Below are 142,655 nucleotides of genomic sequence, written 5' to 3' on the forward strand. Positions count from 1 at the left end.
CGAATACCAGGTCAATGAAACAAAAAACAGAAAATTCAAAAAATAGTAAGCATTGCTTGTCTTGTTTATTTCAGAATTCACATGGTATTTAGACAGACAATTAGACTAAAGTTGCACAGAACTGTTTTCGCTAGTGAAAATTCCGGATAAATTTTATACGGGATTCCATATAACGCTTTTTGTACGGGAAATACATGCATGGAATCGGGCACAGCTGCCATATCATTGCTGAACACAGTAAACTAAGTTAATTCTGCAAACATATTTCAGCAAATGCTAACAAGCTCTCTCTCTCTCTTTTATTGTTACATTTCCAGTCGTAAATTATTCGCTTCGATTCGCTTAATATTCGCGTCGCTTTGAAACTATTTGAACAAAACTATTCGCTTCGTGTTAGCTACAAGCTGAAAATTCACTATTCGCACATGGCTATAGTATAACGGGTCTTGTACAGGAAGGACCTGCTTGAAATTGGGCGGAACTTTTAGGTCCCTGCAGGATACAGTAAACTCGATAATTCGGCCTTCAAATCACTGTAAACGACTCTTGAATCAGCCGAAAGTTGGAATTACCGAATAGGCCTGAAAAAGCTACCAAAACTATTTGCATCACCGTAATTATATCTGGTGAACACCAGGAACGATGATGTCTGGATATTAGGTGGAATCGAAGTGAAAGCGATTTTTTACTAATTTTATTTTCAGTTTCGTCAAGTACTTCACTTTGAGCACAATGCGGAAGGCCCTCTTCCCGAAAGCGAAAGTCCCTCTTACTTCTGCACAAAACGCCTCGATGAGTTTTGAGGATGCTTCACTTCACAGTCATCGCAGCAGAGCATTGTCATCAAGCGTGCTGTGGTTTGGTTTGGTTTTGGGGTTTAACTTCCCGAAGCGACTCACGCTATAAGAGACGCCACAGTGGAGGACGCCGGAAATTTTGACCACCTAACGTGCACTTTTCTTTAACGTGCACGTTCTTTAACGTGCACTAACATCGCAGAGCACATGGGCGTCTCGCTTTTCGCCTCCACCGAAAGCCGCCGCGGCCGGGATTCGACCCGCATCCTTGGCACAGTAGTCGAGCGCCCCAACCACTGCGCCACCCCGGTGGGGTTGAAGCGTGCTGTGCGATGAAACTACGGTGAATTGAAATTAAAGTTTCGGTCTATTCGCGTATTTTAAGAATATCCGAAAAAATTCCGAATACCATGCAGTTTTTAGAATACGAATGCTAATTTAAGAAACATTCGCAGAGGTTCTGCATAGGTAAACATGCTTTCAGCAAAAGGTTCACAGTATGGTTACGCTTGGTAGAACTTTTTCGTAGCCGATTTAACTGTCATCAGTACGACTCGGTAAGCGCAGCGCAATCCCCGCTGGCGTCCATGGCTGGCTCTGAGTCGAGGCGCGGTTGCCCCTCTTCCATCGCGCGATGGTGCAATGTGACGTCACGCATGTGATTAATCGCGTGCTCCACCCCCTTCCACTCTCTCAGTTTCAAGTTTGAAAGGAAAAGGGTTAAGGTCATGATCTTGTGGTGCGACCCCTAGGTGGGTCACAAAGTTACACTTCATGCGGTTGGATGTTTTGGGGAAAGGAAGGCACAGTATATTTATAGCCACACTTTGTCATGTGGCTCCTTGAAGGTCAATGGCGATCCCACGCTGACGTTGTGTGATGGTTTCTTGGAAAGGAGAGACACAGTATCTGTCACATTTTTCTATAGATGCATCTGAACCGCATAGCAACAGTCCCAGGCTGATATTGTTGTGTTGGATTATATCAAGGCACAGAATATGTAACATTTTCCTGTGGACACCTGAACCGCATAGCAACAGTTCTCTTGCTCCTTGAAGGTCAAATAAGGGTAAAATTAAAGCCCCGTGGGAGAACGGCTCTACTTAGCGTAGTGCTTTCGCATCAGAGCTAATATATTCTATTCGTATTCGAAATTGCCGGTTATTGCACACACCCCTATTGTTTTTGTTAACTTTATACTCATGAAGCTCACCGAAAATTAAACTAGAATTACAAAAAAAAAAAAAAAGCCTCCCCATTGATACCAGCTCACCTTTCAGAGGTAGAGCGGAAGTTCTACACTCCGGGCTGCAATAGCTGAGTTCGCCGAGTGTCGGCGATCGACCTTGAGCCCCGTACCTTGTCCTTCATTATGTCACCGAGTGGGGATAAAAACATTCCCAAGCGCAACTCCATAGTTCGCCGGGTGGCGGCGAATCACCTTCAAAGCATTCCAAGGATATAGACGTTTTGGTGTTGATTTAGCTGGTCCGCTGGTCATGCTCTCAAACTAAAATAAAACCGTAGGAGCGGAGCGGGTGCGAAACGGTCGGGCTCGAACCCGGGCACACTGGTTCGGTAGCCAATCAGTCCTTAAAAGAGCAAAAAATATTGCTGTACCAGGGGGAGCAAAAACTTTTTTTTTCAAGCTCCGTAGCAATACATTAGAAGTTAATACGTATTTAGAAATGAAGGGCTTTTTTTGTACCTTGGGGAAATCACTGTTTCATATGCCGCAAATCGGAAACTATCGAACACGTTTTCTTAGACTGTTGGGAAGCCTTTTTTTTTCTGGGACATTCTACAACGAACAATTAAAAAAGACCTACCCGTGGATGCATTCGGAATTTGATTTTTACCAATTGAAGATGATGATGGGAAACCGCTGGACATGATCATGTTTTTAGGCGTGCACAGCATCTAGCGATCCAAAATGGCTTTCAGCCATGCAGACGTTGATGCGAGGAAAATACGGCAGTATTTTCGCGAAGCCGTTGCGAGTGTTATTGAAGTTCTCAAGACACAAGACGAAGTGCCTGAGTGGCTTCCGAGAATGAAAGTGTTGCTGCAAATGACTGATTTGTAGTGGATCACGCAGTCCAAAATGCGTGGTTTTAACCCATGTTGTGTGTTTGTCACGTAATATTCTGTGTGTGTGTGTGTGTGTGTGTGTGTGTGTGTGTGTGTGTGTGTGTGTGTGTGTGTGTGTGTGTGTGTGTGTGTGTGTGTGTGTGTGTGTGTGTGTGTGTGTGTGTGTGTGTGTGTGTGTGTGTGTGTGTGTGTGTGTGTGTGTGTGTGTGTGTGTGTGTGTGTCTGGAGTAATGTTCTTTTGGCAATATATTTGGCAATAAAGAAAAAAAAGAGGTAACCACTGAGCCACAGCGACGAGTGCTTTTGCTCGTTATCTATAGTTTAAGTAAGGTTAAACATTCGCCGTTTTTTTTCGTGCCTTTTGTTATTGTTAAAAATGACGAAGGTAATGGCGCACACACGAATATTTACCTCTTTATTTTATTGGGGACAATATGCCTAACCTCTTGAATTGTGTTCGGCTGACAGTAATCCTAGAGAGTTTCGGAACAGGGGTGAATATCGCTGTGAGCATAGTTTTGCAACGTTTGGTTTATGGGTTTTAACGTTCCAAAGCGACTCAGGCTGGGGGGGCACCGTTGTAGAGGGTTCCAGAAATTTTGACTATGTGAGGTTTCTTAACGCGCAGTGACATCGCACAGCACACGGGTACTCTGCTTTTCGCCTCCGTAGAAAAGCGGCCATTGCGGCCGGGATTCGATCACGCATTCTTGGGCACAGCAGCAGTCGAGCGCCCTGACCCCTGCACCACCGTGGTGGTGAGCTTTGCGCTTAAAGAAATAGTTGCGCTAGAGCGCCTGCACATTACCCTGACGCCATTGGGTCTTAGGCTAGCGGCCGACCCTATAGCGCGGAACAGGTGATATTCAGCACATAAGATCATTCCTTGCCACCTTGCGGCCTGCGCTATACAGAAACCTTCGAAACAGGGTCGCCGCAGTTATGCGCGATATGTATCTGTTACTAGTGCTTTATGAAACGGCATCTCCGATTGCGACTCGTCCTAAAGCCGCCACGTGGAGGTAAAATAACGAAAACGGGAAAGCTGAGACTTCTGCTGTATTCCGTCTCGAGTATCGTCGCGCTGGAAACACCACACTGCGTCATTTCATCTTGAGCAGAGCGAAGACGCACCCCTACAGAGCGTTATGGATCAAAGACCTCAGGATTGAAAGAAAGCTGAGCGCGTGTATAGAAGATTTTCTTTTTATTTATGTGAACAATAATTGAGTTTTTGGTAACGCATAAAGGCTCCACCTACTCCTTTTCGCCAATATATATTAACCACCTGGTCTGACAATATACAGATCAACATAACATACACACTGTATAACACATACACAAGTTTGTTCGGAACGTTTCGCTCCGGACGACTTGTTTCCCGCTAAGCACAAACCTTCCTCGTGAACACACAATAAATGTCACATCATCTGGTTGCGGCCACGGCTCCATTTTCTAAGTACGCTTCCTTTGGAGCTATGCCCCCCTTGAGATTGTGGTATTATCAGCGGCTGTGTATCGGTTTATGGATGTTTGTCCTCAGCAACTTAGCTATACAGGATAGCGCTTCACTATATTACTATGTCTGTGAAAAGAGTAAAGTTGCAAGGGCACGTATCAGTTACATTTAAGTAAAATTATTTACACCCGTTGTCAAAAATTATGCAGTGCAGTGTCTCTTTCTGGACCTTCCTGTGAGTCAAGTAATGTATCGCCATGGTTTCCGATCTTTCAACTACGAGATGAATTCTGTTTCTCACGTCACCGAGACCCGAGGCTCTCAACCCAGCTCGAAGAGCTTTTGCACAAGACCTGTGCTACCATTGAGCATTTTGCCGGCGCCTGAAAGAGCGTCAAATCGAGCCTTTGCTTTCATGTGGGTGCCCTGCCGCGGTGGTGCAGTGGTTAAGTCGCCCAATTACTGTGCCGGAGTAGCCGTGCTCGATCCCGACCGCCAGTGGCTGCGTTTCGATGGAGGCGGAACGGAGAGACATCCGTGTGCCGTACGAGGTCAGCGCATATTAAAGATCCCCAGGTGGTCGAAATTACTCCGTACACCTCCACTATGGCTCCTCTTTCTCTATCTTCACTTTCCCTCCCACCTTCTTCCCTTTCCTTACAGCGCGGTTCAGATTTCCACAAAGCAAGTGTGAGAGATACTGCAGCCTTCCTTTCCTCTGAATCAATTATTATTATTATATTATTTCATGTGAGAGGGTGACATAAAAATAAGCCTGCCATGACATTTGAAATCATGTTACCCCTATGCCACGCAGGCACGTTCATACAGCTTAGTTAAAGTGGGGCTTTATATGTGGGCTGGTAGCCTACGCTATCGCGTCATACCTTTAAAGACAGAGCTTAGGTGTGAACCAAAATTTTGTAGCGAAAGGTACACTATACGCTACCCTTGAGCCTTTCACCGGTACCTGAGAGAGTGTCCCATTTCCTAGCAACCGGTTTCGCCGCTGTTGCAGAGAAACAATGGCACCAAGACGAAGACAAAGAAACCGCTGTTGATATCAACTTGGTAGTTGCCACTCTGGTGGAGACGAACGACAACAGCGAGTTGCTAGGAACGTTGGGACGTCCGTGTGCCCCGAGTTTGATGTAGAGACGATGTATACCACTGGAAGACTTCTACACCCGAATGAGAATGGTCAACGAGAGGCAAAGGGTGCTCATACGGGAAGTGAGTCACTAGGCGACGAACCGAGAGGCGAAGCCGTTACATATTTCGCGGTGGCTTAAAAAAAAAAAAAGTGTCAGTGCGCATGCGCCAAGACCGGTTTTCACCACAGGTTCGTTGCGTGTTCTGCGCTGCCTGCGTACGCTACAGAGGACAGGGAGGAGAGTAGTTGCCACAGAGTTAATACGACCAAGACACCATAGAGTTAATACAACTGAGCGGCATCCCAGCAGATGCGCGCACCGCCGCGGAGAGCTAAGGAGTGGAGCAGGAAAGCGTCTGCCGGCATCGCATGCTCCCGGCATAGAAGGGGATTCTGCCTTTAAAGCCGATGAACTTTGACGCGTTCAACGTAACGTTGGTTGTGTTCGATGCAGCGCTCGGTCGTCCGCAACCAAAGCTTTCGCTCCACATTCGGTTCAGCAGCGTTGGACCCATCTAATTTTTATTTTTGTTCTTGAAGCTTGCAAGTGTTTAAGAGAGAATTAAGTAGGCAGGGCTCGCATTAAAACCATTTCATGCGCGAACTGATGATGAGAAAGAAAAAAACGGCTGTGGCTTAGCCCCGCTGTGCCAAGAGTCGTTCTTCTCGCTCTTCGGGCATCTCTGCTGCCCGCTTTGCCTTTCCGGGTTCATTTTATCTCTGCTCCTGAGTTCTATCTCTGAAGAGTTAATTTTCTCACGTCTGTATTACCGTTGCGCAACAGCTTCGCTTCTCGGTTCGTCGTACGGTTAATCACTTCCCTTGCCTCTCGTTAACCCTTCACATTCGGATGTTAGAAGTCTTCCAGTGGTATGGCATCGTCTCTGCGTGGAGCTCGGGGGCACTTCATTTGACGCCACAAAGTTCGAACGAACCTTCTGTCCTAGCAACTCGCTGTTGTCGTTCGTCTCCACAAGGGTGGCAACTACAAAGTTGTTGCTATCACCAGCGGTTTCTTTGCCTCCTTCTTCTTCTTGTTGCCGTTGTTCTTCTGCAACAGCGGCGAAACCGGTTGTTAGGCAACGGGACGCTCTTTCAGCTATCGCCGAAATACTGAAGGGTAGCGTTGTGCACCTTTCGCGTCAAAATTATAGTTCACACCTAAGCTTCGTCTTTAAAGGTATGGCGCGATAGTGTAGGCTACCAGCCTACATATAAAGTTCCACTTTAACTGAGCCGTATAAACGTGCCTGCGTGGCATAAGGGTAACGTGAATTCAAACGTCGTGGTATATAGGCTGATTCTAAGTTCACACCACATGAAAGGAGAGGCCTGAGTTGGCACTCCTTCAGACACCGCCGAAATGTTCAAGGGTAGCGTATCTTTCGATGCAAAATCGCATGTATATCTGGATCAGAGGTGGTATATCTTTACATCTGTGCGGTTCTCCTCACGAGTGTGCGTCGGACAGGCGGTAGAGGGCAGAGTGGCATGGTCGGGCACTGAATGGTGGGCCTGCGGCGGCGGCGTCCATGGTGGGAAATTCGGCGGCGGGCATGGCTTGAAATTCGAATGGCACGACATTCCGACGATGTCACCACGCCGGTGTACGGTGCAACAACATATATGTGAGAGGATATGTATACTCGGGAATAATGAAACGTATACGCGTAGCGTTCTACAGGTATATCTCACGCATTGTGCGACGTAACATTGCTGAACGCTTTAGTAGAAATTGCAGAAAAGAGGTACATATAGTCAAAGTCATTATTAGGTTTGGCGTCCAGGGTATAACGTCGCAAAGCGACTCAGCCTATGAGAGACGCCATAGTCGAGGGCGCTGGAAATGTCGACCACCCGGGCTTTTTTAGAGTCCAGTGACATCGCACAGCAAACGGGCGTCCTCCTTTTCTCCTCCATCGAAAAGCGGTCGCCGCAGCCAGGATTCGATCCCGCATCCTTGCAAAGGCTAAAGCAGCCGCGCGACCACTGCCCCACCCCGCAGCTGGATAGTCATTATTAGGCTGTCGTATTCTCACACGCAAGCAGGGTTAGTATCTGCCTAATATTTAATTTACCACAAAACACGCAGCGCCTGCCTTTCCAACAGTCGAACGGATATATGTTCTTGTGTTATCGGTGACTTGTTTGACTCGCGACCAAAGGGTTGCCGTTTCGATTCCGATCGGGTGCCCAGATTTTCTTTTCAGGTCAAATAATGTTACAAGTCCTAATGACTTTTCAGTCACGTTGCAACCATATAATCACCATTTATCTGATGCTATGATGATTTGCTCACCGCTCACTTTCATATTCACTTTAATGTATGGCGCGAAATATCCCATTCTGAGAAATCCTTGCCATTTTTGAGAAAGTAAACCATTCAATACGTTGTAAAGTTAGTGTGCTTGAGCCTCCGGATGGGTTTTTCGCCAGTCATTACAGACAGTATTCACCATTCTGCACAAATCAATCCAGAGCTACCAAGTTGTGACTTCGTCTCACAGTGATCCTGCTCGGCAACTACGGTATTATTGCGATCGATTTCACCGCACTACGACTTTACTTTGAAGGCGTAAACGACCGCTTTGTGCAAAACGATAACATGCATTCCTTTTATTTTAGTTCGAACAGCGCGGCATAACTCGGCCAGCATGGGCTGTTGATAAGTGCCCGCCTGTAACTGTCGTCTCGTTCATTGCCCCAAAAATGTATTACTGCTTTCGTGCTCTCTGAAGCAGCGGGCTTGTTGTGTGCGATTCCGTGCCGCCAGTGGAGCAGCGGCCGCAGTTTTTCGCAAGACTACTAGAAGCTGACCTTTCCATACTGAGTATATCAGCCAAGAAGACCGAAAGCGAGCAAGTGGTTTTTTTCTTCTTCTTTTGCTGACCGAAAAATTCCGCATGAGGTGTTCCATAACTCGTTTCTGACATAGTCGCGCAGAAATATATTTAGATTATTAATTTCCGATTTTCCTAACTGGGATAACTGACAAATTTGTCGATCTTGGCGTGGGTCACTAATTTTGCCGATCAAATAATTTTTACTTCAAAATCAATGCCTATTGCGGTTTCTTCTATACGTCTTAAATAGAAAAATTCTTTTACTTACACTTTCATGCCCTGGAATAAAGAGAACGATTAAAAATTAGGGGTAAAAGTGTTTTACGCTCACCGAACGAAACTTGCCTGTTTTGCCGCGGTAATCAAATAATAAATCAATTTCAATTCTTGAGGACCTCACAACGCTGGTGACCAATCCGTATTTTAAGGTCACAAACCCACAATAACTACGCCTGGTTTCCTTCTGAACGGCTCCCTTCATTCTTGGCGCTAAATATGCAGTGATCGAGGTGAACATCGTGCGCCGAGAAATGTTCAGGGCTCTGCGTTTATCTTGCATACATAAATCATAAATGTAGAGGTACCGTTGGGCATGTGTAAATGAATATATAAGCCTGTTCAGGGAATAAAAAAAAAATCTACATAAACAGGGCCCGTCCGTGATTTGAACCCGGGACCTCTCGCAACCAAAGCGAGGATCATACCCCTAGACCAACGAGCTTTTTTTTTTTTCTTTATTGCCGACTTAGACATTCAAAACAAGACGATGAACAATAAAACGTGCCAGCCGCTTTCGCGTGACACGGCGGGTTAAAACTTTTTCAGTTTTACCAAACTGTCAAGCACATGAATCCATTGTGGCTGCTCGGGGAGTGTCATATGCACTTCCCTGAACCGCGCAACACTGTGTATGAAATGTTCTCGTACAGGATTGACTTGTATATCTGCATTGCTAAACTGCATTCTGGTTTTCCACAAGCTGTGGAGGCCCAGGAGCATTATTGTGTCAAAGGGAAACTCCTCTGAATTAGGAAAAGGTAAAAATCGTATGCCACATGCATCTAGAGGTAGCTCTTTTTTTAAAGTTCTCTGAAGCACATCCCAGACCAACGAGCCAGTTGGTTCGCAACAAATAAATGTTTTAAACCAACGAAATGCGGCAAGGGAATTCTTACTTTCAGTATTTCATCGTCAATGGGACGAACACAGCAATACAAGGGCCAGTCACGACCTGCGCGGGGAGTTAAATATTCAAAGCGAAATAAATGCAGACGTAACAGGATGGAAATGAGTGCGCGACGTTGTTCACCGGCCCGTATTGATTTGGCACTGTTGTCAGCATTATAGATTCAGCGAGTAACAGAGCGGGATTGTTAGGGAACAACCGGCTTCTCTGGTATCCTATCGGAACTTCTAAGCGCAGGGAAGATGACCACACGCATATAAAACAATCTTACACTGCTGTTTTTTCCTTCTCTGAGGATGACAAGGTTGTCGACTGGATTAAAAGTGTCTTAATGGCGTGTCTCCGGTAGAACACCTCCATACTAAAGGTGGATTGCAGAAAAGCCATACTGCAGACCAGCGTCCTTTCGGCGCTTGTGTCATTAGTTTGGAACAAAAAAAGAATGAACATTTTTTAGCGTTATTCTCATGACGCTCATATCGCGGGAAAGGTGGCCTCCTTATTGGTGCCAACTCGCGTTTCGGAGTTTGGTGTCTAGTTGTTGTTAACGCGGTCATCCAATGTCCTCGAAAGAAACCGCACTAAAAAGCAATGGCTAGATGAAAGCCCTCTTCTACGCGTGTTCTTGTTTTCTCACGACATCCTTGCTTTTTGCTTTGCAGTAAAGTGTTCCTAAACGACCACACACCGCGAATGTGTAAAGGATGAACGAAAGAAGTGACGTGTCACTGTGCTGTTTAACTAATTCCAGCCACGCACAACTGACCGCGACGGCGAGCCTAGATTCAGCCGATGTGCCAACATGGTGGCGCTGCCCGGCGTGTCACTAGACTGTGTTTGTATACTACAGTGTCACCACCAGAACGGAGAAACTCGGTACTCTCGAGGCCCCTTGCGAATTCAGATAATTCCTCGCCACCTAGCGATCTCCGCTAGAAACGTCTGAAACAGGGTCGCCGCAGTGGTGCGCGACAGCTGTCTGTTACTATTGCTTGTGAAACGGCATCTGAGATTTTGACTCGTCGTAATGCTGCCAAGCGTAGGTATGGCAACGAAAAAGAGAAAGTCGGAAAAGTTATTACGGCTTTGTTCCGTTTCGTGTGCCGTCTTGCTGGAAACCCCACCCCTAGTGAAAAAAGCCATATGAGTCACAATAACCTCATACAAAGTTCTCAAACTAAACTCATACAAATGTCATACAATCTCATATATTTCTCATATGTTGAATGAGATTTGTTTGATATGATATGAGATTTGTACGAGTTTAGTATGAGTTTAGTATGAAAATTTGTATAAGGTTATTGTGACTCATAAAAATTTTCACTAGGGACACGGCATCATTTCATCCTTAGCCAAGAAAACCTGACGACGCGTCTCCCAGAGCGTTATGGACCAAAAGACTCAGGACGGGAAAAAAGGTGGGCGCAATCCTATACGATTTTCTTCGAAGTGTTTCGCTCCGTACTACTTCTTTCCTGGTAAGTACTAACTTTTCTCTTGAACATTGATTTAATATCACATAAAAGCGTTGTGGGCTTGGTCCCGTTCTCTGAGTACACTTTCTTTGAAAGGTGAGCTTGCCGTCGAGCTTAGGGCATTCTCCACGAAGGCATTTCAGTTTATTCGGGTTTGCCTTCGACAAATTAGCAAATGACATAACGTCTCAGTGTGTTACTACGTCTGCGACAGGAAAGGTAAAGTTGAAAATATTCGTGTGCTTCGGGCGTATCAGTCATGTTAGAGAGATATAGCTTGCCGGACACGTAATATAGTGTTGACCTATACCGCGGTTTGCCGGAACCCTTTTAAGCACGCGTATTGACAGGTGTGGGTGCAATCGCGGCCACTGCGCCTGTGTTGGAGAGGTCCGGTAAAGCGGTATACGTCTACAAAAGTGCGTCTCCGGCAAGCTAAACCTCTCTATTTAGGCACAAATACATACACCTGTTAAAAACGTTTGACCCAGAGTGCTTTTTGTTTCTTTTGGACCTTGCTGTACATGGGGCGCGCAATGCATGGCCAGAATTCGCATTTCTTTCAACGGTGAGATCAACCCTCGTCCTCACCCCTCCGAGACCTGGCACTTCCATGGATATTGCAAAACAGCTTCTACCTTGGTTAGGAGCAAACGACCTTGGATTGTATATTTTTGACCAAGACTATACCCATACATTCAATGTTTCCATTGGAGAATTTGGTTCTTAGCGAATTTCCTTACACTATAGCAATGATATTTATCATGCTTGTATTTTTGCTACAAGGAAATTTTGCAGATGGAAACATTCTTCGCACCATCTTAGCGAATGCTGAAATCTTCCAGCGATGGGAGAAGGGTTTTTAATGTCGGCATAAAAAACATTCTAAGCGCTTTACGTAGGGCCTTCTTTACCCAGTTCTCAGAGCACTGAAGTTCAGCGGACTGTGAAGTTACTAATACGTGCTAAACCTATAAAGTGCTTCCAGCAATTCTTGGAGCCCGTTATAGTCAAGTGACGTGGTAATAATAGTTTTCAAGAGGGCGAGGTTTCATAAGGTTAATGTTTAACATCTTATAAAGGAAGTGGTATTTTACACGGATAATGAAGTGCAGTTCTCACTCGATAGTTATAATGGCAAAGTCCTGCGTTTCTTCAGTGCCGTCAGATCATGTTCATTATATTTGCCGGGGAATGTTTTTTTTTTGTTTTTTTTTTTTCAGGAAATATTGGTCCATATGTATCGTACCAATACATACCTAAAAAAAATTATGATCTAAAATATTCAGAAAAAGCTAGGTAGCTTGGAATCTCTTGTTTCCTCTGTCATAGGTTAACTGATAGGCACGGCGGATCTGTAATCTTTATCTCTAACGCTATATCTTACAAACGCTGTCACGACATCATGTTTCATACAGAAAAGTGCGAATCAATCTGGCTCGAATTTGACAAATTCATTTTTGCTTCAAACAAAAACACATGGTAGCATCTATCACCCACCTTCCGCATCCTACGAGCCCTTTTGTCATGAACTAGAGGTAATCCTTCAAAATTTGAATGTTGAATACATGGACATGGTCATCTAAGGTGACATTAATATTTATATAGCTGACAATTCTGATAGCTCTTGTTCATTATACACAAACTGCTTGCTCGGCCACGGATTGCAGTCATTATTAGAGTCACCTACGCGCATTAATTACCAAGGCTCAAGCACTCACATTGATCATGTATTATCAAATGTTATTAAGCCTCAGATCGCAGGAGTTATCAACTTTGATATCACGAACCATTACTCTAATTTCCTGTTAATCGAATCCCTAATAAGTTGACCCTCAGAATACGCCATAAGCAATCATTTAATAAATGCCGGTTTGTTGAGATAGTATCTGAGGCTAACTGGGACAGCACACTACAAGAAACATGCACCACTAACGCGTTCAGTAAATGTTTCGTGAAGCTCAAAGAAATAATTAGCTCATGCACATCAATAATTGTCCCATCACTCATTGGTATTCAGTTCCGCGGAACCCATGGATCACCAACAACCTTCTAAACTGTATGAAGAAAAAAAATAACCTCCTCAAAAAGGTTAGGACACAGCCATTTAACTTTCACCTAAAACAGCGCTTTCAAAAATACTCCGATATTCTCTCCGCAGCACTTAAACGCTGTAAACAAAAATACTATCAAAATGAGATACTTAGAAATGGAAATGACACTTGGAAACAAAGAATTTTTGAACCTAGCTGACCATAAAATAAGCATAACAAAAGTTTCTGATGGCGACAGTACCTTAACTAATGAATCCGACATTGTCAATACATTTAATTCATTCTTCTCGCGCTGCGGTTCCTTGCCTCCAAGCAGCTTCTGTGGCCCTAGTTGATGCCGTCATCCTGTCTACTTACGTCCTACTTCACCAGACGAAGTCTTTCAGATAATTTCTAGCCTAAAAATGCTACTCCTGGAATCGATAGAACCGCCCAATAGAGAGAGATTAACGATCTGGAGTGAATTCTGTGCACCGCGCAGCGTGAAGTTCTACGCGTTTATATTTTAGGTAACTAATTGGTGAAATAATGCTGTTCACTAATGTGTAGGAGGAAAAAAAACGTTTTTTGAGACATATTATTAAACGTAGAAAATGTCCTAAGCCAGAGATACTGAGGCCATCTAGTGGGGCAGCTGGTTCGAGGGTAGCCGAACCCGCAACGTTAGGCATAGCGTATGGAAGATATAAACCTTTACGGAAAAAAGAAAGCGGCATAAAAGAGGGCCCGTCCGGGATTTGAACCCGGGACCTCTCGCACCCAAAGCGAGAATCATACCCCTAGACCAACGGGCCACACAGGGGTGTTGTTGTTTTCCGCACTTAACTGCCCAATAGAGAGAGATTAACGATCTGAAGCGAATTCTGTGCATCGCGCAGCGTGCACTTTTTTTTTTCGAAGAGTTTGCCACAAGGCATAAGTTGAGAAAGGCGGAATGGGATGCAGGAGATAGAAAGTTAAAAGAAGGAGTGCAGTCCAGTTGTGCTTTAGTATTCGAGAAGGTTGGCAGTATAGCGATTGTCCATTGTCCATTTCTCATAATCACTATCGCGATTCCACCGCAGGCCCACCTTCATGATTATCCGTTGTCTAATGTGCGTTGTTGATGGACACGTCCACAACAAGTGACGCACATCGCAGACGTCAGGTGGAGTCTCACAGTGAGGGCACCTGTCACTCACTGGTATGTCTTTTTCCCGCCATCGATGTCGAACAGATGGGGTCAGAGCCGCCCCTGCCCGGATTCGGCGCACTGTCACCTCCTCCTGCCGAGTAAGACTACGGGGGAGAGGGTGCGAACACGGAGGAATGAGAGCGCGTGTTCGCTGGCGCAGAACTTGCGAATCGGAAACGTGGGACAGGAATGGATCTGGGGGAAGAGGGGAAGGTGGTGGATCGTCTGATGTGTTTATATGCGTAATAGCATCTGCTTGTATGTTATGTGGATCGCGAGCATGGCCGCGAATCCAGTGTATGCGAATAGGACATGGGTACTTTGAACATAGCAAATGTATGGACTGTGTTATTTGGAATGTGCGTCGAACGGCCTTAAGCTGTTTAAGGGCAGTGAGAGAGTCTGTGTAAAGATGAACTGCATTGAATGTAGGAACTGGTGGAAGGGAATGTATAGCATTGTAAATTGCTATAAGTTGCAGTGCCAGAGGGGTGCACGTATCCGCGGTATATGTGACGTGAGTGTTGAGATGCCGATGAGAGGGACTATACACAGAAGTAACTCCTCGCTCTGCAGTATGTGATGCATCGGTATATAATATGCACCCTTCAGGCAGATATGCGGATGACGCCGACGGGGAAGCAGTGGGGCGATTGTCCGTGAGCTGGCAGTACGACCATGGAGGTAGTGTCTTTAAATGATGTAGTTGTAAAGACTGTCTGCGAGCTCTGTTTGCCATCCACTGATCAACGAGTTCAGTGAGCGTATTTAGCTGGGCATACTCCTGAAGTACTGGTATGGGTGTTAGGCGGGGAAGATACGTTATTGCACGCATAGCCTCACGATTTATGGCCTCAAGGGAGTCCCACTGTCTGCGGGTGAGACGTTGAAACTGTGCCTGGTATATTATACGTGGCTGGAGGACAGAGCGAACAAGCTGGCGGGCCGTGTGAGCACGCGCGCCGCCAGAGCGCATAGCTATGCGACGAATGAGACCTAAAGTAGCGTGAGCGGTCTTACGGATGGCTGTCAGCCACGGGGTGCCAGTCCCAGAGGAATGAAGAAGAAGACGAAGAATGCGAACGGTTTGTACCTGAGGAATTGGGGTATTAGCTATCATAAAATTTATAGTGGGAGCTTTCCGTAAGCCAGCTTTATTTCCAATTCGAATGAAACAGGATTTTGTATGCGAAAGAGTTAGGCCCAAAGGAGGGAGGCGAAATGTCAATACATCTAGCGCATGCTGGAGGGTCGCCTGATGGACAGACGTATCTGGGTGACAGCACCATAAGGTTATATCATCGGCATACGCAAGCACGCGTATACGCGATGCGCAAAACGCCGACAACGCCGCCTGTCGCCAAAGCCGCAAAGCGTAGGCGGGCTCGGTCGGGCGTTGTTCATGTCAGCGTCTAGGCGCGCGCGTTGTGTTTTCGTCTTTGGTCGTGGTTTAACAGATATGCCGCTGTCAATCTTTAGCAATGTCCGGAAAGAATTTCTGCGCAGTTGGTTTTTCGAACACACATAAAACATTGCCAGGAACAGGTTTGTTTAAGTTTCCAGCGATGCTTCACAAGAACGACGGCGGCCGTGAATCGCGGCTGTATTACGCAGGAAGCGAACAATTCCACCGAATGACATTTGTTCAGTTTATTGTCATTTTTTCGACGCGTTGCTACACGACGAAAGCTAATGCCGTTTCTAAATTATGGTAACTGCGATGGACATGCAAATGTTGGGGCGCCTTCAATATGTTGCGAAGATGACTGCGCTGTAAACGAAAGCAGCCTTTAAATCGACATTCATATCTTGCATGCCTTGTAACCAGCTTGTTGATTAGGACTACCAATTACGAAGTTAGCGGCAGTGTCGGCGACGTTTGTTTAGGAAAGGGCACGGAAGGTGCGCACGTCTGCGCTCGACTGCGAAACGCGTAGGAGTTTCGGCGTTTTCGCCAGATCGTTCGCTCGGCGTATTAAGGCCCGGCGAAAAATGCACGAGTTTGGCCTCATCAAGAAAGCATATGGCAAATTCATAACGCTTGCCACATCGGATACCACGAGCTTACCGCAACGACGCTGCCCGCGAAAGCGGCCGACGACGGCGCTCTGGCCCTAGTCGTCGCTATGCCTAAACGCCTAAACGGTTTCGCATAAAAGCCGTAGCTAGAAGCACTTTGGAAGTAGTAAAATATTTTTATTCCTTCATCAAATTAAGCGCTTATAATTCAAAATCAGCAGAGCATGATTTTCTGAAAGGGGCGAAAGAAATTTGCCTTGTCTGCGACTCTGCGCCGACGGACAGCGGCAGCAGGAGCGACCTGCTCCGCCCGCGCTGGGTGCGGTGGCTACGGGTTGGCTGGCAGGAATGGGTGCCAGTTTTTTTTTTCTTTTTTTTTCCGATGGTATTTGGCATATTTCACAAACATAACTAGCTGCACAATTATAGGAGCGCAGTAGTATTTAATGCAGGTGGCACGTTTGTAGTTCACCGAGTCTCTGGTTCGAAATAACACATTTCCTCGTTGATCGCATGCGGATGAGTACCTCAACTGTATTCGATACCTAATGTCGTTTTCATCGAATGTCATTATACTTTCTCGTGTAGAAGCAAACAAATATCATTTTGAACGAAAGTCATTCGATGGAAAAGGTATTAAATTTGCCGTGTGGCAGGGCTGAGTGATAACTATGTTTTCAGTGTTTTCTGCTTGTCATTGCCCCTTCCGTGCACACTTCTTGTTTAAACTTGGTTGCCTCCGCTGTAGGGAATATACAATATGAATTATATTTATGAAATGCTTAGCCAGAAAATATTTAGCGTGCATTGACATCGCGCAGCACACGGTTGCATTTTGCCTTTCGCCTCCACTTAAAAGCGGGCGGCGCGGTCGACTTTGGTCCCGATAACTCGATCTTCTCTCAGTAGCTTGAGCCGCTGCAGCAGGTTATTGAACAGACATTTTCCAATATGCGTTTTGAAACTTGCCATGCAATTACTTTGAAGACCAGGGCCAGTGTTCCTGTTGGCTGGCAAGATACGAAAACATAACATGTCGCTGCACTTGATATTGGTTCTAGAGCTTGTTATAAAGTGCGCTGTAATTCTGCAGTTGGACGCGAGGGTGATACAAATGAAATGAAGATGATACTACAATGATAAAATAGGATATAAAATTTAAATGTAATATGCTCTTGACTAACCTGTGATGCAGCTTTTCAGATATTGCCTCTGCTGATATCTCACTCCTCCATGAAATTATCTACCCGATCTGCCTTTTTGATGACGGAATAGGTGAAATCTATCCTGTACAGGCAGTGGTAAAGCGCAGGCATGAAAATCTGAGCTCTTGCTACAGGAGCCCAATATGCGCTATTTTCTGATGCTCAGAATGCTGGTTTGCAAGCTCGTTGGCTTTTGCTGCGGTCGCACCGGTACGAAACCGCTCGCAGTTTCGACGACGCTGCCTAGTTTGCTGTAGCAATTTATTGCATGTAAACGAAGCAAGCGTGCACCATTAAGCAAAGAAAGAACATTGGTTCATAGGTCTAGGAATGAACGAATTAGCGTGGCGTTGTAATGAAAGCGGGGCACTCAAAATGAGCTCCACTTCGTACTTGATGGCAGCTGCAAGAGACACTTGATGCATTATGGAGGTGATGTAGTTTCAGACGGCCGTGATATCGAACAAATGTCCAATATTATAAAGGGCGATCGCCTTGCGCACGCTGACACCGCGGAAGTGCCCGCGAGACGCGCACAAACAGCAGATCGCACGGGCGCACCACGGCCGCGCTTGACGCGTGAGGCCCGTCTCGGGTTCCGACGGCCGCCGCTACGCGGCTTTCAGTGGCGCCCCTATAGGCGCTGCGCATGGCGTATAGAAGGGATGGCCTCTAGGGCTCGAATAAGTGGAATGAAGGCCACATTAAATAATGTAGGGGCGAGAACGGAGCCCTGGGGCACTCCTCTGTTTGAGGGGAAGTGACCAAAGGGCTTTCCATGGACACGCACACTGAATGTTGTATTGTTAGAAAGGCGTGAATGGCGAGGAGAAACCTGTGAGGAAGACCAAGAGTTTGTAGGGAGGCAAGAATGGCTGAGTGAAGGATGTTATCATATGCCTTTGTTATATCTGCAGCGATCACAGCTCTAACAAGATGACTGTGCGGAGAGTGGTGAAGCACGTCAGCAGAAAAGTAGCAAGACCGTCCTCCGTTCCTATTTGCGGGCGGAAGCCAATTTGGGATACTGGATAACAATCATGGGATTCCAACCACCACGATAAGCGAGTGGCGAGAATGTTTTCGTAAAGCTTGCAGATTGTTGGCGTCAGGGAAATTGGACGAAGGGCCGAGAGAGATACTGGAGGATGACCTGACTTCGGTATTGGAACAACAATAGAATGCTTCCACTCGTCCGGCATGACACCAGAATGCCACACGTCATTGAATGCATCAAGCAGGGCCTGCAAAGCAGTCCCTTCCAAGTTGCGGAATAAGGAGTTAGGTATGCCGTCGTGCCCGGGAGCAGAGTTAGATTTGAGGCGTTCCATGGAGGCCAGCAGCTCTGCCATGGTTAGGTCAGAAGTAATCGCATCGGGGGGTTCGGCAACCAGTAAGCAAGGTGGAGAAGTTGAGGTAAAATCATAGTGGGGAAAAAACTGTCTGGCCGCCTGTTTTGCAAATGTGTCCTCATCTACATTCATAGCAAGGCGAATGCTCTCTGTGTAATCAGAAACTTGAGAAGAGCGCTCCATGGCGTGAAACACTCTCCAAAGTTGTCGATTACTCTGCTTGGAGGACAGGCGCTCACACCATGAAGCCCAACGTTGCCTTCCTAGACGCTTTTCATACCGCCTCGCACGCGCGGTAGCCCGGTGAAAAGCGGGGATAGCCGATGGGTCATCGGGGTTACGAGCAGCATAATGATCTGCCTGGCGACGCAGAGCCCAAAGATTCAGGAGGTGGATGTCCGGGTTTGGTTCGTCTTCATATACAGTGGTGGTAATCGTGTGGGACGCAAGAACAGCAGAGAGAGTAGACAATGCTGATGATGGGGTGAAATCAGATAAGCGATTGTCTGCGCGTACAGAGTCCCAAGATGTTATTCGTACGCTACGGCGTATTTTACGTATCCGCGAAGGAGTGAGAGAGATAAAGATAGGACTGTGATCACTACCCCAGGTATCTGGTTCAACAGCCCAACGAGGGCTACCAGGGCCTAACCACCAAGTCAAATCAGGTGAATAAGGCCCACCTCGTGGACGGGTAGATGTATGCGGGTGGTTTAAAAGATGAACAGAATTATCTGAAAAGCTTCCCTAGATGTGTGCACCCCTAGGAGAATCCGATGGGTAACCCCACGAGGTGTGTGCGCCATTGAAGTCTCCATCGACTAGAATAGAGATACCCGAGTAGGCAGAATGCAGAAAACGAACCCATCCAAGATTAGGAGATGTGGAACCAGGACGGCTATAAAAGGAAACTAGTATAAGTGGCGTGCGTACAGGCTTAACTAGGAGTGCTACCACCTCTTGGCGTGTGTTACACCAGCGTGAAAGGTCGATCGGTGTGTAGGGAACTGAAGTGTGAATATAAATTGCAGATTTACCTGGGCTGAGGGAAGAGGTGATACAACGGCGATCATGAATGGAAGGTGAATGGTAAGCGCAGAATCCTGAAAGGCGAGGAAGTGAGTTATGCTCTTGAAGTAAGAAGGCCCACGCCTTTAGCTTTTTGTCGCGAAGACGGATGTTCACTTCAGAGGCCTTATTCGCAAAGCCTCGACAATTCCACTGCACCACCAGAGACAGTGCATTATCCGTTGCGAGGCCGAAGAGCTTCTACAATGAGGGAGGTCACCTGCTCCATAAGGGCTAATATTTTATCCACTGTCGGGGTATTCGGGGTTAACGTGTTGTCTGCACGTGATTGTGGTTTGATGCTTATTGGAGATGATTCATTTGAAATCTTATCACGAGGTATTATAGTTCTTCGAGAGGGGTGAAAGCGACGCTGTTCTCGGAGCTGGGTGAGTTCGTCTAGACGTTGGCGAGCCTCTGCAATGGCATTGTCTAAAACAGCGTCTTCATCTGCGGCATCCATATGTGATTGGTGCACTGGCCGTTTTGGTGTACCATTTGATCCACGAGGCTGGGTCGCTTGTGCGTATGAACCATGCTGAGAAGACGTATGATGAGCAGGTCGGTCAAGTAAAGGAAGTGCAGGGAAGTCGGTTTCATCACATGTAAGAGCAGCGAAGCGATTACTTGTAGGAATATCTTCTTTTCCAGGCGGCTTGCGCGACGGCCTCGTTCTCTTCTTTGGACAAGCGGGGGAGGGCATGTCATGGTCCGCCGATTTGCATAGGGCGCAAAGCGCTATTGGTTCATTCATGTCGGCTACAGCTGCCGGATTAGGGCAGGTATTTTGCATGTGCCCTTCTTTATGGCAGTGATAACAAAATATACGACGAGGTCGGAAGGGCTGTGGTTTCATAACCGCACCATAATAGGTTAGGTACTCAGGCAAAGTCAGCGGGCCTTGTAGGGTGAGTAGGTATGAACCCCAGCGCCCCAGAGGCCGTGCTTGCAACACTGAGTGAGTTGAACAGCGAATGTTTGCTCGCACCTCCTCAGAAGGACTTCTGCTGTCAACATGGTAAACGACGCAGCGGAGGATGTCAGGGCCAGAGGCAAAATATATTTGCACTGGGACATGCTCATTCGCATCCAGGGGAATTTGAGTAACTGCACACATTTTCTGGGCGTCCACCAAGGATGGCAAGTTCACCGTAATGGTGTTCGATGGGCGATGGACGACAAATCCACAGTAGTTAGTAGAACCTTGAACTTGGTCAATTGTGGCCTTGGACACACCGGGGACGGATAGTCGTTATATCAAAGCGCAATGTAGGCTTGATGGTGACGCGGAACGAGTTAGCAGCAAGTGGAAGCGAGGCTCGACTCACTGGCGGCATCTGTGGTGGTGTCAGGGGCTGACACGCTGTAGTTGGCCTTGGAAGGGAAGACTGAATCGGTGCGACGGGCACAGTTCCTTGAGGGAGGGTTACAGAAACAAAGGCGGCGGAGCAATCCATGGGACAAGCCGAAGTCGTTCAATCCGAAGACGAAGCAGACTGGGGGCATGTAGGCATTGATGATTGCGTGGACGTGGATGTTGCGCCAGGTTGTAACACAGCGGAAATCCGCACAGCTGTCGTCGGCGGAGCAGAATCCATGCAGGCGCGTAGCCCAGCCTCGCTCGGCAACGCCGAGCTAAGCCTAGCCTGCGCCTGAGGGATCCGGTTGGACTTTCTTAGTTGAGAAAGGGCCCACCGAGGCGGAAATCGCTCCACAGAGGCGTCTTCTACGTGCACTTCTACGCGTTTATATTTTAGGTAACTAATTGGTGAATTAATGCTGTTCACCAATGTGTAGAAGGAAAAAAAAACGTTTTTTTGAGACATACTAATAAACGTAGAAAAAATCCTAAGCCAGAGATACTGAGGCCATCTAGTGGGCCAGCTGGTTCGAGGGTAGCCAAAGCCGCAACGTTAGGCATAGCGTATGGAAGATATAAACCTTTACGGAAAAAAGAAAGCGGCATAAAAGAGGGCCCGTCCGGGATTTGAACCCGGGACCTCTCGCACCCAAAGCGAGAATCATACCCCTAGACCAACGGGCCGGTCGGAGGCGCTGTTGTTTTCCGCACTTAACCGCCCATTAGAGAGAGATTAACGATCTGAAGTGAAATCTGTGCACCGCGCAGCGTGCAGTTCTACGCGTTTATATTTTAGGTAACTAATTAGTGAAATAATGCTGTTCACTAATGTGTAGGAGGAAAAAAAAACGTTTTTTGAGAAATACTATTAAACGTGGAAAATGTCCTAAGCCAGAGATACTGAGGCCGTCTAGTGCGGCAGCTGGTTCGAGGGTAGCCAAACCCGCAACGTTAGGCATAGCGTAAGGAAGATATAAACCTTTACGGAAAAAAGAAAGCGGCATAAAAGAGGAAGCGTCCGGGATTTGAACCCGGGACCTCTCGCACCCAAAGCGAGAATCATACCCCTAGACCAACAGGCTTTTTTTTTTCTTCTTTATTTCCTGGCTTTGGTTCATACCATTTCACAAGAACACAACACGAATAACACAAAACAAAGTACATATTGGAAGGTCATCATCAGCCAATGTCAGGCTGGCTTCGTCTCAGTACATTAAAACTCCCGCAACGACAGCAAAGGCTCTACCCTTGAGAGCCATTCGGCAGGTTCAGCAGCCACTTTCTGTATGGCAATAAACCAATTCACACTTTCTCGAAAGTATATTCTAGCGGGTCGAGCATCCCTGTCGCAGTGATAGCCCGCCATTCTGGAGCGCCATATAGAGTGGAGGCCCATGAGCATGATTAAATCATACGGAACGCCATCTTCATTATCAATGCTTAAATACCGGATGCCGTGGGAGTCTAGTGGAAATTCTTTCTTTATCGTACGTTGCAAAACATCCCAGAAATAAACCTCTTCCCAACAATGCAAAAAAACATGGTCTATTGTTTCCGGCTGCTTGCAGACTAAACAGTGCGCCCCCCACGGTAAAAAAAAATCCCTTTCCTCCAAAAACTTCTTTACTGATAATGTTCCGGTGTGTAATTTAAAGAAAAATGTCTTAGCTCCTGGCGACACCTGCATTTTCTTTACTCTATTCAAGACATCTCTGCCCGGACCTCCACTGTATAAGGTTCTGTACAAGGGTTGTGGCAAAACAATGTCACATAAATCGCGATACAGCTTTTTTCGTTTTACAGTGGACAAATATTCATTAGAAAAACGCACTGAAAGAAATCTTACACTAGCGACGACCTCCCTGTAATATCCAAAAATCCCACCCGTAGCTTCTTCGGTGGAGACAACCAACTCCGGCAGTAGGCGCCGTAGCCTAACTTGGCAGACGGTGCGTAAGAAAGGGTCCGAAGCATCCCGAAAAAACAAAAACCGGTTGACCACCTGCCGTAAAAACAGATGGCCGAGTCCCAAACCGCCGTCTTTTACCCGACGGAACAAATTCGTCCTGCTGCAGCGTTCCCATTTACCTGCCCAAACAAAAACGGCGAAAATCCTGTGTAACTTCTGTACGTTTACGCGCGAACAACTCAAAACTTGCATTGCGAACCAAAGTTTGCTGATAAAAAAAAAGATTGCATACAGTAGCTCTGGCAAAAATCGACATGTTGGCGCCTTTCTACTTCTCGGCTCTCTCCCGTAGTTCGGTCATTTGCCCTTTCCAATAATGCTCGCTTTCGCGGTAGGCATCCAGCTCGACGCCCAAGTACTTGGTCGGTATGTCTGTCCACGTAACATTGGCAAAGCGATCTGGTTTCGACGGCCACTGTCCATGCCAGAGCCCAAGGCACTTGGCCCAGTTCACCCCGCTACCGGTAACTTGAGAGAACTCACGGATACATTTGACAGCCTCGGTGATACTCTCCTGGTCAACCGTAAAAATAACGATGTCGTCTGCATACGCGAGCAGCTTCACTTCGGCTGCTTGTAACCTAAACGCACTAATGTTGACATTATTCATAAGTTTCATGCACAATGTTTCAATATAAATGCAAAACAAAAGAGGGCTGAGGGGACAGCCCTGTCGCACCGAACGCTGCAGTCGAATGGGGGCTCCCAGACTCTTATTAATAATCACTCTCGTCGTGCAGTTACGGTACGCCAGGGCCACACCCTTACATATAACTGAACCAACATTCACATGTTCTAAAAGGGAAAACAAAATTTCGTGATCGACGCAGTCGAATGCTTTTTCGAGGTCGATCTGAAGCATGGCGACCCGACCATCCCAGTCATCACAACACTCAAGGACACTTCGCGCCTTTTGAATGTTGGTCACTATTGACCTCCCTTTTATCCCACACGTTTGGTGTGGTCCTACTATATCCTTAATAACCGTTTGCAACCTTCGGGCCAAAACCTTCATAAAAATTTTATATTCAACGTTTGTAAGTGCTATGGGTCTGTAAGATGTTACCAGGCGTAATTTGTCTATTTCATCAGTTTTAGGAATGAGTACGGTGTGGGATGACCCATATGACGGAGGCAGGGCATTTACTGTGTAGGCATCGTTATAAATTGCGTTCAAAATAGGTGTGATTTCGTACTTAAATTCTTTGTAAAAACCCGCGCTGAACCCATCCGGTCCCGGCGATTTACCGGCATTTAAACTGTCAATAGCGTGCTCCACTTCTGTTTCAGTTATCTTTAGTTCTAATCTCTCTTTCACTTCATCGTCCAGACGCGGTATCGTCGCCAGAAACTTATTCTTAAAAGTGATAGCGTCTACCGTGTGGGATGCGAAGAGGGTTTGGTAATGGGCGTTGAACGCTGCTTTGATGTGGTCGTTGTCCGCCGCCAAGATACCGTCCCAATCTATTTGGTCGATGTGGTTCCGTTGAGCGTTTGCTTTTTCGAACCCCAGCGCTCGTTTTGATGGCGCCTCCCCTGCAGCTGTATCTTCTGCCCTTGCCCTCACTAACGCACCTCGATAACGATCTTCGTCTATCAATTCTAGTTTTTGCTTTGTTTTCCGTATATCTTCAATCCATTTCCCCGGCGCTCGAGCTTCCTGTTTAAGCAACGTACGGAGCAGTGTCCTTAACTCCGTCTCTTTCTGTTTTTCCTCAAACCGTATACAGGTTGCCCTCTCTATTGCTTTAATTTTTATAGTTTCTTTACACAGCTCCCACTGTTGCCAAAGGTGCATATTTTTACTTGGGTTTATTTTTTCAATTTCTTCTTTTACTATGCGGGTAAAATGTTGATCCTGCAAGAGTTTATTATTGAATTTCCACATTTCCCACGAAAAAGAATTCCCTCTCTTTACCCATCCAAAAGAACATTTAACTAAACAATGGTCTGAAAACGATACCGGCTCTACTTCATAACTATTGCATTCAGGTAAGATGTCGAGGGATGCATAAATGCGGTCCAGCCTTGCATGGCTCGAACCCTGGAAGTGCGTGAGCTTTACGGTGCGGGCTCCCTCGAGACACTCTGCCACATCCTCGAGGTTACACTCCTCAACAATTCGCGATAGCACTTCAGTGCTTGCGTCTCGGTATGGCCGCCGGCTTGTCTTGTCTCGCGCACTAAGGACGCAATTAATATCACCTAGGACGATCAGTTGTCTATCGGTGCAGAGCCGCTGCTGGATGCCTTGGAAAAACTGCGCCCTTTCATCTGCTACATTAGGCGCGTAGAGACAGACAATCCGCCAATCCGTGCTATTCAGCGAAAAATCTAGAAGTGCACACCGGCCCGACTCACAAGAAAAATGACCAAGCACTTCAAGCCCCGGCAACTTCTTCACAAAAAGAACACAGCCAGCCGATGTGCCTACAGCGTGGCTAACCACAGCAAAAAACCTAGGCGTGAAACGTTGCACCATGCTCTCGGTCTCTTCCTCACCGTCAACTTTCGTCTCCTGCACAGCTAATACATCAATATCATGCTCCGTTAAAAGTCGGTACACCTGGCCTTGTTTTCTCTTTCCTGCCAGACCTCTAACATTTAGCGTGGCGACCTTCAACGGTGATGCAGGAGCCATTTTTTAAATAAGAAGAAGAGACCGAAAGCACGGTGCTTACCTCTCGCGCCTAGCACAAGGCTAGACGCCTCCGTCGCTGCTGGCGCCGTCCTCCTCGAGCTTCTGGCCGTGCGCCTCTCAACAGGCCAGACGAGGGCGCTGTTGTTTTCCGCACTTAACCGCCCAATAGAGAGAGATTAACGATCTGAAGCGAATTCTGTGCACCGCGCAGCGTGCAGTTCTACGCGTTTATATTTTAGGTAACTAATTGGTGAAATAATGCTGTTCACTAATGTGTAGGAGGAAAAAAAAAAACGTTTTTTGAGACCTACTAATAAACGTACAAAATGTCCTAAGCCAGAGATACTGAGGCCATCTAGTGCGGCAGCTGGTTCGAGGGTAGCAAAACCCGCAACGTTAGGTATAGCGGATGGAAGATATAAACCTTTACGGAAAAAAGAAAGCGGCATAAAAGAGGGCCTGTCCCGGATTTGAACCCGGGACCTCTCGCACCCAAAGCGAGAATCATACCCCTAGACCACCGGGCCTTTTTTTTTTCTTTAGACCACCGGGCCGGACGGAGGCGCTGTTGTTTTCCGCACTTAACCGCCCAATAGAGAGAAATTAACGATCTTAAGTGAATTCTGTGCACCGCGCAGCGTGCAGTTCTACGCGTTTATATTTCAGGTAACTAATTGGTGACATAATGCTGTTCACTACAGTGTAGGAGGAAAAAAAAAACGTTTTTTGAGACATACTATTGAACGTCCGGACCATCCGGACCATGAAAAAGAAATAACAAGAAGAATAAGATTGGGATGGAGCGCATTTGGCAAGCACTCGCAGATTATGACTAGCAGCTTACCGGTATCGCTCAAGAAGAAAGTATACAACAGTTGCCTCTTGCCTGTACTCACCTATGGGGCTGAAACGTGGAGGCTAAGCAAGAGGGTTCTACTTAAGTTGAGGATAACCCAGAGGGCTATGGAACAAAAAATGGTAGGGGTAACAATAAAAGATAGGAAGCGTGCAGAGTGGGTCAGAGAAATAACTCAAGTTACCGACATTCTAGTGGAAATTAAGAAGAAGAAATGGACATGGGCAGGACATGTAGTGCGAAGAGAGGATAACCGATGGTTGCTTAGGGTAACAAACTGGATTCGAAGGGAAGGAAAGCGTAGCAGGGGGCGGCAGAAAGTTAGGTGGGCGGATGAGATTAAGAAGTTCGCAGGGGTCAAGTGTATGCAGCTAGCACAGAACCGGGTTAAGTTGAGAAATGTGGGAGAGGCCTTCGCCCTGCAGTGGCTATAATCAGGCTGATGATGATGATTGAAGGTAGAAAATGTCCTAAGCCAGAGATACTGAGGCCATCTAGTGCGGCAGCTGGTTCGAGGGTAGCCAAACCCGCAACGTTAGGCATAGCGTATGGAACATATAAACCTTTACGGCAAAAAGAAAGCAGCATAAAAGAGGGCCCGTCCGGGATTTGAACCCGGGACCTCTCGCACCCAAAGCGAGAATCATACCCCTAGACCAACGGGCCGGACGGAGGCGCTGTTGTTTTCCGCACTTAATCGCCCAATAGAGAGAGATTAACGATCTTAAGTGAATTCTGTGCACCGCGCAGCGTGCAGTTCTACGCGTTTATATTTCAGGTAACTAATTGGTGACATAATGCTGTTCACTAATGTGTAGGAGGAAAAAAAACGTTTTTTGAGAAATACTATTAAACGTGGAAAATGTCCTAAGCCAGGGATACTAAGGCCGTCTAGTGCGGCAGCTGGTTCGAGGGTAGCCAAACCCGCAATGTTAGGCGTAGCGTGTGGAAGATATAAACCTTTACGGCAAAAAGAAAGCGGCATAAAAGAGGGCCCGTCCGGGATTTGAACCCGGGACCTCTCGCACCCAAAGCAAGGATCAATCCCCTAGAGCAACGGGCTTTTTTTTTTTTTTTCTTTATTGCCGACTTGGACATTAAAAACAAGACGATTAACAATAAAACATGCCAGCACACTTTTGCGTGACACGGCGGGTCAAAAATTTTTCAGTTTTACCAAACTGTCAAGCACTTGAATCCATTGTGGCTGCTCGGGGAGTGTCATATGCACTTCCCTGAACCGCACAACACTGTGTATGAAATGTTCTCGTACAGGATTGACTTGTATATCTGCATTGTTAAACTGCATTCTGGTTTTTCACAAGCTGTGGAGGCCCAGGAGCATTATTGTATCAAAGGGAAACTCTTCTGTATTAGGAAAAGGTAAAAATCGTATGCCATATGCATCTAGAGGTATCTCTTTTTTTAAAGTTCTCTGAAGCCCATCCCAGAAAAAAATGGCATCCCAACAGTCCAAAAACACGTGTTCTATCGTCTCAGGTCTGTTACACAAGAAACAGTTTGTTGACCAAGGGACGAACAGGCCTTTGGCGTGCATCCATGCTTTGACTGATAATGGGCTAGTGTGGAGTTTAAAGAAAAATGATTTGACTGGTGGTGATGTTGGCATCTTCTTAACTCTCTTGAGTACATCATCTCCTGGGGCTGGATAGTGCGACAAACGGTATATCGGTACAGGAAGCATTGTGTCCACTAGGTCCGCATACAATTTTTTCCGCTTAACATTGCACAAATACTCCATGGAAAAGCGCACATGCAGCAATCTGTACGCGAGCACCACTTCTCGCAAGTACCCTCTTACTGTACCACCTACATTGAGACACGAACTGACAAGAAAATTAGGAAGGAGTCAACCGAGCCGAACTTGGATTACTGTTCTGAGGAAGACATCATTTTGGTCACGAAGGTACATGAAACGCGAGACTACCTGTCGCAAGAATAAATGCGCCAGACCAAGCCCTCCTTTTTGTACGGAGAGAAAGAAATTTGTTCGGCTCGTCCTTTCCCAGGTCGACGCCCAAATGAAAACGGCAAAAACACGGTGAAGTTTTTGTCTGTTTGTCCTCGAAGCACTGAGCACATTCATCACGTATCACACTTTAGCAGTAAGGAACAGATTACATACAATGGCACGCGAGAACATGGATAACTGCCTTCCTTGCCACGCATCACTTTTTTCTTTGGCCCTCGATGCCTGGTCATGCCAGAACGGATCAGGGTCCCGGTAAGAATCAAGGGGCACTCCTAGATACAATGCTGGAGTGGTTGACCAGCGCATCCGAGAATAGTGTTCGGGTGCGACCTCCCAGCTACCATGCCAGAAACCGCAGCTTTTTTCCGAGTTTATCTGGGCACCTGTGCAGCCGCAAAATTTCTGTACTACAATCGTCACCTCACAAGTACTTTCTCTATTTGCACAAAAGACAGCGATGTCGTCGGCACAAGCCAGGATTTTCACATGCACTGATTGTAGCGTGAAGCCCGTTATGCATTCATTATTCCGGATGGCCAAGCAAAGCGGTTCAAGGTAGGCTGCGAATAACAATGGCGACAGTGGACAACCCTGCCTCACAGAAGATCGCACGTGGAGGCTTTCAGTGAGTTCTCCATTCACAACAATCCGTGTGGTACAGTTTTCGTATGATATTCTAACGCCCTCTAATATTATTCGGCCGACATTTGCATGATCTAATACGGCTAACAGAACATCGTGAGAAACGCGGTCAAAGGCTTTTGCCAGGTCTAGTTGTATCATCGCCACTCGGTCATCAAAAGAGTCAGAGCATTCTAGTATGGATCGTGCCACGTGTATGTTAGTGGCGATACTTCGCCCTTTTATGCCGCAAGTTTGGTGCGTGCCTACGAGCGTTGTTATAACACCCTGCAATCTATTCGCTAGCACCTTCATGAAAATTTTGTAGTCGACGTTAGTGAGGCTTATCGGGCGATAAGACCCCACCAACAGGCGGTTATCAGGGTCATCGGTTTTAGGAATTAGCACTATGTGGGATGTTGTGAAAGACAGCGGAACACGTTTTTTCTCATAGCTTTCGTCAACAACCTTCAGCAGAGCCTGGGCTATTGCAGGTTTGAACACTTTGTAGAAAGCTGCACCCAGTCCGTCAGGGCCAGGGGCTTTACCTGCTGGCAGGGCATCTATTGCATCCTCAATATCTTTCACGGAAGTCGGCTGCTCAAGCCGTGTTTTAACTTCTTCCTCAAGTATCGGCAGAAGTGGAAGGAATCCACTATAGAAGCCCCGTTCCGTTTTTCGCGACTGACAAAGCATATCTGCGAAATGATCACAGACTGCGTTCTTGATTACACTACTGTCCGCCGAAATACCTGTGCTAGTTCTTATTTCTCGTATTTCCTTTCGGCACGCGTATCGTTTCTCGTCTGATAACGCACGCTTTGTTGGTGTTTCCCCCGCCCACAGCTGTTCCGTCCGCGCCCGAATAACTGCCGCACTATACTTATCTGTGTCCATTTTTTCAAGCTGGGCTTTGACACCCCTGATCTCATTAAAGCATGCGCCTGGTTGGGCGTTTTCTATACACGTCAGAAATTCGAGCTGTTTACGAAGCTCTGCTTCTTTTTGCTTCTCTGCGTATCTAAATTTCGTGCTTTTTTCTATCGCTCTCATTTTCACTCCCTGCTTAAAAGCCTCCCATTTTACAGCGAAGCTCAACGTTTTCGCTGTAAGTAATATATTTAATTCTTGATCTGTTTCGTTAAAAAAGCTCTCGTCCTCCAACAACTTATTATTAAGTTTCCATAAATGCCAACTAAACCGATTCTTGTTTTGTTTTCTTCCAAAGGTTGCAATCATTAAGGCATGATCACTGAAAGCCACAGGTCTAACTTCGTACAAGGCGCAAAGTGGTACAAGTTCAGCTGCGACATACAATCTGTCTAATCGAGCATGGCTGTTGCCCTGAAAATGGGTATACTGCGTATAGGTGCCATTAGTAAATAAACTTCCAATGTCTTCTAAATCATGGCCATGGACGATTTCATTCAAAACATCAGCACTTTTATCACGTACAATTGACTTATTGGCGCGATCTGAAGCTTGGCAAACACAATTGAAATCGCCCAGTAGGATTATCACTTTGTTACTGTTTAAATATGACTCCAATCCTTCAAAAAATAATTTTCGCTCAGTCTTTGCGTTTGGTGCATACACACAGATAACTCGGAAATCAAGGCCGCAGTGCAAAAAATCAACGACAAGGAGACGGCCGCTTTGACACGAGAAAATCGACTGTACCATAATACCAAGATTATTGCGAAGAAAAAGTACACAACCACCAGAGGCACCTAAAGAATGGCAGAGACATGCATCAAAATGCGTACGGAAAGCGGACACCATTCGGTCTGTAGCAACTTGACTCTCAATTTTCGATTCTTGCACGGCGACTACGTATAGGTCGTTATCTAGAAGAAGGCGACTGAGCGGACACTGTCGCCTTCTTCCTCCAAGGCCTCTTACGTTAGTAGATGCTACACGCAGTGCTTCACTTATTGTGATCGCCATATCGAAAAGAAAAAAAAAAACGCCTTATAAAATGGTGTCTGCCCTCGCGCCACACCCCAATACCCTTAGCCCAAAATGAGATTTTGCACAAGAAACTATGGAGGAAGTTTCCTCGCCTGCCTTGAATCGACCGAAATGTTCGGCCGCGGCTTCAGGGTAGACCGCCTCAAACCTGGAGTTTTGGGCGGCGGTCCGTCTCCCCTGCTGTGGTCCTGTTGAAGGGTCCTGCTGTCAACGGCGTCGTGGGGGCGTTTTCCGGCCCCCAAGGTAGCCGCACCGGCAGGAATGTCCATACCCTCAGAGTCTGGAGGAATGCAAGGAGCTTCAGTGTCGACTGAAGATTTCGCCTCGGCCTCCGACTTGGGCCCGACGTCCTGGTGAGGCGCTGGTTCACGTGTGGTGACATCCGCCTCAACCACGGTTTTCTCCTGAGGCGGCACCCCCAAGGCAGTCTCCCTCTCACCCGCAGCGTTCTCAGTCGCAGCGGAAGATGTCTCTTCCATATCCGCCTTATCCATGGACAAGGCGGATGCGTCCTGAGCGTTCACGGGCCCTGTCACTTTTGCGTAGGTCCGCTCGCACTGGCCCTCCTCGTGACCGAACCATCGACAGGCACCACACCTTGGTATACGGCACTCTCGGCGAATGTGGCCGGTGCCGCGGCAGCGTAGGCAGAGCGGAGCTCTCCCTGGCACGACCACAAGGGCCAGTTCGCCGGCGACGCTCACCTGGTGGGGGATGTCCGTCGAGCTTTACACCCGGCTTCAGATTCAGGGTCACATGCCGTGTGGTAGACCCTTTGTCCACCATGCCCTGCACGCGCCAGCGCTCGCGAGCGACGTCGGTGACCTTGCCATATGCCGCAAAGGCTAGCTTCACATCTTCGTACGGTACACTGTGTAAAAGCCAGTGTACTTTCATGCGTACATCCTGGTTAGCTGGGTCGATAACAAGACACCGAAACTTTTTCACTACCAGCTCACCAGAACTGACGATTTTCTTCACGGCGTCTTCATCCTTGAAGGTAACCGCCCACACATGGCTCATCCTGTAGGCTCCGATGGCGATGACTTCCGGTAGGAGCGATAATTCCACGAGCGCATCGCGGAAGTCTTCCACCCGGTAAGGGCGGGCCCTGACATCACAGTGCAAAAAACTGTGTTCACAACAAAACGCCCTGTAGGCAAACTCGGTAAAACTACCTGGTAATCCCACCCTGCTGAAGAAACAGCGGCAAAAGACCTGTTACCGCGGCCCTGCTGGGCCGCTGAAGCCGCTCCGACGGAGCTCATTTCACACACGTCCGCTCGCTAGCGAAGCCGGATGTGCACCCCCCAACTCCTAGACCAACGGGCCGGACGGGGTCGCTGTTGTTTTCCGCACTTAACTGCCCAATAGAGAGAGATTAACGATCTTAAGTGAATTCTGTGCACCGCGCAGCGTGCAGTTCTACGCGTTTATATTTTAGGTAACTAACTGGTGACATAATGCTGTTCACTAATGTGTAGGAGGGAAAAAAAACGTTTTTTGAGACATACTATTCAACGTAGAAAATGTCCTAAGCCAGAGATACTGAGGCCATCTAGTGCGGCAGCTGGTTCGAGGGTAGCCAAACCCGCAACGTTAGGCATAGCGTATGGAAGATATAAACATTTACGGCTAAAAGAAAGCGGCATAAAAGAGGGCCCGTCTGGAATTTGAACCTGGGACCTGTTGGACCCAAAGCGAGAATCATACCCCTAGACCAACGGGCTTTTTTATTTCGTTATTGCCTGTTTTGAGTTCACATCACTTCAAAAAAGATCCACAATAATGGTAAAACTCGCAACAACCAGACTTCGGCTGTCACGAAAGGTTTAAAATTTCTTGAGGACAGCCAGTTCATCGAGCACACTGATCCAGTCAGGTGGATCAGAAAGCACCCGGAGCGTTTCTCTAAGGAGCAGCACACTCTCGATAAAGTTTTCGCGTACAGAACGCGTGTTGACATCTGCATGTTGCACTTGCATCCTTGTTTTCCACAGGCTGTGGAGGCCCAAGACCATGACCAAATCGAAAGGAATACCCTCACTCTCAACTGGAAGGAACCGTATGCCATACGGATCTAACGGAAGGTCTTTCTTTAGTGTTCTCTGGAGAACATCGCAGGGAAAGACTGGGTCCCAGCAATCCAGAAAGACGTGTTCGATTGTCTCTGGTTTTTTGAAAGGAGACAGTCTGTTGTCCAGGGAACGAATAAGCCTCTTTCATGTAACCAGGTTTTAACAGGTAATGTGTTGGAATGTAGCTTAAAGAAGAACGTTTTAACTGAAGGCCTAACTGGCATCTTTTTTACACGCTTTAAGACATCCTGTCCGGGGTCTCCATGGTGTGGTGCACGGTAAATCGGCAACGGTATCGTCACATTCAGAAAATCTTTGTACAGCTTCTTCTTACACACTTTGCTCAAGTATTCCATTGAAAAACGCGCATGCAACATTCTGAAAGACAAGACAACTTCGCGCATATACCCTTTTAAAGCGCCACTCATATTCTCACCAGAACAGACAACGTATTCTGGAAGCATTTTACACAGTCGTACTTGCATGACCGTCCTCAAGAATTTGTCGTTTTGATCACGAAGGAAAAAAACGCGAGACAACCAGTCGCAAAAACAGATGCACAAGGCCCAGGCCCCCCTGCCTTAACAGGAAGAAAGAGGTTGGTTCTGCTGCACTTTTCCCATGTTGATGCCCACATGAAAACGGCAAAGACACGATGAATTTTTTGAATGCCAACACGCGTCGCCGAAAGCACATTCATTACGGACCATATCTTTGCCACAAGGAAAACATTGCACACATAAGCGCGTGAGAACATTGACAACGGCTTGCCCTGCCATGAATCAGCTTTCTCTCTCGCCCTCTCTGCTTGGCCAGACCAACGGGCCAGACGGGGGTGTTGTTGTTTTTCGCACTTAACCGCCCAATAGAGAGAGATTACGATCTGAAGGGAATTCTGTGAACCGCGCAGCGTGCAGTTCTACGCGTTTATATTTTAGGTAACTAATTGGTGCAATAATGCTGTTCACTAATGTGTAGGAGGAAAAAAAACGTTTTTTGAGACATACTATTAAACGTAGAAAACGTCCTAAGCCAGAGATACTGAGGCCATCTAGTGCGGCAGCTGGTTCGAGGGTAGCCAAACCCGCAACGTTAGGCATAGCGTATGGAAGATATAAACCTTTACGCCAAAAAGAAAGCGGCATAAAAGAGGGCCCGTCCGGGATTTGAACCCGGGACCTCTCGCACCCAAAGCGAGAATTATACCCCTAGACCAACGGACCAGACGGGGGGCGCGGTTGTTTTCTGCACTTAACAGCCCAATAGAGAGAGATTTACGATCTGAAGCGAATTCTCTCCACCGCGCAGCGTGCAGTTCTACGCGTTTATATTTTAGGTAACAAATTGGTGAAATAATGCTGTTCACTATTGTGTAGAAGGAAAAAAAAACTTTTTGAGACATACTATTAAACGTAGAAAATGTCCTAAGCCAGAGCAACTGAGGCCATCTAGTGCGGCAGCTGGTTCGAGGGTAGCCAAACCCGCAACGTTAGGAATAGCGTATGGAATGTATAAACATTTACGGAAAAAAGAAAGCGGCATAAAAGAGGGCCCGTCCGGGATTTGAACCCGGGACCTCTCGCACCCAAAGCGAGAATCATACCCCTAGACCAACGGGCCAGTCGGAGGCGCTGTTGTTTTCCGCACTTAACGGCCCAATAGAGAGAGATTAACGATCTGAAGTGAATTCTGTGCACCGCGCCGCGTGCTGTTCTACGCGTTTATATTTTATGTAACTAATTTTTAAAATAATGCTGTTCACTACAGTGTAGGAGGAAAAAAAACTTTATTTGAGACATACTACTGAACGTCCGGACCATCCGGACCATGAAAAAGAAATAACAAGAAGAATAAGATTGGGATGGAGCGCATTTGGCAAGCACTCGTAGATTATGACTAGCAGCTTACCGGTATCGCTCAAGAGGAAAGTATACAACAGTTGCATCTTGCCTGTACTCACCTATGGGGCTGAAACGTCGAGGCTAACCAAGAGAGTTCTACTTAAGTTGAGGACAACCCAGAGGGCTAAGGAACGAAAAATGGTAGGAGTAGCATTAAGAGATAGAAAGCGTGCAGTGGGCCAGAGAAATAACTCAAGTTTCCAACATTCTAGTGGAAATTAAGAAGAAGAAATGGACATGGGCAGGACATGTAGTGCGAAGAGAGGATAACCGGTGGTCGCTTAGGGTAACAAACTGGATTCCAAGGGAAGGAAAGCGTAGCAGGGGGCGGCAGAAAGTTAGGTGGGCAGATGAGATGAAGAAGTTCGCAGGGGTCAAGTGTATGCAGCCAGCACATAACCGGGTTAAGTGGAGAAATGTGGGAGAGGCCTTCGCCCTGCAGGAATAATCAGGCTGATGATGATGATTGAAGGTAGAAAATGTCCTAAGCCAGAGATACTGAGGCCATCTAGTGCGGCAGCTGGTTCGAGGGCAGCCAAACCCGCAACGTTAGGTATAGCGTATGGAAGATATAAACCTTTACGGAAAAACGAAAGCGGCATAAAAGAGGGCCCGTCCGGGATTTGAACCCGGGACCTCTCGCACCCAAAGCGAGAATCATACCCCTAGACCAACGGGCCGGACGGAGGCGCTGTTGTTTTCCGCACTTAACCGCCCAATAGAGAGAGATTAACGATCTTAAATTAATTCTGTGCACCGCGCAGCGTGCAGTTCTACGCCTTTATATTTTAGGTAACTAATTGGTGACATAATGCTGTTCACTAATGTGTAGGAGTGAAAAAAACGTTTTTTGAGACATACTATTCAACGTAGAAAATGTCCTAAGCCAGAGATACTGAGGCCATCTAGTGCGGCAGCTGGTTCGAGGGTAGCCAAGCCCGCAACGTTTGGCATAGCGTATGGAAGATATAAACCTTTACGGCAAAAAGAAAGCAGCATAAAAGAAGGCCGTCCGGGATTTGAACCCGGGACCTCTCGCACCCAAAGCGAGAATCATACCCCTAGACCAACGGGCCATTTTTTTTTCTGTATTGCATGGAAAAACTTCCGTAAAAAGCAACAACTCCACTTACTTAAACATGTCCATGTCTAAAGTTACCGGGCTGCTTAATACGAGCCCGTCATATCCTTAGCCCGACAATGCACAATCATCAGAACATCAAAAGTCTGGGAGACATACACATGCGTCTAGATACGGCATCCACTTTGGAGGTTCTTCACGTGCAGCATATACACTTCTCACCAAAGCACACTGCTCCCGAAACACGGATTTCGACGATCTTGGTGGCTCTGCATGCCTGTCGATAATGCGGCTTTTCCAAAGGCTGAACAGTCCCATCAACACAAATAGATCGTAAGGCACGACAGAGTTTTTGTCAGGAGGCAAAAATCTAATTGTATAAGGCGTAATTTCAATGTTCTTTTTAAGAGTTCTTTGTAGTATGTCCCAAAAGAACATAGCATCACGGCACAGAATAAAGCAATGATCAATTGTCTCAGGCACGTTACAGAGACGACAATTTACCGACCAGGGCACAAACATCTCCTTATTGTGAAGAAATGTCTTGAGAGGCAACGTCGCTGTATGTAATTTGAAAAAGAACGTTTTTGCAGCTGCCTGAATGCACATTTGCCTAACACGCTTTAGAACAGTGGTGTCCAAAAACCCCAGATAAGGCTGCCGATACAACGGTGTAGGGAACAAAGACTCAGTGAGAGCCTGGGTCATCTGCTTTCTCGAGAGGCTATACAGGTAATCTACAGAGAAACGCACAGTGAGAAAATTGAAAGTGTCAGCAACCTCCTTAAGGAATCCCCATAAACGCCCCTCACGAGCCTGCCCAGTTGGTGCGAATAAGTAAGGCAAATGTGGACTAAGGCGCCTAATGAGCACAGTTACAAGAAACGGATGGTTTGCCGACTTGAAAAAGAAAAAACGGGAGACAAGTTGATGCACAAACAAGTGAACAAGGCCCACTCCACCAGACCCTAAGGGAAGAAACAAGTTGTCACGCCGCATGGGCTCCCATTGAGAGCGCCACAAAAATGTTGCAAATATTCTGTGTATAACTTGTACTTTGCTCCTCGCACAATGCAGGACTTGAAGGACATACGCACGCTTTGCAAACAAAAATATGTTACAGACCTGTGCCCTAGCAAACACTGAGAGTTCCCTACCCATCCAAGCCTGCGTTTGTCGCCGCATAGGTACGATTTGTGAATCCCAGTAGGCTGCGCTGTTACGAACTTGGTGCAGCGGAACCCCTAGGTACTGAAGAGGACTACAGTCCCAGCATATGCCTCCAAACTGGCTTGGTCTAGTGCCCCAGTGTCCCAACCAAAAACCTCTGGATTTATCTAAATTAAGGGCCACGCCTGATACATCGCAGAACTGTTCAGTCAAGTGTAAAGCCTCAAGTACACTCTTTTTGTCAGAACAAAAGAGGGCGATATCGTCCGCGTAAGCTAAAATCTTAACTTCACATTGAGCCAGAGAGAAACCACGGATGGCTGCACTGTTAATTATACTGAGACAGAGGGGTTCCAGATATAAGCCAAACAACAGTGGAGACAGTGGACATCCTTGACGAACAGATGATTCCAGTGGTATTGGTTTCGTTAGCTCCTGATTAACAATTAGTCTTGTATACGAGTTCATATAGCACAGCCTTATGCCTTTGAGCAAAACGTCACCAATGTTTGCATTCTCCAAGACCGCGAACAAGAAATTGTGCCGAACTTTATCAAACGCCTTCGCCAGGTCAACTTGAATCAGAGCTACTTGGCCTGTCTCATCTGATACTGTCTCGATTACTGAACGTGCAATATGGATGTGTGTTTGAATACTGCGCCCTCTGATACCACATAGCTGATGCGAACCTATCAAGTCCATGATAACCAGCTGCAAACGAGAACAAAGGACCTTGGCAAAAATTTTGTAATCAACATTACAGAGGGAAATTGGACGATATCCTTCAACAGTTTTTAACCGATTAGTATCTTTGCTTTTGGGTATTAATTTTGTGTGGCCTGAATAGAAAGTGGGAGGCAGGAAACCCACATCATAAGATGCTTGGAATACTTCCATCAAAACAGGCGTTAGGCAAGGCGAAAATGTTTTATAAAATTCGCTAGTAATACCATCTGGGCCAGGAGATTTCTGGTTCTGAAGGTCTGAAATGGCTGATTTAATTTCTTCCAAAGTGATGGGTCCCTCTACTACAGCACATTTCTCATCGTCTAGTCGAGGAAAGTTCTCAAGTAAGGAATTATAATCGAAACCCTGATTTGGATCTTTACAACTGCCGAACAGCTTTCGATAATAATCATAGAAAGCAGCAAGAATATTAGGAGCATCACTATATGTGCAACCACCATACTGAATTTCCAATATTTCCTTCGTAAGAGCATTCTCTCTTTCATCACTGAGGGCCCGACGTGAAGGTTGCTCGTCAAGAAACCTTCGAGTCCTTGATCTTATTAGGGCCCCCTTGTATCTTTCCGTCGCAATTTGTTGAAGCTCTGCCTTTACGTTATTAATTTCTTCAACATAGGCACCCGGGCTAACCCTCTCTAGCTCATGTAGCTCAGTTAGAGTGCGCCCAAGCTCACGAAGGTGGTGTCTCTTTTGGAACGCGATTCTTGCAGAGGCTTCAATTGCTAAGTTTTTGGTTTCCTGTTTGAACAAGTCCCATTTTTGAAAAACTGACAGATCATGGCGTGACCATATGTCTTTCAAACAAGTAGGTACAGCACGCTTAAAGATTTCATCTGAGAGCAGACAGTTATTCATTTTCCACAGTTCCCACCGAGGGTGAAGTATCTGCCGACTGTACCTCCCTACCTGAAGAGACACCATACAATGGTCACTGAAGAAGATGGGCCGCACCCAGTAACCAAACAAATTTGCTAACATGTCTGCAGAAACATAAATTCTGTCAAGGCGGGCATTAGAGGAGAACTGAAAATGAGTGAAATGAATACTGTCGCCTTTTTTCTGCCCCACATCCACAAGGTTATATTCACAAGCCAAATCGTTAAGTAATGCAGCACTAGGGTCATATCTCTTACGTAATGCTGATCGGTCCTCTTCCCTACAAACACAATTAAAATCTCCCAACAACATAATTTTGCGATCTGTGCACAAATGATTAACTAATGAAAGAAAAAAATGCCTTCTGTCTCGCTGTTTTACAGGGGCGTAAAAACAAATAATTCGCCACTGCAAAACTGAGATTGTGAGGTCACAGCATATAAGTCGTCCCTCGCCATCTATGCAATAAGACATGACTGTCATCTCTAGTGGTTTGGCCAGGAATAGCATACACCCTCCGGACAAGCCTCTAGCGTGGCTAACAATAATGTTATATTCCGGCAAAAACGGCTCAAGAGCAGCTTCCATCTCTTCATCGGAGGACAACTTTGTTTCCTGAATTGCTGCTACAGACACACTCCATTTCTTTAACAGATGTCTTAACTGATGCTGTCTCCGACGATTACGCATACCCCTGACGTTAAGGGTAGCGACTTGATATGCTGCGACTCTGGCCATTTTTGGTACTAGTCCTTTTAAACATCATCCCCTGGAATGGGGTGGCCCGCCTGCAAATTGGCGGCCTTTCGGGCAGACATCGCCCTCCTCTTTAAAGTCACCCTCCCTGTGGCCTCTACACAGTGTGCCTTCTGGCCAGCACCATCGATACACACCTCATCATCTGCGGGACGCTTCAAAGGCACTGTGTTGTCCATGTCCTCCTCTGAGACACTCAAGGCTTCGGCCCACGAACCTGATTGGAGCACATCGCTCGCTGCCACACTGACAGCCGACAGAGAACCGGACGCACCAGAGATCGGCGCCACGGACGGCTCACTGTTACCCTCCAACGACGAAGGAGAATCAATGACGAAGGAGGATAGGCGAGAATCCACTGGCAGTATCTTCCCCATTGATTCCACAGGAGGCATATCCAGACGTCCTTCAATGACAGGTGGTTCTTGGGCAGCAAGCGCATCACTCTGAGTGGCACTCACAGGCGGGCCCGGGTCCGGCGGTTTTGGCTCTGGAGACGCTGGTTCTTGATGGCCAGTCACTGCAGATTCTTCTGAGTTGGTGTGAAGTGCAGAAGGCTTCTGGTCCCCATCAATTTGAGGTTCACGACCTAACTCACCAGTTACATCAACAACCTCTGACACATCCATGATATGTTCGGACGCCACGTCATCTTCTCGTGACCACTGGCCTTGACGCAGTCTATCGGCATAACTTAATACACAGTTCTCCACAGTATGGCCAAAGCGCCGGCACTGGGTGCATCGAGGCGTTCGGCACTGACACCGTACATGACCTACCCGGCTGCATCGAAGACACAGTGGAGGTCTCCCTGAGATAAGCACTAATGCCTGCACCCCATAAACATTAAGAGTGTGAGGAATTGTACTTGCTGACACTCCGTCCTTGAGCGTGAGGGAGATTTCACGGTTCGCCGTTTCCATGTGCTCCATCCCTGGGCACCGCCAGTTTTCACGCTCCACAGATTGAATCGTTCCATAAGGCTCGAAAGCTTCCACAATCATTCGGTGCTCCATATAGCGGGGAAGCCAAAGGAGCTTAACCTTGACATTCTTTGTATCCGGGTCGAACACCATGCACCGAAGTCCTTTCACAGGGAACTCTGCTCTGTTAATTAGCTTCTGCTTTGAAGAACTACTCTCGCAGGTAACCATCCACACGTGGCTCATTTGGTATTGACCAATGCACAAAATTTCCCGGAGGTCCAAAATCTGTGCAAGTGGGTCTCGAAAGTCAGGTGCTCGGTACGGGCGACCCTTAAGGTCGGCATGCAGGAAAACGGTATTAAGGACAACATTACCGGTGGGCAGGCGTGGAAGGACAACTTTGTACGTTTCAGTAGTGTCCTGAGGAGTCGAAAGACCTCGGCGAACGGCCGATGCGCTGTTTCCAGCAAGCAACATTTTCAGGCTCAGCCACCGAGAACGCCCTTCTTCCTCCAACGGGCCAGACGGGCGCGCAGTTGTTTTCTGCACTTAACCGCCCAATAGAAAGACATTAACGATCTGAAGCGAATTCTGTGCACCGCGCAGCGTGCAGTTCTACGCGTTTATATTTTAGGTAACTAATTGGTGGAATAATGCGGTTCACTAATGTGTAGGAGGAAAAAAAAACGTTTTTTGAGACATACTATTAAACGTAGAAAATGTCCTAAACCAGAGATACTGAGGCCATCTAGTGCGGCAGCTGGTTCGAGGGTAGCCAAACCCTCAACGTTTGGCATAGCATTGGAAGATATAAACCTTTACGGAAAAAAGAAAGCGGCATAAAAGAGGGCCCGTCCGGGATTTGAACCCGGGACCTCTCGCACCCAAAGCGAGAATCATACCCCTAGACCAACGGTTTTTTTTTTCTTTACTGCCGTGAAACACAAAACAAAAATACACATGATAAAACACGTCAACTACACTTGAGCTAACGCGTACGTGGCTAAAATCTTTCCAAGTGCACTAACTCATCAAAGAGACAATGCCATTGTGGCGGATCCTGCTGCCTCCTGAAAGTTTCGCGAATATACACAGCACTTTCAATAAAGTTTTCACGCGCAGATCGTGTATCTATATCTGCATGACGCACCTGCACTCGTGTTTTCCACAAACTATGGAGGCCAAGAAGCATAATTAAATCATAAGGTGGATCATCATTCCGCACTGGTAAGAATCTTATACCGTAAGGAGTTTGGAAGTTCCTTTTTAATTGTCCTTTGGAGGACGTCCGATAGAAAGACATCATCCCAGCACTGTAAGAAAACGTGTTCAATTGTTTCCGGCTTTTTGCACAACAGGCAATTTGTTGTCCATGGGACGAAGATACCTTTATCATTTAGCCAGGTTTTAACAGGGAGCGTATTAGAGTGAAGTTTGAAAAGGAACGTTTTAGCAGATGGCCTTACGGGCATCTTCTTAACTCTTTTCAAAACGTCCTGCCCTGGGCCTCCATAGTGTAATGCCCGGTAAAAAGGCACCGGCAGCACCACGTCAATGAGATATTTATACAGTTTTTTGGGGGCAACATTGTAAAGGTAATCAAAAGAAAACCGCACTTCCAGCAATTTGCACGAAAAAACAACCTCTCGCAGGTAGCCAGTCATAGTACCAGGCATGTTTTCACATGACACAATCCATTCAGGGAGCAGCCTCTGCAATCGCACTTGCATCACAGTTCTTAGAAAGGTATCTTTTTGATCACGGATGAATATAAATCGCGAAACCACTTGACGCAAGAACAGATGTGCAAGGCCAAGCCCACCCCCTTTTAACAGAAATAAAGAAATTCGTCCGGGTGCCTTTTTTCCCATGTGGATGCCCAAATAAAAACAGCAAAAAAGCGGTGCATTTTCTGAATTGAGGTTCGTGAGATACACAACACATTTATGAGGTACTACAGCCTCGAAATAAGAAAAATATTGAAAATAGAAGCGCGCGAAAAGATTGACAGTTGCCTTCCTTGCCACGCATCCGCTTTTTCTTTCGCTCTGGACGTTTCTTCCATCCAGTGCACGTTGGGATCTTGATAACATTCTAAAGGCACGCCTAGATATCGCGTTGGGAGAGCAGATCATCGCAGCTTACAGAAGAAATCAGGTGCCACGTCCCAATCACCGTGCCAAAACACAGAGCTTTTCTCCCAATTGATCTTACACCCGGTTTGATCACAAAATGTTTGGACGACAGCCGTGATTTCACAGATGCTCTTTCTGGTTGCACAAAACACTGCTATGTCATCAGCGTATGCTAGCACTTTCACGTATGCTCATTGCAGCTTGAACCCTAAAATGCGATCGCTATCAATGATAGCCAAGCAAAGTGGCTCTAAATACAGTGCAAAAAGCAGGGGTGAGAGCGGGCAGCCCTGCCTTACCGATGAACGTACGGCGATGCTGTCAGTCAGTTCACCATTCACTATAATACGGGTCGTGCAGTTCGCATAAGCCATTTTAACACCCTCCACTATGACTTCACCTAGGTTAGAATGCTCCAAAATGGAAAAAAGAATTTCATGAGAAACACGGTCAAAGGCTTTCGCCAAATCTAACTGCATCATGGCTATCTGACCCCCGAGTGCATCAACACATTCAAGTACGGTTCTTGCGACATGTATATTCGTGGCTATGGATCGACCCTTGATGCCGCACGTTTGATGAGGCCCAACCAATTTTTTTATTACGCTTTGCAGTCTTTTTGCTAAAACCTTCATGTACACCTTGTAGTCAACATTGGTGAGGCTAATCGGTCGATATGACCCCACCAGCTGTCGTTTCTCCGGATCCTCTGTCTTGGGTATTACAACAATGTGCGATGTAGAGAAAGTCCGGATGGTCCGGACGTTCAATACTATGTCACAAAAAACGTTTTTTTTTTCCTCCTACACATTAGTGAACAGCATTATTTCACCAATTAGTTGCCTAAAATATAAAGGCGTAGAACTGCACGCTGCGCGGTGCACAGAATTCACTTCAGATCGTTAATATCTCTCTATTGGGCGGTTTAGTGTGGAAAACAATAGCGCCTTCGTCCGGCCCGTTGGTCTATGAGGGGATTCTGCTTCCGGCCACGCCAGTGAACAGACGCAGGGCTCCTCAGGAGCGGCTTCAGCGGCCATGTCAGGCCGCGGTAACAGGACTGCTGAACAGGATAGTACTTATCAAGTTGTTTTGCCTGCACTGCCAACAGGTCGGTTTGTTTTGAATACGGTTTCTTGCACGCCTATATCAGGGCCCTCCCGTACCGGGTGGAAGATTTCCGCGACGCGTTGGCACAGCATTCGTTGATCCCCGATGTTGTTACGATAGGGGCGTATCGGATGAGCCACGTCTGGGCTCTCACTCTCAAGGATTCTGAAGTGGTGACCAAGCTTGTTAGTCTAGGTGAGTTGTGTGTGAAAAACGGTCGCTGATTGGTAATTGACCCGGCCAACCAGGACGTGCGACTCAAAATTCACTGGCTACTACACAACGCGCCAGACGAAGATGTTCGTGCTGCATTTGCGCCGTATGGAAAGGTGTCGGAAGTTTCCCGGGAACGCTGGCGTGTTAAAGGTATGCTAGAAAAGGGCTCTACAACTAGACTCGTCACGCTGAAGCTGAAAGCTGGCATGAAACTCGACGACCTGCCGCATCAGTTGAATGTTAGCGGGGAGCTCGCGCTCGTCATTGTGCCAGGCAGACCCCCGTTGTGCCTACGCTGCCGGAGTACGGGTCACATCCGTAAAGAGTAACGGGTTCCTCGCTGCGGAACCTGTCGACGGTTCGGGCATGAAGACAGCCAGTGTGCTCGTACCTACGCTAGCATTGCCGGACCTGGGACCAGCGAAGACTCATCCGAGTTAATTACGGACGAGGCGGATGCGGAGGAGGCTGCTGACATTAGAGGGCAGTCAACGAAACAGGACGCGCCTTCCATGACGGTTTTAACAAAGAATAAGGTGACGGTCTCAAATGAAAAGAATGAAACTCGGCATGTCTTGAATGTTCCATCCCAGGACTTTGAAAGCGCGTCAAAGGAAGCGTCAGAAGACGTAATCAAATTTTCTGGCGCTGAGGACCATCTCAGTACTGAGCCTTCCTGTACTGATGCCATGGAGGTTGGGCCGGAGACCGCAGCCTTAATTGCCGCGAAACGTCCGCATGAGGAAAGCGTCGAGGAGGCGGTGTTTGTGGTGAGCCGCCGCCGAAAACTTCTGGCATCCGAAGAGCTACGTTAAGACGATGCCGAACTTTTCGGCCGACACACGGCAGGCGGGGAAACCGCCTCCGTAGTTTTTGTGGTGTCCTGAACGATTTGTGGGTCCGCTGCCTACCGACCACGTCAGGAACCTTCTGCAACCAAGCGGGGCGTGTGTGAAAAAAAAAATGAAAGACAGTGCTTGGGCTTCGTTTGAATGCAGCCCGACGTTCTGCTGGGAGGACATTACATGCACACATACGCCGCTGTTCTTCATAAGCGGAGGCCACGCAAACATGAAGGTAGGCACCATGCGGGTACGGGCGTCTCTTTCTAATACATGACTCTCAAGCTTAATTCGGCGTTACACGTAGCTACTTTGAATGTCAGAGGGCTGGGAGTGAGAAGGCGACAATGCCAGCTCAGTCGCCTCCTTGTGGATAATGATATAGATATAGCAGCTGTGCAAGAGTCAAAGATTGATAGCCAAGAAAGCACTGACCGTATGGTGGCTTCTTTTCAAGCAAACTTTTGTGTGTGTATGCCATTCTGTTGGTGTATCGAGTGGATGTCTTTTATTTATACGTAACACGCCTGGAGTGCGCGTAGAGTCCGTTTTTGCCTGTCCAAGTGGTCGGCTTTGGTTACTGATTTTACCTACTGTAATTTATTCTGGCGTGTTGTGTGTGTGTATGCTCCAAATTCAAAATGCGAACGTGAATCGTTTTTTGAGTCTATTGAATTGTGTTTGAAGACCGACAGAATCTTGCTTGTACTTGGTGACTACAACTGTGTGTGCGCAGCTGTGGACCGAGCGGCGAAGTGTAAACCTCGAAGAGACAGAAGCTCCGAGCTGTTGAATGCAATTGTGCATGAGTATGGCCTTGAGGATGTTGGTAGTGTGTTCTCCACTGGAAAGCAGCCAGGGTTCACGCACTTTCAGCGAGAGAGCCATGCTAGATTGGACAGGGTGTATGCCTCGGTTGATCTCGTTTCCCTATGTACTGCATATGAGGTCAAGCCTGTGTCTTTCTGTGATCATTGTCTCGTGAGTGTCTCGTGTTTGGTAGGAAAGGAAAGATATCGCGCTTTAACTGGCATCTATGGAAACTGAATGCCAAGCTTCTCGCCGATGAAGAGTTCCTTACGGAAGTTAAGACCGAGTTTGAAAATCGTCTTGCTATGCGACCAGTAAGTTTTGCAGCGGAATGGGACAGCTTCAAAGAGTGGGTCAAATTGAAATCCATAAAAAAGAGCAGTAAGATGCGGCATAAAGAGAAAGAAAAAGAAAAAGAACTGAATGAACAACTCCAGTTTCTTTTGAGCATGGAAAGTTCTGTGCCAGGGCATTTCGCCAGTAAAATACGAGAGATTAAAAGTGAGCTGGAAACAATCGACAGCGAAAGGTACACAGCGGCTGTCATACGTGCAAGGGCTGAAAAACTTTGGGCAGGAGAAGTGCCAACAAAACGAGCGCTAGCAGACGAGAAAAGATACGCCTGCCAGAAAAAAGTAAGGAGTATAAGGTATGCCGGCCATATCACAGAAGATGCTAAAGATATTCAGCGTGCGGTAGCAGAGCACTTCGAAGAACTGCTTAGCGCTAAGCTTGAGACTGTAGTAGGCTTTCAAACAGACTTTCTAAGACTGATTCCTTCACTGGATGACGAAAGTAAAGCGCACCTATAAACACCGATAACGTTGCAGGAGATAGAATCTGCAATAGATGACCTGACACCTGGGAAGGCCCTTGGGCCGGATGGGCTAAGCGCTGCCTTCTTTAAAACTTTTCAGCAGTATGCGGCTCACTTTATGCTCTGTGTAATCACTGAAGCTTATGAACGTAATACTGTTCCATTGTCTTTCTTTACATCGCACATTGTCCTAATACCCAAGACAGATGATCCGGAGAAACGACTGTTGGTGGGGGCATATCGACCGATTAGCCTCTCTAAAGTTGACTACAAGGTGTAAAAGAAGGTTTTAGCAAAACGACTGCAAATCGTAATAAAGAAATTGGTTGGGTCTCATCAAACGTGTGGCATCAAGTGTCGATCCATTGCCCCTAGACCAACGGGCCGGACGGAGGCGCTGTTGTTTTCCGCATTTAACTGCCCAATAGAGAGAGATTAACGATCTGAAGCGAATTCTGTACACCGCGCAGCGCGCAGTTCTACGCGTTTATATTTTAGGTAACTAATTGGTGAAATAATGCTGTTCACTAATGTGTAGGAGGAAAAAAAGACGTTTCTTGAGACATACCATTAAACGTAGAAAATGTCCTAAGCCAGAGATACTGAGGCCATCTAGTGCGGCAGCTGGTTCGAGGCTAGCCAAACCCGCAACGTTAGGCATAGCGTATGGAAGATATAAACCTTTACGGCAAAAAGAAAGCGGCATAAAAGAGGGCCCATCCGGGATTTGAACCCGGGACCTCTCGCACCCAAAGCGAGAATCATACCCCTAGACCAACAGGCTTTTTTTTTTTTTTTTCTTTATTGCCTGTTTTGAGTTCACATCAATTCAAAAAAGATCCACGATAATGGTAAAACGCGCAACAACCAGACTTCGGCTGTCACGAAAGGTTTAAAATTTTTTGAGGACAGCCAGTTCATCAAGCACACTGATCCAGTCAGGTGGATCAGAAAGCACCCGATACGTTTCTCTAAGGAGCAGCACACTCTCGATAAAGTTCTCGCGTACAGAACGCGTGTTGACATCTGCATGTTGCACCTGCATCCTTGTTTTCCACAGGCTGTGGAGGCTCAGGACCATGACTAAATCCAAAGGAATACCCTCACTCTCGACTGGAAGGAACCGTATGCCATACGGATCTAACGGAAGGTCTTTCTTTAGTGTTCTCTGGAGAACATCCCAGTGAAAGACTGGGTCCCAGCAATCCAGAAAGACGTGCTCGATTGTCTCTGGTTTTTTGCAAAGGAGACAGTCTGTTGTCCAGGGAACGAATAAGCCTCTTTCATGTAACCAGGTTTTAACAGGTAATGTGTTGGAATGTAGCTTAAAGAAGAACGTTTTAACTGAAGGCCTAACTGGCATCTTTTTCACACGCTTTAAGACATCCTGTCCGGGGCCTCCACGGTGTGGTGCACGGTAAATCGGCAACGGTATCATCACATCCAGAAGATCTTTGTACAGCTTCTTCTTACACACTTTGCTCAAGTATTCCATTGAAAAACGCGCATGCAACATTCTGAAAGACAAGACAACTTCGCGCATGTACCCTTTTAAAGCGCCACTCATATTCTCACCAGAACAGACAACGTATTCTGGAAGCATTTTACACAGTCGTACTTGCATGACCGTCCTCACGGTCGGAGGCGCTGTTGTTTTCCGCACTTAACCGCCCAATAGAGAGAGATTAACGATCTGAAGTGAATTCTGTGCACCGTGCAGCGTGCTGTTCTACGCGTGCATATTTTCGGTAACTAATTGGTGAAATAATACGGTTCACTAATGTGTAGGAGGGAAAGAAACGTTTTTTGAGACATACTATTGAACGTCCGGACCATCTGGACCATGAAAAAGAAATAACAAGAAGAATAAGATTGGGATGGAGCGCATTTGGCAAGCACTCGCAGAGTATGACTAGCAGCTTACCGGTATCGCTCAAGAGGAAAGTATACAACAGTTGCATCTTGCCTGTACTCACCTATGGGGCTGAAACGTGGAGGCTGACCAAGAGAGTTCTACTTAAGTTGAGGACAACCCAGAGGGCTATGGAACGAAAAATGATAAGGGTAACATTAGGAGATAGAAAACGTGCTGAGCGGGTCACAGAAATAACTCCAGTTACCGACATTCTAGTGGAAATTAAGAAGAAGAAATGGACATGGGCAGGACATGTAGTGCGAAGAGAGGATAACCGATGGTCGCTTAGGGTAACAAACTGGATTCCAAGGGAAGGAAAGCGTAGCAGGGGGCGGCAGAAAGTTAGGTGGGCGGATGAGATTAAGTTCGCAGGGGTCAAGTGTATGCAGCTAGCACAGAAGCGGGTTAAGTGGAGAAATGTGGAGAGGCCTTCGCCCTGCAGTGGGTATAATCAGGGTGATGATGATGATGATTGAACGTAGAAAATGTCCTAAGCCAGAGATACTGAGGCCATCTAGTGCGGCAGCTGGTTCGAGGGTAGCCGAACCCGCAACGTTAAGCATAGCGTATGGAAGATATAAACCTTTACGGAAAAAAGAAAGCGGAATAAAAGAGGGCCCGTCCGGGATTTGAACCCGGGACCTCTCGCACCCAAAGCGAGAATCATACCCCTAGACCAACGGGCCGGTCGGAGGCGCTGTTGTTTTCCGCTCTTAACCGCCCAATAGAGAGAGATTAACGATCTGAAGCGAATTCTGTACACCCCGCAGCGTGCAGTTCTACGCGTTTATATTTTCGGTAACTAATTGGTGAAATAATGCGGTTCACTAATGTGTAGGAGGGAAAGAAACGTTTTTTGAGACATACTATTAAACGTAGAAAATGTCCTAAGCCAGAGATACTGAGGCCATCTTTACGGCAAAAAGAAAGCGGCATAAAAGAGGGCCCGTCCGGGATTTGAACCCGGGATCTCTCGCACCCAAAGCGAGAATCATACCAGATGGGGGCGCTGTTTTTTTTTTCTCTATTGCCGGACAATGCACAGTTTACAAGAGATAAAACACGCCAACCTGTCTTCAGCTGGCGAGACAAATTAAAATTTCTTCAGGCACACTAACTCATCAAATACATCGATCCACTCAGGAGGTTCGGGTAATGCCTGATACACTTCTCTCATGTATACCATACTCTGAATGAAATTTTCGCGTACAGAGAGAACATTTGGATCTGCGTGACGCACTGCCATTCTTGTTTGCCACAGACTGTAAAGGCCTAGGAGCATAAGCATGTCATAGGGAATTTCATCACTTTTCACTGGGAGAAACCGGATGCCGTAGGGTGTAATGGGCAGCTGTTTCTTTAGAGTTCGTTGCAATATGTCCCAATGGAAGATAGGGTCCCAGCACTCGATGAAAACGTGTTCAATTGTTTCCGCTTTTTTGCACAATAGACAATTATTTGTCCATGGAACGAATATGCCCTTCTGGTGTAGCCATGCTTTTACGGGGAGGGTGTTCGTGTGTAACTTAAAAAAGAAGGATTTAATGTGAGGTCTAAGTGGCATTTTTTTTGACCCTCTTCAACACATCCTTTCCTGGGCCTTCACAGTAAATTACTCTGTACAATGGAGCTGGTAGTAGGTATTCCAGCAAGTCAGCATGCAATTTCTTTTTTGTAACAGAACACAGGTAATTCAATGAGAACCGAGCATGCAGCATACGGAAAGAAACCACAACTTCATGAAAGTAGCCAGTCACGCGACGGCACCTTATATCACTGGTTGTAACAATGAATCCAGGCAGCGCTCTCGCGAGTCGAACTTCCATAACTGTGCGCAAAAAACTGTCCCTTTGATCCCGTAGAAAAAAGAAACGTGACACAATCTGCCTAATAAACAAATGAGATAGGCCCAGGCCTCCATCGCGGAAAAGATTAGTGCGGCTGACTCTCTCCCAAGTTGAGCCCCTTTTAAATACAGCAAAAACTCGTTGCATTTTCTGTACATTGGCACGGCTCATACACAGCACCTGCAGCACGTACCATTCTTTAGCTATCAAAAACAAATTGCACACAGTAGCACGCGCAAACATTGAAAGGCCACGACCCTGCCAATTTCCCATCTTCTCCCTCATTCTATCCGTTGCCTCACTCCAGTACTCTGCGGGATTCTGATAGTGCTCGAGTGGTACACCAAGATACGTCGTTGGTGTGGTTATCCAATTCATACATGCAAACCTATCTAGCTTAATGTCCCAGTTGCCATGCCATATACCAACACTTTTTTCCCAGTTTAACTCTGAACCAGTGAGCTTACAGAACTTCTTAGCAAGATTGACGGCCCCTAACACGCTCTGGCGATCTTGACAGAATACGGCTATGTCGTCAGCGTACGCCAGTAATTTTACCTCTATAGAGTGTATCTTAAAACCTATTATGGCTGTTTGACGAATCACTGCTAAACAAAAAGGTTCAACATAAATAGCAAACAATAGGGGTGACAGTGGGCATCCTTGTCTTACAGAAGATCGTATAGGCACTCTCTCTGTAAGAGATTTATTTATTATGAGCTGTGCTGCACAATCTTTGTAGGCCATCATTACGCCATCTAAAATGGTGCTGCCAACATTCACATATCTTAATATGCTGGACAGATTCTCATGTGAAACCCTATCAAATGCTTTCGCCAGGTCGAATTGCAGCATAGCAACTTGACCTTCCATGTCATCGCAGCACTCTAACACATTTCTGGCAATGTGCGTATTGGTAAGGATTGTTCGCCCTTTGATACGGCACGTCTGATGCGGCCCGACAAGCTGTTTAATCACGCTTTGCACCCTCTTCGCCAGTACCTTCATGAATACTTTGTAATCAGTATTTGTAAGGCTGATAGGCCTGTACGATGTTACTGACAGTAGCTTGTCACGGTCATCCGTTTTTGGGATCAGAACGATATGGGCTGCTCTAAAGGACGGTGGCACCTGACTTTTATTATAGGCCTCATTGAACACGCGGTACAGAATATATACCAGCTCATTGGCGAAAGCCTTGTAAAATGCGGCTCCAAGTCCGTCTGGTCTCGGTGACTTGCCTGCAGGCATTTCCTCGATAGCAGTCTCAATTTCGCGCACGCTTATCGCTTCCTCCAGGCGTTCTTTGTCGTCATCTTCTATCTTTGGCATATCGGACATAAACTCCGTCATGAAATCGTCACTGACTGGGGTAACGTTGCTAAATAACTCGCTATAATAATCCACGAAAGCTTGCTCTACAATTTTTGTTCACCCGTCACCTCGTTTTGATAGCGGATCTGTCTGATTTCGTTTTTTGATGCATGCCTTTTCTCGTCGCTTAGAGATCGTTTATTTGGTGCTTCCCCAAGCCATAAGCGTTCGCTCCGCGCTCGAATCAGAGCTGCCCTGTATTTTTCGTTGTCTATAACCTCTAGTTCACTTTTGGTTCTTCTTATTTCGGCTGCCACTTTTTCCGGTTCGAAACTCACTGTGTTTACCAAAAATTCCAGCTGGCATTGAAGTTCTTTTTCTTTCTTCATTTCCTTTCGACGCTTGATGCTCCCTTTTTCAATCGCAGCCATTTTGAGTTCAGTTTTAAATTCTTCCCAGGCAAATCCGTAATTTTCTGGCTCATTATTCATTAGCCACCCCAGTTTTTCCTTGACTCCGTTAACAAAAGCTTCATCATCGAGTAGTTTAGCGTTGAACTTCCACAGGTTCCAGTTGAATCGCTGCTGCTTTGGCTTATTGCCAATGGTGAAACTCACAAGGCAATAATCGGAGAATGAAACAGGTATAACCGTATAACTATTGCAGCCTTGCTTGACTATTTCACTGGGTGTGCGTGAATTGTGGCCGCCCACCGATCGTTATCGTGCGACCTAGATCTTCCATGTTATAGTCAGCCACTAAGGATAGGAGCAAGTCAGCGCTTCGGTCACTTGTATATACCAGTTTAGACCGATCTTCGGCACAACAAACACAGTTAAAATCTCCAAGCTAAATAACGTACCTGTCACATTGCATATATTGCTTAAGGTCTTCAAAAAAATAACATCGCTCACATACACTGTTGGGAGCATAGACACAAATCAAGCGCCACCCTTTTTCAGCTGGCGAAAAATCCAAGACGATAAGGCGTCCCGTTTCAGACACAGTAATCATTTCCTCTATAATTCCAACACTTTTACGTATCAACACAACACAGCCAGCAGATTTTCCGACGGCATGACATACACAGATGTTGTAATTTGTTTTAAAAGGCGACACCATACGATCGGTCTGCTCTTGCTTTTCCACCTTTGTCTTTTGTACCGCAACTAAGTCAAGCTGTTTTTCCATGCATAGGCGGCTAAGCTGATATTGCCTTCGCCTCGTTGACAAGCCCCTGACATTATTTGTCGCTACATTTATCGAGTAATTGCAGTTGTTCGCCATTTTAAAGCATGCTTATAGAATCGTGTGATGTCATTACACACATGACTGCCACAACCACATCGTGCGTGTAGTAAAAACTCAAGAAATGGTACGAACAAAGAACATCCGACAAAGTCCTCAACTGTACCTTGAAGGTGCATCTCGAAGTTCCCTTGAATCCTTCCATTTTGATTCAGGACCGGTTAGGCGCCTTCGACGGCACCGATTCTGTACCCTAAGTGGGCGTCGCCGCCGGTCTTCGGTCCGGCGGGATGTTCGGTTTTGGGCGTAATGTCGCCCGACTTCCCCCCGTTGTTTTTGCCGGGGGTTCATCATTAGCCAGTTGGCCTTGCTGTCCATCCTGGATATCCTCTTCTTCATGCGTCCTTTTCGTGACAGTACCAGTTGTGCCTGGCTCGTTTGAATCCATTGCGCCATCATCGCTTGCCTCCATTTCATTGCCTTTTGAAGCTGAAGATCCTTCATCGCTCTCAGAGTGTGTTGAAGGCGGCTCCAGTTTAGAAGTCGGGGCAGCTGGAGAATTACTGGGCTTAGCTTCGTGCTGTACTCCAGACTTTTGCTCTTGAGGCTTTGCATCTTCATTATTCGGTCCTGCTCCTTTAGAGGTTTCCTCGACGTCTGCTTCGTCCATGAGCAGGTCGGTGACATCATCCTTTGCCACTTTATGTGTTACAGAAGCGTAAGTTTCACGCACTGTTCCTCTTCGTGTCCATAACGATGACAAAGAGCGCTGCGCGGAACACGACACTCGCGTCGGATGTGGCCCGTATTGCGACAGCGCAGGCATAACGGGGCACCACAACCAGAGCAAGTTCACCTGCAATACGGAGCAGATGTGGTAGGTCGTCCTCCGTCACACCTGTCTTCAAAATAATAGTCACCAGGCGCGTCGAGGATGCTTTGTCGTGCACGCCTTGAACACGCCACCGTTCCCGGGACACTTCCGTCACTTTGCCATACGGCAAAAACGCCGCTCGTATGTCATCGTCCGGCACGTTTTGAAGCATCCAATGTAATTTTATGTGCAGTGCTTGACTGGCAGGGTCTACCACGAGGCAGCGGCGTTCTTTCACCGTCACCTCCTTCCTAGACAAGAGTTTTTCACACCGTCTTCATTTCTGAAGGTCACTGCCCATACATGACTCATCTGGTACGCCCCCAGGGCGATAACTTCAGACAGCAAGCCCAGGCTCGCCAATGCATCACGGAAGTTTTCAACTCGGTATGGCCTTGCCCGCACATCGGCATGCAAAAAAAATGGTATTCAAAACAACTCGCCCTGTTGGTAGCTGAGGCAGGAGCACTTGGTATTCCGATTCATCAGAGTCAAACATCCTGTTACCGCGGCCGTGGTGGGCCGCTGAAGCCGCTCCTACGGAGCTCATGTTGAACACGTCCGTTCGCTAGCGCGTCCGGAAGTGGAATACAGACGGGGGCGCTGTTGTTTTCCGCACTTAACCGCCCGATAGAGAGAGATTAACGATCTGAAGTGAATTCCGTGCACCGCGCAGCGTGCTGTTCTACGCGTTTATATTTTAGGTAACTAATTTTTTAAATAATGCTGTTCACTACAGTGTAGGAGGAAAAAAAAACGTTTTTTGAGTCATACTACTGAACGTCCGGACCATCCGGACCATGAGAAAGAAATAACAAGAAGAATAAGATTGGGATGGAGCGCATTTGGCAAGCACTCGCAGATTATGACTAGCAGCTTACCGGCATCGCTCAAGAGGAAAGTATACAACAGTTGCATCTTGCCTGTACTCCCCTATGGGGCTGAAACGTGGAGGCTAACCAAGATAGTTCTACTTAAGTTGAGGACAACCCAGAGGGCTATGGAACGAAAAATGGTAGGGGTAACATTAAGAGATAGAAAGCGTGCAGAGTGGGTCAGAGAAATAGCTCAAGTTACCGATATTCTAGTGGAAATTAAGAAGAAGAAATGGACATGGGCAGGACATGTAGTGCGAAGAGAGGATAACCGATGGTCGCTCAGGGTAACAAACTGGATTCCAAGGGAAGGAAAGCGTAGCAGGGGGCGGCAGAAAGTTAGGTGGGCGGATGAGATTAAGAAGTTCGCAGGGGTCAAGTGTATGCAGCTAGCACAGAACCGGGTTAAGTGGAGAAATGTGGGAGAGGCCTTCGCCCGGTGTCACGAAATCGGCGCCCATTTTCATCAAGCCGGTACGGCGCGAGGCCCGCACGGCGTCGCGTGGAAGGCATGGAGAGAAAAGCCCCCTTCCCCGCGCGGGAGAGCGCGTAGCTTTGTACGCGTTGCCGTCACCCTTTTTCCCATTGCCCGGGGAGGACGGTGGTTGATCGGACTGGAATCAGCCGGAAAATTCCAGCATCTTCTATGGGACCTGGCCAATGGCGACGCGCGGCTCGACGGGAGGAAGAGAGAGCGCTATAACCAGCGAAGCTAAGTGCGTGTGCGCGCTAGCTTTAACGCGTGCTAACAAACAGACGCGGCGCGCCCTATTTAAAGAGACCGCGCCGCTTGATGAGTCAGTCAGTCAGTCAGTAAGTTCGTCAGTGTTTTGCGACGTGCTCGCCTGTGCTTCGGCTGGACTCCCGGGGATCACTCGCTGCTGGCAAGCCCACGGACTTTCAAGGGAGCGGCGCTCGTCTCGTATGGCGGCCACATCGTGACTCTTGAGGCGTCGGACTGCAACAGTGCCCGGTGAACAATTTGGTGTTTGTTTATGTAACTCTCTCGTGTTTGATCTGTTGTAATGCCTGTGTTATTGAATCATTCTGTAGTTGCATGCTTAGCGTTTGTATTCTGTGAACCTCTCGTCTGTTGTATTTCACGTGATCTTGTGTATTCATTGTATCGTCTCTTGCTCTACATAAATTGTTTTGTTTGTTACTTCTGACTCCGATCCTTACTCTGGTTTGAACCGGCGACCACTGGGCACCAAACGACCACCCCCTTCTGTCACTACAAGGTAGTTGAATTCCGGCAGAGCTTGCCACGCAGGTCGAGGGCATCTCCTTTGCGACCGGAACAGCTACCCCCAATCACTCTAAGGGTGTTTGGGAGTGTGCGCACCGTTAAGGGCGCATCGTTAATAATACCCCCAAATTATTAACGGGTGACACCCGGCAGTGGGTATAATCAGGCTGATAATGATGATGATTGAACATAGAAAATGTCCTAAGCCAGAGATACTGAGGCCATCTAGTGCGGCAGCTGGTTCGAGGGCAGCCAAACCCGCAACGTTAGGCATAGCGTATGGAAGATATAAACCTTTACGGAAAAAAGAAAGCGGCATAAAAGAGGGCCCGTCCGGGATTTGAACCCGGGACCTCTCGCACCCAAAGCGAGAATCATACCCCTAGACCAACGGGCCAGACGGAGACGCTGTTGTTTTCCGCTCTTAACCGCCCAATAGAGAGAGATTAACGATCTGAAGCGAATTCTGTACACCCCGCAGCGTGCAGTTCTACGCGTTTATATTTTAGGTAACTAAATGGTGAAATAATGCGGTTCACTAATGTGTAGGAGGAAAAAAAAACGTTTTTTGAGACATACTATTAAACGTAGAAAATGTCCTAAGCCAGAGATACTGAGGCCATCTAGTGCGGCAGCTGGTTCGAGGGTAGCCAAACCCGCAACGTTAGGCATAGCGTATGGAAGATATAAACCTTTACGGCAAAAAGAAAGCGCCATAAAAGAGGGCCTGTCCGGGATTTGAACCCGGGACCTCTCGCACCCAAAGCGAGAATCATACCCCTAGACCAACAGGCCGGTCGGAGGCGCTGTTGTTTTCCGCACTTAGCCTCCCAATAGAGAGAGATTAACGATCTGAAGTGAATTCTGTGCACCGCGCAGCGTGCTGTTCTACGCGTGTATATTTTTTCGGTAACTAATTTTTTATATAATGCTGTTCACTACAGTGTAGGAGGAAAAAAAAAACGTTTTTTGAGACATACTATTGAACGTCCGGACCATCCGGACCATGAAAAAGAAATAACAAGAAGAATAAGATTGGGATGGAGCGCATTTGGCAAGCACTCGCAGATTATGACTAGCAGCTTACCGGTATCGCTCAAGGGGAATGTATACAACAGTTGCATCTTGCCTGTACTCACCTATGGGGCTGAAACGTGGAGGCTAACCAAGAGAGTTTAAGTTGAGGACAACCCAGAGGGCTATGGAACGAAAAATGGTAGGGGTAACATTAAGAGATAGAAAGCGTGCAGAGTGGGTCAGAGAAATAACTCAAGTTACCGACATTCCAGTGTAAATTAAGAAGAAATGGACATGGGCAGGACATGTTGTGCGAAGAGAGGGTAACCGATGGTCGCTTAGGATAACAAACTGGATTCCAAGGGAAGGAAAGCGTAGCAGGGGGCGGCAGAAAGTTAGGTGGGCGGATGAGATAAAGAAGTTCGCAGGGGTCAAGTGTATGCAGCTAGCACTGAACCGGGTTAAGCGGAGAAATGTGGAGAGGCCTTCGCCATGCAGTGGGTATAATCAGGCTGATGATGATGATGATTGAACGTAGAAAATGTCCTAAGCCAGAGATACTGAGGCCATCTAGTGCGGCAGTTGGTTCGAGGGTAGCCAAACCCGCAACGTTAGGCATAGCGTATGGAAGATATAAACCTTTAAGGAAAAAAGAAAGCGGCATAAAACAGGGCCCGTCCGGGATTTGAACCCGGGACCTCTCGCACCCAAAGCGAGAATCATACCCCTAGACCAACGGGCTTTTTTTTTGTTTATTTCCTGGCTTTGGTTCATACCATTTCACAAGAACACAACACGAATAACACAAAACAAAGTACATATTGGAAGGTCATCATCAGCCAATGTCAGGCTGGCTTCGTCTCAGTACATTAAAACTCCCGCAACGACAGCAAAGGCTCTACCCTTGAGAGCCATTCGGCAGGTTCAGCAGCCACTTTCTGTATGGCAATAAACCAATTCACACTTTCTCGAAAGTATATTCTAGCGGGTCGAGCATCCCTGTCGCAGTGATAGCCCGCCATTCTGGAGCGCCATATAGAGTGGAGGCCCATGAGCATGATTAAATCATACGGAACGCCATCTTAATTATCAATGCTTAAATACCGGATGCCGTGGGAGTCTAGTGGAAATTCTTTCTTTATCGTACGTTGCAAAACATCCCAGAAATAAACCCCTTGCCAACAATGCAAAAAAAAACATGGTCTATTGTTTCCGGACGGGGTCGCTGTTTTTTTCCGCACTTAACCGCCCAATAGAGAGAGATTAACGATCTTAAGTGAATTCAGTGCACCGCGCATCGTGCAGTTCTACGCCTTTATATTTTAGGTAACTAAAACCTTAGATATGCGGATGATACCACTTTAATTGCAAAAAATGAAGTGGAACTCAAGAGACTTCTGATCCGCGTACAAGAAGAGAGAGAAGTTTGGGCTTAAACTGAACATTAAAAAGACAAAGATCATGGCGTCTTGCTCTATCAAGTCCTGGAGCATCAATGGACAAGAAGTGGAAGCTGTGACAGATTTTCTGTTCTTGGGCTCCAAGATTACCTCGGAAGGAGACTGCAGCCATGAAATTAGGAGACGCCTGCTTCTGGGAAAGAGAGCAATGGTTAGCCTTGACCGCCTAGTCAAAAGCAGAGACATTAGTCTGCCAACCAAGATCCGTATAACTCGTGCTATGGTCTTTCCAGTTGTGATGTATGGATGCGACAGTTGGACTATGAAAAAGGCTGACCGCAGAAGAATTGACGCGTTTGAATTGTGGTGCTGGCGAAGACTCTTGAGAGTTCCTTGGACTGCCAGAAGATCAAATCAGTCGATATTGTCGACCATAAACCCTGACTGCTCATTGGAGGGTCAAATTTTAAAGTTAAAGCTCAGCTACTTTGGTCATCTGATGAGAAGAGAGGAGTCGCTGGAGAAAGATTTGATGTTGGGAAAGGTTGAGGGTCGCCGGAGAAGGGGTAGGCAGCGAACGCGATGGTTAGATGGCATCCTCGAGGCACTGCAGATGAAGTTATGTGATGTTAGGAAGATAGTGAGAGACCGGAAAGCGTGGCGTGACATGGTCCATAGGGGACACGACTGAACGACTAAACTGAACTGAATTGGTGACATAATGCTGTTCACTACTGTGCAGGAGGGACAAAAAAAAAACGTTTTTTGAGACATACAATTAAACGTAGCAAATGTCCTAAGCCAGAGATACTGAGGCAATCTAGTGCGGCAGCTGGTACGAGGGTAGCCAAACCCGCAACGTTAGGCATAGGGTATGGAAGATATAAACCTTTACGGAAAAAAAGAAAGCGGCATAAAAGAGGGCCCGTCCGGGATTTGAACCCGGGACCTCTCGCACCCAAAGCGAGAATCATACCCCTAGACCAACGGGCCATTTTTTTTCTTTATTGCATGGAAAAACTTCCGTAAAAAGGAACAACTACACTTACTTAAACATGTCCATGTATAAAGTTACCGGGCTGCTTAATACGAGCCCGTCATATCCCCAGCCCGACAATGCACAATCATCAGAACATCAAAAGTCTGGGAGACATACACATGCGTCTAGATACGGCATCCAGTCTGGAGGTTCTTCACGTGCAGCATATACACTTCTCACCAAAGCACACTGCTCCCGAAAAACGGATTTGGACGATCTTGGTGGCTCTGCATGCCTGTCGATCATGCGGCTTTTCCAAAGGCTGAACAGTCCCATCAACACAAATAGATCGTAAGGCACGACAGAGTTTTTGTCAGGAGGCAAAAATCTAATTGTATAAGGCGTAATTTCAATGTCCTTTTTAAGAGTTCTTTGTAGTATGTCCCAAAAGAACATAGCATCACGGCACAGAATAAAGCAATGATCAATTGTCTCAGGCACGTTACAGAGACGACAATTTACCGACCAGGGCACAAACATCTCCTTATTGTGAAGAAATGTCTTGACAGGCAACGTCGCTGTATGCAATTTGAAAAAGAACGTTTTTGCAGCTGCCTGAATGCACATTTGCCTAACACGCTTTAGAACAGTGGTGTCCAAAAACCCCAGATAAGGCTGCCGATACAACGGTGTAGGGAACAAAGACTCAGTGAGAGCCTGGGTCATCTGCTTTCTCGAGAGGCTATACAGGTAATCTACAGAGAAACGCACAGTGAGAAAATTGAAAGTGTCAGCAACCTCCTTAAGGAATCCCCATAAACGCCCCTCACGAGCCTGCCCAGTTGGTGCGAATAAGTAAGGCAAATGTGGACTAAGGCTTGAGACTGTAGTAGCTTGAGACTGTAGTAGCTTGAGACTTGAGACTAAGCTTGAGACTGTAGTAGGCTTTCAAACAGACTTTCTAAGACTGATTCCTTCACTGGATGACGAAAGTAAAGCGCACCTATAAACACCGATAACGTTGCAGGAGATAGAATCTGCAATAGATGACCTGACACCTGGGAAGGCCCTTGGGCCGGATGGGCTAAGCGCTGCCTTCTTTAAAACTTTTCAGCAGTATGCGGCTCACTTTATGCTCTGTGTAATCACTGAAGCTTATGAACGTAATACTGTTCCATTGTCTTTCTCTACATCGCACATTGTCCTAATACCCAAGACAGATGATCCGGAGAAACGACTGTTGGTGGGGGCATATCGACCGATTAGCCTCTCTAAAGTTGACTACAAGGTGTAAAAGAAGGTTTTAGCAAAACGACTGCAAATCGTAATAAAGAAATTGGTTGGGTCTCATCAAACGTGTGGCATCAAGTGTCGATCCATTGCCCCTAGACCAACGGGCCGGACGGAGGCGCTGTTGTTTTCCGCATTTAACTGCCCAATAGAGAGAGATTAACGATCTGAAGCGAATTCTGTACACCGCGCAGCGCGCAGTTCTACGCGTTTATATTTTAGGTAACTAATTGGTGAAATAATGCTGTTCACTAATGTGTAGGAGGAAAAAAAGACGTTTCTTGAGACATACCATTAAACGTAGAAAATGTCCTAAGCCAGAGATACTGAGGCCATCTAGTGCGGCAGCTGGTTCGAGGCTAGCCAAACCCGCAACGTTAGGCATAGCGTATGGAAGATATAAACCTTTACGGCAAAAAGAAAGCGGCATAAAAGAGGGCCCATCCGGGATTTGAACTCGGGACCTCTCGCACCCAAAGCGAGAATCATACCCCTAGACCAACAGGCCGGTCGGAGGCGCTGTTGTTTTCCGCACTTAACCGCCCAATAGAGAGAGATTAACGATCTGAAGTGAATTCTGTGCACCGTGCAGCGTGCTGTTCTACGCGTGCATATTTTTTCGGTAACTAATTTTTTATATAATGCTGTTCACTACAGTGTAGGAGGAAAAAAAACGTTTTTTGAGACCTACTATTGAACGTCCGGACCATCTGGACCATGAAAAAGAAATAACAAGAAGAAAAAGATTGGGATGGAGCGCATTTGGCAAGCACTCGCAGAGTATGACTAGCAGCTTACCGGTATCGCTCAAGAGGAAAGTATACAACAGTTGCATCTTGCCTGTACTCACCTATGGGGCTGAAACGTGGAGGCTGACCAAGAGAGTTCAACTTAAGTTGAGGACAACCCAGAGGGCTATGGAACGAAAAATGATAAGGGTAACATTAGGAGATAGAAAACGTGCTGAGCGGGTCAGAGAAATAACTCCAGTTACCGACATTCTAGTGGAAATTAAGAAGAAATGGACATGGGCAGGACATGTATTGCGAAGAGAGGATAACCGATGGTCGCTTAGGGTAACAAACTGGATTCCAAGGGAAGGAAAGCGTAGCAGGGGGCGGCAGAAAGTTAGGTGGGCGGATGAGATTAAGTTCGCAGGGGTCAAGTGTATGCAGCTAGCACAGAACCGGGTTAAGTGGAGAAATGTGGAGAGGCCTTCGCCCTGCAGTGGGTATAATCAGGGTGATGATGATGATGATGATTGAACGTAGAAAATGTCCTAAGCCAGAGATACTGAGGCCATCTAGTGCGGCAGCTGGTTCGAGGGTAGCCGAACCCGCAACGTTAAGCATAGCGTATGGAAGATATAAACCTTTACGGAAAAAAGAAAGCGGAGTAAAAGAGGGCCCGTCCGGGATTTGAACCCGGGACCTCTCGCACCCAAAGCGAGAATCATACCCCTAGACCAACGGGCCGGTGGGAGGCGCTGTTGTTTTCCGCTCTTAACCGCCCAATAGAGAGTGATTAACGATCTGAAGCGAATTCTGTACACCCCGCAGCGTGCAGTTCTACGCGTTTATATTTTCTGTAACTAATTGGTGAAATAATGCGGTTCACTAATGTGTAGGAGGGAAAGAAAAGTTTTTTGAGACATACTATTAAACGTAGAAAATGTCCTAAGCCAGAGATACTGAGGCCATCTTTACGGCAAAAAGAAAGCGGCATAAAAGAGGGCCCGTCCGGGATTTGAACCCGGGACCTCTCGCACCCAAAGCGAGAATCATACCAGATGGGGGCGCTGTTTTCTTTTTTTTCTTTATTGCCGGACAATGCACAGTTTACATGAGATAAAACACGCCAACCTGTCTTCAGCTGGCGAGACAAATTAAAATTTCTTCAGGCACACTAACTCATCAAATACATCGATCCACTCAGGAGGTTCGGGTAATGCCTGATACACTTCTCTCATGTATACCATACTCTGAATGAAATTTTCGCGTACAGAGAGAACATTTGGATCTGCGTGACGCACTGCCATTCTTGTTTGCCACAGACTGTGAAGGCCTAGGAGCATAAGCATGTCATAGGGAATTTCATCACTTTTCACTGGGAGATACCGGATGCCGTAGGGTGTAATGGGCAGCTGTTTCTTTAGAGTTCGTTGCAATATGTCCCAATGGAAGATAGGGTCCCAGCACTCGATGAAAACGTGTTCAATTGTTTCCGCTTTTTTGCACAATAGACAATTAATTGTCCATGGAACGAATATGCCCTTCTGGTGTAGCCATGCTTTTACGGGGAGGGTGTTCGTGTGTAACTTAAAAAAGAAGGATTTAATGTGAGGTCTAAGTGGCATTTTTTTGACCCTCTTCAACACATCCCTTCCTGGGCCTTCACAGTAAATTACTCTGTACAATGGAGCTGGTAGTAGGTTTTCCAGCAAGTCAGCATACAATTTCTTTTTTGTAACAGAACACAGGTAATTCAATGAGAACCGAGCATGCAGCATACGGAAAGAAACCACAACTTCATGAAAGTAGCCAGTCACGCGACGGCACCTTATATCACTGGTTGTAACAATGAATCCAGGCAGCGCTATCGCGAGTCGAACTTCCATAACTGTGCGCAAAAAACTGTCCCTTTGATCCCGTAGAAAAAAGAAACGTGACACAATCTGCCTAATAAACAAATGAGATAGGCCCAGGCCTCCATCGCGGAAAAGATTAGTGCGGCTGACTCTCTCCCAAGTTGAGCCCCTTTTCAATACAGCAAAAACAAGTTGCATTTTCTGTACATTGGCACGGCTCATACACAGCACCTGCAGCACGTACCATTCTTTAGCTATCAAAAACAAATTGCACACAGTAGCACGCGCAAAGATTGAAAGGCCACGACCCTGCCAATTTCCCATCTTCTCCCTTATTCTATCCGTTGCCTCACTCCAGTACTCTGCGGGATTCTGATAGTGCTCGAGTGGTACACCAAGATACGTCGTTGGTGAGGTTATCCAATTCATACATGCAAACCTATCTAGCTTAATGTCCCAGTTGCCATGCCATATACCAACACTTTTTTCCCAGTTTAACTCTGAACCAGTGAGCTTACAGAACTTCTTAGCAAGATTGACGGCCCCTAACACGCTCTGGCGATCTTGACAGAATACGGCTATGTCGTCAGCGTACGCCAGTAATTTTACCTCTATAGAGTGTATCTTAAAACCTATTATGGCTGTTTGACGAATCACTGCTAAACAAAAAGGTTCAACATAAATAGCAAACAATAGAGGTGACGTGGGCATCCTTGTCTTACAGAAGATCGTATAGGCACTCTCTCTGTAAGAGATTTATTTATTATGAGCTGTGCTGCACAATCTTTGTAGGCCATCATTACGCCATCTAAAATGGTGCTGCCAACATTCACATGCCTTAATATGCTGAACAGATTCTCATGTGAAACCCTATCAAATGCTTTCGCCAGGTCGAATTGCAGCATAGCAACTTGACCTTCCATGTCATCGCAGCACTCTAACACATTTCTGGCAATGTGCGTATTGGTAAGGATTGTTCGCCCTTTGATACGGCACGTCTGATGCGGCCCGACAAGCTGTTTAATCACGCTTTGCACCCTCTTCGCCAGTACCTTCATGAATACTTTGTAATCAGTATTTGTAAGGCTGATAGGCCTGTACGATGTTACTGACAGTAGCTTGTCACGGTCATCCGTTTTTGGGATCAGAACGATATGGGCTGCTCTAAAGGACGGTGGCACCTGACTTTTATTATAGGCCTCATTGAACACGCGGTACAGAATATATACCAGCTCATTGGCGAAAGCCTTGTAAAATGCGGCTCCAAGTCCGTCTGGTCTCGGTGACTTGCCTGCAGGCATTTCCTCGATAGCAGTCTCAATTTCGCGCACGCTTATCGCTTCCTCCAGGCGTTCTTTGTCGTCATCTTCTATCTTTGGCATATCGGACATAAACTCCGTCATGAAATCGTCACTGACTCGGGTAACGTTGCTAAATAACCCACTATAATAATCCACGAAAGCTTGCTCTACAATTTTTGTTCACCCGTCACCTCGTTTTGATAGCGGATCTGTCTGATTTCGTTTTTTGATGCATGCCTTTTCTCGTCGCTTAGAGATCGTTTATTTGGTGCTTCCCCAAGCCATAAGCGTTCGCTCCGCGCTCGAATCAGAGCTGCCCTGTATTTTTCGTTGTCTATAACCTCTAGTTCACTTTTGGTTCTTCTTATTTCGGCTGCCACTTTTTCCGGTTCGAAACTCACTGTGTTTACCAAAAATTCCAGCTGGCATTGAAGTTCTTTTTCTTTCTTCATTTCCTTTCGACGCTTGATGCTCCCTTTTTCAATCGCAGCCATTTTGAGTTCAGTTTTAAATTCTTCCCAGGCAAATCCGTAATTTTCTGGCTCATTATTCATTAGCCACCCCAGTTTTTCCTTGACTCCGTTAACAAAAGCTTCATCATCGAGTAGTTTAGCGTTGAACTTCCACAGGTTCCAGTTGAATCGCTGCTGCTTTGGCTTATTGCCAATGGTGAAACTCACAAGGCAATGATCGGAGAATGAAACAGGTATAACTGTATAACTATTGCATCCTTGCTTGACTATTTCACTGGGTGTGCGTGAATTGTGGCCGCCCACCGATCGTTATCGTGCGACCTAGATCTTCCATGTTATAGTCAGCCACTAAGGATAGGAGCAAGTCAGCGCTTCGGTCACTTGTATATACCAGTTTAGACCGATCTTCGGCACAACAAACACAGTTAAAATCTCCAAGCTAAATAACGTACCTGTCACATTGCATATATTGCTTAAGGTCTTCAAAAAAAATAACATCGCTCACATACACTGTTGGGAGCATAGACACAAATCAAGCGCCACCCTTTTTCAGCTAGCGAAAAATCCAAGACGATAAGGCGTCCCGTTTCAGACACAGTAATCATTTCCTCTATAATTCCAACACTTTTACGTATCAACACAACACAGCCAGCAGATTTTCCGACGGCATGACATACACAGATGTTGTAATTTGTTTTAAAAGGCGACACCATACGATCGGTCTGCTCTTGCTTTTCCACCTTTGTCTTTTGTACCGCAACTAAGTCAAGCTGTTTTTCCGTGCATAGGCGGCTAAGCTGATATTGCCTTCGCCTCGTTGACAAGCCCCTGACATTAATTGTCGCTACATTTATCGAGTAATTGCAGTTGTTCGCCATTTTAAAGCATGCTTATAGAATCGTGTGATGTCATTACACACATGACTGCCACAACCACATCATGCGTGTAGTAAAAACTCAAGAAATGGTACGAACAAAGAACATCCGGCAAAGTCCTCAACTGTACCTTGAAGGTGCATCTCGAAGTTCCCTTGAATCCTTCCATTTTGACTCAGGACCGGTTAGGCGCCTTCGACGGCACCGATTCTGTACCCTAAGTGGGCGTCGCCGCCGGTCTTCGGTCCGGCGGGATGTTCGGTTTTGGGCGTAATGTCGCCCGACTTCCCCCCGTTGTTTTTGCCGGGGGTTCATCATTAGCCAGTTGGCCTTGCTGTCCATCCTGGATATCCTCTTCTTCATGCGTCCTTTTCGTGACAGTACCAGTTGTGCCTGGCTCGTTTGAATCCATTGCGCCATCATCGCTTGCCTCCATTTCATTGCATTTTGAAGCTGAAGATCCTTCATCGCTCTCAGAGTGTGTTGAAGGCGGCTCCAGTTTAGAAGTCGGGGCAGCTGGAGAATTACTGGGCTTAGCTTCGTGCTGTACTCCAGACTTTTGCTCTTGAATCTTTGCATCTTCATTATTCGGTCCTGCTCCTTTAGAGGTTTCCTCGACGTCTGCTTCGTCCATGAGCAGGTCGGTGACATCATCCTTTGCCACTTTATGTGTTACAGAAGCGTAAGTCTTCACGCACTGTTCCTCTTCGTGTCCATAACGATGACAAAGAGCGCTGCGCGGAACACGACACTCGCGTCGGATGTGGCCCGTATTGCGACAGCGCAGGCATAACGGGGCACCACAACCAGAGCAAGTTCACCTGCAATACGGAGCTGATGTGGTAGGTCGTCCTCCGTCACACCTGTCTTCAAAATAATAGTCACCAGGCGCGTCGAGGATGCTTTGTCGTGCACGCCTTGAACACGCCACCGTTCCCGGGACACTTCCGTCACTTTGCCATACGGCAAAAACGCCGCTCGTATGTCATCGTCCGGCACGTTTTGAAGCATCCAATGTAATGTTATGTGCAGTGCTTGATTGGCAGGATCTACCACGAGGCAGCGGCGTTCTTTCACCGTCACCTCCTTCCTAGACAAGAGTCTTTTCACACCGTCTTCATTTCTGAAGGTCACTGCCCATACATGACTCATCTGGTACGCCCCCAGGGCGATAACTTCAGACAGCAAGCCCAGGCTCGCCAATGCATCACGGAAGTTTTCAACTCGGTATGGCCTTGCCCGCACATCGGCATGCAAAAAAATGGTATTCAAAACAACTCGCCCTGTTGGTAGCTGAGGCAGGAGCACTTGGTATTCCGATTCATCAGAGTCAAACATCCTGTTACCGCGGCCCTGGTGGGCCGCTGAAGCCGCTCCTACGGAGCTCATGTTGAACACGTCCGTTCGCTAGCGCGTCCGGAAGTGGAATACAGACGGGGGCGCTGTTGTTTTCCGCACTTAACCGCCCAATAGAGAGAGATTAACGATCTGAAGTGAATTCCGTGCACCGCGCAGCGTGCTGTTCTACGCGTTTATATTTTAGGTAACTAAATTTTTAAATAATGCTGTTCACTACAGTGTAGGAGGAAAAAAAAACGTTTTTTGAGTCATACTACTGAACGTCCGGACCATCCGGACCATGAGAAAGAAATAACAAGAAGAATAAGATTGGGATGGAGCGCATTTGGCAAGCACTCGCAGATTATGACTAGCAGCTTACCGGCATCGCTCAAGAGGAAAGTATACAACAGTTGCATCTTGCCTGTACTCCCCTATGGGGCTGAAACGTGGAGGCTAACCAAGATAGTTCTACTTAAGTTGAGGACAACCCAGAGGGCTATGGAATGAAAAATGGTAGGGGTAACATTAAGAGATAGAAAGCGTGCAGAGTGGGTCAGAGAAATAGCTTAAATAATGCTGTTCACTACAGTGTAGGAGGAAAAAAAAACGTTTTTTGAGTCATACTACTGAACGTCCGGACCATCCGGACCATGAGAAAGAAATAACAAGAAGAATAAGATTGGGATGGAGCGCATTTGGCAAGCACTCGCAGATTATGACTAGCAGCTTACCGGCATCGCTCAAGAGGAAAGTATACAACAGTTGCATCTTGCCTGTACTCCCCTATGGGGCTGAAACGTGGAGGCTAACCAAGATAGTTCTACTTAAGTTGAGGACAACCCAGAGGGCTATGGAATGAAAAATGGTAGGGGTAACATTAAGAGATAGAAAGCGTGCAGAGTGGGTCAGAGAAATAGCTCAAGTTACCGACATTCTAGTGGAAATTAAGAAGAAGAAATGGAAATGGGCAGGACATGTAGTGCGAAGAGAGGATAACCGATGGTCGCTTAGGGTAACAAACTGGATTCCAAGGGAAGGAAAGCGTAGCAGGGGGCGGCAGAAAGTTAGGTGGGCGGATGAGATTAAGAAGTTCGCAGGGGTCAAGTGTATGCAGCTAGCACAGAACCGGGTTAAGTGGAGAAATGTGGGAGAGGCCTTCGCCCGGTGTCACGAAATCGGCGCCCATTTTCATCAAGCCGGTACGGCGCGAGGCCCGCACGGCGTCGCGTGGAAGGCATGGAGAGAAAAGCCCCCTTCCCCGCGCGGGAGAGCGCGTAGCTTTGTACGCGTTGCCGTCACCCTTTTTCCCATTGCCCGGGGAGGACGGTGGTTGATCGGACTGGAATCAGCCGGAAAATTCCAGCATCTTCTATGGGACCTGGCCAATGGCGACGCGCGGCTCGACGGGAGGAAGAGAGAGCGCTATAACCAGCGAAGCTAAGTGCGTGTGCGCGCTAGGTTTAACGCGTGCTAACAAACAGACGCGGCGCGCCCTATTTAAAGAGACCGCGCCGCTTGATGAGTCAGTCAGTCAGTCAGTAAGTTCGTCAGTGTTTTGCGACGTGCTCGCCTGTGCTTCGGCTGGACTCCCGGGGATCACTCGCTGCTGGCAAGCCCACGGACTTTCAAGGGAGCGGCGCTCGTCTCGTATGGCGGCCACATCGTGACTCTTGAGGCGTCGGACTGCAACAGTGCCCGGTGAACAATTTGGTGTTTGTTTATGTAACTCTCTCGTGTTTGATCTGTTGTAATGCCTGTGTTATTGAATCATTCTGTAGTTGCATGCTTAGCGTTTGTATTCTGTGAACCTCTCGTCTGTTGTATTTCACGTGATCTTGTGTATTCATTGTATCGTCTCTTGCTCTACATAAATTGTTTTGTTTGTTACTTCTGACTCCGATCCTTACTCTGGTTTGAACCGGCGACCGCTGGGCACCAAACGACCACCCCCTTCTGTCACTACAAGGTAGTTGAATTCCGGCAGAGCTTGCCACGCAGGTCGAGGGCATCTCCTTTGCGACCGGAACAGCTACCCCCAATCACTCTAAGGGTGTTTGGGAGTGTGCGCACCGTTAAGGGCGCATCGTTAATAATACCCCCATAATTATTAACGGGTGACACCCGGCAGTGGGTATAATCAGGCTGATGATGATTGAACGTAGAAAATGTCCTAAACCAGAGATACTGAGGCCATCTAGTGCGGCAGCTGGTTCGAGGGCAGCCAAACCCGCAACGTTAGGCATAGCGTATGGAAGATATAAACCTTTACGGAAAAAAGAAAGCGGCATAAAAGAGGGCCCGTCCGGGATTTGAACCCGGGACCTCTCGCACCCAAAGCGAGAATCATACCCCTAGACCAACGGGCCAGATGGAGACGCTGTTGTTTTCCGCTCTTAACCGCCCAATAGAGAGAGAATAACGATCTGAAGCGAATTCTGTACACCCCGCAGCGTGCAGTTCTACGCGTTTATATTTTAGGTAACTAAATGGTGAAATAATGCGGTTCACTAATGTGTAGGAGGAAAAAAAAACGTTTTTTGAGACATACTATTAAACGTAGAAAATGTCCTAAGCCAGAGATACTGAGGCCATCTAGTGCGGCAGCTGGTTCGAGGGTAGCCAAACCCGCAACGTTAGGCATAGCGTATGGAAGATATAAACCTTTACGGCAAAAAGCAGCATAAAAGAGGGCCCGTCCGGGATTTGAACCCGGGACCTCTCGCACCCAAAGCGAGAATCATACCCCTAGACCAACGGGCCATTTTTTTTCTTTATTGCATGGAAAAACTTCCGTAAAAAGGAACAACTACACTTACTTAAACATGTCCATGTCTAAAGTTACCGGGCTGCTTAATACGAGCCCGTCATATCCTTAGCCCGACAATGCACAATCATCAGAACATCAAAAGTCTGGGAGACATACACATGCGTCTAGATACGGCATCCAGTTTGGAGGTTCTTCACGTGCAGCATATACACTTCTCTCCAAAGCACACTGCTCCCGAAAAACGGATTTGGACGATCTTGGTGGCTCTGCATGCCTGTCGATCATGCGGCTTTTCCAAAGGCTGAACAGTCCCATCAACACAAATAGATCGTAAGGCACGACAGAGTTTTTGTCAGGAGGCAAAAATCTAATTGTATAAGGCGTAATTTCAATGTCCTTTTTAAGAGTTCTTTGTAGTATGTCCCAAAAGAACATAGCATCACGGCACAGAATAAAACAATGATCAATTGTCTCAGGCACGTTACAGAGACGACAATTTACCGACCAGGGCACAAACATCTCATTATTGTGAAGAAATGTCTTGGCAGGCAACGTCGCTGTATGCAATTTGAAAAAGAACGTTTTTGCAGCTGCCTGAATGCACATTTGCCTAACACGCTTTAGAACAGTGGTGTCCAAAAACGCCAGATAAGGCTGCCGATACAACGGTGTAGGGAACAAAGACTCAGTGAGAGCCTGGGTCATCTGCATTTTCGAGAGGCTATACAGGTAATCTACAGAGAAATGCACAGTGAGAAAATTGAAAGCGTCAGCAACCTCCTTAAGGAATCCCCATAAACGCCCCTCAGGAGCCTGCCCAGTTGGTGCGAATAAGTAAGGCAAATGTGAACTAAGACGCCTAATGAGCACAGTTACAAGAAACGGATGGTTTGCCGATTTGAAAAAGAAAAAACGGGAAACAAGTTGATGCACAAACAAGTGAACAAGGCCCACTCCACCAGAATCTAAGGGAAGAAACAAGTCACGCCGCATACGCTCCCATTGAGAGCGCCACACAAATGTTGCAAATATTCTGTGTATAACTTGTACTTTCCTCCTCGCACAATGCAGGACTTGAAGGACATACGCAAGCTTTGCAAACAAAAATATGTTACAGACCTGTGCCCTAGCAAACACTGAGAGTTCCCTACCGATCCAAGTCTCCGTTTGTCGCCGCATAGGTACGACTTGTGAATCCCAGTAGGCTGCGCTGTTACGAACTTGGTGCAGCGGAACCCCTAGGTACTGAGGAGGACTACAGTCCCAACATATGCCTCGAAACTGGCTTGGTCTAGTGCCCCAGTGTCCCAACCAAAAACCTTCGGATTTATCCAAATTAAGGGCCGCGCCTGATACATCGCAGAACTGTTCAGTCAAGTGTAAAGCCTCAAGTACACTCTTTTTGTCAGAACAAAAGAGGGCGATATCGTCCGCGTAAGCTAAAATCTTAACTTCACATTGAGCCAGAGAGAAACCACGGATGGCTGCACTGTTAATTATGCTGATACAGAGGTGTTCCAGATATAAGCTAAATAACAGTGGAGACAGTGGACATCCTTGACGAACAGATGATTCCAGTGGTATTGGTTTCGTTAGCTCCTGATTAACAATTAGTCTTGTATACGAGTTCATATAGCACAGCCTTATGCCTTTGAGCAAAACGTCACCAATGTTTGCATTCTCCAAGACCGCGAACAAGAAATTGTGCCGAACTTTATGAAACGCCTTTGCCAGGTCAATTTGAATCAGAGCTACTTGGCCTGTCTCATCTGATACTGTCTCGATTACTGAACGTGCAGTATGGATGTGTGTTTGAATACTGCACCCTCTGATACCACATACCTGATGCGAACATATCAAGTCCTTGATCACCAGCTGCAAACGAGAACAAAGGACCTTGGCAAAAATTTTGTAATCAACATTACAGAGTGAAATTGGACAATATCCTTCAACAGTTTTCAACCGATTAGTATCTTTGCTTTTGGGAATTAATATTGTGTGGCCTGAATAGAAAGTGGGAGGCAGGAAACCCACATCATAAGACGCTTGGAATACTTCCATCAAAACAGGCGTTAGGCAAGGCGAAAATGTTTTATAAAATTCACTAGTAATACCATCTGGGCCAGGAGATTTCTGGTTCTGAAGGTCTGAAATGGCTGATTTAATTTCTTCCAAAGCGATGGGTCCCTCTACTACAGCACACTTCTCATCGTCTAGTCGAGGAAAGTTCTCAAGTATGGAATTATAATCGAAACCCTGATTTGGATCTTTACAAATGCCGAACAGCTTTCGATAATAGTCATAGAAAGCAGCAAGAATACTAGGAGCATCACTATATGTGCAATCACCATAATGATTTTCCGATATTTCCTTCGTAAGAGCATTCTCTCTTTCATCACTGAGGGCCCGACGTGAAGGTTGCTGGTAAAGAAACCTTCGAGTCCTAGATCTTATTAGGGCCCCCTTGTATCTTTCCGTCGCAAATTGTTGAAGCTCTGCCTTTACGTTATTAATTTCTTCAACATAGGCACCCGGGCTAACCCTCTCTAGCTCATGTAGCTCAGTTAGAGTGCGCCCAAGCTCACGAAGGTGGTGTCTCTTTTGGAACGCGATTCTTGCAGAGGCTTCAATTGCTAAGTTTTTGGTTTCCTGTTTAAGCAAGTACCATTTTTGAAAAACTGACAGATCACGGCGTGACCATATGTCTTTCAAACAAGTAGGTACAGCACGCTTAAAGATTTCTTCTGAGAGCAGACAGTTATTCATTTTCCACAGTTCCCACCGAGGGTGAAGTATCTGCCGACTGTACCTCCCTACCTGAAGAGACACCATACAATGGTCACCGAAGAAGATGGGCCGCACCCAGTAACCAAAAAAATTTGCTAACATGTCTGCAGAAACATAAATTCTGTCAAGGCGGGCATTAGAGGAGAACTGAAAATGAGTGAAATGAATACTGTCGCCTTTTTCCTGCCCCACATCCACAAGGTTATATTCACAAGCCAAATCGTTAAGTAATACAGCACTAGGGTCATATCTCTTATATAATGCTGATCGGTCCTCATCCCTACAAACACAATTAAAATCACCACACAACATAATTTTGCGATCTGTGCAGAAATGATTAACTAATGAAAGAAAAAAATGCCTTCTGTCTCGCTGTTTTACAGGGGCGTAAACACAAATAATTCGCCACTGCAAAACTGAGATTGTGAGGTCACAGCATATAAGTCGTCCCTCGCCATCTATGCAATAAGACATGGCTGTCATCTCTAGTGGTTTGGCCAGGAATAGCATACACCCTCCGGACAAGCCTCTAGCGTGGCTAACAATAATGTTATATTCCGGCAAAAACGGCTCAAGAGCAGCTTCCGTCTCTTCATCGGAGGACAACTTTGTTTCCTGAATTGCTGCTACAGACACACTCCATTTCTTTAACAGATGTCTTAACTGCTGCTGTCTCCGACGGTTACGCATACCCCTGACGTTAAGGGTAGCGACTTGATATGCTGCGACGCTAGCCATTTTTGGTACTAGTCCTTTTAAACATCATCCCCTGGAATGGGGTGGCCCGCCTGCAAATTGGCGGCCTTTCGGGCAGACATCGCCCTCCTCTTTAAAGTCACCCTTCCTGTGGCCTCTACACAGTGTGCCTTCTGGCCAGCACCATCGATACAAACCTCGTCATCTGCGGGACGCTTCAAAGGCACTGTGTTGTCCATGTCCTCTTCTAAGACACTCAAAGCTTCGGCCCACGAACCTGATTGGAGCACATCGCTCGCTGCCACACTGACAGCCGACAGAGAACCGGACGCACCAGAGATCGGCGCCACATACGGCTCACTGTTACCCTCCAACGACGAAGGATAATCAATGACGAAGGAGGATAGGCGAGCATCCACTGGCAGTATCTTCTCCATTGACTCCACAGGAGGCATATCCAGACGTCCTTCAATGACAGGTGGTTCTTGGGCAGCAAGCGCCGCACTCTGAGTGGCACTCACAGGCTGGCAGGGGTCCGGCGGTTTTGGCTCTGGAGACGCTGGTTCTTGATGGCCAGTCACTGCAGTTTCTTCTGAGTTGATGTGAGGTGCAGAAGGCTTCTGGTCCCCATCAATTTGAGGTTCACGACCTAACTCACCAGTTACATCAACAACCTCTGACACATCCATGATATGTTCGGACGCCACGTCATCTTCTCGTGACCACTGGCCTTGACGCAGTCTGTTGGCATAATTTAATACACAGTTCTCCACAGTATGGGAAAAGCGCCGGCACTGGGTACATCGAGGCGTTCGGCACTGACGCCGTACATGACCTACCCGGCTGCATCGAAGACACAGTGGAGGTCTCCCTGGGATAAGCACTAATGCCTGCACCCCATAAACATTAAGAGTGTGAGGAATTGTACTTGCTGACACTCCGTCCTTGAGCGTGAGGGAGATTTCACGGTTCGCCGTTTCCATGTGCTCCATCCCTGGGCACCGCCAGTTTTCACGCTCCACAGATTGAATCGTTCCATAAGGCTCGAAAGCTTCCACAATCCTTCGGTGCTTCATATAGCGGGGAAGCCAAAGGAGCTTAACCTTGACATTCTTTGTATCCGGGTCGAACACCATGCACCGAAGTCCTTTCACAGGGAACTCTGCTCTGTTAATTAGCTTCTGCTTTGAAGAACTACTCTCGCAGGTAACCATCCACACGTGGCTCATTTGGTATTGACCAATGCACAAAATTTCCCGGAGGTCCAAAATCTGTGCAAGTGCGTCTCGAAAGTCAGGTGCTCGGTACGGGCGACCCTTAAGGTCGGCATGCAGGAAAACGGTATTAAGGACAACATTACCGGTGGGCAGGCGTGGAAGGACAACTTTGTACGTTTCAGTAGTGTCCTGAGGAGTCGAAAGACCTCGGCGAACGGCCGATGCGCTGTTTCCAGCAAGCAACATTTTCAGGCTCAGCCACCGAGAACGCCCTTCTTCCTCCAACGGGCCAGACGGGCGCGCAGTTGTTTTCTGCACTTAACCGCCCAATAGAAAGACATTAACGATCTGAAGCGAATTCTGTGCACCGCGCAGCGTGCAGTTCTACGCGTTTATATTTTAGGTAACTAATTGGTGGAATAATGCGGTTCACTAATGTGTAGGAGGAAAAAAAAACGTTTTTTGAGACATACTATTAAACGTAGAAAATGTCCTAAACCAGAGATACTGAGGCCATCTAGTGCGGCAGCTGGTTCGAGGGTAGCCAAACCCGCAACGTTAGGCATAGCATTGGAAGATATAAACCTTTACGGAAAAAAGAAAGCGGCATAAAAGAGGGCCCGTCCGGGATTTGAACCCGAGACCTCTCGCACCCAAAGCGAGAATCATACCCCTAGACCAACGGGCTGGTCGGAGGATCTCTTGTTTTCCGCACTTAACCGCCCAATAGAGAGAGATTAACGATCTGAAGTGAATTCTGTGCACCGCGCAGCGTCCTGTTCTACGCGTTTATATTTTAGGTAACTAATTTTTTAAGTAATGCTGTTCACTACAATGTAGGAAGGAAAAAAAACGTTTTTTTGAGACATACTGCTGAACGTCCGGACCATCCGGACCATGCAAAAGAAATAACAAGAAGAATAAGATTGGGATGGAGCGCATTTGCAAAGCACTCGCAGATTATTGCTAGCAGCTTACCGGTATCGCTCAAGAGGAAAGTATACAACAGTTGCATCTTGCCTGTACTCACCTATGGGGCTGATACGTGGAGGCTAACCAACAGAGTTCTACTTAAGTTGAGGACAACCCAGAGGGCTATGGAACGAAAAATGATAGGGGTAACATTAGGAGATAGAAAGCGTGCTGAGTGGGTCAGAGAAATAACTCCAGTTACCGACATTCTAGTGGAAATTAAGAAGAAGAAATGGACATGGGCAGGACATGTAGTGCGAAGAGAGGATAACCGATGGTCGCTTAGGGTAACAAACTGGATTCCAAGGGAAGGAAAGCGTAGCAGGGGGCGGCAGAAAGTTATGTGGGCGGATGAGATTAAGTTCGCAGGGGTCAAGTGTATGCAGCTAGCACAGAACCGTGTTAAGTGGAGAAATGTGGAGAGGCCTTCGCCCTGCAGTGGGTATAATCAGGCTGATGATGATGATGATTGAACGTAGAAAATCTCCTAAGCCAGAGATACTGAGGCCATCTAGTGCGGCAGCTGGTTCGAGGGTAGCCGAACCCGCAACGTTAAGCATAGCGTATGGAAGATATAAACCTTTACGGAAAAAAGAAAGCGGCATAAAAGAGGGCCCGTCCGGGATTTGAACCCGGGACCTCTCGCACCCAAAGCGAGAATCATACCCCTAGACCAACGGGCCGGTCGGAGGCGCTGTTTTCCGCTCTTAACCGCCCAATAGAGAGAGATTAACGATCTGAAGCGAATTCTGTACACCCCGCAGCGTCCAGTTCTACGCGTTTATATTTTCGGTAACTAATTGGTGAAATAATGCGGTTCACTAATGTGTAGGAGGGAAAGAAACGTTTTTTGAGACATACTATTAAACGTAGAAAATGTCCTAAGCCAGAGATACTGAGGCCATCTTTACGGCAAAAAGAAAGCGGCATAAAAGAGGGCCCGTCCGGGATTTGAACCCGGGACCTCTCGCACCCAAAGCGAGAATCATACCAGACGGGGGCGCTGTTTTTTGTTTTTCTTTATTGCCGGACAATGCACAGTTTACAAGAGATAAAACACGCCAACCTGTCTTCAGCTGGCGAGACAAATTAAAATTTCTTCAGGCACACTAACTCATCAAATACATCGATCCACTCAGGAGGTTCGGGTAATGCCTGATACACTTCTCTCATGTATACCATACTCTGAATGAAATTTTAGTGTACAGAGAGAACATTTGGATCTGCGTGACGCACTGCCATTCTTGTTTGCCACAGACTGTGAAGGCCTAGGAGCATAAGCATGTCATAGGGAATTTCATCACTTTTCACTGGGAGAAACCGGATGCCGTAGGGTGTAATGGGCAGCTGTTTCTTTAGAGTTCGTTGCAATATGTCCCAATGGAAGATAGGGTCCCAGCACTCGATGAAAACGTGTTCAATTGTTTCCGCTTTTTTGCACAATAGACAATTAATTGTCCATGGAACGAATATGCCGTTCTGGTGTAGCCATGCTTTTACGGGGAGGGTGTTCGTGTGTAACTTAAAAAAGAAGGATTTAATGTGAGGTCTAAGTGGCATTCTTTTGACCCTCTTCAACACATCCCTTCCTGGGCCTTCACAGTAAATTACTCTGTACAATGGAGCTGGTAGTAGGTTTTCCAGCAAGTCAGCATACAATTTCTTTTTTGTAACAGAACACAGGTAATTCAATGAGAACCGAGCATGCAGCATACGGAAAAAACCACAACTTCATGAAAGTAGCCAGTCACGCGACGGCACCTTATATCACTGGTTGTAACAATGAATCCAGGCAGCGCTCTCGCGAGTCGAACTTGCATAACTGTGCGCAAAAAACTGTCCCTTTGATCCCGCAGAAAAAAGAAACGTGACACAATCTGCCTAATAAACAAATGAGATAGGCCCAGGCCTCCATCGCGGACTGAGCGGAAAAGATTAGTGCGGCTGACTCTCTCCCAAGTTGAGCCCCTTTTAAATACAGCAAAAACTCGGTGCATTTTCTGTACATTGGCACGGCTCATACACAGCACCTGCAGCACGTACCATTCTTTAGCTATCAAAAACAAATTGCACACAGTAGCACGCGCAAACATTGAAAGGCCACGACCCTGCCAATTTCCCATCTTCTCCCTCATTCTATCCGTTGCCTCACTCCAGTACTCTGCGTGATTCTGATAGTGCTCGAGTGGTACACCAAGATACGTCGTTGGTGTGGTTATCCAATTCATACATGCAAACCTATCTAGCTTAATGTCCCAGTTGCCATGCCATATACCAACACTTTTTTCCCAGTTTAACTCTGAACCAGTGAGCTTACAGAACTTCTTAGCAAGATTGACGGCCCCTAACACGCTCTGGCGATCTTGACAGAATACTTCTATGTCGTCAGCGTACGCCAGTAATTTTACCTCTGTAGAGTGTATCTTAAAACCTATTATGGCTGTTTGACGAATCACTGCTAAACAAAAAGGTTCAACATAAATAGCAAACAATAGGGGTGACAGTGGGCATCCTTGTCTTACAGAAGATCGTATAGGCACTCTCTCTGTAAGAGATTTATTTATTATGAGCTGTGCTGAACAATATTTGCAGGCCATCATTACGCCATCTAAAATGGTGCTGCCAACATTCACATGCCTTAATATGCTGAACAGATTCTCATGTGAAACCCTATCAAATGCTTTCGCCAGGTCGAATTGCAGCATAGCAATTTGACCTTCCATGTCATCGCAGCACTCTAACACATTTCTGGCAATGTGCGTATTGGTAAGGATTGTTCGCCCTTTGATACGGCACGTCTGATGCGGCCCGACAAGCTGTTTAATCACGCTTTGCACCCTCTTCGCCACTACCTTCATGAATACTTTGTAATCAGTATTTGTAAGGCTGATAGGCCTGTACGATGTTACTGACAGTAGCTTGTCACGGTCATCCGTTTTTGGGATCAGAACGATATGGGCTGCTCTAAAGGACGGTGGCACCTGACTTTTATTATAGGCCTCATTGAACACGCGGTGCAGTATATATATATGCCAGCTCATTGGCGAAAGCCTTGTAAAATGCGGCTCCAGGTCCGTCTGGTCTCGGTGACTTGCCTGCAGGCATTTCCTCAATAGCAGTCTCAATTTCGCGCACGCTTATCGCTTCCTCCAGGCGTTCTTTGTCGTCATCTTCTATCTTTGGCATATCGGACATAAACTCCGTCATGAAATCGTCACTGACTCGGGTAACGTTGCTAAATAACTCGCTACAATAATCCACGAAAGCTTGATCTACAATTTTTGTTCACCCGTCCCCTCGTTTTGATAGCGGATCTGTCTGATTTCGTTTTTTGATGCATGCCTTTTCTCGTCGCTTAGAGATCGTTTATTTGGTGCTTCCCCAAGCCATAAGCGTTCACTCCGCGCTCGAATCAGAGCTGCCCTGTATTTTTCGTTGTCTATAACCTCTAGTTCACTTTTGGTTCTTCTTATTTCGGCTGCCACTTTTTCCGGTTCGAAACTCACTGTGTTTACCAAAAATTCCAGCTGGCATTGAAGTTCTTTTTCTTTCTTCATTTCATTTCGACGCTTGATGCTCCCTTTTTCAATCGCAGCCATTTTGAGTTCAGTTTTAAATTCTTCCCAGGCAAATCCGTAATTTTCTGGCTCATTATTCATTAGCCACCCCAGTTTTTCCTTGACTCCGTTAACAAAAGCTTCATAATCGAGTAGTTTAGCGTTGAACTTCCACAGGTTCCAGTTGAATCGCTGCTGCTTTGGCTTATTGCCAATGGTGAAACTCACAAGGCAATGATCGGAGAATGAAACAGGTATAACCGTATAACTATTGCAGCCTTGCTTGACTATTTCGCTGGGTGTGCGTGAATTGTGGCCGCCCACCGATCGTTATCGTGCGACCTAGATCTTCCATGTTATAGTCAGCCACTAAGGATAGGAGCAATTCAGCGCTTCGGTCCCTTGTATATACCAGTTTAGACCGATCTTCGGCACAACAAACACAGTTAAAATCTCCAAGCTAAATAACGTACCTGTCACATTGCATATATTGCTTAAGGTGTTCAAAAAAATAACATCGCTCACGTACACTGTTGGGAGCATAGACACAAATCAAGCGCCACCCTTTTACAGCTAGCGAAAAATCCAAGACGATAAGGCGTCCCGTTTCAGACAGAGTAATCATTTCCTCTATAATTCCAACACTTTTACGTATCAACACAACACAGCCAGCAGATTTTCCGACGGCATGACATACACAGATGTTGTAATTTGTTTTAAAAGGCGACACCATACGATCGGTCTGCTCTTGCTTTTCCACCTTTGTCTTTTGTACCGCAATTAAGTCAAGCTCTTTTTCCATGCATAGGCGGCTAAGCTGATATTGCCTTCGCCTCGTTGACAAGCCCCTGACATTAATTGTCGCTACATTTATCGAGTAATTGCAGTTGTTCGCCATTTTAAAGCATGCTTATAGAATCGTGTGATGTCATTACACACATGACTGCCACAACCACATCGTGCGTGTAGTAAAAACTCAAGAAATGGTACGAACAAAGAACATCCGGCAAAGTCCTCAACTGTACCTTGAAGGTGCATCTCGAAGTTCCCTTGAATCCTTCCATTTTGACTCAGGACCGGTTAGGCGCCTTCGACGGCACCGATTCTGTACCCTAAGTGGGCGTCGCCGCCGGTCTTCGGTCCGGCGCGATGTTCGGTTTTGGGCGTAATGTCGCCCGACTTCCCCCCGTTGTTTTTGCCGGGGGTTCATCATTAGCCGGTTGGCCTTGCTGTCCATCCTGGATATCCGCTTCTTCATGCGTCCTTTTCGTGACAGTACCAGTTGTGCCTGGCTCGTTTGAATCCATTGCGCCATCATCGCTTGCCTCCATTTCATTGCCTTTTGAAGCTGAAGATCCTTCATCGCTCTCAGAGTGTGTTGAAGGCGGCTCCAGTTTAGAAGTCGGGGCAGCTCGAGAATTACTGGGCTTAGCTTCGTGCTGTACTCCAGACTTTTGCTCTTGAGGCTTTGCATCTTCATTATTCGGTCCTGCTCCTTTAGAGGTTTCCTCGACGTCTGCTTCGTCCATGAGCAGGTCGGTGACATCATCCTTTGCCACTTTATGTGTTACAGAAGCGTACGTCTTCACGCACTGTTCCTCTTCGTGTTCATAACGATGACAAAGAGCGCAGCGCGGAACACGACACTCGCGTCGGATGTGGCCCGTATCGCGAAAGCGCAGGCATAACGGCGCCCTGCCCGGCACCACAACCAGAGCAAGTTCACCTGCAATACGGAGCTGATGTGGTAGGTCGTCCTCCGTCACACCTGTCTTCAAAATAATAGTCACCAGGCGCGTCGAGGATGCTTTGTCGTGCACGCCTTGAACACGCCACCGTTCCCGGGACACTTCCGTCACTTTGCCATACGGCAAAAACGCCGCTCGTATGTCATTGTCCGGCACGTTGTGAAGCATCCAATGTAATTTTATGTGCAGTGCTTGACTGGCAGGATCTACCACGAGGCAGCGGCGTTCTTTCACCGTCACCTCCTTCCTAGACAAGAGTCTTTTCACACCGTCTTTATTTCTGAAGGTCACTGCCCATACATGACTCATCTGGTACGCCCCCAGGGCGATTACTTCAGACAGCAAGCCCAGGCTCGCCAATGCATCACGGAAGTTTTCAACTCGGTATGGCCTTGCCCGCACATCGGCATGCAAAAAAAATGGTATTCAAAACAACTCGCCCTGTTGGTAGCTGAGGCAGGAGCACTTGGTATTCCGATTCATCAGAGTCAAACATCCTGTTACCGCGGCCCTGGTGGGCCGCTGAAGCCGCTCCTACGGAGCTCATGTTGAACACGTCCGTTCGCTAGCGCGTCCGGAAGTGGAATACAGACGGGGGCGCTGTTGTTTTCCGCACTTAACCGCCCAATAGAGAGAGATTAACGATCTGAAGTGAATTCCGTGCACTGCGCAGCGTGCTGTTCTACGCGTTTATATTATAGGTAACTAATTTTTTAAATAATGCTGTTCACTACAGTCTAGGAGGAAAAAAAACGTTTTTTGAGTCATACTACTGAACGTCCGGACCATCCGGACCATGAGAAAGCAATAACAAGAAGAATAAGATTGGGATGGAGCGCATTTGGCAAGCACTCGCAGATTATGACTAGCAGCTTACCGGCATCGCTCAAGAGGAAAGTATACAACAGTTGCATCTTGCCTGTACTCCCCTATGGGGCTGAAACGTGGAGGCTAACCAAGATAGTTCTACTTAAGTTGAGGACAACCCAGAGGGCTATGGAACGAAAAATGGTAGGGGTAACATTAAGAGATAGAAAGCGTGCAGAGTGGGTCAGAGAAATAGCTCAAGCTACCGACATTCTAGTGGAAATTAAGAAGAAGAAATGGACATGGGCAGGACATGTAGTGCGAAGAGAGGATAACCGATGGTCGCTTAGGGTAACAAACTGGATTCCAAGGGAAGGAAAGCGTAGCAGGGGGCGGCAGAAAGTTAGGTGGGCGGATGAGAATAAGAAGTTCGCAGGGGTCAAGTGTATGCAGCTAGCACAGAACCGGGTTAAGTGGAGAAATGTGGGAGAGGCCTTCGCCCGGTGTCACGAAATCGGCGCCCATTTTCATCAAGCCGGTACGGCGCGAGGCCCGCACGGCGTCGCGTGGAAGGCATGGAGAGAAAAGCCCCCTTCTCCGCGCGGGAGAGCGCGTAGCTTTGTACACGTTGCCGTCACCCTCTTTCCCATTGCCCGGGGAGGACGGTGGTTGATCGGACTCGAATCAGCCGGAAAATTCCAGCATCTTCTATGGGACCTGGCCAATGGCGACGCGCGGCTCGACGGGAGGAAGAGAGAGCGCTATAACCAGCGAAGCTAAGTGTGTGTGTGCGCGCTAGCTTTAACGCGTGCTAACAAACAGACGCGGCGCGCCCTATTTAAAGAGACCGCGCCGCTTGATGAGTCAGTCAGTCAGTCAGTAAGTTCGTCAGTGTTTTGCGACGTGCTCGCCTGTGCTTCGGCTGGACTCCCGGGGATCACTCGCTGCTGGCAAGCCCACGGACTTTCAAGGGAGCGGCTCTCGTCTCGTATGGCGGCCACATCGTGACTCTTGAGGCGTCGGACTGCAACAGTGCTCGGTGAACAATTTGGTGTTTGTTTATGTAACTCTCTCGTGTCTGATCTGTTGTAATGCCTGTGTTATTGAATCATTCTGTAGTTGCATGCTTAGCTTTTGTATTCTGTGAACCTCTCGTCTGTTGTATTTCACGTGATCTTGTGTATTCATTGTATCGTCTCTTGCTCTACATAAATTGTGTTTTGTTTGTTACTTGTGACTCCGATCCTTACTCTGGTTTGAACCGGCGACCGCTGGGCACCAAACGACCACCCCCTTCTGTCACTACAAGGTAGTTGAATTCCGGCAGAGCTTGCCACGCAGGTCGAGGGCATCTCCTTTGCGACCGGAACAGCTACCCCCACTCACTCTAAGGGTGTCTGGGAGTGTGCGCACCGTTAAGGGCGCATCGTTAATAATACCCCCATAATTATTAACGGGTGACACCCGGCAGTGGGTAGAATCAGGCTGATGATGATGATGATTGAACGTAGAAAATGTCCTAAGCCAGAAATACTGAGGCCATCTAGTGCGGCAGCTGGTTCGAGGGCAGCCAAACCCGCAACGTTAGGCATAGCGTATGGAAGATATAAACCTTTACGGAAAAAAGAAAGCGGCATAAAAGAGGGCCCGTCCGGGATTTGAACCCGGGACCTCTCGCACCCAAAGCGAGAATCATACCCCTAGACCAACGGGCCAGACGGAGACGCTGTTGTTTTCCGCTCTTAACCGCCCAATAGAGAGAGATTAACGATCTGAAGCGAATTCTGTACACCCCGCAGCGTGCAGTTCTACGCGTTTATATTTTAGGTAACTAATTGGTGAAATAATGCGGTTCACTAATGTGTAGGAGGAAAAAAAAAACGTTTTTTGAGACATACTATTAAACGTAGAAAATGTCCTAAGCCAGAGATACTAAGGCTATCTAGTGCGGCAGCTGGTTCGAGGGTAGCCAAACCCGCAACGTTAGGCACAGCATTGGAAGATATAAACCTTTACGGAAAAAAGAAAGCGGCATAAAAGAGGGCCCGTCCGGGATTTGAACCAGAGACCTCTCGCACCCAAAGCGAGAATCATACCCCTAGACCAACGGGCCGGTCGGAGGATCTCTTGTTTTCCGCACTTAACCGCCCAATAAAGAGAGATTAACGATCTGAAGTGAATTCTGTGCACCGCGCAGCGTCCTGTTCTACGCGTTTATATTTTAGGTAACTAATTTTTTAAGTAATGCTGTTCAATACAGTGTAGGAAGAAATAAAACGTTTTTTTGAGACATACTGCTGAACGTCCGGACCATCCGGACCATGAGAAAGCAATAACAAGAAGAATAAGATTGGGATGGAGCGCATTTGGCAAGCACTCGCAGATTATGACTAGCAGCTTACCGGCATCGCTCAAGAGGAAAGTATACAACAGTTGCATCTTGCCTGTACTCCCCTATGGGGCTGAAACGTGGAGGCTAACCAAGATAGTTCTACTTAAGTTGAGGACAACCCAGAGGGCTATGGAACGAAAAATGGTAGGGGTAACATTAAGAGATAGAAAGCGTGCGGAGTGGGTCAGAGAAATAGCTCAAGTTACCGACATTCTAGTGGAAATTAAGAAGAAGAAATGGACATGGGCAGGGCATGTAGTGCGAAGAGAGGATAACCGATGGTCGCTTAGGGTAACAAACTGGATTCTAAGGGAAGGAAAGCGTAGCAGGGGGCGGCAGAAAGTTAGGTGGGCGGATGAGATTAAGAAGTTCGCAGGGGTCAAGTGTATGCAGCTAGCACAGAACCGGGTTAAGTGGAGAAATGTGGAGAGGCCTTCGCCCTGCAGTGGGTATAATCAGGCTGATGATGATGATGATGATTGAACGTAGAAAATGTCTCAAGTGAGAGATACTGAGGCCATCTAGTGCGGCAGCTGGTTCGAGGGTAGCCAAACCCGCAACGTTAGGCCTAGCGTATGGAAGATATAAACCTGTACGGAAAAAGGAAAGCGGCATAAAAGAGGGCCCGTCCGGGATTTTAACCCGGGACCTCTCGCACCCAAAGCGAGAATCATACCCATAGACCAACGGGCCGGACGAAGGCGCTGTTGTTTTCCGCACTTAACCGCCCAATAGAGAGATATTAACGATCTGAAGTGAATTCTGTGCACCGCGCAGCGTGCAGTTCTACGCCTTTATATTTTAGGTAACTAATTGGGGACATAATGCTGTTCACTAATGTGTAAGAGGAAAAAAAAAAACATTTTTGAGACATACTATTAAACGTAGAAAATGTCCCAAGCCAGAGATACTGAGGCCATCTAGTGGGGCAGCTGGTTCGAAGGTAGCCAAACCCGCAACGTTAGGCGTAGCGTATGGAAGATATAAACCTTTACGGCAAAAAGAAAGCGGCATAAAAGAGGGCCCGTCCGGGATTTGAACCCGGAACCTCTCGCACCCAAAGCGAGAATCATACCAGACGGGGGCGCTGTTTGTTTTTTTTTCTTTATTGCCGGCTTCGACACACAACACACAACATACGAAAGTGATAAAACGTGTCAGCAAACCTTTAGCGGACCCGACGCGTTAAAATTTATTCATCTCTACCAAGCTGTTAAGCTGGTCTATCCATTCTGGTGGTTCGGAGAGTGTTCGATACACTTTGCGCAAACGTACAACACTTTCTATAAAATGTTCCCGCACAGGGCACACATCAACATCTGCATTGTTGAACTGCATTCGCATTTTCCACAAGCTGTGGAGGCCGAGGAGCATAATCGTATCCAGTGGACTATTGTCAGCGTGCAAAACCGGAAGGGATCTTATGCCGTACATATCTAAGGGTAATTCTTTTTTCAAAGTCCTTTGAAGCACATCCCAGAAAAAGATGGGATCCCAACAATCCAGGAATACGTGTTCAATGGTTTCAGCTTTCTTACATAGGTAACAGTTAGTTGTCCAGGGTACAAAAAGACCTTTTTTATGAAGCCATGTTTTTACTGATAACGTGTTAGTATGAAGTTTAAAGAAAAAGGATTTGACCGAGGGTAACACCGGCATTCTCTTCACTCTGTGCAAAACATCTCCTCCTGGGCCTCCACATAATGGCAAACGGTAAAGTGGAACCGGAATCATTGCATCCAATAAATCTGAGTACAATTTTTTCCGCGTGACATCACTCAAGTATTGGATCGAAAATCGCGCATGCAGCATCCCGTATGCAAGTACCACTTCGCGTAGGTACCCTCTCACAGCCCCACCCATAGCATGACCAGAGCATACCACATATCCTGGAAGAGAGAGAGAGAGAGAGATATATTTTAATGGCAACAGGAGATGTCTGCCTGGTGGTAAGCCTAGCATGCTACTCCTGATGAGGGTTAAGGGTGAGGGTGACAGAGTGTGGGAGGGGAAGGGGAAATAAATGAGAAAAAAAGAGAATCGGTGTCGCACACTTTCACACGCACATAAGCACACACAGATGAGTTTTAAAGGGTATTGATCAACCCTGTGTCCTTAAGAAAAGTTAACTTTCACACACACATAATCACACACAGATGAGTTTTAAAGGGTATTAACCAACCCTGTGTCCTTCAGAAAAGTTAGTAAGGCCTTGGTAGCTCGCGCAGCAGACGATCCGTCGCACCAAGGACCCAGGACATGTTCAAGGCGCAAGGTTGTTTCTTTAGGTAAGCTTAAATTATTGCGCAGTGTCCTGCGATGTGCAGTAAACCGTTGACAGGAGGTTACCAAATGTCCAAAATTTTCACACACATCACATGTAGAGCACAGAGGCCTGCTCGCTATGCCTATTTTATGTAGGAAGTAGGATTTATGTATATCCTGGAAGGAGTCTGCACAGTCGGAGTTGCACAACTGTGCGCAGGAACATGTCATTTTGATTTCGCAGAAACATAAATCGTGAGACGACTTGCCTCAAAAACAAATGTGTAAGGCCTAGCCCACCTTTTTTTGCAGACAGGAACAACTTTGTCCGACTGGTTCTTTCCCACGTCGATGCCCAAATAAAAATGGCGAAAACACGGTGCAATATTTGAATGCTGATCCGAGAGGCACTGAGCACATTCATGACATACCATATTTTTGCAGTGAGAAATAAGTTGCACACGGTAGCCCGCGAAAATACAGATAATTGCCTTCCTTGCCTCGCATCAGCCTTTTGTTTTGCATTTAAAGTTTCATCTCTCCAATACGAATCAGGGTCCCGGTATGCTTGGAGAGGTACACCTAGATACATTGTAGGAATCGTTGACCACTGCAGTCGAGTGTAGTACTCTGGCGTGTCTTCCCAACTGCCGTGCCAGAAGCCATAGCTCTTTTCCCAGTTTATTAACGCCCCCGTAGACTGACAATATTTGTGGACTACATTTGTGGCTTCACAGATGCTATCTTTATCTGAACAGAAAACCGCTATATCATCGGCATAGGCCAATATTTTAACATGCGCTGACTGTAGCCTGAAGCCCGTTACGCTCTCATTATTTCGGATAGCCAAGCAAAGATGCTCAAGGTAGAGTGCAAACAACAGTGGCGACATGGGACAGCCCTGCCTAACTGACGACCGCACTTGCAGGCTTTCGGTCAGTTCTCCGTTCACTATAATTCGCGTTGTGCAGTTGGCATACGCCATTCTGACGCCGTCTGTTATTAGATCCCCAACATTGGAGTGATCCAATATGGCAAACAGCACATCATGCAACACCCGGTCAAATGTTTTTGCGAGATCCAGTTGGATCATTGCCACACGGTCACCAAGTGCGTCACAACATTCTAGTACGCTTCGCGCTACGTGTATGTTCGTGGCGATGCTCCGTCCCTTTATGCCACAAGTCTGATGCGTGCCAACCAGCTTTGTTATCACACATTGCAGTCGTCTTGCCAACACTTTCATAAATATTTTATAATCAACGTTGGTGAGGCTTATCGGGCGATAAGACCCCGCCAACAAACGCTTTTTCGTCTCCTCAGTTTTCGGAATCAGTGTGGTATGAGAAGTTCTGAAGGACAGTGGAACACGGTTTTGCTCATAAGCTCCATTGATAACCTTCAAGAGGAGGTGAGCTATCATTGGCTTAAACATTTTATAAAAGGACGCCCCTAATCCGTCAGGGCCCGGTGCTTTACCAGCTGGCAGAGCGTCTATTGCGTCCTCTATTTCTTCGACGCAAATTGGCATTTCTAGTCGCTCCTTTTCTTCATCATCAAGCTTCGGCATTAGAGGCAAAAATTCTGCTTCAAAATCCCCTACCATTTTTCGCGGGTGACCAAGTGGGTCTTTGAAATGACCGGCAATTACATGTTTGATAACACTGCCGTCCGACGAAACATCATTCCCACTTCGTATTTTCCGTATTCCCTTACGGCTCGCGTATCGCTTTTCGTCCGATAAAGCACGCCTTGTAGGTGCTTCAGCGGCCCACAGCTTCTCGGACCGTGCGCGAATAACCGCCGCTCTGTACTTATCTGTATTTAATCTTTCCAACTGTACCTTGATGCTCCTTAGTTCTTTGGAAAATGCACCTGGTTGAGCGCATTCTATACCAGTAAGGAATTCTAGTTGCTCACACAGGTGTTTTTCGTTTTGTTTCTGTTCATATCGCAGTTTACTACTTTTTCCAATTGCCTTCAGTTTTACTGCCTGTTTAAATTCTTCCCAGCCCCCGGCAAGACTTATCGGCTGCTCTGCGAGCAACTTCTTTAGCTCCTCCTCAACGTCCTTAACATAACCCTCGTCCTCCAACAATTTCGTGTTGAGTTTCCATAGGTCCCAATTAAAGCTGTTTTTGCTTTGATTTCTGCCGAAGTTTGCAATCACTAGACAGTGATCACTAAAGCACACTGGTCTAACCTCATACGATGTACACAGCGGCACTAATTCAAGCGATACATACAACCGATCAAGTCGTGCGTGGCTACGGCCTTGAAAATGTGTGAATTGCAGTTGAGTAGCATTTGCAAACACACTTCCAACATCTTCCAAGTTGCGACCGTGAATAACTGAATTCAGGATCTCCGCACTCTTATCCTTCACTGTCAAGCATTTTACATGGTCTTCAGCGCGACAAACACAGTTGAAATCCCCCAACAAAACCATGACCTTTTCACAATCTAGGTACGTCTGGAAACGTTCAAAAAGCATTATTCTCTCGGAAGCTATATTAGGTGCATACACACACATAACTCTGAAGTTTACATCGTAATGTGAAAAATCAACAATCAGGAGCCGGTCACTTTGACACGAAAACAGCGATTGCACATTTATACCAACATTGTTACGTATGAAAAGGGCACAGCCGCCAGAGGAACTAACTGAATGACACATACAAACGTCGAAATGCAGTCGGAAAGCGGACACCATTCGATCTGTCCCTTCTTGGCTATCAGTTTTGGTTTCTTGAACAGCTACTACGTGCAGATCGTTCTCAATGAGAAGGCGGTTAAGCTGGCACTGTCGCCTTCTTGCTCCGAGGCCCCGTACGTTTATTGTAGCTACACGTAGCGCTTCAGGGAGGTTGATTGTCATGTCGAAGAAAGGAAAGGACCCTATCTCATGGTGTCTACCTAAACGACAAACCCCGGAACCCCATGCCACCTCTGTATGACATGAACTACACAAAACTACGGAGGCGGTTTACCCGCCTGCCGTAATTCTACAGGAATGTTCGGACTCGGCTTCAAGGTCGAACGCCTCATACCTGATGTTTTAGTCGGCGGCTCGTCTCCGCCACTGGCACCAAGTTGGGGCACATTCGGAGCGAGTTGCTCGTGCGGCCGTTTTCCGACCGTTTGGCTGACCGCTGTACCGAGAACGTCCATGGGCTGGGTGTCGCTAACCACAGAGTCAGATAATGTCACAGCCGCACCATTCGGCACGACGGCGACGACCAATGCAGACTCTGGGGAAGACTTCTCGGGCGTTGCGCCAGCGACAGGTTGACACTCCAGTTGATCCGTCTGTGGGGCGCCCACCGTGGTCTCTTGCAGCGACGATGCATTAGCCGCTCTCGATGCCTCCTCCGCGTCGGCTTCATCCATGAGCAGTTCGGCAGCGTCTACGCTGCTCACAGGCCCGGCGACGCTGGCGTACGTCCGAGAACACTGGGTCTCGTCATGTCCGAAGCGACGGCAGGAATCGCACCGTGGAATGCGGCAGTCACGGCGAATGTGGCCCGTGCCTCGACACCGCAGACAGAGGGGAGCCCTGCCCGCAACGACCACAAGGGCTAGCTCTCCAGCGACGTTCACCTGGTGGGGCAGGTCGTCCAGCTTCACGCCGGCATTCAACTTCAACGTCACCAGCCTCGTCGTCGAACCCTTATCCGCCACACCCTGTGCGCGCCACCGCTCCTTAGATATGTCGGTTACTTTGCCGAACGGCGCGAAAGCGAGCCGCACGTCCTCGTCCGGTACGCTGGGCAGCAGCCAATGTAGCTTCATTCGGATGTCTCGGTTCGCCGGGTCCATCACGAGGCATCGAGCAGATTTCACTTTCAGCTCACCCATTTGCACAATCTTCTTTACGCCCACGTCGTCCTTAAAGGTTACGGCCCAAACGTGGCTCATGCGGTACGCCCCGAGGGCGATAACTTCCGGCAGGAGCGATAGGGGAGCGAGCGCATCCCGGAAATCTTCCACCCGGTATGCTGGACCCTGATGTCTCCGTGCAAGAAAACAGTGTTTAGAACGAATCGTCCGGTAGGCAAACTAGGCAATACGACCTGGTATTCTTCACCCGATGCAAAAATCCTGTCACCGCGGCTCTACATGACCGCTGTAACCGCTCCAACAGAGCTCGTCATAACACGTCCGTCACGCTCGGTGGCCGGAAGTGGAATCACGGGGGCGCTGTTGTTTTCCGCACTTAACCGCCCAATAGAGAGAGATTAACGATCTGAAGTGAATTCTGTGCACCGCGCAGCGTGCTGTTCGACGCGTTTATATTTTAGGTAACTAATTTTTTAAATAATGCTGTTCACTACAGTGTAGGAAGAAAAAAAAAACGTTTTTTTGAGTCATACTATTGAACGTCCGGACCATCCGGACCATGAAAAAGAAATAACAAGAAGAATAAGATTGGGATGGAGCGCATTTGGCAAGCACTCGCAGATTATGACTAGCCGCTTACCGGCATCGCTCAAGAGGAAATTAAGCAACAGTTGCATCTTGCCTGTACTCACCTATGGGGCTGAAACGTGGAGGCTAACCAAGAGCGTTCTACTTAAGTTGAGGACAACCCAGAGGGCTATGAAACGAAAAATGGTAGGGGTAACATTAAGAGATAGAAAGCGTGCAGAGTGGATCAGAGAAATAACTCAAGTTACCGACATTCTAGTGGAAATTAAGAAGAAGAAATGGACATGGGCAGGACATGTAGTGCGAAGAGAGAATAACCGATGGTCGCTTAGGGTGACAAACTCGATTCTAAGAGAAGGAAAGCGTAGCAGGGGGCGGCAGAAAGTTAGGTGGGCGGATGAGATTAAGAAGTTCGCAGGGGTCAAGTGTATTCAGCTAGCACAGAACCGGGTTAAGTGGAGATATGTGGGAGAGGCCTTCGCCCGGCAGTGGGTATAATCAGGCTGATGATGATGATGTAACGTAGAAAATGCCCTAAGCCAGAGATACTGAGGCCATCTAGTGCGGCAGCTGGTTCGAGGGTATACCCAAACCTGCAACGTTAGGCATAGCGTATGGATGATATAAACCTTTACGGCAAAAAGAAAGCGGCATAAAAGAGGGCCCGTACGGGATTTGAACCCGGGACCTCTCGCACCCAAAGCGAGAATGATACCCCTAGACCAACGGGCCGGTCGAATGCGCTGTTTTCCGCACTTAACGGCTCAATAGAGAGAGATTAACGATTTGATGCGAATTCTGTGCACCGCGCAGCGTGCAGTTCTACGCGTTTATATTTTAGGCAACTAATTGGTGAAATAATGCTGTTCACTAATGTGTAGGAGGAAAAAAAAAAACGTTTTTTGAGACATACTATTAAACGTAGAAAATGCCCTCAGCCAGAGAGATACTGGGGCCATCTAGTGCGGCAGCTGTTTCGAGGGTAGCCAAACCCGCAACATTAGGCATAGCGTATGGAAGATATAAACCTTTACGGAATAAAGAAAGCGGCATAAATAGAGCGGCATTTGAACCCGGGACCTCTCGCACCCAAAGCGAGAATCATACCCCTAGACCAACGGGCCGGACGGGGGCGCTGTTGTTTTCCGCTATTAACCGCCCAATAGAGAGAGATTAACGATCTGAAGCGAATTCTGTACACCCCGCAGCGTGCAGTTCTACGCGTTTATATTTTAGGTAAAACGACCTGCCCTGGGCCTCCACAGTGTAATGCCCGGTAAAAAGGCACCGGCAGCATCACGTCAATGAGATCTTTATACAGTTTTTTTCTTGAAACATTGTAAAGGTAATCAAAAGAAAACCGCACTTCCAGGCATGTTTTCACATGACAGAATCCATTCAGGGAGCAGCCTCTGCAATCGCACTTGCATCACAGTTCTTAGAAAGGTATCTTTTTGATCACAGAGGAATATAAATCGCGAAACCACTTGACGCAAGAACAGATGTGCAAGGCCAAGCCCACCCCTTTTAACAGAAATAAACAAATTCGTCCGGGCGGTTTTTGCCCATGTGGATGCCCAAATAAAAACAGCAAAAACGCGGTGCGTTTTCTGAATTGAGGTTCGTGAGACACACAACACATTTATGAGGTACCACAGTCTCGAAATAAGAAAAACATTGCAAATAGAAACGCGCGAAAACATTGAAAGTTGCCTTCCTTGCCACGCATCCGCTTTTTCTTTCGCTCTGGACGTTTCTTCCATCGAGTGCACGTTGGGATCTTGATAACATTCTAAAGGCACGCCTAGATATCGCGTTGGGAGAGCAGACCATCGCAGCTTACAGAAGAAATCAGGTGCCACATCCCAATCACCGTGCCAAAACCCAGAGCTTTTCTCCCAATTGATCTTGCATCCGGTTTGATCACAATGTGTTTGAATGACACCCGTAACTTCACAGATGCTCTTTCTGGTTGCACAAAAAACTGCTATGTCATCAGCGTATGCTAGCATTTTCACGTGTGCTGATTGCAGCTTGAATCCTAAAATGCGATCGCTATCAATGATAGCCAAGCAAAGTGGCTCTAAATACAGTGCAAAAAGCAGGGCTAAGAGCTGGCAGCCCTCCCTTACTGATGACCGTACTGCGATGTTGTCAATCAGTTCACCATTCACTATAATACGGGTCGTGCAGTTCGCGTAGGCCATTTTACCACCCTCCACTATGACTTCACCATGGTTAGAATGCTTCAAAATGGAAAAAAAGAATTTCGTGATAAACATGGTCAAAGGCTTTCGCCAAATCTAATTGCATCATGGCTATCTGACCACAGAGGGCATCAACACATCCTAATACGGTTCTTGCGACCTGTATATTCGTGGCTATGGATCGACCCTTGATGCCGCACGTTTGATGAGGCCCAACCACTTTTTTTATTACGCTTTGCAGTCTTTTTGCTAAAACTTTCATGTACGCCTTGTAGTCAACATTGGTGAGGGTAATCGGTCGATATGACCCCACCAGCTGTCGTTTCTCCGGATCCTCTGTCTTGGGTATTAGAACAATGTGCGATGTAGAGAAAGGCAATGGAACAGTATTACGTTCGTAAGCTTCAGTGATTACATCGAGCATAAACTGAGCCGCATACTGCTGAAACGTTTTAAAGACAGCGCTTATACCATCCGGCCCAGGGGCTTTCCCAGGTGTCAGGTTACCTATTGCAGATTCTACCTCCTGCAACGTTATCGGTGTTTCTAGGCGCGCTTTACTTTCGTCATCCAGTGCAGGCATCAGTCTTAGAAAGTCTGTTCGAAAGCCGCCTAGAGTCTCAAGCTTAGCGCCAAGCAGTTCTTCGAAGTGCTCTGCAACCGCACGCTGAATATCTTCAGCATCTTCAGTGATATGGCCGGAATTTCTTTCTGGGAGGAATATCTTTTTTCGTCTGCTAGCGCTCGTTTTGTTGGCACTTCTCCTGCCCAAAGTTTTTCAGCCCTTGCACGTATGACAGCCGCTGTGTATCTTTTGCTGTCGATTGTTTCCAGCTCACTTTTAAGTTCTCGTATTTTACTGGCGAAATTCCCTGGCACAGTACTTTCCATGCTAAAAAAAAATCAAGTTATTCATTCAGTTCTTTTTTTTCTCTTTATACCGCACCTTACTACTCTTTTCTATGGCTTTTAATTTGACCCACTCTTTGAAGCTGTCCCATTCCGCTGCAAAACCTACTGGTTGCATAGCAAGACGATTTTCAAACTCGGTCTTAACTTCCGTAAGGAACACTTCATCAGCAAGTAGTTTGGCATTCAGTTTCCATAGGTACTAGTTAAAGCGCGATTTCTTTCCTTTCCTACCAAACACGAGACACTCACGAGACAATGATCAGTGAAAGACACAGGTTTGACCTCATATGCAGTACATAGGGAAAGAGGATCTACCGAGGCATACACCCTGTCCAATCTAGCATGACTATCTCGCTGAAAGTGCGTGAACTCTGGCTGGTTTCCAGTGGAGAACACACCACCAACATCCTCAAGGGCATACCCATGCACAAGTGCATTCAACAGCTCGGAGCTTCTGTCTGTTCGAGGTTTGCACTTCGCCGCTCGGTCCACAGCTGCGCACACACCGTTGTAGTCACAAAGTACAAGCAAGATTTTGTCGACCTTCAACCACAACTCAATAGTTTCAAAAAAACAATTCACGCTCACATTCTGAATTGGGAGCATACACGCACACAACACGCCAGCATAAATTAGAGTAGGTAAAGTCAGTAACCAAAAGCCGACCCCTTGGACAGGCAAAAACGGACTCTACGCTTACTCCCAACGTGTTATGTATAAATAAAAGGCATCCACCCGATAGACGAACAGAATGGCATGCACACACATAAAAGTTTGTTTGAAAAGAAGCCACCATACGGTCAGTGCTTTCTTGGCTCTCAATCTTTGACTCTTGCACAGCTGCTATATCTGCACCATTATCCAAAAGGAGGCGACTGAGCTGGCATTGTCGCCTTCTCGCTCCCAGCCCTCTGACATTCAAAGTAGCTACGTGTAATGGCGAATTAAGCTTGAGAGTCACGTATAAAAAAAGAGACGCCCGTACCCGCATGGTGCCTACCTGCATGGTTGCGTGGCCTCCGCTTCTGAAGAACAGCGGCGTATGTATGCATGTAATGTCCTCCCACCAGAACGTCGGGATGCATTCAAACGAAGACCAAGCACCTTGTTCCATTTTGGCTCACACAAGCCCCGCTTGGTTGCAGAACGTTCCTGACGCTGGTCGGTAGGCAGCCGACCCACAAATCGTTCAGGACACCACAAAAACTACGGAGGCGGTTTCCCCGCCTGCCGTGTGTCAGCCGAGAAGTTCGGCTTCGGTCTTAACGTTGGTCTTCGGATGCCGGAAGTTATCGGCGGCGGCTTACCGCAAACACCGCCTAGCAGCGGAGTCTCCTCGACCCTTTCCTCGTGCGGACGTTTTGCGGCAATTAAGGCTGCTGTCTCCGGCCCAACCTCCATGGCATCAGTACAGGGAGGCTCAATACTGAGATGCTCCTCAGCGTCAGAAAAATTGATTACATCTTCTGACGCTTCCTTTGACGCGCCTTCATGGTCCTGTGACGGAACTTGCAAGGCTTGCCGAGTTTCATTCTCTTGACAGAGGAGCGTCACCTTTTGCTTTGTAAAACAGTCATGGAAGGCGCGTCCTGTTTTGTTGACTGACCTCTAATGTCAGCAGTCTCCTCCGCATCCACCTCGTCCATTATTAACTCGGACGAGTCTTCGCTGGTCCCAGGTCCGGCAATGCTAGCGTAGGTATGAGCACACGGGCTGTCTTCATGCCCGAACCGTCGGAAGGTTCCGCAGCGAGGAACCCGGCACTCTTTGCTGATGGGACCCGTACTCCGGTAGCGTAGGCCCAACGGGGGTCTGCCTGGCACAATAACGAGCGCCAGCTCACCGCTAACATTCAACTGATGCGGCAGGTCATCCAGCTTCATGCCAGCTTTCAGCTTCAGTGTGACGAGTCTAGTAGTAGAGCCCTTTTCTAACATACCTTTAACTCGTCAGCTCTCCCGGGTAACTTCAGACACCTTTCCGTACGGCGTAAAGGCAGCACGAACATCCTCGTCTGGCACGTTGTGTAGCAGCCAGTGAAGGTTCAACCGCATGTCCTGGTTCGTCGGGTCTATCACTAAGCAGCGACCGTTTTTCACACAAAGCTCACCTACACTCATAATCTTGGTCACCGCTTCAGTATCCTTGAGAGTGAGAGCCCAGACGTGGCTCATCCGATACGCCTCCATTGCGATAACAACGAGCATAAGCGAGTGCTGTGCTAATGCATCCCGGAAATCTTCCACGCGGTGCGGGCGGGCCCTGATATCGGAATGCAAAAAAAAAAACGGTATTTAAAACAAACCGACCTGTTGGCAGTGCAGGCAAACCAACCTGGTAAGTATTGTCCTGTTCAGCATATGTTACCGCGGCCTGACATGGCCGCTGAAGCCGCTCCTGAGGAGCCCTGCATTCTGCGTCTGTTCACTGGCGTGGCCGGAAGCAGAATCCCCTCCTAGACCAACTGCCGGACGGAGGCGCTATTGTTTTCCACACTTAACCGCCCAATAGAAAGAGATTAACGATCTGAAGTGAATTCTGTGCACCGCGCAGCGTGCATTTCTACGCCTTTATATTTTATGCAACTAATTTGTGAAAAAATGCCGTTCACTAATGTGTAGGAGGAAAAAAAAAAACGTTTTTTGTGACATATTATTAAACGTAGAAAATGACCTAAGCCAGAGACACTGAAGCCATCTAGTGCGGCAGCTGGTTCGAGGATAGCCAAACCTGCAACGTTAGGCATAGCGTATGGAAGATATAAACCTTTACGGAAAAAGAAAGCGGCATAAAAAAAAGGGCCCGTCCGGGATTTGAACCCGGGACCTCTCGCACCCAAAGCGAAAATCATACCCCTAGACCAACGGGCCGATATGCGGCGTGGTATGCATATATCCTTTATTTTTTCGCCAGAGCGATGATCATTGCTGTACAAGAAATATTTACGCCAGGGGCGAGTATTTAAATATGCAAGACAATAGGACTGTGAAGATCACAGAATACAAATTCGTGCGGGCCGTTGTCTATACCGGTTGTCCGCGATTTGGCACTGCTCTCCTCATTCCTGATTCAGTGACTCGTTAACGGAGAGAGAGCTGAATGCATACACATGGCAGTTGCGGCGGCTTTTCTCGTATTCAATCGAACCCTTTTTGCGCAGGGAAGACGGCAACACACATCTAAAGAAGAAAAAAGTCTTACACAAAGCCGTTTTTTTTTTTGTTCTGTGACGACGATACGGCTGTTGTCGACTGGATTGAAAGTGGGCATATGGTGCGTCTCCGGTACAATATCTCTAGACATACAGGTGGGTATGAGAGGAGCCGTATACCCGAGCTTTGCGTCATTTCGGGCCTTTTGGTCCTCGTGTCATTAGTGAAATATAAAATATCAATAATATTTGTGTTTTTATATTTCCTAAACTCGCCAAAAAGTGAGCTGGAATTAAAAAAAAAACGTATCCTTAATATTACCAGCTCGTGCACCTTTTACAGTTTTGTGTCTCTTGGTAAAGTTAAAAAACGAATAGGGAGATGGCGCACGATATAAATATACACCCGTTTTATTCAACTCAGCACAATAAATCTACTGAACTGTGTTGACCTGACAATAACTTTAGGGAGTTTTTGAACAAGGTTGCGCGATCGCTTTCAGCATGGGAAAAACGGTGTTTGCGGCATAAGGTGTCTGCACATTACTGACGTCGCTTGGGTCTTAGAGCTAGCGGCCGACAGTATAGAATAAAAACGGTGATATTCTCAGCTTGAGATAATTCCTGCCTACCTAGCGGCCTGCGCGAGAAACCTCTGAAAAAGGGTCGCCGCAGTATAGTGCGCGATAGGCATGGAGGAAGGAAAGAACTTAGGAGAGGCCCTGACGTCACGTTTTTGAAGCCGGCGCGGCCGCGCCGCGACCAGACGCTGCAACGTCTCTCCTCCTCCTTTACCCTCCGCAATTTCTTTTTCCGCGACGCTATGTACCTAGGGCCCTTAGAAACGCTGTTGCTAGTGGCCCGAGTTTTCATAGCAACAGCGTCGCCGTTGCTAATGGCCCGACTTGGCTAACCCTAAATTTTGGCATCACTTCCGCCACACTTTCTCCAATGCATTGGGAATGGCAAGGGATTCTCCTAACTTGTTTCCTTCCTCCATGGCGATAGGTAACTATTACTCGTACTTTGTGGAACGTCATGTCAGATTTTGACTCATTTTAATGCTGCCATATGGAGGCGAGAAAACAAGAAAGGGAAGCCTGCATGTTGTTTCGTGTGTCGTGTCGCTGGAAAGACCATATCGTGCCATTCCATCTTTCGCCGAGCGAAGCAGACGACGCAACCAGCAGAGCGTTGTCATCAACAACCTCAGGTCTGGAAAAAAAAGTGAGTGCAACCATTCATGTTCTCTCAAAGTGTTCACTCCTGGTGACTTCTATTCCGGTAAGCGCGAGCTCTCCTCGTGAAAACTGTTTTAATATATACCACATGGGGAAGTCGTAGCCATGGTTCTCTTTTCTATAAGTTGACTTACTTTAACAGCTGAACTTGCAATCGAGCTTGCGATAATATCCACGGCTGTGTTTCGGTTTATTGATGACTGCCTTCAACAAATTAGCCATGAGGCTAACGTTTCAAGGCGCTCGAGCGGATGACAGTGCTGCGCTCTGTCGGTGGTCGGGCACAATCGGAAAATTGATTTGCAGCGTCAGGATATGACCGACGTAGATTAGCACGACCTCGAAACGACTGGTGAATGTGTTTCTTGAACTACAGTTGCTACTTTATCTTAATGTACGCGTGTAGCATTCACGTTCCTAGAAAAACTCAAGCATCGACTAATTGCTGTTTTGGAAATTCTGGACTCAAATAGCGGTCAATGAGCTACATCTCAACATGCGAAGCCAGTTCATCGTTCTTAACGCCAACGGGTCGTACTGCGTCTAGGATAGCTTGGACGTTTAATTAGCGATGCCAATCTGAAGTAAACCACAAACCTACCTGTAGCAGTGGATAAGTACTGCCCATAAGTTCCTGCTCATTTCAGAAAGGCCGGCAGGGAATGTACCGTTGTGCTCCGCCACGTCGGCCTCACTGCTGAAGCATTCTATCTGCAAGCGGATGTCTGGACGCACAAGGCGATGATTTCGTCGTGATGGTCGTTTTCATAAACACAAGGTGATTCGGCGCCACAACCCGAAAATTTAAGTACTGCACCAAGTGAAAGTGTCACCGTGACCCTGAATCGGGCGACCTAATTGTTTGCATTGCAAAGTATTGCCAAACGGGCAAATTTTCTCGGAGTTGCCAACAGAACGGCCTGGAACGCCGGATATAGTTGACCAGCACGATGGCATCCGTCGAAGGAAGCTGCTTGCATGACCCCCATCTGCCGTTGAAGCTGCACAAGGCCTAACGTTTCTGACAAATAAATGGCGCTAGCAGCTTCTGATCGCTATTAAGATACCTGCACCACAGAACACTGCAATAACACTTTTATGCACATCTATTTCTTTCAGCTCGGTCACCGCGGCTCTCTCCAAAGGGAGATGCTTCTGGAAATGTCGTTCTGTAAGCTGAGGCTGGCCGAGGTATTGACATAAGCGATGATCATCAGCTACCGGAGCGTTCAACCACAGGAAACCTGGACACGTGCTTCTATAGTTTCGGCGGCTGTCATCTCCTGGACCCGCTTGCACGAAACGATCTTAAGACTGCCTTAGCTAAGTCCAGACTTAACTGCATAGGCCGCTAGCATGGCCGCTTAAGACTGGAGTCAAGGCTGGGCTTCAGTCTTGACTTGAATAAGTCACTTGTACGATTACGACTCGAGTGCCATCTTAGATAAGACACAAGGACGCCAGGTACCTAAGTAGAGAAATTAGGGAAATGCAGGGATGCACTGGTCCTGTCCCCGCTGTAAGGTGTAAACTTTCCGCCAATCTTGCGCTGTGTAAAATCCGTGTCATTGTTTTTTGCGCCTTAAGATTGTGCTACGAGGTTAAAATGCCCCAAGTGGTAAGCCACTCTGGTGAACACGAATCGAAGCGTTCGGCGTTCGGAACACGAGCCGTCATAAAGAAGCCTGGGCCGGCTTGCACGATAAAGTCCGAGCTAAGTCCAGACTTAAATGGTGTCTTTAGAAAGACCAAGCTTATTTAAGACGGCTCGTGTTCCGAACGTCGAACGCTTCAGGTTCATGTTCACCAGAGTGGCTTCCCAGAACGGCCTCAGCAACCACTTGGGGCATTTTTCCTCGTAACACAATCTTAAGCCGCAAAAAGCAATGGCACGGATTTTACACAACGCAAAATTGATGGAATGTGTACATCTTACAGCAGGGACAGTGCCAGCGCATCCCTGTATTTCCCTAATTTCTCTACTTAGACACCTGGCGTCCTTGTGTCTTAACCAAGAAAGCACTAGAGTCGTAATCATACAAGTGACTTATTCAAGTCAGGACTGAAGCCCAGTCTTGACTCCAGTCTTAAGCCGCCATGCTAGTGGCCTATTCTTTAGACTCCAGTTAAGTCTGGACTTAGCTAAGACAGTCTTAAGATTGTTTTGTGCAAGCGGGCCCTGGTCTTACTAAAGACACCGTTTAAGTCTGGACTTAGCTCGGACTTTATCGTGCAAGCCGGCCCTGGTGTATAGCGTTAAGCACAAAATGTGGGGCTACTGAAATAAAAAGGACAGCTGGTAACTGCCGTATTATGCAAAGAACAATCATCCACTTCCTATTTCATTCGGCGCCACATCAGCGTTGTGGCAATCCTCTCCCGCGTGAGGCGCACATGCCTCCGCGCGTGTCGCCCCACGTTCCGCCTATGACGAAGGTCGTCGCAAGATTGACCGGCTTTTGCTCACCACATTCAGACATACGAAGACTGGACAGCCCCAGTACCGACGTCAAGCGCAAGCTTAGTGCCCTGCAAGACTTCATCCCGGAGTTTGGCGCTCTCACCCTCACATAGCCCACGCAGTTCCCCTTTTAGTCTTCAGGTCATCCTTGTGAATGAAGATTTGTTAATGAATTAATGAATGCTAGGAAGGATGCTTGTCATTAGAGCAGCACAACACCCGCCCTTGTGTATAGCTTAAACAGCGTGTAATTAACCTTCGTTATTCATAGCCCTTGCCCGTAGCCTTCTTTACGCCTTGCTGGTGAGTTGCTGAACTCATCGATCCTTTGAAAGCCACCTGTACGCAGCTACGTGTGCCTCTCAGGCCCAGCTATCCGGGTGCGGGCCGCGTTTAGCATTCCAGTGTTCACAGTATCGTATCTGCAGAAAAACACAAAAACAACGACCTAAAAGAGTCAAATGGTGCACTGTAATTCAAAATCCGAAACGAAGAGCAGGGGAAGTCGATGATGAAAGCAGCAAGACAGAAAGCAAGCGGCGCAATCTATGACCGAAAAGAAACATCTGACCGCACCTAAACGATATAACGTAAAAAATTATGGGGACCCACTTAAGCCCCACCTTTTACGGGTACGAAGGTATAGTGTAGGCTACCATCTGCGTGGCCTAGGGATAACGCGAATGCAAGGGTCCTGGCAGGCTGATTCTGATATCACTTTCCCATATATGAAAGAGGCCCGAGCTGGCAGCTCCTACCGCACCCTAAACGGCCAGTGAGCGGCCATATCAGCCGCCAGCGCTCATGCTCGGGATTCTTCGCTCACAACGCCAACGCCAATGCCGAATCTTCGGTGGACGGGGACTTAAGCGCTAACGCGTTAAGACAGAGAATGATAATAAGGGCACTACTCAAGATGCATCAAAATAATTCTCTCCATGACCTTTCCCACGCACCTGGCCAAATCGATTTCCTGTACGACGTGAGGTCGAGTGGAGATTTGCCTGATTTGAGCAGGGGTATCAGCCGACATGTATATGCCTTGAATAATTAGCAGGTTAGACATAAAGGTAAAGAAAAAATTTGGATCAGCCACTGTTGATGTGGAGATGTCATTAAATGCTATCCCTGCGTAGAAGCAACTACTAGTGTTACTAACATCATTCATTGCACATGCACGAAACCGTGCATTAAATAGTCTTCGACTCAACTGCAAAAATATTTTAGCTTTTGTTATGCTTTCACTGCATTGTTGTTGTATGTGAAAATATTAATTTCATCAGAAGTATTATTTAAACTTGAACTCCCAGAACGTTGTGCTTTTCTTTTAACTGATTTTTAGGCTTTGTTGCATCACTCTGAACTCATATGGTTGCTACGTTTCTGTCAACTTTGGTTTGGCTTGGTTTGCAGGGTTTTATGTCCCAAAGTGACTGCGGCTATGAGAGACGCCGTAGTGGAGGACTCCGGAAATTTCGACCAGCTGGGGCTCTTCAACGTGCGCTGACATCGCACAGCACACGGGTGCCTTGCTTTGCGCCTCCGTCGAAAAGCAGCCGCCACGGCTGGGAATCAAACCCGCGTCTGCCAAATTTTTAAGCTTGCCTATTCGTAGTGATATTGCTGCTTCAGCCGATCAACTAATTGGCTAATTTGAATGGCAACTGCCTCTCTATATCAACACTCTTCCAACCGACTAAAACGGATGGCGGATCGAACAATGTAACAATCTAGTCACTTGAACACACCTATTTTATTTGTGACCAAATTTTATGGAACAACGTGCAGGTACTTTTACTTGCTTTTCATTTCTGACATGAATAACAAAACACTATGCGCGTCCGGTTGCTGGCTGCATCGTTCGACATCCATAATAAAGACACACCATGTGTATATAAGTTAGAAAAAAAGTTAGCTGGTGGTTTAACTCTGGTTAACCCTGGAGCGAAGCGAAAGCTTCATGCACATGGCTACGCTCATTGCCAAGCTTGGATTGAACATGTGCGCTTCTCCAAACGTAAAGCGTGTTCTTCATCAGTCTTTTCGGCACGCCGCCTTTTTAGGACCTCATTCCTACGTGCCTTATGCGCGTTCCGGTGCGCCACTGTAGCAAGGTGTTCGTCCTTCTCCATCTCGCGCAGAGTTGTAACTTAGGCAGGAGCCCGGGGGCTCCTATTTATACACGTATCCCCTTCTGCCGCCCTCTTCTTCTACGTCGCACTGACGTCCCCTTGCGTGACCTTGGCCTTGAAAGTGGTCACGGGCCACTTGGTGGCCGACCTGACTATGCCCGTCACATGGCGACCACCAGGCTTAACACAGAAGTTTGACCATTACATCTCGTGACCTTGACAATGGTTACGGGCCACTTGGTGGCCTACGGGACTATGCCCCAAAGTCACATGGCGGCATTCAGGTTTAACACAAAAGTTTGACCTCTGAATCTTCCTCAAGGTGAAACCCGTGATTGCCGACGGCTCGAACTAGCTGGCGTATTGAAGCTTTCGCTTCAAAAATGCAGACGGTTTAACTAAGTTAAACACGGAATAGCGTGAAACAACACTTTTTGACAGGATAGTGTTTGCTGTGGCTCAAGTATTAAATATTATTTTGCTTTGTTGATCAGGTGGCCGTACTTGCAGACCACACATTACATGTGCTTCATATAGAATATCTTCTTAAAGTAATGCTTTTATTGGCGATCCATGGCGTTGGATACGAATCACACTTTGAAACATGGTTTGGCAAGCACAATTTCGTGGTCGTTAAAGTGATTTGACGCGGTCTTTAGTACTCCACAAGACATTTTGAAACACACAATCTCTACAACTATGTTATTGCCCTCCTTATCGGTTTCTGGTTGACCTTTTTTCTGTACATACTGCCCCTTGTTACGTTTCGCCACCGGCAACTGTGACTGCTGACGCGGCCACAGCGCAGAAACAGGCAAAGCAGCGAGCGTTTCGGCCATTTCGGCGCCGTCCGGTCGACCGCCCAACGCTTCCTTCCGCGAACGTGTCTCGTCGTGTTCGTGCCACGCGCCGAGTGTGTGTGCGTGCGTGTGTGTGCAAACACTGGCCAAGCCCGGCGCTCGAGAGAGAGAGAGCGCCGCCCTCGCCCATCTGCAGTAGGTGGAGGAACTTCTGTCGCGCCACCGACGATTAAGTCATCTCGTCTTGTTCGGACTTGCGGGCTTTCTCTTTCCCCCTGAACTGATAGGCCTATAAAAAGCGGCTGCAAACCCCACTGCGACAGACTACTTTGGAGGCGTCGCAGAGACGACGAGATACCAGCTGTGTGAGAGTGTCAGTATTCTCTCAGGGTTAGCTTCTCTGCCCGTTCCTTCATGATGTTGTATTACACGTTGTTTTGTTAGAAGACACCTCGTCTTTGCTGGGACCATTGATGCCGTCCGCGACTCGCATCTAACAACTGGCGTCAGCGGTTGGATTAGCCACGCGAGCCCTAAATGTAATAACTGGCGGCAGCGGTGGGATACACGTTCCACATGTTTCTGTCCCTTAGCAACGTCATCGACCTCTATTGATTCCTGCTGTCGCTATCGTCTTGCCCACTGTTGTTCTCGTCATCGCACACGAAGATACCCTTCGTATGACAACCAGGATGGCCCCGCACTAAGGGCACCATGCAGAAACCCAGGGGGCAGCACTGCACGGCGAACAGGAAGCGCCCCGAGTGGGTGCCGGATGATTTTTGTAGTGGCCGGCGCGGCCGCCTGGGTAGGGCGCGCATTCGAATGAGGCGGTCGTGGGAATGTAATCGGGGCCTTCGCAGTGAAATGGTGGCAGTTTCGGTCAGCTGGAGTGTAGCGGAGCATAAACAATTCTGGAGCCACACGACACAAGACGGAGAGACACGGACGAGCCCTAGCTGCTGCCTGCTGGGCGTTTATTTGTAGGCTGGAAACACGAGAAACGGAAGATGACAGAAGGAGAAGTGCGCGCAGTTTGAAAAGGCCAAGCAAAACACAAATGGGGAGGGAGGGGGATACAATACATATTAAAAATGTAAAAAAATAAAAAAAACTTTGTGGTGAACACTCCTCCTCCTACGTGTGGTGCAGCTTCACACAAAGCCAGCTTCGAAAGCTCCAAGCAGGACTGGATGAGAGAGAGAAAAAAAAAAGCTGCGGATAATTGAGCGGCGGAGAGGGATGGAACGAGTTAGGGAGAAGAATAGGAATGAATGAAGCTGCAGCGGAACAGGAGAAAAAAGCCTGAAAAAAATAATAATAAACATCACGAAAAGCCTGAAAACTCAAGAACGATTACCGGGGCTTGACAATGCAGTAGGTACTTATATTACGCAGAAGTCTTTTGAAAACCTTTCTGGTGAGGCGATTACCACTTTTATCGACAATAAAGGAAAGGATAGCAGATTCACATAGATCATTCTGTCCACGTGGTGCTCGCGCACGTGGTCACTGATACAGGGACACAGCCATGAGATTGGAAAATTCCATTACAGCATGGCAGAAGAAGCGATCTACGGTTTCCAATACACATGCATGTTTTCCTCGTTGTCAGGCACGTAGGGAATATAGCATGCCTACTTTTCAATTTTGTTGAAAGAACGCCCTGCCTCAAATCCCGACTTGAATGCTAGTATTTTTTTTGTAATGATACTTATTGCCTCTTTAACCATACTTTCAAGTCCTCTGACACAAAATTAATTCGGGACAGGGGAAGGTAATAGCTAGGTGGCAGCGCGCCGCTCGCGACCACTTGTTTAGAGCACGATGGCCGGTAATGAATGCAAGATCTGTTCAGAGCACCCACGAATAATTAAAAAAAGATGTAACGTTTACTAATGCTACTAGTCTCGATTGAGCAGTTGGCATGAGAAACAGTTCATTATTCGAGGTTGAACAGCTTAGTAGACATCGAAGCGTCATTAACACAAATAAATGAATAAAGTGTATGGATGGCAGACAGGGCATTATGAATTACTTCAACAGAGGAGGGCGAAGCGGACAGCTGGTACTTCGGCGTCAGATAGGGAAGGGTTTGTTTTGCACATTTTCGTTTGGTCTTAATTACAAAAGCAATGAAAATCTGGGGAGAGCTGAGAAAAGGTGTATCGGCACTTGACGAATGCCCACCCTCCCCGTATAAGACCGGTGCTCATGCAAGCTATCGTAGATAGGAAAATATATACCACAGGACAGCTTAAATAAAAACTATGTGTTGATCAACTGCATCCACAAGCGCGGCCCACATGTGCGCGCACAGCGGCCCCAGTAGACGGGCATTCCATTAGTCGGGCATGCCAATTGAAAGCATGCAGATATTGCTGATGCCTATGAGTTGCCCGGTTTTTTTTTTTTTCGTTTTTTTTTTGCGAGTTGAGAAAGACTGCTACGTAGATGAAGGCCGTGTGTCCTCTTTTAGAAAGAACGCTTCGCGGAAAATTTGGACGTGTCAAATCCGGGCATGATTTCCAGCTCGCTGCTCGTTGGACGGCAGCGATCCAAACTTAGCGTCGCTTCGCTTCGTAAAGCTTATTTGGGTACGTAAAAATATTCTATCAGGTCAGTAAAAATGTGTGCAACCCAGCGACTGCAACCTAGCAATTCATTTGTGACTATAGAATGCCACGAATAGATAGAACGAACGGCGAATGCGACCCACGCACAGCAGATCCGCCGCGTCTCCGCGGCGCGGCCAGGCGCACGGGCCACTACAAAAATCTCCTTCCCGCCGCGAGAGGCACGCAGATCGCGGCGAGAGTTACTCCTGCACAATGCCCAAACCTCCATCATACTAACCCAAGAAGCAGAGTCACGGCCGAAAGTAGTCAAGTGCGCCTAACAGTGACTGCAAAGCGGGGCAAGCTCCTCTCTGCCCCCAGCGACGCAACTTTGGAGCAGTTGCCTTTTCGCTTCGCTTCTGAAACGATTTCGCACACGTCGAGCGTTCCCCACCGCCTTTCTCCTTCACTGGTACGCGTCACAGACTTTCCTGTGCTCCCTGCAAACACGTGCAGGCTCTCCGTGACGGAGCTGTGTTCCTCCTCCTCCTCCCGTACACACTCGGCACGGTCAAAGGTCAAATCGGCTTCAGACATCGGGTTTTGGGAGAATGTGGCTAGCAATGCTGCCGCACTAAAAATGCTGACATAATGGGGCCCCACATTGTCTACATTCTATTGATAACATATAGCTGTCTGCCAGAAAATGAAGTCAGTGTAGCCCACTGTCATCTGGTTACTTGTAACCACTTGAAATTAAACTCTGTTTTGCATTGCAGTGCTCGCATCTTTCTTGTTAACTCCTTTTTCTTGGTGCAATGAATTTGTGGAGTAGATGTTGGAGTAAACCTTGTTGCTGGGCTAGTTGGTTCATGATCGTACGGGAGAAAAATGTCACCTCTTGGACTAATATCCGTAACCTGCTAGCTTAGCTGATCTCACAAGGATTATGAGTTGCTCTTTGTGTTGGCAGTGAATACCTAAACTCTGACCACTTTTTTATCCTAGCGTTGCTTATTGTTTCGGGGCTTAAAGGGGTATGTCGGGATGGGAAAAATGAGAGAGGGCTAAGACTGGCAAAAAAAAAACATCTTTGGCAACGCAATGAAATCGAGGAGGGAGCGATGATGTGGCGCCTGCATCTGAGGAGTACTGTATTTCAATGGGTTCACTGGCGGCAAACGCGCTGATGTTAGTGCCGAACTCTTGTAGCCTTCAGCGCCGGGCAACATTACTGCAAGTTGTAAATATCTCTCTGAGTATTCTGAGAGTTGCAGACGGGACAACCTTGACGGGAATATAAGCATTGAAATTCAGGCCAATTCTTTGTGGCGGCACAAGCGAGGACCGCGCTCCTCGTGACTTCATGCCGTTTTTAGGTGTGGCCATATCTAACTAGCCTAGGATATTGCATATTAAGAATAGTATCTTAAGGACACCGTTCTTTAGTAGCTTGGGCGCTAATTTAACCCATGCACTATTGTCATTTACACAATTACTGCACACCACATATTTTACTCGCAGGTTTAACATGCTTCACCGTTTTGGGATACCTGCAGTGGCGTACAGGGCTAGCACAGACCCTGGAGGTAGTGCAAAACAACTCAGCCCGTTTCATTTTAAATAACTCCAATCGGACCCCAGGTGTATATGACATGAAATGCATATTAAACTTTCCCCTATACCTGACCCTCAAAAACTTTCCCGCATTTGTTCTTTCACAGGATCTATTACAGTAGAATGTTACCATTTTTGAATCACACCAGCACCGTTAATTTGTGTTGGTGGTGGCAATTATAAGAAAGTTAGCATACCACATTTCAACATATCATAGGTCCCACCTCGTTCTTTACTAAAGCTAGTATAACGGAAATTCATATGTTTAGAAATGCACTTTGGTGATTTACCGGCGCGATTTTTTCGCGCGTTGCATAATTGAAAGTGGAAGTCGTGGTATGTGCGAATCGGTAGTACACATCACTGCCCTTTCACTTGCACAAATATTGTTTTCTTACCTCCAGTTCAGGAGGCATGATTTTAATTTGAAGGAAAAAGCATGCTCCGTTTACTTACGTCCGCAGCTGTACTTACAAATCCTTCAGCAACGTGTACATACTACACTAACTATATTTTCCGTGAGCGCAATGGGCAGTTTTCTGCAATATATTTCGAAAATCTGTGGTTCTCTTCATATTTGCTTATCTATTCAGCATCGCTTACATTATCTTCATGCCTTTTGTTCATATGTTTAAAGAGACAATAAAGTCAGATCTACCACAATTGCTATGTTATCAATATCTAATAACACGACATTTCGTGACTTTAATGTCGTCTGTACGGCAGCAAAAGACGCACTTATTGCTGAAATATTTCCGTTAGGATTGGTTTATGGGGCTTAACGCCCCATAGTGACTCAGCTAGGCTATGAGAGACACCATAGTGGAAGACTCCGGAAATTACGAACACATGGGGTTCTTTAACGTACTCTGACATTGCACAGCACACGGGCGCCTAGATTCTGCCTCCATCGAAAAGCGGCCTCCGCGGCCCGGATTCGATCTCACACGCTTGGGTACAGCAGTCGAGTGGCCTAACCACTGAGCCATCACGGAGGAGCGCTGCAATATTTCGATTCCAAGTTGAAGAGGTTTTTGTATTTTCGCTGTTGATGTTCAGACTGCTTCCCCCATTTAAGTATATGGGTAAAATAACGCAAAAATCATGACGTACACGCAAATTCTGTGATTGCTGGCGCGCGGCGAGAGGTGCGCTCTAGCAGAAGCCGAAATTGAAGATATCGCTGACCACGAAGCATCGCTTCACTTGCATCAGCCATACATCCCGCTCACGAGCTCGACAACGAAGCTGTCGCACTGTTGACTGCGCTTTAGCATACTCGGCCCCACAGAGCGTGCAATGCTTTTTAAAGCTGAGCCGGCTTCAGCATTATATCAAGAATGTACAATATCCGAAAACCCGAGTTGGCCAACCCTTCTTTGGACGTTTACACCTTATGTCACTGACTTGAAAGTTGCCAGCGTCACTGCACCGGGGAGCACATATGAAGCTGAAAAACTCGTTATGCCACAAACTGATGCGCCAGAGCTGAGCGCCCGGTACAATCCTACTGAAACAACGACTAACGGTGAATATTAAGAAATTAAAATCTTCTGAGATACACCGTCAAACTCTGATGCTTATTATAGACCCTTTACAACGAGCAGTTCTACTGGCTCTAACAGGTGGCGCCACTAGGACGGCCGTCATTTCTGGCCTTCGGAACACATCGGGGGCCAGTGCGGACGGCTGCCGACTGGATTTTAAACACCGCCGCTTTGGTGCGGGTGTCCTCTTTCTTGTCGAAGCAGTCTGCGGAGAAGTAGAGCTAATGACCTTGTGGTTTATCAGCGGAAAAATAGACGCTTTCTACATATGGTGCACATCATGGCGTAGGCCGCTGTTTTTCTCGGTGGTGTATAGCGAGTTGATATTTCTTTCTGGGAGACGAGAGCGCCTGTGAGTTGTAAGGAAATGAAGATCATAAACTTCGCTCGCCAGCTCATTTCAGCGCCAGCAGGCAGCTGCGGAAATGCGAGAACGGCATTGGTATTTTCACAGGAGCAATACATTGCGTGTTTGTACTGCATGCCTTGTTGTCTTTGTAAGGTATTAAAAAAAAAAGTATCATGGTGTAGCTATTAATGTCTGCGCATTCATATTGAATTTATTGTACAAAGAGGGAAGGTCACCATGTGCACGCCTGTGAACGTGCAAGCATGCTTACTTCAGGCAAGCACTGAAGAAATAATGTAATAATTGCTCCTTATATCAAACTAAAACACGGATCAATGGGGAATTTTAGCCTGATGAGATTTTCATATATCTGCTTGTCCGCGGGCTTGCTACATCTGCGGGGGCTGAACTCCGCTGCCTTTTCCAGTCTTACTTTACCCGAGCGCAGGCGAAAGTCGCCGAGCGCCTGACATGATCGTTGAACCGCATAATAGGCTTTTGAAGCCAGGACATTTACGGAAGGTAAAATAGTGTCTGGCCCATTGTCGGGGGATCACATTTGCGTCTATATCCAGTAGTAGGTATAGTGCACAATGCTGAACAGCGAACATTACTATAAGTCTCAACCACCCGGTCTGAATACGTTTTCACAGTTTAGGCAAAAATATTGAAAAGAACGATTTCAGGTGATACTCGGCTTGTTTATTTTGACGGTAAACTATGCGGTCCACAAAAGGCGCTAGAGAGAGAATTGATTTTAAAAAAAAAGTAACCTCGTCAATCGCGGACCAGTATTTCGACATATTCTAGCCAATGCAGGCATTCAGATGACGCAGTAAATGAGCAAGATCGTTATATAAAACATTTGGCAGCGCCCGCACATACTATGCCCATTCGCATGAAGTTTGCAGGATATCTACCAGCTCGTTGCCCCCAGCGATAGCGGGTTACGCCGCACCTTACAGCCAGGCGCCAGCGCTCCGGCAGCCGCCGAAACCAGAAGGCCCGAAGACTGGTTATGGCGGAACGATCATGTGACCAAATGTGGCAGCATCTATGCTCTTGCGCTATAAAGCGTTTATAGGTGCGGGATATCTGTGACACTGCTTCAGCCAGCTTAAAGATTCAGCACGCTTAGGCGGCAATTGTGTGAGGTGACGGCTATTGTACAGCACTTAAGAAAAAAAAAATGCGTAAAAAACAGTTACGCTGCGCAGATAAAAATGAAACTTAAAGCTCTCCGGTAGGTGTGGCGTAATAAGTTCGTCAACTATTTGCATTCATTGTAAAAAGCCTGAAACCCGACTTTTAATTATTGTTTGTACGCTATTTTCCACTGTGATGTCCATCAGATAACCCCCGCAAATATTTACCAGCATCGCCTCATGGCGTTCGCTATCTACCGGTAAAAAATGATGGCGGCTACCATGCAACCTTACCAACCATGCTTGGAGCTGCCAGCGTTATGTCCTCTACCCGTAGAATGTCACTTCTTCATATATTGGTCGTTGCTTCTCTCATACAATCCTTATATTATCTTCTTTGGGGTCGTAACAGAGGAGAATGCTCCGCTTTTGGATAGGAATGTGGTGCTGAAACACCGCACCTACCACTATGATGCCTACCGCCTATTTTCAGAAGCTAAAAATGACATGTAGGTTTTAATGGTGTCAGACCCGTGAGCGCAAAAAATGCGCAGGCGGCTCATAAAACGACGAAGTAATTAGTGCTACTCAGATAATCTTCGAGTGACGGCGTTCGCGTGAGGGCTGCCTTACGGTCCATCGCACTGCAAGGAATCTGTAGCACCGGACACATCTCTTCTGCCGCACACCGGTTGACACCCGCGGACTGTAGTATCAGCGGCGCTGCTTCCTTATCACGAAGCGAAAGCAGCGGCAACGCGCGCAGCGTACGTCCAAGCGGGGCCCAATTTTCCCTCCATCGAGATAGGGAACGCCGGTGATTACGGGTAGCTAGCGCTATTCCCCCTTCGTCCGTCAGGCTCTACGCAGAAACGTCGCACCAAATTGGCCCAGGAGAGGGGAGAGTCTCGACACTCAAACCCAGCTCCTCTCTCTGTCTTCCTTTTTGCCTTCTGGGTTCCTATCGGGAACAACGCGCTAAGTTTCGGCGATAGATGGAGCGGCAGTGCTGGCGTTGGGGAAAAGGGAACACTGCGAGCAGGCCCGCTTTTCCCCGCTGCCGTCGTCAACGCGACCGCGTACAACAGCGCACCCCCGCTGCCGATACCGAGCGAGCTGCGCGCTTGAAGGCAACTCGCAGGCGGAAGGACAGTTCCTCTTGCTCCCCGCGTGTGCAGCATCTGAACCGACCGAGCGTCAGCGTCGCAGCCTAGTTGGAAGAGAAAATCCCCGCTTTCTCCCGCTTTCCCGGCCTTCGCCCAGTGGTGCTGTGGCGGCGCTGGGAATGAGGCGAGCGCGTGGCAGCGGGAGTGACGCAGGGGTGCAACTTATCTGAAACTAGATCAAGAATCTCTGCGAAAGGAGAAGAAAAAGAAAAATGGGGATCAAGTCCTCTAGCGAAATTTTCCTAAATCTCTGGGCCGCCCTTCCAACCGCCTCGTGTTCGTCGTTTCCCGGTGGACGCTTTTATCTTGCGTCCCGCTTCCAGCTACAACATCGCCGCACTCTGCCCTTCCCGTCCGCCCCCCTCGCAGGATCGCGCACTTTCCAGGAGAGCTGCGTCCCTGGATCCCGCAGCAGAAGGGCGGGAGCTCCTTTATCCCCGGAGGAAGAAGTAGAGCAGAGGAAGAGCCAATTCGTCTGCTCCTTTTCTCTCCCATCTTCTCCTGCGACTGCTAAGTTCCACCAGATTCCTCGTAAACCCTTTAACAGTTTGTTTGGCGCTCACCACCTCTGACTGTAAACACTGCTCCTTTTCCACGAGAATGCAGCGCAAGTGCTTCGGCTGGAAGCCGGGCTGGATTCTTTTTTATTTCTATATTTCAGTCTTAGATTCCAGACTTTCATTTCTGTAAATTGTCTCGCGTTTCCAAGGCTTCTTTTATCTCTTGCTTTCCAGATGGTTTCGTTGTATGTTCCCGCGTTTTGCTCCCCGAGAGGAAAGGCATGCCAGTTCTTCACCTCCCATTTTTTCTTTGCGAAAGAAGCAAGTCCGAAAATTCGCTTTCCTATCGAGATTTCTTAAGAATGTTTGATCCAAAGTGTGTTGTTAAGGCAAAATGGAATCTACTCTTGTCTCGTCGTCCCTGCTGCCCTGAGATGGCGGTGCGTTGTCGAGCATCCTCGAAGCATGACGTACGAGGGCCGCCGACGCATTCAGACAGGATTAGCTACTGCTGCCTTTATTTGTTATTCTTATGACGAGCTGTGCTCGTTCTTGTTTTCTTTTCCTGCATGCTCCTTCATCTCTTTCAAATCGCTCGCTGTCGCGGTACTTGGATCGAAAAATTGAGAGACGTCGAGGATCATTGGCTCCCAGTGTCCTTACTAGTGTAAAGTGCTCCGCGTATGAAGCCCACCTCTGGCCCGTTCAATCCAGTCTCTTATCAAAAATTGGCTTCAGCTCTTCGATCACCTCCGGAATCAGCGGAGATAAAGGAAGGGTCGTCTTACAGACCACTTCTGCCATCTCGAATAAACTAGAAGCAACACTCAAGGCCAGAAAAGAAAGAAGGAAGAGCCTAACTTAAGTAATGAAAGGATGAACCGAAGAAATCCTCATGCTGTAGTACCATACGAAAATACTTCATTTTTATAAGTTTCAAATTGTAAGAAACCAGAATTTAACATGGTCGTAATAGAGTCTTTGATATGGGCTTTAAAGCGAAATAAATAAAGAACATACGCGTTCCCTGTTCATTGTGATTTTCTGGTTTAAAGATTGCGGGAATGTACTCTCTGGATTTCTTGTATGTGAGGAAATGACCTTCACTCCGGAACACAGAGTAGCGATGCCCCAGGCAACATTATATCTCAATAGCTGCATTGATATTGCGTGGAGGATCGAGTGAAATGAGCTGATCGGAATAGAACGCAGCGTATAAGCTCATATTACAGATGCCTAGGTCGTTTTACAAAGAGTTCATGACTTCCCCCTCCCCGCCCCCCCCCCCCCCAAAAAAAAATAATAAAAATTGGTAGCTACATTTAACACGGCGTACTGTCTTTGCCAAAAGTAACCGAGCAACCCAGCCGGCCGGCGGAGCAGGCACTGGGCCGAGCTGCGGCTCCACCATCACCGTCGCTGGCCGCTGCTCTCCGGCGGCGAGTGTAAGCTGACGTAAGCATGCTCCCTCGATCTCCTTCTTGGGATAATAAAAAGTAAGCGAGTATCATGTGCGATGCCTTGTTTGGCGCCTTTGGAACGCTGCGCTACTGAGGAAGGGCGCTCCGCATAGCATCACTCGCTCAACCCTTATTTTTTGTTGGCGCTGTGAAGCTGCGCTTTTCGTTATAATGTCTTCGCGTTTAATATCGGTACAGTGTTCACGCAGTTGCAACGAATGAACAAATACATGCTGTTTTACTCGTTTGTATAGCCGGGAAAGTAAGGCGAGGAATTGATTTCGAAAACTTGATGCGCTCTTCCTGCGATTCCTTGTTGTCTGTTGTGACCACTACCGGATTTGCTGTGACGTTCAGTTAAGCTGAAGGAGAGAGAAAAAAAAAAAAGATTTCCAGCTGTTTCGAGAGCCCGTCTTGCTGCAGACCCTATTTCCAGATATTTGCTAACGTATAAGTGCGTAGTGTTTTCCGCGTTGGTAATACATTCATGCGTCAGCATGCGGTCAATCCCTTCGTTTAATGAGCGAACTGCATAAAAAATATAATTCTCACACCTCAAAGATAGTCGCCTATTTTCTCAATGAGTGCAGCTGTTTCTTTCTTCTCTCGTTTTATGAAGGAACACCATGCGACCAACCTAGCTGCACTATATGTTCTGGAAATGGAGAAATCTGAACACGTGACATTTGGACTGCGAACTATTTTAGCATTACTCGCTATTACCTAACGACTTGATTGGTAGATTTGTGCCCTCTGGCAGAGTGGTGGATCGGGAACTCGATGAATAAGTTGCTGGAATGCAATCATCAAGTGCAACACAAGATCAAGCTAGCAAACTTGGCACTCCCGCCTTTGCTGAACTCCCTGGCCGCAAAAAGGTGAAGCGTCAGAGGGAATTTCAATTCAAGTGGAAGAAAAGCTCCTTCGTAGGAATCCTTCGCAATGCCAAGGCTTTCTTAGAGTATCATATGCTAGGGAACATTTACATCACTCATTCGCTATTGGAAAATAGTTTTGAGGCAGTTGCAATTTCCGCTCAGGTTTTTGGCATTCAGTTTGGCGTTGCAATCGCGAAAACCGTTACGCACTTCTGTACTTTAACAAGCGGCGGAAAATGCGACATTAACGGATCTACCTCATTACATTGCCAGGAGTAGCCGTGCTTGAAACAGCGAAAAATATTGCCTCGGTTTTGTTTCTCTCTAGCTGAGCGAAGCGTCATCATCGAAAATTAGGAATCGCGGGAAAAATCAAACCGGGGTTTCTATCGCGTCCTGTCTCACTGTGCTAACATTCCAAACAAGATAAAAACAACCACTTTCCAAATCGCTTCATCAATGGGATTCAACACGCATGGCGTTCTAACGAAGAGCGGGGCTTCACGAGGCCAGCTCAAAATCAGCGTTGAGCGTGTTTTGCTGTGCACAACGCCCTCTGTGACTAGCACAGCATTCTGAAGGCACGAAATCAGACGTTGTACATGTTACCCGCTCACATTTTATCGTCCCAAGAAAGATAGCGAGGGAACAGCCTTACATCAGCGAACTTAAACCCGCAGCCGGTAAGCAGCGGCCACCGACGGCGACCACCACGCCGCCGCTCGGCATATACGCTTGGTCCGCTGGCCGGTTGGGCTGGTCGGTTACTTTTGGCAAAGACGGTACATATGACATGGAGAAAGCATAACGACTGCAAGGCCCATGAGCCTTTTCACATTGCACCTTTCAGCGGTGGCACGGGCTCTACTAGTCCCGTGCTTTGCAAGAGATCACACGCTTGAATACACTCTAAAAGCTCGTTCGTCTGCGCATAAGAGTAGGGTCACGTACTCACAGATGCTTCGAATCACACTTAAGCGGATGCTGTCGCGTTGCTGAAGAAATATTTACTCTAAGAACGCAGAGGCTTCTCAAGACATCACACACCTCGACACGGCGTTGCATCTGTAGGGGACGCGTCATCGTGCGCAGAAGAAGCGCCACGCCCTGCACAGAAAGTGGGGAAGACGCTCGCCCGCCGACCAAGCCGATGTGGATGGTCAGTTCTCCACGTGTGTACTTACGCGTGAATTCAAGAAAAACACAAGCAGGGTGTTTTTGGCGCGAGCGCCGCACTACGACCTTAAACTCTCTCTACTTCTCCCCTCGCATGCATATGCTTGAAGCGCCACATCTACTTTTCCACATGCGTCTGCTTTGTCTGCCGACAGACCATGAAAGTGGCATGCCGCCGACGGGTCTCTTTCGATCAATGAGGCTGGTAAAGTTCTCGCTTTAAAAAGAAGCCATCACCTGCTCCAACTACAACAGGGCTAATAGTAATATGCCGATAGGGTACGAGGCAGGGTTCCTCAGGACGAAGTCATCGTCTTGGCAGTCATGCAGTACATAGTCTGACTGCTGCTAGAGCAGGACATCGGTTTTCCTTTTTTTTATTCATCTCTTCGTGTAACCATTAGCCTCGAGCATTCTTGCCGCGCGAAATATTGTAACTATGCAGTACAAGGAAGAAGATAATCAAGGGATCAGTCTGGCACTACACACTATACTATACTTCGCTATCGTTTCCTTCGGTCGCAAGAGGCACGCGGCATTACTCCCCCCCTTCGGGAGCGGTGGCGGCACGACGCTGGCAGTGACCCCAAACTAGGCATACACAGGAGAAACAGGGAACACAAAAGTGAACACACGAAGGACCACTGCCTTTCATAGCACGGTTTCATCCGAACAACGTGAACAGTTTCAGCACTTAAGCGCCGCCGTAGTGAGGATCGTTGATCCCGAGGAACAACTTCGTAGTTTACGTTACAAAAATGCTCGAAGCACTTTGGAACCCTAAAGTGCGATGAGGCGAAAGCCTCTGTAGCACTGAGGCCCGTAGACCTCCACTACGGGACTACTCTCTCTCTTCTTTCACTCCCACCTTCCTCCTTTTCCTTGCGGCTCGGTTCAGGTGTCCGTGGAAAATCGTGACAGATACAGCGCCTTTTCATGTAAGCCAATTTGAAACTCCACTGATGCCCGCTGTGCTGCGTCTGCTTCTGTATGCTTTGTGGTGCGGCGTTCGAGGAAGCGCCAAATGAAAGGAGCCGCACGGACGCCTGGATCGGACGCCCGGCGGGATCAGCCTCGTGTATGCATGAATTGTCTGGTGGCGTAATGACCAGTCGTGACGTCATTATGGCATCAGTTCCTGTTATTAGGCGTGACCAGATGTGACTTCACGATGACGTCATGGCCGATTGCGTCACCATGTGATGGCGTCATAGTGAGTCATCTGTCATTACTCGTGGCTAAATAGTAATGAGTAATGACTAATTAGAACTAGTTAATGACAGGTTAGCCATTAGTTAGTACTGGTCAGTGACTAGTTGGTGATTAGTTAGAAGTGGTTAGTGACTGGTAAGTGAGCATGAGCCATTAAAGGCTTTCGCCTTAATACGCCGGATGACCTCGTATGGCCTCAAGTAACGGCGAATTAGCTTCTCGAAAAGTCCTCGACGGCGCACTGGTGTCCAGACGCATAAAAGACCGGCAGGCTCATAGTGAACGTCTTGGTGTCGGAGGTTGTACCGACTGGCGTCGTGGGGCTGTTATCGGTGCATACGCCACCGTGCGAGTTGGCGCGCTTCTTATGCTCGTTGGAGAAATATGTCGACATCCGCATAGGCGTTGGTGGCATGGTGACGGTAAGGCAGTAGACTAGCTAGAATGGCGCGATAAGCGTCATATCCTGTTCAACCGCATTGTATGCAAAAGCTGCACGCGGAAGAGCTTCATCCAGCGTGCAATGTTCAACGTCGACATACATGTAATCGCGTCGGCAAGCGTTCTATTGAGAGCGTCCAGTCAGTCCGTTCATTTGCGGATGATAAGCAGTAGTCCTACGGTGACTTGTGCGGGTAAGACTGAGGAAAGCTTGCATTAGTTCCGCAGTAAAGGCTGTACCGCGTTCCGTAATGATAACGGATGGCGCATTGTGGCGCAGTAGGATGGTCTTGAGAAAAAACTGGACAACTTCAGCGGCAGTTTTCATGGGAAAGTGGCTGTATCTCGGCATATTGCGTTCCGTCCGTCGCCTCTACGATCCATCTGTTCCCTGATGCGGATTTAGGAAAGGGCCGAGAATATGCATGCCCACTTGCTGGAAAGGGGCTGTCGGCGGAAGTATCGGCCGAAGAAGACCTGCAGGTTTCAGCGGAGATGTCTTTCGCCGATGGCAACCTCGGCATGTTCTCATCTACTGCTGGACTGAAAGCAGCAGCTTAGTTTCTCGAATGCGTGCTAATGTTCGTGTGACTCCTAAATGACCTGCCGAAGTCCCATTTGGTCATGCGTGCAAAATTTCCGGTCGTAGGTCGGATGGCACAACGAGAAGAAAGGTTTCCTTGTGCTGAAAGTTTATCTTGTACAGGACTCGAGTGCGAAGGCTGTAGGAGCATAAACGCTAGGCGAAAGCACGCGGAACAGCGACATCAAGGCCTTCGAGAAGCTCAATAAGCGGGCGTAAATCGGAGTCAGCCCGTTGACGCTGGGCCTATCGGTGGTCGTGACTACAGCAAGAAACGGGAAGTCGTTTTCGGTGTTAGGCGGGGCAGCACCAACAGGAGCACGCGACAAGCAATCGGCGTCGCTGTGCTTACGGCTGCACTTGTACAGAACCGATATTTCGTATTTTTGGAGACGAAGGAAAAACGAGCAAGCGCACGTACTGGCCCGAGAATTAGCTACCTCCCGGGATCCCAGTAACCTCTTATACGTAACCCCGTACCCCTTGCGCGATCAGGAGCCCCTACAGTTCGATGATGACCTTAATACCTACCAAGATATCCTAAATCATTACAAATTAGGTAGATAAATATTTCCAAAAGCGTGTAAGCAACTCACCAAAAGCGAGGAGGTTTTGTGGCGTAAGCTACAAACTGGAGTATTATCGAACCCCCAGCTTCACAGCAAGTGACACCCGGAATTTTTTAGCCCCATGGGCATACGTTGTGATGGCGTAGCGGATATGATCCACATGATATGAAAGTGGCCTAGATTTGGAGAACCTGACAGAACAGATGAGTCCTGGGAGGCACTACTTCTCAAACAGAACGAAAAAGGGCAACGTGAAGTCATCCTTCTCGCCCTGGCTGCTGGCCAGATCCAAGAGATCCAGGATGAGAGGAGGACATGGCTGGGACAGAGCTGCGCCTCAGATCCTCGCCAACCTTTTGACGGGTGCAAATAAATGTTACTTCTCTCTCTTTCCACCTTGCAAGCCATCCCAAGCAGTCTGTGAGGTTGGGTAGCCAGCGTAACGAATCGTGGTCACTCACGGCTTTAAAAGGGCGGCCGTAGAGAAAGGGTCGAATTTTTGTTATCGCCCAAACTACCGCGACGCATTCTTTCCCGTGGTTGAGTAGTTCGCCTCTGCTTTTGAAAGAGAGCGACTCGCGTAAGCGGTAACTTTCTTAGTGCCATCCTACCACTGAATCAGAACGGCACCGAGTTCGAAATTACTGGCATCGTATCAATATCCGTGGCAGTCTGTTCATCAAAATTTGCAAGTATGGGGTTGGCCTGCAGCCGCCGGCTTAGCTCATTGAATGCATTCTTTTGTTCATCGTGCCATGCAAAATGAACGTTGCCTCGAGCAAGAAGCGTAAGATGCTCGGCAATCGCTGAAAAAGTCTCGACGAAACGCCTGTAATAGGCACAGAGCTCCCAAAACCTTCTAACGGACTTTTGTCGGTTGGGCGAGAGAACTTTTCTACTGCAGCAGTCTTCTCGGAATCTAGTGTCACTCCCTCAGCATTAATAACATGAATAAGAAAGTGGAACTACTGAAATCCGAAATGGCATTACTGTGGTGTTATTGTCAGTAGGGCTGAACGCAGTGCCTCTAGTACCATTCGCAGCCATTTGAGGTGTTCCTTTAAACTAGCCGCTAAAATGACATCATCGAGATACACTAGGCACGCTTACCACTTCGGTCCAGAGAGAAGGGTGCTCATCACTCGTTGGAAGGTTGCTGACGCAGAACAGAGCCCGAAGGGAAGCACTTTAAATTCATAAAGGCCGTCGGAGGTGACGAATGCTGTTTTGTCTCTGCCTCTTCCGTCGACTTCTATTCCAGTAGCAATGCGCAAGGCGGGCATTGATGAACCGTCGAAGTCGGATTTCACAATAGCTTGGCTCGGCCAAACCGTCATATGTGATTCTTGTCAATTAATGATCGCACTATTAGCTCGCAAGAAGTCCAAGCCGAGTATGACGTCTCACGAACAATGGGGAAGAACAACAGTCGCCAACGAAAACAAATCTGTCAACTACAACTTTCGCAGCACATCTGCCAGCATGGGTAATAAGGTATCCCCTAGCCGTGCGGATCTGAGAGCCTGTCTACTCGGTTAAAACTTTCCTGAGTTTCTTGGCGAATCCACTGCTCGAAACTGAATAGTCCGCTCCCGTATCAACTAAAGCGGTAATGATGAAATAGCCGATAACAACCGGTATGTCCGAAGCTGCGCATCCAGGTTTATCGTTGCGTGGCCCCGTCTGATAGGCGTTATCTAGTAAGAAGCTTGATGGAGGAAGTTCGGCAGTTTGCTCGTCAGCGACCTCCGCAGGTCGCTGTTCCTAGTTTTCCCGACGACTCGGGGAGCGGGGGCTCGGTAGGCGGCCAGTGCGGTTTGTAGAGGGACGGGGACTTGAGGAACGATAGCGGGAAGAGGTAATCACACGGAACTCGTAGTGTGGAACGTCTGTGGGATCCGCATGCGCCGATAGGTACTCATCAATTTCGCGTGGTCGTTCACCACTCCGGGGACACAGTGCACGCGGATGAAAGCCACGAAGTCCGGCGCGGTGGTATGGACAGAACCTCAAGACGTGACCGGCCTCACCACAGTGTAGGGACACGCTAGACGTCGGATTTTCGAAATCGTGTCTCGGCTAGAAGAGGAGGACGTCGTGGGCTTGCATCAAGAGTAGGGGTGTCCACTCTGGCTCTAGAAGAGTCGCATTCATTATGTCTGCTGAATGAGGCACAGCATTCTTCGCTCTTGGTAGAATCGTACACGTTATGCTGCTGAAGCCCTAACGCGCGTCGGCACACTCTGTGGCGGTGGCTGCACACGAGGCGCAGCCGGTTCCGGGACGACTTGCCTAACTTCCTCACGAATGACCTCCGTGAGTGGCCGAAGCCTCGACGACGACGTGAGACCCTGTAGCCTGATGTGTCTCAGCTCTTCTCCGAGCACAGCTAGATCGAAAAAGCTCCCTTAAGGTATCAATAGAACCGTTGAAGGCGGAAGCAAAAGCGGCCAGCGATATGGCGGACATGCCACGGTTTTAGTACTCAGTCCTGCGTTGAAGCGTCTGTTCCATCGTGGTGACCTCCGGTAGAAAACATGATGTGGTGCCAGGTGGATTTCGCACAAGCCAAGCGAATAGTTCCTGTTTCACCCACGCACTAGATGGCGCATTGTCTTGTCCTCGTTCATATTTGGATCATCTCGCCTAAAGAGGCGAATCATATCCTCGTAATACATTGTAACACTCTCACTCGGGGCTTGGCAGCGAGATCGCAGTAGCGACTCTGCACGATCCCTGCGGTCGCTGGCGGCGTAGGTCGCCAACAGCTGGCGACGAAAGAGGTTCCACGATGGTAGCGTTGTTTTGTGGTTCATGAACCACATCCCCGCTTAATCTTCGAGAACAAAGTAGACATTATGCAGCTTCATTTGCACATCCCAGCCGTTGCAGTTGGCGACACTTTTGAATTAATCCAGGTAGTATCCAGCGTCCTTATGAAGCTCGCTATTAGCTCCGAGAGCGAACACTGGCGCCGCTGCGATCGCCGCAGTCTGACGTCACGGCAAGGACTCCGCCAGCCGGGCTGCTGCTCCTCCCGGCCGATGCCGGCTCCTTTCGTCCGTTTTCGCTCGCGAATAATCATGGTGACTTATTGCTCAGTGTGCAGTGAAAATCACGGAAGAAAGCCGGTGTAAGCTTCCACTTTACCCAAAGTTGTTCAAAATGAAGGAGGTTAGATTGATAAATTTAAGAATGGGGAAGCAACCGTCGGCATTGCCACTAGTGTGCAGTAAGCACTTCAAAAAGGAAGACTGTGTAGCCGGTGTACAAGATACTAGGTGAGCCGTACGTGTAGCGACGCTTTTACGGGCTGTTTGTCAACTAGTCTTTTTTTTTTTTAATTATCAGTGTACATGAACAAAACTATTGCCAGACGCTGTTCCATCCGTCAACATTCCCGTGCGTCCTAGCGATGCAAGGCGATCGCTCCCGGGATCGACGAAGCGGTGGCGTAAGTAAATCAGCCATTGCTCAGACTTTCGTTTCCTCGATCTTTGTGTCAGTGAGTGCTCAGACATTTTGCTCAGTAGCGGAATGTCCAAGCTGAATCAACTGTGACCCTGCTTAAGTTTTTGTTTAAAATGTGTCTCACAGCAGTGGTGTTCTCGTGTTCATTCATGCCGCGAAATTTGACACAGTCCGCACAGCTGGGCTGGTCTTTTTGTTTGAATGCTGATATTTTCCACATTTTCCAAGACATGGGGCGCAGATTCAATGCAACGCGTCCCTAAAAACAGCACTTCAGTAAGGGTTGTGATAGGGAATGTTTTTTTTTTTTTTCCGGGCTCCGTGAAGCCCTGCCTTAGCTACGTCTCAGACTTATGTGCTATGCAACAAGCCTGGCTTTAAAGTGCACGTGATGTGCAGCTGCTCTGCGCTTTTCTGAGGTAATGCCCAAACTTCGATAAGGCCTTGCTTCAGTGTTTTTTGAGGTTGTAGCCTGAATCACTATCTGATTCCAGGTGAAAGAGGCGTTCCCGCAAAGTAATACCAGTTCTGCGCACACGCAGAGGCTTTGACAACACACAAGAATGTGGACAGTAGTGAAAATTCGAGCGCCGTTCCTATGGACGATGCTGCACAACTAGAAGAGGAGGTGGAAGTTATAGATTGAGACGGTATGTCTACCTATGGATACGCTATGCGGCCACTATTCCTTTGTGATGATTCACATTGACGTGAATGATTTTTTATCAAGCATTCAGGAAAAAGAAAAACATTTATATATCCCGCATTGTCCTCAGTTCTGACCATGAAACTGAAATACATGAGTAAGCTAGAATCGTGATAAATTATCGGCTTTTGCTTCCTCAGCACTACTGTTGATCAAAACAAACAATTAATACCTTAAACAATCTCTATATTACTGCAGTAAATTCGAGTGGAGAGCTTGTTACAACATAAAAATGAAGTAATGAAACCACAAGTCATCCGTAGATACACGAGGAATATTCTTTTATCTAGCCACGTCACCAAATGTACATGAATATACTGCATTTCAACCTTATCACTCTAAGCATAATGTTACCCTAAGAACAGAGAAGGACTGGCCTGTTTAAACAAGACCAATTTTTCATCCTCTTCACATATGGATTCAATGAGCTGTTTGTAGTATTTAACAAAACGAAAACGTTTTCAATGCGTGACGGAAATTTAATTAGTGATATCTCTGTATCTGTAAAGAGTGGTCTAGATGGCATAATAATTTTGTCCTTTTTTTTTTCTCAAGGACTAACATGCAGCGCTAACTGACGCACAGGAAGTTCTGAAGGTATGTAATACAGTTTTATACACTGTTTGCCTGTTTCACCTGCAGCTGTATTTTTTTTTCTTTTTGTCAGAGTTTGCGCTTTTTTCTTTTCAGGAGTTACCGTGAAGGTTCAGAAGCTTTTCAAGGACGCTGGGATTCAGCTCAGCGCGAATGACATCTTCAAGCAAAAACAGCTAATAACGGTTGCAAAAATCATTGATGAAAGTGGTTTCTCTGCTTCACTAAGGCAGCGACTAGTTTCGCACGCTTTGTCCACATGGGAATTTATGCTCCTCAGTGAAAGAGAGACTGGAAAGAAATTTGCAAATTAGCAGTACCCCCAAGACATCCCATGCGCGCACGGCTGCGACGCAATAGGCAGAGGCGAACGGAATGACGGAAATATTTACGACGACACGGTTAATAACTCATATTTCTGGCCATCAAAATGACGTTGCTCTTGGCAAATCATGCGTAATTGCTTCTCAAAAATGCTCCACAAGTAAGATGATTCAAATAAAGTTTTAATCGGTAGCCTCTTTTAAATAAAAATCCGTGCACAAATTTCACAGCGCGCAGTCCATAATGCGCGCTCTAAGCAACGTCCACAGCAAAACGGTACAAATTTATCGCGTCGCAGGCATATAGACCTATCTTCACGGTTGTATTACATTCGTAATACAATCATGAAGATAGTGACTCCACGCACATCATCAGTTTCAAGGGACGACGCACGAAAGGCTCCTGCCGCGGCGATGGCACCAGCTGCGCCCGTCGCGGCGAGCGCTCGGGCACACGCGAGACTTGCGCTCACCGCGACGAGCCCATGTTTCGTGTTTTGAAAGCAAGAGGAATCATGATTAAATACTTTTTTTTTCCTGACACTCGATCGGTGCTGTCTGCGTTGTTCATAAGGCTGTTGTTATGAGAACAACCGAGGCCGCAGACTCGAAGCAACGCGGCAACCCGGAGAAGCCAGAGCGATCGGCGCAGGCAGTCCTTGCCGTGACGTCACGTTGGGCTGACCGCCAGAGGGCGCCACTCAAACTTCTCGGGGTTAATAGAAGGACGGTGGGGTTCGGGACTGAAGGGGTGAGCCCTCTCGTTTAGCCTCAGTGTTCATGTTGGATCTGTGCATGGTGGCCACAGGCATCCAGGACAAGGACCCGAACTTGGCTGATAGACTTCGAAGGCTGCGGCTCGAGCTGCGGGGCACCGGGTCAAATCCGTGTTGACTCTCGGCTGCCATTCAGGGGTGGAACTCAACAAAAGGGGAATCGTACATGGTAGCTCCACCAGAAAATGTAACCAGTACAAGACAGAAGACACTCAAGGGATCAGTATGGCACCGCACACTACAGTATGTTATTTGACTTTTGAATCTGATGCACACTATCTGCTGAGCACTGTAATTCAAGAATGTTGGCGGGGGATTCAGAGTGCGGACGGGCATTGGCAAACCGAAAGAATAGTGCTATCCGCTTTTAAGTAGAAGTACAGTGGTGAGATAGCCTTGTCTAGAGGGCGCCGACTGTGCTCCGCAGAGTAAGTCAGCGCCATCTAAAGTTAGGTCCTGGACGTCCTGTTATGCGTCCTGTGCGCATGCACGCCAGAAATAAAGCTGGGCCTGTTTGCGTTCTCGGCCTCATTTCCGCTCAGTGCTTACGCTTCATGCCGCCATCACGCGCTTATATGATATGTAACAGCGGCCGGAAAACTAACGCGCTTCGTGCAAATGAACGCAAGTGATATATTATCGGGCGATTGCTGGGTTCTAAAGCAAGTAAGTGATAACGGATGATGGCGCGTTTCAAACACGCACCAGGCTAACGCCCATATTCACAAGCGCGCCTCGACTCGACGCTCCACCTCCACTCCTTGGAGCGGAGAATACAGCCGCTACTCCACTCCAGGGCCGTTTCGGATTCATGAAAGCCCCTCGGCGTTTCCTCCGACAAGTTCTCCTCGAGAATATCTCCTCCACTCGGAGCAGCACAAGTGGCCTATAGAGACGAGATTAAGATGAACTTTTGGCCTGAAAACTGCGTGCTGAACTGTGTAACATGCTCAGTTTTTCATGTCAAGTTTTCTAAACAACTTTCGCAAGCGACTTCGACGTTAACAGCATTGTGTAACTTGTTTTGTGAGCAGGATGAAAAGGATCGCTGTTAAAAATGGCTGAAAATGTTTTTGCATCTGGCAACAGTCGCTGCTAGTGACGTAGGCTTCGAGAAATGGTGTGAATACTTCGGTTTATTTTTTGGTGTGAGATATGCTCTTAGCCTTTGTCGCTTTGCCTTTTCACTTTTTTTTTATTGCCAGGCTTCGACAGACTTTTTTTTTTATTACCACAATTTGACAGACTTTTTTTATTGTCGGGCTTTGACAGACGTCAAAATATATTGCAGAAAAAAAGTACAAGCCGCGAACTCCTGCGGGCATGGTTCTGGCCTGCTCTGAGGCGAGCAAAACTGCTAAACATGTGTGCTGCTTCGCAGCGCATTGCAGCTCATGCACACTGAATCCGATTCTCCAGAAGAAAATGCCGCGTGCGGTTTCCAAAGAAGTAGGGAGTCCTAATTGAAAACGTGCTTGAAAAGCCATGCTCTTCGTCGTCCGCGAATATCTCTCCGTATGACGAGCACACCAACGCGCTCCCTCGACAGCGCCGCGCGTCCGAAGACGTACTACGTACCCTCGGGCGACATGCAAGCCATTGATGCGCGGGGTACAGCACAGATGTCCGCACAGTCCCACCGCGCTTCCGGTGCTCGCCAGCTTACTGCATACAACACGTTGTTCCCCCACAAGTTCGGTGGCGTCTGCGGAAGCGCGCGAGGCGAGCCACGGAGAATGCGCCGCCGCCGCTCGACTCCGGCCCCTGGCGAGCTCGCCATTTACGGTCAAATCGCGCCTCAACTCTGCACTCGGTGGGCTCCGAAAAGGTTGTCCACTTATCCAGTGACGACTTGAAATGTTCCCGCGCCACACAAGCGCAATGCGATGATGCGAATATCAAACAACACAAACGTCGGTGGCTGATCACGGTTATCCATGCTCGGCGTGAGCGGCAGGGACGTACGGAGGCTAGCCATGGCCGCATTCGTAAAACGATAGCGTGCCAGACATCCCGGGTCACTGTCACTTTCTGCTGATGCTTTAGAGAAAAGTTCGGTGCATCCTTGTCGTATCTTCTTTCGTGAAAAGTTTGGTTTGCCGGTAGAACGAATTCCACACAGCGAGCGAGCGATGCGATGTCGGCCATGTTTACAAGCGGAGTGGCGGTCGAGCAGCGGCCAAGGTAGCGTCGTCCCAGACTCGAGATTCTCGAGAAAACTCAAGTTTTCTCCGCCGCTGGAGGAGCGATTCGAGTGGAGATTGCTCTCTGAAAAGAAAAACAGGCCTCGAGGGCCGCTTGGAGTAGAAGTTCGAGTGAAGGCGTGTTTGTGAATACGGCGGTAAGTGCGCGACAATTGGGCCTAGTCGGTTGTTTGGTGTCTGTTCTCGTCTTGTCCAGAAAGGTTACCACTACGCACCATGCGTTGCAGGCGTATGTATTGTTCGATGGATTGCCTTTACTCTCGGTTACCAGCTACAAGGGACACCGCATTTGGCATCCGTACAAATATTCGGACTTCCTCCACGCGAAAGCACGCGGGCGGCGAGTGGTGCGTGTGCAGGAACGCGCGTTAATCTGCTATCACTCGCGTTTGCTTGCTTGCCTGGCCGTGCCATTACACTCGCGAAATACGGCGGCATTGCCACACCCTGGTGACCATCCCAGCCACACAAATGCAGGCAGCGGTGCCCTAGCGGCGCGAAAGGCACTACTCGCAAGGCGGGGGCTGGGCGTGGAAGCGATGCGCAGATATCCCTTTAATTTGCGCGCATGCGCACGGGACGTATAAATCAAACCCAGATCCTAACGTTAGATGTCGCTGACTTTCTCCGTAGAGCGCCGTCAGTGCGCTCTAGACAAGGCTGCTCACCATGCACAGCACGCATTTTTCATGGAAGCTTACTCGTTGGCATAGGTGTGCCCTGTTGAGAGCCTCAGGCTTCACGTGACACCATATGGATAGATTACTGTGACGAGTCACTGCGTACTATATGAAATGTTTCTGATGAACGCAGTGACTGTTGTAGTTAGGTGACTCAAAAACCAGACATTTCCCTATTGCCCATTCGATTTCACCTGAGCACTCAGAGTACTACCTATAGTGCTTAGTAATGCGCTCGTCCTAAGCAATGCCTCGCGGTATTGGACGCTACCACTTTCTGAAAGTTACGGCAAAATGCAAAAGCTATAAGCCCCACTAGCAACAGAGCTCGGTGCAGTAGTAGGCGTGTAGGTCTATGACCACGGAAAGTTAGTAACAAGTAAAAACAAATGAAAATATATTCTCATAAATACCAAATTGTCAGGGAGCATCTTGCAACAAAACGAAAGTAACGAAGCTGAAAATAAATTTTTGTTCATTTGGGTAGAGTGAAAATCGAGCCAAGGGACTCTGGATTGCAAGGCCGGCACGTTAACCGCAAGACACGAAGGTTCCTCTTTTTCTTTGCATGGTATGCACTGTATACAGTGATTATTCACAAAGCAGCAAGCCATGGGGCTGCGCTGTAGCAACTAGAGAATTAAAAGTAAGCGCAAGTGCAGAAGTGAAGACCGTTAGAGGTGTGACATGGAAAAGGAAGACATAAACAACGCAAAGTAGTACGAGAAAAAGTCGCTTTCATCAGAGGTGTGTCTAAGCGGCACTATCATCTGGCCAAAATACATCCATCAGGAGACGGGCAGGCTCATCATTCCGGTCCGCCATCCGCGTGTTCCACAACGCAGACCCAGTAGAAAAATCATGTCTCAGGGTTCGTGATCATGATTAATAACCATGAAATACGGCATGCTGTCTCAAATCGAGGAAAAATGCGTCTAAAGTGTTCTTTGTAGAACGTCCGAAAATTAAAATTGCATCTACGCAGCCAATAAAACAGTGCTAGATTGTTTCCCAGCCATCGCACAGAAGACAGTTTGCAGATTACAAGAAAACGTGCTATTGAGAAAGCCCTACTTTTCGGGCCAATCAGAAAAACAGGAGGCATCTGTGATGTCTCAACTTTTGACCAATACCTGTGACAAGTCGTAGCTGGTAGTTGATATAATCGGTCACTGATTGGTGCGTGGTTTCTGCGAAGTCACGAGATCGCACTGAGGCGGGAGTGTAAGATCGCAATCGAGCCTTCCTGGCTGCTAGACTCCCCCGTGATTGACTCCGTGCCACGAGGGCGTGTTGGTACGCCTGGGTTTAAGCTGGACTTTAGGTCACTGATGGTTAGCATACATTATGGTCCACCTCACAAACGCGCTTCCGGCAGGTGCTAGTTGGGTGGAAACATGGCCGGGCACTGAGTGGTCGGCAATTTCTGTGACGTCATCAGTCTCATCCATTTGTGTTTGCTTACATTAAAACTGTGTGTGACGTAACCAGCGACGTGTGTTCTGTGAATTAACCGTATAAACTCACGCGATGAGCCGAGTGAATTCAGTTTGCTTTGAAATGGATAGCGAGCCTGGTCCTTCGCGGAAGTTGTCGAAGGCAAAGATACGACGCGTCAGCGGCGTTAAAAGGCAGCGACTACGTCATCTACATTTAACATTTACCAATATAAACTACGCCAAACTAATGCGCTATCATGTTATACTATTTTTGCCCACGTTAAAACTCGGCAATGTTTTCTTAAGAAGTCACGTTTTACCTGGTCGGGTTTCAGCATGCAATCAGCGGAACAATGTTTTAGTGAAAAGCGAAATCGGCATTTTTTGCCCTCTCGTTAACACACCTCACCCCTAGGATCAATATAGACGGAGTATAAAAGTGGAGGCGCAAGGCGCACTGATGTCATTTTTTATATGAAATATTACAAGAAAACGTAGGATAAATACGCTCTAGAAAAACGAACTATCTATAAACGTTACGAAGCATGAATATCCTGCATGAACCCAAGTAAGTAGGAGCGCTCAGTGAAATCGGAAGACGCCACTAAGTTGGGAAGCAGGTCTACAAATTTTACTGGAAAGAAGGCTCCAATGATGAGATAGAAGCTGCCACACAAACAAAAAATAAGTAGAGCAACCAACCCCCACATACAGGTACCCAGTTCGCCAACAGAGAGAGAATGCTTGTCGAGGTTATCATGCTACACCGGCTCAAAACTAGAGGACTGAATAAACGCCGTGAACGTACCTTAAAAGCTATGAATGTAGTTTATGTCGCATTGCAGCAGCTGCAGTACATAATATGTCTAAACATGTTCCATGCCTGGGCTCTCCCAAACGTTAAAAGGCGAACTGGGACAAAAGTCTGAGCATACTCCTGAAAGGCAAGGGCCCACTGTCTCAATTCATGAGAGCTTGACTTCAATACGTGAAGCGGTACAGCAAGGTATTTAGAGAGGACAGAAGACTATTCGATTCCAGCATAACCACGAGGTATTGATCCCCATGAGCCGAATCGCAAGCTCGAACTGTTAAAGAAATTTGTCTGAGAGCCCGTGACGATGCCAAACGGATCTATCGTGGAAACAATTCCATCTATGCTGGGCTTATCAATATCAAATAAAGCAAGGTCGTCTGTATATGCCAGAACTTCGACCTTATTGTTGAAAGCAGTAAAACAGCTAATATTGCTGATACGTACAGCCCTCGAACATAGCTGCCCCAGGCAAAAAGCGATCAGGAGCGGCGACGTTGAACAGCCTTGCTACACGGAAGACGAAATTGGTACAGGCGCTGAGAGATAACCATTAATAATTCAGATAGTCGAACAATTGCTGTAACGAAGTTGCACTCTTTTTCGTACAGTTGGTCCTACATTGGCGCGCTCGAGAAGACAAAACTGAAATAAATGCCAGACATGACAAAAGGCCTTCGCAAGGTCAACCTGTAGCAAAGTATACTGCTCATGAGAGCAGGATTAAGACAATAGAACTTCCCGTGAATACGTATGTTCTCACTGCGTGTCTTATGAGGGCTAATTAGGAGAAACGTCTCGTATTGCAGACGAAGGGATAAATTTTTTGCGAGAATAAGGGTAGTTCACATTTGCCAAAGTCATGATCTCTAGCCATCCACAGAAAACAAATTTTCTTTTCCAGTGCCCTTTGGGATTTAAAATGTGTGATTTTAGCAACGATTAAAGTAGAGCATCAGCCTCAAAACTCTTTGCGAAAATGTGGAGCAGGACGGGACTCAGCATAGATTTGTAAGGTTTGCAAATCGCAGGAAATGCCATCACAGCCAGGTGTTTTGGACAGAGGCAACGTATCAAACGCTAATTCTGCCTCTTGCTGAGTAAAATAACCGCCAGTTAAATAACAATCGTCATCCTGTGAGGCTCGTTAGAAGGTCCGAACCATAAATGTCGGGCAGCCCAAAAGAACTCTGTATAATACTTCAAAAACACAGACAGAGATTCAGTCATGCCGTACTGGTAACCAAGGTACCACAGGGCACCATCTCCGGTATAAACATTGCAGTCGCATTACGGTGCTCATTAATAGAGCTGGTCGCGTGAGACGCTCATAAGGCAAAACAGTCTTGGCACAAGAATGAGCTCGGGTGCACATGCATATTTCTGCATCGTGTTTTAGTAATTCACATTAAACTACTGCATGTTCATCCAAATACAAGCCATATTAATAATAGCTGTAGAAGGTTTTGTGCAAAGTCTTATCCTGATCCTTCTCAACAGACCCCTAACAAACCCAAAATCAATACTAGTCGTTCGCACTTCCTGTTTGAACATCTCTCAAGCAACAAATAACAGCATGTCAACACCCAAACGCTATTGCAGATATGAGTGTATGCGAGCGACAAATTATACCTTAGTAACAATTAAGCGAAGATTTTAACTTCGAAAGCTCCTATAGCGGCCTAAATTTGGAATGATCATTTGGGTGCATTTGTAAACAAGAAACGTGTGCGCGCGAAAAACGTGTGCGCAAGATGCATAAATTATATCTACTATATAAATGTGGTTCCACATAGATTTTGTAAATGAAACATTTTCAAAAAGTTCCGCTTAAGTTCCGTTCGTAACTGCAACTTACTGGAACCAGATGTACAGTGTAGGAACGCATGAGAACGCCCGTGAACGTGTGTGAAAGAGCACGGAGCCTTGCATCGACGCATCTGTATCAATTAGAAACGCATTATCTATCACACGCAGCAACACTTCACACCTGTCTCAGTGAGCGTTAGGTGAAACCCGGTCATTTGGGTTACGTACACAGTTCAGGCTTCTAGATAACCTAACATTCGCTCACACGCCTCAATAACAATTAGGCGCTGATGTAAGCTGCCCATACTTTCACGACCGATACATTCTGCAATAGTATATTAGTTGTATAAACACCCATGCGACTCCGTGGCTTCCTGTAAAGCATGAAAGTTGATTAGCCGCCATTCAGTGGAGAAAATTTAAGACAAAGCAGAATAACCAAGTGCCTTTCTAAAAAAAAAAACACCTATAATGCCACAGCATGCCGTACAGGGGTGGTGACTACAATCGGACAAAAAAGGCTTTACAGCCCTCTCGACATCCTTCTCACGCTAAATCTTCGTCTCCTGGACGCCACAAAATCACTCACGCGACGAGAAGAAAAGGACAATGATGGCTTTGTCACGAAACAAGCGCCTTTTGGCCAAACACACTTAACTAAAGGTAGAAAATTTCAGTGGAAGGCTTAGTCACGTGCAGCAAGGCGAACGCATTTTGGCCAACCTACTGCGAAACTTGGAACGCCCCTGATTCCTAGAGAGATAAAGAGAGAAAGACTCTTTATCTCTCAGTGTCTACTATCTCTCTCTCTAGATAGAGATGAAGAGAGTAGACATCGAGTCTGTCTTTCTACTCTCTCTCTGAGGGAGGGGATGAAGGGGGAGGGAGGGTTAGAAGGAAAGCGGTGTCACTATTGTAAAGCAGAAGAAAAACAACCCCATGTCGTTGTTATGATCTGAGCCCATGGCCTCTGATTTTCGCGTATGGTGCGCTGCCAGCTGAGTTATACAACGACACTAAAGAGCTGTTAAAGGCTTTCGTCTTAATATTTGCAGATCCTCAAGTGCAGTAACGTCGCCGACCGATATACCGTTGGAAGTGCTGCTTTCACCGCCGTCAACTACCTCAAGGCTAAGTCACGCGCACCGTAAGCACCCAAGAACGTAGAACAGTAAGGCGAAAGCCTTTATGGCTCATACTGTCGTGGACAGAAATGTGTGCCGCTTTTGCGGCGGTTCTGATTGGCCGAGGCGTGATGACGTCATAGAGGTATCCACCAATCACAGGGCACCACCATAATGCGCGAATGCGTGCCTTATGGCCATATCTCAATCAATGTTCAATTACGAACAAATGATTATTAAATTGATTGCTAATTGATGACTGATCAAGTAATTCCTTCATTACCTAGTTAAAACGTATTAGTTAAATAACTGTTACATATTTCATGACTAGTAACCTAAATAACTAACTGCTGACTAATTAATTAATTACTCATTAGTGCCAGTTGCGTAGCAGAATGTGGCACTAGGGCTTTCGCCTTTCACTACTTTAGTCGCTAAAGTCCCTCGTAATTTTTAAACAGCTGGTGCTGCATACCTGAGCTGGCAGAGCTCCATACGTGAAAATCAGAGGTCATGGGCTCAAATTATAACAACGGCATGTGGTTGTTTTTCTTCTGCTTTACAATAGTAACCTTAGCTTAAGAACGATTAGCATCGATTCCCATCAGCATCATAAATAAAAAATACAGGGCCTCCTAAGAGGTGAACAGCGAAAGATACTCTTCCTCCTTTATATTCGCCTCTTTCTCTTGCCTCATCTCTTTACCTATTCCTATTTCCTTCCTTTTCTTGGCCCCTCATTTTAGTCATTACTAGTTGCTACTAAGCATTTTTAGTCATTTCTAATTGTAGTCGTTACACATCCTCGTTAGACATATTGGTCAATTGTAGTCATTAAAAGGAATTACAAATCATTAATAGTCGTTTAGTAATTACAACTCATTACTAAGCATTTTAGTCATTTCTAATCAACTGTAGTTGTTACAAGTCTTTGTTAGACATATTGGTCATTTGTAGTCATTAGTAGTCATTGCAAGTCAATAGTAGTAATTTCACTCATTACTGCTCAATACTACAAATATTTAGTCATGTCTAATCATTTGCAGTCGCTACAAGTCGTCGTTATACATATTGGCCATTTGTAGTCACTAGGAGTCATTTTAGCGATTACTACTCATTACTAATCATTTTTGTCAGTTCTAATCAGTAGTAGTCGTTGTCCTGAGACATATTGGTCATTTATAGCCGTTAGTAGTCATTACATGTCATGAATAGGTATTTTAGTCGATACTCTCATTATTAAGCATTTTAGTCATGTTATAAGCCGTCCTTAGACATATTGGTCATTTATGTTCAGCAGTAGTGATTTTAGTCATTACTACTCATTACTGAGCATTTTAGTCATTTCTAATAATTTGTAGTCGCTACAAGTTGTCTTTAGTCGTTGGACATCAGACACTTTGCCGACGCGTACGGCGGTCACATCCAGCTGACGCACCATGAGCCCGAAAAGCTTTCGCCATTGTACAAACACTCCCTACGCTTTGCTTGGATCTTAGCTTCTTCTGCTGGCTTTTTCCCATGTCATACCGAGCGCCTTATTTCCCTGTACTGTTATGCCTGTCGTCTAGTTGTTGTTCCTTCTTATTCGTCTGTTTGCGCCACGTCCACTATGATAGTTGCCCTACCACTGTCCAAGAATGATGGCCCGTTTATTTCTTAGCCGTTTAGCCCCTGATCCCTTCAAGGCCCTTCAGTTAACAGTTCAGGCCGCCGACGCACATGCCGAAAAATACGGGCCCTATTGCTTTCTCAGTAAAGACTTCAGATGCGAATTATATGTGAAATGTTGACGTTTTTTTGTTTTTTTTTAGCGAGTAAGACGCCCAGACTGTACGTGGTGTGCGAGTATTCAATTTGTTCTTTAACCGAACTGAATTCTTTCCTATTCGATACTCCGAACGAATCAAATAATGCGCACAATTTTTGAAATTAAATAAAAAAATGTTCTTCAGTTTTCGAAACTATTTCGAATAACAGGCTCTATCTTTGGATGAAGGCTTCAAGCTTGATGTTCACTTGAGCAATACAAGTTGTCCCTATTGCAGATGACGGGTTACGCAATTCATTTTGAGTCCTAATTGTGAACCCATCGTGATTAAGTTTTTCACACCAGAAGCCAAAAAAATCCTGGGACACCATGTAAAAGATATTACAGGGCAAAAGTGGCGTTGTGCAGCTGAAGAACATTCATTATATATATATATATATATATATATATATATATATATATATATATATATATATATATATGGCTGTACCAGCAGGCAGAGTTCCGCACACAACAGGCGAGCCGACTTCAGCGTCCTTTTCTTTCAGGCGCCACCTAGAACATCAGGAACACTAGGTGGCATTACACCCCTTCCTAAAAAAAAACCGAAAGCACTGACTGGGCGCGAGCGATGGGCGATGCAAGCGAAAATAAAAGGATCAGCACAGAAACCAAATAGAAAACGGAGGCGGTGCCCTACATAACTAAACAAGCGCATAGTACAGTGCACATTACCGCGTAAAAAACGGCTTCATGCGGACAACTTGCACCACCTCGGAGCGTGGCTGCCGACGCGAGGGCTGCACAGTACCCGCTGGAAGGACTTCGTATGTCACTTCCGTGACACGGCGCAGACCTTCGTATGGTTCAAAGCATGGAGGAAGGAAAGCTTAGGAGAGGCCCTGACGTCATTTTTTTTGAAGCCGGCGCGGCAGCGCCGCGACCGGACGCTGCAACGTCTCTCCTCCTCCTTTACCTTTCTCTTTCTCTCTTTCTCCGCGACGCTCACGTACCTAGGGCCCTCAGCAACACTGTTGCTAGTGGCCCGAGTTTTCATAGCAACGCGTCGCCGTTGCGAATGGCCCGACTTGGCTAACCCTAAATTTTGACGTCACTTCCGCCACACTTTCTCCAATGCATTGGGAATGGCAAGGGCCTCTCCTAAGTTGTTTCCTTCCTCCATGGTCCAAAGTAACGCGACATCAGTTTTTCAGACAACCCGGGCCGGCGCACCGGTGTCCACACCCAACCTTGCTCTCCAAGTTGGTATGTGACGTGTCGATGACGGAGGCTGTAGCGACGCGTATTCTTGCCCTGCTGTTGCTGAATGTGAATGCGGGCAAGTTGACGTACTTCCTCGGCGCGCTGAGCAAACTGTTCGGCGTCTGGCGTGAGAGGATGATCAGTGCAGCACGGAAGAGGGGCATTTAACATCGTCTGAACGTCGCGTCCGTAGAGTAGGCGAAATGGCGTAAAACGTGTTCTCTTTTGGATGGCAGTATCACTGCCTTGTCGTGGCGGAGGGGCTTGCGAAACTCGATGAAGTCGTGAGCTCTGCTGTGTAGGACCACCCAAGATAGACAGGTCACGGCAGAGAGTTCTGACAAAATGTGATTCACTGGAGAAGGTAATGGCAACCCACTCCAGTATTTCCTGCCAAGAAAACCCTATGGCCAGTTACAATACCATTAATGATATGACGCCGGAAGATGAGCCCCCCAGGTTGGAAGGCGTCCCACATGTTACTGGGGATGAACAAAGGGCGATTCCTAGTAGCTCCAGGACGAATGAAGCGGCTGGGCTAAAGCCAAAGGACGCTCAGTTGTGGATGTGTCGGGAAGCGACCGGAAAGTCCGATGTTGCAAGGAGATATATCACATAGCAACATGGAATGTAAGATCTATGACGCAAGGTAAACTGGATGTCGTCAAGCGAGAAATGAACCGATTGAACATTGATATCTTGGGTATCAGCGAGCTCAAGTGGACCGGAATGGGAGAATTTAACTCCGGCGACCATTATGTCTTTATTGTGGGCACGAATCCAAGAGAAGGAATGGGGTCGCTCTCATAGTAAACAGAAGAATGGGTAAAGCAGTGCTAGGGTACAACCCCAAAAACGACCGAATGATTTCACTTCGGATCCAAGGTCACCCTCTCAACATAACAGTTATCCAAGTCTATGCACCGACCACTACTGCTGAAGAAGCTGACGTTGAGAGATTTTATGCGGACCTACAATGCCTTTTAGACCGCACCCCATCATCAGACGTCGTTTTTCTCGTATGAGACTGGAATGCTAAGGTCGGGAGTGAAGAAATATCCGGAATTGTAGGCAAGTTCGGTCTTGGCGAGTCAAATGAAGCTGGACAGAGGCTAGTAGAGTTTTGTCAAGAAAACAACCTGACGATAGCGAATACTCGTTTTCAACAGCACAAGAGGCGCCTGTACACACGGACTTCACCGGACGGTCTGTACAGGAATCAGATCGATTATATTCTTTGCCGGCAGAGATGGAGAAGCGCTATACAAGAAGTAAAAACAAGGCCTGGGGCCGATTGTGGCACCGATCATCAGCTTCTTGTTGCCAAAATTAAGCTTCGATTGAGGAAAACTCAGAAAACTAGAAGGCCTTTCAGGTATGATCTGGATCAAATTCCATTAGAATATGCTGTGGAAGTGAGCAATCGATTTCAAGAATTAGATCTAGAAGACAGAGAGCCCGAAGAGATGTGGACTGATGTTCGTGATATAATACAAGAAGTTGCTACTAAGGTAGTTCCAAAGCAAAAGAAATGCAAGAAAGCAAACTGGTTATCTGAAGAGGCTTTGCAAATAGCTGAGGAAAGGAGGATGGCAAAAGTTATGGGGGAAAGAGAAAGATACAAGGTTCTCAATGCGGATTTTCAGAAAATAGCAAGGAGAGATAAGAATGCCTTCCTGAACATACAGTGCCAAGCAGTTGAGGACAACAGCCAATTAAGGAACACAAGAGCTCTGTACAAGAAAATCAAAGATATCAAAGGAAGCTTCTGTGCTAAGATGGGCGTGATAAAGGACAAACGAGGCAAGGACCTCATGACGCCTCAGAGATAAAGAAGAGGTGGCAGGAATACACAGAAGAACTGTACAAGAAGGACCCGAATGTGCAAACCCAACATAAGACGGTTGTGATTACTGATCTCGAGCCGGGCATCCTGAAGAGTGAAGTTGAATGGGCCTTAGCCAGTCTTGCTAAGAAGAAAGCCAGCGGAAGTGATGGCATTCCAGCTGAGTTGCTTCAAAACCTCAACCATGACGCTGTTAGCATTCTGCATACATTATGTCAGAAGATTTGGACAACTCTGCAGTGGCCACAGGATTGGAAGAGGTCAGTTTACATCCCCATTCCAAAGAAAGGCAGTGCCAAAGATTGTTCCAACTACCGCACGATCGCACTTATTTCGCATGCTAGCAAGGTGATGTTGAAAATCCTCCAAGGTAGGCTGCAGCAGTATGTGGATCGGGAGCTTCCGGACGTGCAAGCTGGGTTTCGCAAGGGCAGAGGAACTAGAGACCAAATTGCCAACCTCCGCTGGATCATGGAAAAAGCAAGAGAGTTCCAGAAACCCATCTACTTCTGCTTTATTGATTATGCGAAAGCGTTTGATTGCGTAGATCACAACAGATTGTGGCAAGCTCTCCAAGAGATGGGAGTTCCAATTCACCTCATCTGTCTCCTCAGGAACCTGTATGAAGGACAAGAGGCCACAGTCAGAACTGGGCATGGTCTTACCGATTGGTTTCCGATTGAGAAAGGAGTGAGGCAAGGCTGCATACTGTCGCCCTGCCTATTTAACCTATATGCAGAGTGCGTCATGAGGAAGGCCGGTCTGGACGAGTCTTCATATGGAGTGAAGATTGCTGGAAAACGTATCAACAATCTTAGATATGCGGATGATACCAATTTAATGGCAGAAAGTGAAGTGGAACTCAAGAGACTTCTGATGCGCGTACAAGAAGAGAGTGAGAAGTTTGGGCTTAAACTGAACATCAAAAAGACAAAGATCATGGCGTCTTGCCCTATCAAGTCCTGGAGCATCAATGAACAAGAAGTGGAAGCTGTGACAGATTTTCTCTTCTTGGGCTCCAAGATTACCTCGGAAGGAGACTGCAGCCATGAAATTAGGAGACGCCTGCTTCTGGGAAAGAGAGCAATGGTTAGCCTTGACCGCCTAGTAAAGAGCAGAGTCATTAGTCTGCCAACCAAGATCCGTATAACTCGTGCTATGGTCTTTCCAGTTGTGATGTATGGATGCAAGAGTTGGACTGTGAAAAAGGCTGAAAAAAAAAAAAAAAAAAAAAAGGCTGACCGCCGAAGAATTGACGCGTTTGAATTGTGGTGCTGGCGAAGACTCTTGAGAGTTCCTTGGACTGCCAGAGGATCAAATCAGTCCATATTGTCGACCATAAACCCTGACTGCTCATTGGAGGGTCAAATTCTAAAGTTAAAACTCAGCTACTTTAATCATCTGATGAGAAGAGAGGAGTCGCTGGAGAAAGATTTGATGTTGGGAAAGGTTGACGGTCGCTGGAGAAGGGGTAGGCAGCGAACGCGATGGTTAGATGGCATCCTCGAGGCACTGCAGATGAAGTTATGTGATGTTAGGAAGATAGTGAGAGACCGGAAAGCGTGGCGTGAAATGGTCCATAGGGTCACGAAGAGTCGGACACGACTGAACGACTGAACTGAACTGATTGTAGGTATATGTTACGCACGGGAGAATCTCGTCCCAGGTCTTGTGCTGGAAGTCATGTGCATTGCAACCATGTCGGCGATCGTTTTATTGAGTCTCTCCGTGAGGCTATTCGTCTGTGGATGATAGGCAGTGGTTTTGCGATGGCTCGTGTGACTGAGCTCAAATATGTCGTGCATACGTTGTGCCGTAAACGCCGTGCCTTGATCGGTGATGACTTGGGACGGTGCGCCATGGCGCAACACGATTTGTTGCATAAAAAAACTGGGAGATCTCAGACGACGTGCCACGTTGCGCTGCCTTGGTTTCCGCATACCGTGTGAGATAGTCGGTCGCGTCTTATAATCCATTTGTTACCAACCGATGTCAGCGGAAATGGGCCCAGAAGGTCGATGCCGATTTGATTAAACGGGGTCCGGGGAGGCTCAATAGGTTGGAGCGAACCCGCTGGTTTGAGAGGCGGTGCCTTTCGACGTTTGAACTCACGACAGCATCTGACGTTGCGATGAACGGCATCAGCAAGTTTAGGCCAATAATAATTTTGACGAACTAGGGCGAGTGTGCGTGCAAAGCCCAAGTGGCCAGAGGTTGGCTCATCATGGCAAGCAAAAAGCATATCGGCACAGAGATCGGCCGGCACTACGAGGAGGTACGCTCGGTAAACAGTGCTGGAGTTGTGCTTGAATAAAACGCTATTCCGGAGACCGAAAGCAGACAAGTTCAGAGCAATTTGGCGAGGGATATCAGCAGCGCGACCCTCAAGGTAATCAATGACAGGTCGAAGGTCCGGGTCAGCTCGCTGCTGGGTCATTACGTCTGAAGCACTTACCAGTACAAGAAAACCGCTGTCGTCATCCATGCTCTCATCGTCTAATCTGACGGGTGCGCGCGACAGCGCGTCAGTGTCTTCGTGCTTCTGGCCAGATTTATACACAATGCTGTACTCAAACTCTTGGAGGCGAAGGCTCCATCGTGCCAGGCGCCCCGATGTGTCGCGGAGGTTAGCCAGCCAGCACAAAAAATGATGGTCGGTGACCGCTTTAAACTGCCGGCCATAGAGGTAAGGCCTAAATTTCATGTTTGCCCACACAACCGCTAGGCATTCCTTTTCTGTAGTTGAATAGTTTGTCTCGGCGCGGGAGAGCGTGCGGCTGGCATCGCGATCACCTTTTCGACGCCAGCTTGATGTTGAACGAGTACAGCACCGAGGCCGATATTGCTGGCGTCGGTGTGCAGTTCGGTGTCAGCGTCTTCATGAAAGTGCGCAAGAACAGGCCTTGTTTGCAGTCGTCTGCGCAGCTCCGCAAAAGTGTCTTGTTGCTCGGCGCCCCACACGAACTGCGTATCAACGCGCGTGAGGCGAGTCAGGGGGGCGGCTACCTTGGAAAAATCGGCGATGAAGCGGCGGTAGTACGCGCAGAGACCCAGGAAGCGTTTCAAACTCCTATTGTGTGCAGGAACGGGGAAATTTGGCGACAGCAGAAGCCTTGTCGGGGTCTGGCCTCACTCCAGCGGCACTCACGAGATGACCGAGAAACTTCAACTCTTTGTAGCCGAAGTGACATTTCTCTGGCTTGAGTGTTAAGTCAGCTGAACGAAGGGCGTCTAACACTGTGCGCACGCGTTGAAGGTGTTCAGCAAATGTTTCAGATAACACGAAGACATCATCGAGGTAAACTAAACAAATTTGTCATTTGAGGCCAGCTAGAACCGTGTCCATCATGCGCTGGAAAGTAGCTGGCGCTGAACATAGGCCCAAAGGCAGCACTTTAAACTCGTACAGACCGTTTGGGGTGATAAAAGCTGTTTTTTCGCTGTCCCGCTTATCGACCTCAGTCTGCCAGTACCCACTCTCCAGGTCGATTGAGGAGAAGTACTGGGCGCAACGTAGTCTGTCGAGCGAGTCGTCGACACGGGGCAGCGGGTATACGTCTTTTTTGTGATCTCGTTCAATTTTTTATAATCAACACAGAAGCGAAGGGTGCCATCTTTTTTCTTTACTAGCTCGACAGGGGACGACCACGGACTGTTGGAGGGTTGGATGATACCATTATGAAGCATCTCCTGAACCTGTGTCTGCATCGCTTCACGTTCCGTCGTTGAGATGCGGTACAGCTGCTGGCATATAGGGCGTCAATAAGAGCTGTATTCTAGGAGGAGAGAACGCAGTTCGCGCTGCTGTGTTTCCGAGAGATCTGAACTAATATCAAGACGATCAAGAGATGGGCGCACATCTTCAACTGCTCCGAACGTAAAACATTCAGAAATGTCCGCTAAGGAGTCGGCGAATGCAGTTGCAGTACCGTGGAAAAGATGACGGGGTTCGTTCGTGAAGTTAGTCACCAGGAGTCCAGATCGGCCGTAACGGAGGTGGATGAGGCTCCGCGCCGAGGTGATGCCGTAGGTGAGCAAAAGGGACTGGCTGCCCTCAGCGACCGCCGTCCCGTCACGTAGTTCGTCGCAGTTAACAGTTACAAAAATACTAGAACGTGGCGGAATAGAAACGCTCTCGGCAGAAATTCGAACAGTGGCGCGGCGTTGGCGGTCCGCGGTGTCAGTATCATCAGCTTTCTCTGTCGAAAAGGTCATGGTACGCTTCCGGAGATCGATAATGGCTCCATTCTCCTGGAGAAAATCTACACCAAGGATACAGTCGCGGGAGCAGTCAGGTATTACAAGGCAGCTGACAACAAACGTGGAGTTGCGAATTTGAACTGTCGCCGTGCACTGACCGCTCGAAGTTACGGCATACCCGCCAGCGGTGCGAATCTGCGTGCCAGACCATGGCGTCATTACGTTTTTTTAGAAGCGCCGCTACCTTCCCGCTTAAAATCGAAAAATCAGCGCCAGTGTCTACCAATATAGCCGTCGAGGACAACGGGTATACCCAGCGAGAATCTATCGTCATGCGTACGAACAGCGCCGCTAGCTTCCCGCTTAAAATCGAAAAAATCAGCGCCAGTGTCTACCAATGTGCTTGCTAACCTTATAACCGTCGAGGACCACGGGCATACCCAGCGAGAATCTATCTTCATGCGTACGAACAGCGCCGCTAGCTTCCCGCTTAAAATCGAAAAATCAGCGCCAGTGTCTACCAATGTGCTAACCTTATAGCCGTCGAGGACCACGGG

The 142,655-nt window shown here is 47.3% G+C and overlaps 1 protein-coding gene, 23 non-coding genes and 6 pseudogenes across 24 annotated transcripts; all 30 read right to left on the minus strand.

Annotated features, from left to right (window-relative positions):
* Positions 1-13,780: 13,780 nt before the first annotated feature.
* TRNAP-UGG (transfer RNA proline (anticodon UGG)) lies at positions 13,781-13,852 on the minus strand. Its single transcript has one exon. It is a non-coding gene; the product is annotated as a tRNA-Pro (tRNA).
* Positions 13,853-21,848: 7,996 nt separating this feature from the next.
* TRNAP-UGG (transfer RNA proline (anticodon UGG)) lies at positions 21,849-21,920 on the minus strand. The gene has a single exon. It is a non-coding gene; the product is annotated as a tRNA-Pro (tRNA).
* Positions 21,921-27,296: 5,376 nt separating this feature from the next.
* On the minus strand, positions 27,297-27,368 carry TRNAP-UGG (transfer RNA proline (anticodon UGG)). The gene has a single exon. It is a non-coding gene; the product is annotated as a tRNA-Pro (tRNA).
* A 3,990-nt stretch (positions 27,369-31,358) lies between these two features.
* Positions 31,359-32,555, minus strand: LOC146184633 (uncharacterized; annotated as a pseudogene).
* A 1,961-nt stretch (positions 32,556-34,516) lies between these two features.
* TRNAP-UGG (transfer RNA proline (anticodon UGG)) lies at positions 34,517-34,588 on the minus strand. Its single transcript has one exon. It is a non-coding gene; the product is annotated as a tRNA-Pro (tRNA).
* Positions 34,589-34,913: 325 nt separating this feature from the next.
* On the minus strand, positions 34,914-34,985 carry TRNAP-UGG (transfer RNA proline (anticodon UGG)). The gene has a single exon. It is a non-coding gene; the product is annotated as a tRNA-Pro (tRNA).
* An 889-nt stretch (positions 34,986-35,874) lies between these two features.
* On the minus strand, positions 35,875-35,946 carry TRNAP-UGG (transfer RNA proline (anticodon UGG)). The gene has a single exon. It is a non-coding gene; the product is annotated as a tRNA-Pro (tRNA).
* Positions 35,947-36,270: 324 nt separating this feature from the next.
* TRNAP-UGG (transfer RNA proline (anticodon UGG)) lies at positions 36,271-36,342 on the minus strand. Its single transcript has one exon. It is a non-coding gene; the product is annotated as a tRNA-Pro (tRNA).
* An 11,122-nt stretch (positions 36,343-47,464) lies between these two features.
* TRNAP-UGG (transfer RNA proline (anticodon UGG)) lies at positions 47,465-47,536 on the minus strand. Its single transcript has one exon. It is a non-coding gene; the product is annotated as a tRNA-Pro (tRNA).
* A 29-nt stretch (positions 47,537-47,565) lies between these two features.
* Positions 47,566-51,261, minus strand: LOC146184639 (uncharacterized). Its single transcript, XM_084608823.1, has 2 exons — positions 50,268-51,261; positions 47,566-48,150 (listed from the first exon to the last, which is right to left on the minus strand). Exons 1-2 carry the CDS (start codon positions 51,259-51,261, stop codon positions 47,645-47,647), a joined length of 1,500 nt encoding a protein of 499 aa, XP_084464949.1. The 3' UTR covers positions 47,566-47,644.
* Positions 49,282-49,353, minus strand: TRNAP-UGG (transfer RNA proline (anticodon UGG)). Its single transcript has one exon. It is a non-coding gene; the product is annotated as a tRNA-Pro (tRNA).
* Positions 51,262-53,329: 2,068 nt separating the features above from the next.
* On the minus strand, positions 53,330-54,500 carry LOC146184641 (uncharacterized; annotated as a pseudogene).
* A 1,899-nt stretch (positions 54,501-56,399) lies between these two features.
* Positions 56,400-56,471, minus strand: TRNAP-UGG (transfer RNA proline (anticodon UGG)). The gene has a single exon. It is a non-coding gene; the product is annotated as a tRNA-Pro (tRNA).
* Positions 56,472-56,797: 326 nt separating this feature from the next.
* TRNAP-UGG (transfer RNA proline (anticodon UGG)) lies at positions 56,798-56,869 on the minus strand. The gene has a single exon. It is a non-coding gene; the product is annotated as a tRNA-Pro (tRNA).
* An 892-nt stretch (positions 56,870-57,761) lies between these two features.
* TRNAP-UGG (transfer RNA proline (anticodon UGG)) lies at positions 57,762-57,833 on the minus strand. Its single transcript has one exon. It is a non-coding gene; the product is annotated as a tRNA-Pro (tRNA).
* Positions 57,834-59,412: 1,579 nt separating this feature from the next.
* On the minus strand, positions 59,413-59,484 carry TRNAP-UGG (transfer RNA proline (anticodon UGG)). Its single transcript has one exon. It is a non-coding gene; the product is annotated as a tRNA-Pro (tRNA).
* A 1,712-nt stretch (positions 59,485-61,196) lies between these two features.
* TRNAP-UGG (transfer RNA proline (anticodon UGG)) lies at positions 61,197-61,268 on the minus strand. The gene has a single exon. It is a non-coding gene; the product is annotated as a tRNA-Pro (tRNA).
* Positions 61,269-62,163: 895 nt separating this feature from the next.
* Positions 62,164-62,235, minus strand: TRNAP-UGG (transfer RNA proline (anticodon UGG)). The gene has a single exon. It is a non-coding gene; the product is annotated as a tRNA-Pro (tRNA).
* A 3,978-nt stretch (positions 62,236-66,213) lies between these two features.
* Positions 66,214-67,385, minus strand: LOC146184648 (uncharacterized; annotated as a pseudogene).
* A 518-nt stretch (positions 67,386-67,903) lies between these two features.
* Positions 67,904-78,439, minus strand: LOC146184649 (uncharacterized; annotated as a pseudogene).
* TRNAP-UGG (transfer RNA proline (anticodon UGG)) lies at positions 69,632-69,703 on the minus strand. Its single transcript has one exon. It is a non-coding gene; the product is annotated as a tRNA-Pro (tRNA).
* Positions 70,026-70,097, minus strand: TRNAP-UGG (transfer RNA proline (anticodon UGG)). Its single transcript has one exon. It is a non-coding gene; the product is annotated as a tRNA-Pro (tRNA).
* Positions 75,421-75,492, minus strand: TRNAP-UGG (transfer RNA proline (anticodon UGG)). The gene has a single exon. It is a non-coding gene; the product is annotated as a tRNA-Pro (tRNA).
* TRNAP-UGG (transfer RNA proline (anticodon UGG)) lies at positions 76,388-76,459 on the minus strand. The gene has a single exon. It is a non-coding gene; the product is annotated as a tRNA-Pro (tRNA).
* Positions 78,440-80,445: 2,006 nt separating the features above from the next.
* Positions 80,446-81,642, minus strand: LOC146184654 (uncharacterized; annotated as a pseudogene).
* Positions 81,643-83,531: 1,889 nt separating this feature from the next.
* On the minus strand, positions 83,532-83,603 carry TRNAP-UGG (transfer RNA proline (anticodon UGG)). Its single transcript has one exon. It is a non-coding gene; the product is annotated as a tRNA-Pro (tRNA).
* A 326-nt stretch (positions 83,604-83,929) lies between these two features.
* Positions 83,930-84,001, minus strand: TRNAP-UGG (transfer RNA proline (anticodon UGG)). Its single transcript has one exon. It is a non-coding gene; the product is annotated as a tRNA-Pro (tRNA).
* Positions 84,002-84,901: 900 nt separating this feature from the next.
* TRNAP-UGG (transfer RNA proline (anticodon UGG)) lies at positions 84,902-84,973 on the minus strand. The gene has a single exon. It is a non-coding gene; the product is annotated as a tRNA-Pro (tRNA).
* A 4,374-nt stretch (positions 84,974-89,347) lies between these two features.
* Positions 89,348-90,699, minus strand: LOC146184658 (uncharacterized; annotated as a pseudogene).
* Positions 90,700-96,890: 6,191 nt separating this feature from the next.
* TRNAP-UGG (transfer RNA proline (anticodon UGG)) lies at positions 96,891-96,962 on the minus strand. The gene has a single exon. It is a non-coding gene; the product is annotated as a tRNA-Pro (tRNA).
* Between the last annotated feature and the right edge of the window lie 45,693 nt (positions 96,963-142,655).

This window comes from Amblyomma maculatum, chromosome 7 (genome assembly GCF_055883805.1).
Source record: "Amblyomma maculatum isolate TAMU_Amacu chromosome 7, ASM5588380v1, whole genome shotgun sequence".
Classification (NCBI taxonomy): Eukaryota; Metazoa; Arthropoda; class Arachnida; order Ixodida; family Ixodidae; genus Amblyomma; species Amblyomma maculatum.

Excerpts from the sequence above, each read along its gene's own strand:
- LOC146184639 (XM_084608823.1), bottom strand. The coding sequence starts at position 51,261 with ATGGCCTACAAAGATTGTGCAGCACAGCTCATAATAAATAAATCTCTT. Across the intron at positions 48,151-50,267 it reads CAGAGTAATTTACTGTGAAG|GCCCCGGACAGGATGTCTTA; the intron begins GCCCAGGAAAGG and ends CACACCGTGGAG.